Raw genomic sequence first — 144,179 nt, forward strand, 5'->3', positions numbered from 1 at the left:
GTCCCTCATAGTTGGTGCTTGTTCCCCTTTCATCCCCTCCACACCTGAAATCAAGGAGATTTTGGCCCTCTAATAGCAATGACATGAGATACATATTTTTGGAGTGGTGAGTATTTTGGCTATTTTCTTTCAAACTCTTCTTCAGAATATTGCTGAGACTCAGTGACTTCAAACAGAGCCTGTTCATGTGAATCATATTTGAAGATAATTATAAATGGCCTTTCCAAATTCATTTGAACCATACATTTGAATGAAGAAAAAAATGATTCTTTAATTAAAAAGAAATTGACATCCAGTTAGATTACACTTTAGAGTTTTCTCAGGTCCTCAATGAGCTGTAGAAAGCTTTTTTTCTTTTTTTATTATTTTTATTTTTTGCAAAGCAAATTCCACAGCACATACATCCCCATTACTCATTGCTATGGAATGTAGTTTAGAATATATATCTCAAGAGAGTATTCTGAAAGCTAGGTTTTGGCTGGCCCTTGCATGGGTGTGCAACAGAGGTGGATAATGCAGTGTTTCTTCTCCCCAGCCTTGCACCATCCCCCAGTAGAGGTGCCAGGCACAATTGCTTTACCTGTCTTCTCCAGAACACAGAGGCTGTTTTTAGCTTGTGCCTTGGTAACTGCTAACTACCTTAAATAGGCAAGGAGTAGTCCCATGGCCCAACTCACTTCGCATTAACCCATGAAGCACACCAGCTGTGGAAGGGAGTGTTTGCTTGCGTCATCCTGAGGGATACTGCTGTGGGTGTGCTCCTGCACGCTGAGACACTCTGTAAATCCCTGAGCCCCACTGAGGTTGGGAAGTTCCAGAAGCACCAACTTCGGGATTTCCCTGGGGGTGCTGGATCCCCACTCCCTACAAGTCCTGGATCCCTACAAGCCCAAGTTAATTGCTGCAGGCTCTGAGATTTGGTGCTCCTGCTTTTATTGCAGTGTAGACCAAGGATCAGCAACCTTAGACACAACCCATCAGGGAAAGCCGCTGGTGGGCTGCGCCAGTTTGTTTACCTGCAGCGTCCGCAGGTTTAGCCGATCACAGCTCCCACGGGCTGTGGTTTGACATCCCAGGCCAACGGGGGGTGTGGGAAGTGACAGGCAGCACATCCCTTGGCCCATGCTGCTTCCCACAGCCCCCATTGGCCTGGGATGGCAAACCACAGCCCGTGGGAGCTGCAATCAGCCGAACCTGCAGACGCTGCAGGTAAACAAACCATCCTGGCCTGCCAGCGGCTTTGCCTGATGGGCCGCGTGCCAAAGGTTGCCAATCCCTGGTGTAGACATACCCTTAGTGTAAATGAGAAGCAGGTCTAGTGTTCACAAAGTGCTTTGAGAGGAGCCTTGTTTTATAAGTGCAAAGTTTTATTATCTTTCAACTCACTGTCAGCTGAAGGTCTCCTCAGCATCTGCTCCTCTTGGCTGTGTGGAAATGTTTGGCCAGAATCAATTGACACTTAGGCAGAGTGAACTGACAAGAGTGTATGACACTGCTATTCCAATTATCTCCCTGCGAGGGAGTGTTGGAATGAAAGCTATACTACTCCAAAGCTCTCTAACCTGCTTTCACTCTACAAGTATTTGATGTATAAACTCCAGGGAATGAGATGCACTATACATGGGGGATGGTACAATTAGTGGGATGAAATTAAGAAAAGGAAAGTTTAGGATAAATATCATAAAACACTTAGGCTATGTCTACACTACAGGATAATTTCAAATTAACATAAACCAGTTTTATAAAACAGATATTATAAAGTCGATTGCACGTGGCAACACTAGGCACATTAATTCAGTGGTGTGAGTCCATGGTCCTAGGCTAGCATCGATTTCTGGAGCGTTGCACTGTGGGTAGCTATTCCGTAGCTATCTCATAGTTCCTGCAGTCTCCCCTGCCCCTTGGAATTCTGGGTTGAGATCCCAGTGCCTGATGGGGCAAAAATCATTGTTGCGGGTGGTTCTGGGTAAGCCTCACCCCTCCCTTCCTGAAAGCAGCAGACAACCATTTCGCGCCTTTTTTCCTGGGTGAACTGAGCAAACGTCATAGCACAGCAAGCATGGACTCTGCTCAGATCAATAGCACAATCGTGGACGTTGTAAACACCTCGCACATTCTCGTGCAGTCTATGCTGAACCATGAACTGCAAAGGCAGGCGAGGAGGAGGCAGCTACGGCAGCGCGGCGACGAGAGTGATGAGGACATGGACACTGAATTCTCCCTAACCGCGGGCCCCTGCGCTTTGGAGCTCCTGCTGGTAATGGGGGAGGTTCTACCCTTGAATGCCAATTTTGGGTCCGGGAAACAAGCACAGACTGGTGGGACCGCATAGTTTTGCAGGTGTGGGACGATTAGCAGTGGCTGTGAAACTTTCGCATGCGTAAGAGCACTTTCTTTGAACTTTGTGACTTGCTTTCCCCCACCCTGAAATGCCATAATACCAAGATGAGAGCAGCCCTCACAGTGGAGAAGCGAGTGGCAATAGCCCCCTGGAAGCTTGCAACTCCAGACAGCTACCGGTCAGTCAGGAATCAATTTGGAGTGGGAAAATCTACTGTGGGGGCTGCTGTGCTGCAAGTAGCCAAAGCAATCATTAAGCTGCTGCTACGAAAGGTTGTGACTCTGGGAAACGTGCAGGTCATAGTGGATGGCTTTGCTTCAATGGGATTCCCTAACTGTGGTGGGGGCGATAGATGGAACCCATATCCCTATCTTGGCACCAGAGCACCAGGGCACCCAGTACATAAACCGCAAGGGGTACTTTTCAATGGTGCTGCAAGCACTGGTGGATCACAAGGGACGTTTCACCAACATCCACGTGGGATGGCCAGGAAGGGTTCATGACGCTCGCGTCTTCAGAAGCACTACTCTGTTTAAACGGCTGCAGCAAGGGAATTACTTCCCGGACCAGAAAATAACAATTGGGGATGTTGAAATGCCTGTCGTTATCCTGGGTGACCCAGCCTACCCCTTGATGCTATGGCTCATGAAGCCATACACAGGCAGCCTGGACAGTGGTCAGGAGCTGTTCAACTACAAGCTGAGCAAGTGCACGATGGTGGTAGAAAGTGCATTTGGCCGTTTAAAGGCTCACTGGCACACATTACTGACTCGCTCAGACCTCAGCCAAACCAATGTCCCCTTCCTTATTGCAGCTTGCTGTGTGCTCCGCAATCTATGTGAAAGTAAGGGGGAGACCTTTATGGCGGGGTGGGAGGCTGAGGCAAATCACCTGGCCGCTGATTACACGCAGCCAGACACCAGGGCGATTAGAAGAGCTCACCAGGAAGCGGTGCGCATCAGAGAAGCCTTGAAAACGAGTTTCATCACAGGCCAGGGTACGGTGTGACTGCTGTGTTTGTTTCCCCTTCATGAACCTCCCCCGCCCCTTATTGACTCCTTCCCTGTAAGCAACCCACCCTCCCCCTTCGATTACAGCTTGCTTAAGGAAATAAAGTCACTATCGTTTAAAAAGCATGTAATTATAAAAAGAGGAAGAGAATTAACAAGGTATCCCAAGTGTGGTTTGGGAGGAGGATAGGAGGGAAGGAAAAGGCCATTAAGCATATTTCAATGTAATGACAGCCTTTTGGTTGGACTGTCCACAGGGGTGGAGTGGGCAGGTGCACAAAGCCTTCCCCCACGCGTTCTTACACATCTGGGTGAGGAAGATATGGAACATGGTGAGTACTGAGGGTGGTTAAACATGGGCTGCAACGGCACTCTGTGACCCCGCTGCTCTTCCTGAAGATCCACCAGATGTCGGAGGATATCGGTTTGATCACACAGCAGCTCCAGCGTTGCATCCCGCCACTGCTGATCTTCCTGCCTACATCTCTGATCTTCCTGCCGCCACCTCTCATCTCGAGCATCTCTCCTATCCTCACGTTCGTCCCTCCTATCCTCATGTTCACTGGTATCTTTCCTGTACTTTGCTACCATGTCCTTCCACTCCTTCAGATGAGCTCTTTCGTTGCGGGTTACTTCCATGATTTCCAAGAACATTTTATCTTGCGTCCTCTTCTTCCTCCGCCTTATCTGAGCTAGCCTTCGGGATGGAGTAGGGAAGCTTGAAAAATGTGCAGCTGCATGAGGGAGGGAAAATAGGGAGAGAAGGATTATAAAAGATACATTTTACAGAACAATGGTTATACTCTTTCACAGTGAACAACACTATTCACCTTACATAGCACATGTGATTTCACTACAAGGTCGCATTTGGAAACTTTTAATATTGAGTGCCTGCGGCTCTGGTGTTACAGATCTCACAGACGCAGGTCCGGGCATCACAATTCAGCTTGCATGCGGTCATGGTAAGCCACAGCTTCTCCAGCCTTCATATACACAGTGCCCTGCTTCTTTCCTGTTAACAAGCAGCAGCAGACTCCAACCCTTCCCCTCCCCAATCCAATTCTCTAGGACTGCTTTACCCCTCCCCTCACCGCATGGCTGGTATCATGGAAGATCACTGCTAATCACCCCCGTTTCTCCCCCCTCCACCGCGTGGCTGGTAGCTGGGAAGATTCCTGCTGGCCAAACGCTAAAAAGCTCAGCGCCATTACCCACCCCTCCCCCCACTTTGCTACGTGCAAGGAAGGCTTTCTTTTAAGCAACAGCCCAGTAGGAAAATGGCCATCTCTGTCCCCTTAATTAAATTCCTGAATTTCAACCAGGTTACCATGAACGATATCATTCTGCTGAGGATAACAGAGCGAGATAAAGAACAGATGTTTCTTGAATGCCAGCAATCACCGGGACCATACGCAGCTATGCTTTGTCATGCAATGATACCCGATTACTTGCTACATGCATGGCGTGGTAAAGTGTCCTACCATGGTGGACGGAACAAGGCTGCCTTGCCCAGAAACCTTCTGCAAAGGCTTTTGGAGTACCTCCAGGAGCGCTTCATAGAGATGTCCCTGGAGGATTTCTGCTCCATCCCCAGACATGTTAACCAACTTTTCCAGTAACTTTACTGGCTGTGAATGCATCCCAAGCCCTCATGGCAAATCAATCATTAAAAAATGCTTGCTTTTAAACCATGTTTTATATTTACAAAGGTACACTCACCAGAGGTCACTTCCGTGGCTTCACTGTCTGGGCTAGTGGCTTGGGAGGGCTGGGAGGGTAATTTCGTCTGAGTCACAAAAAGCTCCTGGCTGTTGGGGCTAATGGAGTGCTGTGTGCTTGCTGCAAGGTCGTCCTCCTCTTCCTCATCCTCCTCCTCATCTTCCCCCTCCGCTGAATACTCATCCATGGTTGAGATTATAACCCCCACCTCGGAATCCACAGACAAGGGGGGGTAGTGATGGCACAGCCCCCTAAAATTGCATGCAGCTCAGCGCAGAAGCGGCATGTTTTTGGCCCTGACCCGGATCTTCCATTTGCTGCTTTGGTTTTCTGGTATGCTTGTCTGAGCTCCTTAACTTTCACTCTGCACTGCACTGAGTCCCTGGTGTAGCCTTTTCCCATCATAGCCTTGGAAATTTTTTCAAATATTTTTTCATTTCTTCTTTTGGAATGGAGTTCTCTTAGCACTGAATCCTCTCCCCATATAGCAATAAGATCCAGTACCTCTCGTGCGGTCCATGCTGGTGCTCTTTTTCTGTTCTCAGGAGACTGCATTGTTACCTGTGCTGATGAGCTCTGCATGGTTACCTGTGCTGATGAGAGCTCCACGCTGGCCAAACAGGAAATGCAATTCAAAAGTTCGCGGGGCTTTTCCTGTATACCTGGCCAGTGCATCAGAGTTCAGATACCTGTCCAGAGCGGTCAGTGGTGCACTGTGGGATACCGCCCGGAGGCCAATAACTTCGATTTGCGGCCACACTAACCCTAAACCGATATGTTAATATCGATTTTAGCACTACTCTTGTTGGGGAGGAATACAGAAATCGATTTAAAGAGCTCTTTAAATTGATATAAAGTGCATTGTAGTGTGGACGGGCTCAGCGTTAAATCGATTTAACGCTGTTAAAATCGGTTTAACTGCGTAGTGTGGACCAGGCCTTAGTGGTGACATTCAATAAGCTGTCAATCAGTCTCCCAAGAGAAGTAGTGAAAAGTCCCATCACTTTGGACAATGGAAACAACATTGGACAACACATTAGAAATAGCAAAGAATCCTGTGGCACCTTATAGACTAACAGACATTTTGGAGCATGAGCTTTCGTGGGTGAATACCCACTTCCTCAGATGCAAGCAAGCTAGAGATAACAAGGTCAGTTCAATCAGGGAGGATGAGGCCCTGTTCTAGCAGTTGAGGTGTGAAAACCAAGAGAGGAGAAACTGGTTCTGTAATTGGCAAGCCATTCACAGTCTTTGTTCAATCCTGAGCTGATGGTGTCAAATTTGCAGATGAACTGAAGCTCAGCAGTTTCTCTTTGAAGTCTGGTCCTGAAGTTTCAAGTTTGGCCGATGTACATAGCAGAGGGGCATTGCTGGCATATGATGGCGTATATTACATTGGTGGATGTGCAGGTGAATGACAGAACAATCTTGCCAAAGAACCAATGGATCTTTTCTATCTCTGATTTATTGAGCCCAGATCCAGAATTCCTTGCTCGGTCATTAATGAAGATCTTGAATTAGATGAGATTTTTTCTGAGAAAGGAACTGAGGATTTGTCCCAGGAATCTATATGATTTGCTTATCCAGAGACTGGGATGATATCTCCAAAGTTTGGATTTGATCACCTAATACTACATGCATCCAATGAAGTGGGCATTCACCCACGAAAGCTCATGCTCCAAAACATTTGTTAGTCTATAAGGTGCCACAGGACTCTTTGTTGCTAATACTATTGATGTGCTGAGACAACTTCCTGGTCAATATTGTCTCATTCTTTGCTTATATTTCCCCATTTGTCTTTAACCATTTGTTTTCTATTGTCTTATACTTAGGTTGTAAGCTCCTTGGGCAGGGACTGGTCTCTTTGTTCTGTGTTTGTACAGCACCTAACACAATGGGATCCTGGTCCAGGACTAGATTTTTTAGGCACCATGGTAATAATAATAATAAAAAAATAATAATAAAGAAAAATGCAAGCGATTTATCAACAGCCCTAGTGAAGTTAAGGGGGAGTGAAAACTATCAAAATCCGACTACCGGTACGTAAGATTTCTGCATCTGATTTACCAAAAGTGAAACAGCAACCGGCAATCATATGTTGCTGTTTGTGACCAACTGGTGTGATGTATTTGTAGGGAGGTTGAGGGAGGGGAACCCCCATCACACAGTAGGAAGTGATAAGTACTTCAGTTACAGTAAATCTCCCACATGTATTTCCCCCTCACAGCTAAACTACAACACAGTACATTGTGGGAATGTTCATAAAAATCAGAAGTGCTACAGGGATGATTCTTTTCTCACTGACACCAGCTGTAACTCCAATAAAGTCAATGGAATTATACCAGTATCACAGCAGTGTGAGAGGACAGCCAGGCTCAGAGTCATAGCTAAGCATAACTTCAGTGTGATATTTTTAATCCTCACCCTTAAAGAAAACCTGATATGTAAAATTTGGTTTTCTGCAGAGAAAAGAACCTTGATGGCTCTGTCAGGAAAGGGCTGTAAATCTGAAAATTGGAAACAGGAAGCAAGGGTAACTGAAACACCACAGTGGAATGTTTCACACTTTTGTGTTTAACTAAACATATTTTACATTACTTATAGAAAGATATACAGCACCAGGCAGACTACATGGCTGTAAATCGTTAGAAGAGTTCTGCAGAAAACTCTAAAAGGGTAGCTAGGGTGCCTTATTTTACAGTGTCACCGGAGCCCTAACATTGAATGATCGACAAAAATTCAGCTAGGTAGTCTCATTAATAATCAATGGGATGACTTGTTTCAATTTCATGGGCCCAGTGCACCCAACTGTTAAAACTTCTGTCACCAAAGGCATGACTATTAGGCACGTCAGAGGAAATTCTCTCCCCCTCTGTTTACCAAGTACAATTCAACTGAGGATATATTTCCAGCATTGCAGCAATATTCAGAAAGGCAAAGGTCAACATAAAGAAGAATAAGCAAACACATCCTTGAAGATCTAATAAGAATAACGGTGTTTTCCCTTGAAGAGATATTACGTGCCTGGTCCTGCTCTCACAGCCTTTGGGTAAAGGGGAAGCAACATGCTTCTCTGCAGGAACCGAAGTGTACTAAGACTTGTAAGGGAAGAGAGATAATCTGCGTGCCCAGCTATTACAGAGCGCAAGGGAAGAAAGATGTGAAATGGAGAAGTGGTGATAAGAGTCTGGTTTTTATTTCCTGGCTCAGTCACTATACATGGGTCAACGTGTCAGAAGATTGATACCATGGTCACACAGCAGGTGTCAGTAGCCCCTGTCTCCAATGGCTATAATTTTCCCTTTCCCACTTTATTTAAAACAACCAAAGAAACAAAATTATATCAGCTAAACCCAATGCTGTCAACCTAATACAATCAATCAATGGAGATGCCCTAGGATGAAGGTCAGGCTACCTGAATCCTAGCAGAGGGGAGGAGGTCTCTTAGTTAACATCAGTCAATAGCTACTGTTTTACAATCTCTTATTCTCAGTGGTTTTCTGATCACACAGCCACTTCTTGCTCACAGGACAGTTCTTTCTGTCGTGGTGCAGAATCATGTGGTAAAATTCTTTGGCCCTGATCTCACACCAGTTTTACAAAATTGTAACTCCATATACGAACTTCATCTGCTTTTACACCTATTTTGAGATGAAAATCAGGCCTTTGGCAGATAAAACATAGGTTGGTTCAACAGCAATAAAAAAAGCAGAAATCTGTGTAAGAGACATGGGGAAAACATTCAAGAAAATTCTGTTGGAACTTGACCCCGTCTGTGAATGGCAATGACTTCCAATTATTAACCACCTGGATGAGACTCAAATTATAATATAGTTTAGTCCTTTTAATTTTCATGATGCACATAGTCCTGACCTTTACAATATCCTTTGAAGTAGATAAAAATAATTGCACCCATTTTAGAGATGGGGAAGCTGAAGCAGAAGTGAAGTGACTTGTCTATGCTACGAAAAGGGGCTAGTGTCAAAGATGGACTGGAACACTGATGTCCTCTCTGTCCATTCTAGGATTAATGTTTCTTTCCGATAGGGTCCCTAAATAGATTTGTTCTTCCTACCTGTCTGCCTAATCTATCTGACCTTTATATCAAACCCAGTACTGTAGTATCTGAGGACTTCAGTAGTGGTGCTTTTGAAGAATAAGAACAAAATAAGGGCAGTCAGTTTCTGTTCTGCCCTTAATACAGTAGCCAGGACAATATCTGGACAAGTAAGATATTTGATTCCTAGCCAGTGTTTGTTTAAAAGTGATGTTCAAACTCTAGCTGTTCTCACACATTCACACCATGAAAATCTTTCTCTTCCAAAGAAGGCATTTCAGAGACCACTCTCTGATGTTACTTTATGAGTTTGGTGACAGACTGTAGCACCTTCAGCTCTTCTACTTGCCAAAGAGTACAGAGCAATTTTCTAGCTATTGCTTTTGCCACAGTGAAATTTCCAACTGATTTCTTCCTCTTAATGCTCACTTTTCATTGCTAAGAACTTGACAAGTAAGGAGGTTCATAAGCTGTTAAGGGAACATTCCCAAGAGCTCAACTCTGAGACAAAGAACCCACTTCAGTTATAGAGACGTGCTCGATTAATCATTAAACAATCTCCAGATGTTGGGGTAGAAAGGAATTTTTCACCCAGACTATATTAGCAATTATCTTGCTCCTCTGGATCATTCATTGGGGTGGGTTATCACAGTTAGGAAGATCCAATGAACACAGCTCATATGAGAAGTTACTTGTCTGTGCACTGGCAGACTTTGACCATGCCAGCCATCTTCTATGTTGATCCTCATAGCAGTTGTAATAGTGCAAAGAGATGTGTATCTTGTAACTCTAAACCCTTCATTAGTCATTGTTTATTATCTATATTAATACTCATTATTTAATAATAATAATAATTATTATTATTAAGAGACTAGGAACCCTAGTCATGTCATGGCCCGGAGCCTGGTTTGCTCAGCACTGAACACACATGTTGGGGAACAGTGAATTTCAGGTTTGTAACCATGATTGATTTAAATCAAGAAACAACATTATTTTTATTCTGAAATACAGTGATTTACAAAGGAGGTTAAGTCATCTCCAGTGACGAAACCAAAACACTATCTGACATAGGAAAAAAGACACAAATCTCAAACCATGATTTCTGAATATTGTATAGTCAATTGAATCCTTCTACCAAAAGTTTGTAAACAGCCCAAGGCTCAACTCGGTAGGTGAAAACTATTCTTCAAAACATTCTAAATAACAGATTTGTAAAAAACATAGAGGAAACAGCAAAGAATCCTGTGGCACCTTATAGACTAACAGACGTTTTGGAGCATGAGCTTTTGTGGGTGAATACCCACTTCGTCAGATGCATGTAGTGGAAATTTCCAGGGGCAGGTATATATATGCAAGCAAGCTAGAGATAATGAAGTTAGTTCAATCAGGGAGGATGAGGCCCTGTTCTAGTAGTTGAGGTATGAAAACCAAGGGAGGAGAAACTGGTTTTGTAGTTGGCAAGCCATTCACAGTCTTTGTTTAATCCTGAGCAAATGGTGTCAAATTTGCACATGAACTGAAGCTCAGCAGTTTGTCTTTGAAGTCTGGTCCTGAAGTTTTTTTGCTGCAGGATGGCCACCTTAAGGTCACTATAGTGTGGCCAGGAAGGTTGAAGTGTTCTCTTACAGGTTTTTGTATATTGCCATTCCTAATATCTGATTTGTGTCCATTTATCCTTTTCCGTAGAAACTGTCCAGTTTGGCCGATGTACATAGCAGAGGGGCATTGCTGGCATATGATGGCGTATATTACATTGGTGGACGTGCAGGTGAATGAACCAGTGATGGTGTGATACAGTTCTGCGGCGATCTGGAAGCCTACTTTCGCCATCTCTGACTCAAAGAATACTTTCAGGACAACACTGAACAGTGCACTGATGCACAGGTACCCTCCCACCAACAGCACAAGAAGAAGAACTCCACATGGACTCCTCCTGAGGGTCGAAATGACAGTCTGGACCTATACTTTGAATGCTTCCGCTGATATGCATAGGCAGAAATTGTGGAAAAACATCACTTGCCTCATAACCTAAGTCATGCAGAACGCAATGCCATCCACAGCCTCAGAAACCACTCTGACATTGTCATCAAAGAGGCTGATAAAGGAGGTGCTGTTGTCATCATGAACAGGTCTGAGTACCAAAAGGAGGCCGCCAGACAACTCTCCAATACCAAATTCTACAGGCCACTTCCCTCAGATCCCACTGACGAATACACTAAGAAACTGCACCATCTACTCAGGACACTCCCTACACTAACACCAGAACAAATAAACATACCCTTAGAACCCTGACCAGAGTTATTCTATCTGCTACCCAAGATCCACAAACCCGGAAATCCTGGACGCCCCATCATCTCGGACATTGGCACTCTCACTGAAGGACTGTCTGGATATGTGGACTCTCTACTCAGACCCTATGCCAGCAGCACTCCCAGCTATCTCCGTGATACTACTGATTTCCCGAGGAAACTACAATGCATTGGTGACCCTCTAGAAAACACCATCCTAGCCACCATGGATGTAGAGGCTCTCTACACAAACATCCCACACACAGATGGAATACAAGCTGTCAGGAACAGTATCCCTGATGATGCCACAGCACAACTGGCTGCTGAGCTCTGTGCCTTTATCCTCACACACAACTATTTCAAATTTGATGACAAGATATATCTCCAGATCAGTGACACTGCTATGGGCACCCACATGGCCCCACAACATGCCAATATTTTTATGGCCATGGAACAACGCTTCCTCAGCTCTCATCCACTCATGCCCCTTCTCTACCTACGCTACATTGATGACATCTTCATCATCTGGACCCATGGGAAGGAGACTCTGGAAAAATTCCACCATGATTTCAACAGCTTCCACCCCACCATCAACCTCAGCCTGGATCAATCTACATGGGAGGTCCACTTCCTAGACACCATAGTGCAAATAAGTGATGGTCACATTAACACCACACTATACCGAAAACCTGCCGACCACTATACCTACCTTCATGCGTCCAGCTTCCATCCTGGGCACATCACACGATCCATTGTCTACAGCCAAGCACTGAGGTGCAACCGCATCTGCTCTAACCCCTCAGACAGAGACCTACACCTACAAAATCTCCACAAGCATTCTCAAAACTACAATACCTGCATAAGGAAATAAGGAAACAGATCAACAGAGCCAGACGTGTACCCAGAAGCCTCCTACTGCAAGACAAACCCAAGAAAGAAACCAACAGGACTCCACTGGCCATCACATACAGTCCCCAGCTAAAACCTCTCCAACGCATCATCAGGGATCTACAACCCATCCAGGACAATGATCCCACACTTTCACAGGCCTTGGGTGGCAGGCCAGTCCTCGCCCATCGACAACCTACCAACCTGAAACATATTCTTACCAGTAACTGCACACCACACCATAATAACTCTAACTCAGGAACCAATCCATGCAACAAACCTCGATGCCAACTCTGCCCACATATCTACACCAGCGACACCATCACAGGACCTAACCAGATCAGCCACACCATCACCGGTTCATTCACCTGCATGTCCACCAATGTAATATACACCATCATATGCCAGCAATGCCCCTCTGCTATGTACATTGGCCAAACTGGACAGTCTTTATGGTAAAGGATAAATGGACACAAATCAGATATTAGGAATGGCAATATACAAAAACCTGTAGGAGAACACTTCAACCTCCCTGGCCACACTATAGCAGACCTTAAGGTGGCCATTCTGCAGCAAAAAAAACTTCAGGACCAGACTTCAAAGAGAAACTACTGAGCTTCAGTTCATCTGCAAATTTGACACCATCAGCTCAGGATTAAACAAAGACTGTGAATGGCTAGCTAACTACAAAACCAGTTTCTCCTCCCTTGGTTTTCATACCTCAACTGCTAGAACAGGGCCTCATCTGCCCTGATTGAACTAACCTCATTATCTCTAGCTTGCTTGCATATATATACCTGCCCCTGGAAATTTCCACTACAAGCATCTGACGAAGTGGGTATTCACCCACAAAAGCTCATGCTCCAAAACGTCTGTTAGTCTATAAGGTGCCACAGGATTCTTTGCTGCTTTTACAGATCCAGACTAACACGGCTACCCCTCTGATAGAGGAAACATGGATCTTAATTATGGACAAATCTGCAACTGCTCCCTGCAATGCATGCCTTGTCTTTCTGTTGCATGTTGCATGCAGGTGGCATCTGTAACTTGCATCACTGCTGTGGTCCATTGCAGGAAAGTGGAACCTCTCTTTCTACTCCTCTTTCCACTGTCCCTCTTCCATTCTGCCCCAGAATATCCAGCACCTCCTCTCCTGGAGCTCCTTGTTCCAGGGTAGTCTCTGGGAGGAGAAGCTTCCACCTGTTCCATGGTCCTTTTGAGCCAGCTGTGCAAAAAGCTGAATTCCCTCCCTCCACTTTCATTTCTGGCCACTTCGTGACTAGGCCCCAACTGGATGTGCAAAGGACGGGGAGTATACAAGGACCTTCCCCCTAACTCATGACTCTGCACACAGGCCAGCCCATTTCAGCCTATGCACTTCCTGGTAAGGTCCCTCTCTCTCTCTCCCTCCAGAGTGCAAGCACTGCCAAAGGGGAAAGGAAGGATGCTTAGAAGGCCAACCACTCAGCAGAGAATATGCTGCACTCCCTAAACAGCATACCAGAGATATACTCTCCTGGCACACTGGCGAACTATGCAGAGCAGCCTGTAGTATTTCCTCTGAATGCTTCTATCAGTGGAAAGGGTCTATCTACTGTGAAAAAGGTAGTCCTTGGCCCCAAAGATATATAGATCCCACGTGAATATTGAGGCTTTACCGGACCATGTGCACAGAAGCTCTGTGCTTACCCTGTGCTCTGGATTTTCTGTGGCTCATCACCAATACCAGAAACGCCAATAGCTCTGACTACCCTGAAGATCCCCTCTAAGCCCCACCACAGGGGCTGAATTCCAGTGGAAATCAATTATAGCTTCTATGTGTTTCCTCTTGCAGCCCCACTTACTCCTCCCCTGTCTCATGCAGGAATCTCAGATGGATTTCCAGACCTATGGAGTGCGCTTTGTGGGGTCAACTGAAGGATGTTGCTGGTGAAGTGGCTGACACACTTCTCCAGGAGTGGGAGGAGGTCCACCCATTAGTTTCAAGGGCACAATCTAGGCTTAAGTTAAGGCTGATCTCTGGGAAATGCTGCTTTAGCTAAAGTTTGTTTCCTGATCCTGGGAGAATCATAATCCAGCAGCATACTCTGTTTGTCATTAACCCAGTGTGCTGGATCCTATTAGAAAAAAAGTGACTGATCTGGGAAGAGAAATTGTTGATGCCTCTATTTATGTCTGTGGTCCATTGCCAAAAACACTGCAGTAGGGCCTGATTGTCTTTGGCATTTTGCATTTAAAAAGGCACAGATGAGGTATTAAACTATGAAAAATTGCTACTGTACAAGAGATGAGCCTTCCCTAAGGATCTGAGCAGTCTCTGTAACATGTGTGGTACGTGTCTTTCCTAAGGACCACATTCTGGCTTGTAAACCCATATAGACTATTAGATGCGGGTGGAGGAGGGAGTGCACAGCATGCTGGGAATGCACACAGCAGCTAACTCTGCTGGCATTATTTACTGGGTGTAGAGTTTTCCCCATTGCTGACTACTGCAGAAGGGGCCAAAGCCTTGCTCTTACCAGCAGCTACCCCTTTGAGGTTTCTACCAATGCCCTCAGATGAAGTCAGGGAGTTAAAGACAGGGGAGTGGAGTGCATCAGGGGCACAAAGTTCCATGGGGACAGCCTCCTTGAGATTCAGATAGTTTGGGGGTAACAAGGGGTCATTCCTCCAATATATCCTCAGAACCTTATAGACTGAAGGAGCATGGAGCGGTAAGTAGTACCCATAGATACTGATCTCTAGAAGATTTCAGCTTCATTGAGGGCAGACCCTGTGAACCTAAAAGAACAATTTGAGGGAATTTCTGTGAAGGGAATCTCATGGAGATTTCCTCCCCCAAGCAACTTAAATGGATTTTCTCATGAGGGGAGACAGTCCCACTGCTTAGTGATTAGATCTGGGGGCTAGGAATCAGGAAACATGGACTTGGTTCCTGACTCTGTCACTGGATTGCTTTGATCTTCAGCAAGTCACTTATCTCTCTGTTTCAGTTTACCTATTTATAAATGGGAATATTAAGTAGCCAGCTTTCTAGAGTTTCCTGAGATTTGTGGATGATAAGTGCCATAAAAGTGCAAAATAGTATGATTCTTGCTGATTATTTATTCACTTTTTGTAACATTCAGAGCAGATTTGTTTCCTTGAAAAGTAAAAGCACGATCAAATGAATCTGACTCATCTGAGATCTGTCAGTGACCAAAGATCTAAGTAGCATCATAAAATTAAGAATAACTCTGCTTAATGCAGAAATTAGAAGGGGATAAGCTATTCATGAATCTGTCAAAGAGGCTGCAGCCTGAATTGTTCAGTGATGCACTCATACACCATTTATGTCTGATTTTACTCTGCATTAAATACCTTTATATGCTATTTTTAATTCTTGTTGGCAAATAGAATCACTCTCTCAAATGTCATATGCTTCCAAAGACAAATATAGACATGGATCCATTTAGATTTTGGACAAATGTATGGTATTAAAATTTAAAGCAATACATGCTAGGAACAAATTCTGTTCTAATTTTACACTATTCCAAATCTAGAGTAACTCCACTGACTTCAGCAGAGATATTTCCAGATTTACAACTGTGTGAAAGAGTTTGGTGCTGTGGACTTACGCTGCATATATTTTTCTTCACCCCAGACTCACAAATCCTTTCCATACAAAGACAGGCATACACTTTGCTCTGTATTCTGCCAGATAAAGGGGCTAGATTAAGTCAATGTATAAATATCACAGGCCAGATTTTCAAAAATTACGTAGATGCTTAAAGTTTCAAAAGTGCTTCATGAGTTTAGCTGCTTCTGAAAATTCCACTGGTGTTTATATGCATCTTTAGCCCTTTAATACATTTAACAATCTAATCCCAGGTGAAGTTTTACAGGAGCAGTAAACCATACAGATTTGATATACACAGCCAAATATATCTGTAGTATAGCTTCAGTAAACTTGCAATGAGGATTTGGCTAACGTTGCTCACTTTACACAGTATACTTTCACAAAGGGGAAATCTGTGCCAGTGCTTAGTGTATGGGAACAGTATGAATATAGGGGAAATAGAAGAAGCACACACTTTATTTACCAGTGCAGAGGCTTTGAATGCATCTACAAAGGAGAAAACAAATTAGTACGCTCTAAAACAGTCTTTAATTTCCATGGTACTGGAAACAATTAAGAACAGTTGTACAAATCTGCCCTTTCCTCAGATCCACCTCCACCACCATACCAATATTTATAAATTTTGGCCAACATGCAGGGGCTAACTGAGCGATACAGGCCTAAATCTTCTTAAGTGAGCTCTACTCTTGGTTGCCTCAGCTCTGGGGCACCAAGACCTAAATTGCCAGCTACCCAAAGCTGGACATGCAGAAATGGAAGCATACACAATTAGAAGTCATTTTTGAGAATTTATCCCACAGTATCCAAAGAAAAGTGATCAAGAAATGACAGTGAGTGAGAAAGCAGAATGGAGTGAAGATGTGGGCTGAGGAAGCTGTTCCTAGCTCAGGATTCACTGGGCTGTCTCGTGAGAGAGAATACAGTCCAACCCGCCTTTCTCTTATACTTTTATTTGGGAAACTGAAGAGATGAATAGACTCCATGATGTTATGGAGTAAACCCAGCACCACACGGTGATACTTTGCAGCATTTATTATGCTAATTCTAATTAATAATAAGAAGAAAGAAAGAAGAAAGGGAAATGAACCTCTGCAGATATAATCAGTTAAACCTTAGCATGGGAAGAGCAAAGTCTACTTGGGAGAATAGTTTTAGACTAGCTTTTACACTGATACCAAGATACCACAGTAACTGGTGTTGCATGAATACATACATAGATAATTACGTTTGCCTTGGGCTTTCATTTTTCAACATGATGCCAATAAATCAATGCTTTTAAACACAGGGGCAAAGTTCTGTGTCATTGGTTCCAGCAGGGAGTACCTAGGGGTGCCATTGCTGTGGAACCGATGATCTCCAACGTCTTTCTGAGCACAGCAGAGGAAAGAACTCCTATGGGGATTGCTCTCTGGATCCTCAGCTGCACTGTGTCCAGGCTTTTCAGATGTCTGGTTGCTTCATAGAACACTACTTCACTGGCATATGCTAGAACTCAGGGTTTTTCTGAGTCAGTCTCATTTAAAATAAAGGAACCTTCCTTCACATGAATTCACATGAAACCAGCAATTTATCCTTTTAGGCTTGACTTGGTTTTGGGAACAAGGTGGATAGCACAATTTGGGGAATGTTCGCTTTTCTTCTATTTTCAAACCAAATGTGACCAGTATGATAAACACCCATTGTCACTTTAGGATCAAATTCTCCCAACTCCTCCTCCCTCCCATTAATGTCTCACTTTGAAAACTCAGTACTTGATTTTATCTGCTTTCTTTTTAGGAACCACCTTCAAAACAAAATAATGTCTTGCTTCACTGCAATGGTTTTTGATAATGTGTGGGGAAAATGGAAAATGGCAATTGGAGTAGGATGGGTATTTGGTTATTTCCTAGTTACAATATAATGAGATCAGTGAGGTGTGAATGGATTATGATTGTGGCCATCCGTTTGGTGTAATTGTTGATTACTGTGTTTTTATTATTAGAAGGGTGACTCGGTACATGGGATGGGCAATCTTAACATGCATTTTTAAAACCAAAATAAATAAATTGAGATACTATTATTGTTAGGTTCCTGGGAAATGCATACGGCCAAATAAAGAGGGGATTCTAAGGCTTTATCTTAGATTAGGGTTAAAAGTATATTCTTGGATTATGTTAGTTGATTTTATCTATCACAATCTTATTAATACCTTCTAAAATTCTAGTCAAGACAAAAGCCTTGTCTACACTAGAAAAGGTCTAGCTATACCAGCAAGTCCTTGCAGTGTAGGAGCAGCTTATACTGGCAGAAGAGTAATTTTCCCCATATACCTCATGCCAGTTCCCTGAATGAAATAAGCTCTAGCAGCAAAATCAGTGTTGTGCTGGTATAACTGCCTATATGTTGAAAATAATAATAATAAAATAATAATAAATAAATACACCACCTAGTGACATTACTAAACCATTAAAAGTCTCCACTATAGACCTAGACAAAGAAAGTTGTACTTTAGACATACTAAGATGGTTGAATCAAAGCCTATGGAGGAGTATAGCCTTTACTGGACTATGTGTTAAAGTGCAATCTGCTTTGTCTTGACTAAAATTTTAGAAAGTATTAACTGGAATGAGCTAGATAACAACATGGTCCAACAACACATCCTTAAATCCTAATCCATATAAAGCCTTTGGCCTTGTTTACACAGGAAAGTATTTTCAAGGAGGAGGGGAGTGTTGGTTTAACCTAAAGTGTGAATTAAACCGATATAGTTATAAAGCATCAAATATGGAAAGAAACAGCAATGGACATATTTAAGACACACTTTAAAGATGCCACCAACATGACTTCTATGTAAATTGATAATATGGACATCCCTGGGAAAAAGAAAAGTAGGGTGACCTAGAGAAACATTACACAGAACAGCAGCAAAAGAAGTCATATCCATCAGTAGCCTGAACAGACCCCAACAAGACTGAAATAAATGACAGAAACTAGTGGACCCCCTATGCATCTGAGGTGTGGAAGGACAAAGAAAGAAAGAAGAAAAGATAGTAATATAATAATGTCCATGCTGGGGAGGAGGAGCTGTACTGCTTTAATTATACCAATAAAAGTAAAGCAATACAATGCTTCTGTGTAAAGAAGGATGGTTTGATAGTTAAGGTACTGACCTAGCACATAGAAGACTTGGGTTCAAGTTACAACTCTGCCATGAACTTTCTGTGTGATCTTGGGAAAGTCATGTATCCTCTTTGTGCCTCAGTTATCCATCTGTACAACTGGCCTAGAGGTGAGGCCATATTTAGACTCTCTTAGGGTATGTCTACACTACGCGGCGGATCAGCAGGCCGCGATCGATCCAGCAAGGATCAATTTATCGCATCTAGTCTAGACATGATAAATCGACCCCCGAGCGCTCTCCCATCGACTCCTGTACTCCAGCATGCCAGGCAGAGTTGACGAGGGAGCGGCAGCAGTCGACTCACCGCGGTGAAGACACCATGGTAAATCGATTTAAGTACGTCAATTTCAGCTACGTTACTTACGTAGCTGAAGTTGCGTAACTTAGATCGATCCCACCCACCCACCCAGTGTAGACCAGGGCTTAGACTGATCTACTTATTTCTTAGACTCACACCTACTTGTTAGCATGCAACTTCCAGGCCTCTTCTTACACATCACTGTGCATTTGGCACTCTGAGTCTAGCTGAGTGTAAGGGAGTCTAGAGAGATGTACATTGATGTAATTTACTCTGAGGGCCAGAAGCAGAGAAAGAAAAGCAACTAAATATTAGGAAGCAGACATTAAAGAAGGCCATCCCCTACTTTATTTAGTATATTTTACGCTTTCTTCCAGCTCCACATCATAGTAGGTCTAAGAGTATTTAATTGAGCATAAAGGAATCTAAATTACACTGCTTTACACACCACCTCTGAATTTGGCTTTTAGGTTTTAAACAAAAGCAGAGTATAACAGCCGTCTTTTGTTGGGGAGGAGAATATGAAATGTATGCAGCAGTTTGTATATCCATAATGGTTTTGCATAACCAAGTGCCATTGTTGCTGTACTCCATCAAACCAACCAAACAAAACTCTCTTGCTTGTTGACTTGAAATACTGAACTAAAATGGAGATGTACGTGTAATTTTTTTGAAGGTCGGGCAGCTCAAAAAGCCAGAAAAATTCAATATGATTGAAAAAATCTGTCTCTATCTTGTCTGTCTGTCATCTGGGAATCAAAACAAAAGGATTTAAAAAAATAACCCTACATTATCTTCTGATGTGGCACACATTTAAACTTTGGCTAATCTATATTCTGATTCACTGTCAATTATACAATGGAATATGTATTTAAGCAAATTGTTGATGAGTAGTAGCAAATCTACCAGATTATAAATAGCTCCTCAGAGCCAGTAAACAACTATTTAGAACCAATGGAATCTATTTATTACCAGATGAGTTACTCCTAAGGTCAATTATTGTTGCAAACATTTAATTAAATGGCGATGTAAATTTCATGAACCCACTGAGTGGGAAAAAACAAAGGGTCTGCTCCATACACAGAGAAGGTGAACCACAGAACTGTTCTGCTGTCATTCTAGCTGAAATTCTTTGAAAATCTTGTTTTTAGAAGATACACAAATTCTCTTGTCCATCTTACCCCAGAATATTATCTCCATTAATTTTAAAATATACTGAAAAACAGATTTGTCAGAATGGGATAAAATGTGGGGTTTGTTTTTAAGCCTAGAAAAGCGAGGCCTGAATTTTGATTTGCTGTGATATTTTGCTTTTTTTATAGGAATTATGTTGGTTTGGGAGGGAAATAGGGTCCCAAGTTTTTAATCATACAGATCTGTCATTTAAAAGAGATGTGCCCCACAATTTTAGCATCAGATTCTAATCCTCTGGAGAAAGGGGACAGGCATCACTCCATGATAATTACTTAATTAGGTGCCAAGTGCTAAATACCTAATCCAAAGCATTCAAAGGGAGACTTAATGAAACAAAGGAGTTTGTCATCTGAATGGACTGTGTTCATGTCTGAAAAAACATTTATTTTATGTTTCTAAAAAGGGCTTAAAATAATGACAATCCATAGCATGTGAAATTTACATTTTAAAGCCCATATTCCTTGCAGAGATTTTGTTTCAGTTTTAATTGAATTTATTCTTAGAAATTACAATTATACACCAAATTCACCCTGGCAGCACTTCAGTGCATGCCCTGAAAAAATCAAAATCTTTGTTTTTGTGCATTTGCTGAACCAAAGGTTGTCTTGAAATCCTTTTATTGAAACCCTGCCTGATGTTATGAACCATATATTGAGACAGAATATCCAGTCCTTAATCAGGCAAAACTCCCAATCAAGTAAAATCAATTATTTTTTTCAATGCAGTCTGTAAATATGTCCTGAATTCAAACCAGTCCATAATATTAAAGGGCGCAGAGGTTAAAGTAGCTATGAGAGGCAGCCTTTGGGGATTTCAGCACCAAAGAGGTAGAATAAGCTACCTGTGCTACCTTTGAAACCTGGGTATTCCATACTTATTTGATCTATAAAAGCTACATACTACCTTTGATCCTTGCGCAGAAAGAACACCCATTGACATCAATGGGACTGTGGGGACGATAGTGATATTAACACCACAGAAGATCCACCTGTCTTGTTTAATATACACATATGGGGCCAGATAAATGAATAGATTTTAAAGGCCAGAAAAGACCGTTATGATAATCTAGTCTGATCTCCTGCATAACAGGCCAGAGAATAAAATGTGCAGAGCTTAGGGTGACCAGATAGAAGTGTCAAAAATTGTGACAGATGGGGTGTGTGGGTTGGGGGGGGGAGGGAGGGTAATAGGAGCCTATATAAGAAAAAGCCTCAAATATCAGGACTATCCATATAAAATTGGGATGTCTGGTCAGGCTCATACAGGGAGTGGGTGAGGGAACAAGAAATCCCTCTGTTATTTGTGCCTTCTGAACAAAAGCCTGGCGCAATAACAGGGCTTGCACCTGGAGAAAGAATGCTCTTTCCTACCATCCCAGCATGCGAATTAACCTACAGGGGACTGGGATTGTGGGTGAGGAGGCAGGGCTAGGCTCTTCCACTGGCTCATAGTGCCAGTTAATAATAATTACACATGGGGAACCCACGTTATGTCATGGAACGGGACAGTGCAGAATGCAGACTTCCACAGTGTGATCCAGAGCGGGAGAAGACACAGGCCCTGTAGTTTCCTTTTCTACCTCAGCCCAACAAGCATCAATCCCTTGAGGTCATAACCTTAAGTGGAGCCATGTCACAGGGAAGTTCCCTCTGCTCCAGCAGCCTCAGGAGAAGCAGAAGTTGACTTGAAGCAGAATTGTGTTGTGCATTGAAGATTGAAAGCTGACATTCTGCTTCTCCATACATGGACTTTCACTCAGTCTGAGTGGGTTTCAGTTTACCGGATCTCTTACTCTTTGGGCTTGCGGCATTGTCTTGTAAGTGTGAACTGCATTAAGTGCCAGTTTATCTTTAATTAAACAAACAAATAAAATAAAGGTAAAACCCTGTTCATGGTTTTTCAATTCTTCTCTTTCTTCTTGTTACAAATTAAAGAAGACATTGTTTTAAGAGGTCAAATAGTAATTGCTGTAATCTCCTATGAAGCTGTATGAGTGTTCCAGGTAAATATGCACAGGAAACTCATTTAAGCAACCTTACTGATAATTAACCTATTTTCACTGCTAACACAGCAAGGAGTTGTTTATGCAATTTAGAACATTTTTATCTTATTTACCCAATAGACCATTACTCTTCATTGTGTAAATATATATCTGGTCACATAGTACCATTAGTCTTCTATATATTATACATTTTATACCTCTATATTTTTAAATTCTATACATTCACCAGATGCAATTGACTAGATCTATGACAAATAATGTTTATTATGAATATTACTTCAATCCTCATGAAAGGTATATAAACCATTCAGTACTGACACAATTAAACAGACCAGTTAGGTCAGCTGAGGATATAGTATTTACACACCAGTGCCTTATTCAAAACATAACTTTATGCTTTCCAGTGCCAACAGTTTTGCCATACTAAGCTTACTTTATATGAGGATCTGAAAAACAACGTCACCATGAACTATAAAAACTTTTTCCTGGGAGGATGGGGATACCCTACACCCACTTTCTATATCAGGTAGTGCTGGGACTGTGGGTGAAGTGGATGTTATAATTCATGCAGCATGGTCTGTAGAATTTTACAAAAAACAAACACCCCACTACTTTAACCAGCTCTGCTGAGAAGCCAAAGTTTTATTACACTGTGTGTAAACTGTCAATTCCAGCTTTCAAGTGGCTGACATCATTAATTGTGAAGAAACTGGTCACTACAATACTATCAAAAAACAAACACAGGGGAAAAGCTGAGCTGGTCAAGAGAGTGATGTAATTTATGACCTGATAGCTCAGACCTTGCCAGGAAGCCTAGGGTTTTCAGTGTTTCAATACAGAGAGGAATTTATTGCTAGCCTCAGTGGCTTCAGAGATACCAGATCAATGTGGGTTATTCTCACACAAGAGGACTAAAAACTCCCTGAATATTTACTTTCAGAGTTTCCAACTAATCATTTCCATGTGGGCAGGTTAGAAAGGGAGGGTATTTCCCTTCTGAGGATGACAGAGGCTTCTCTCCATTGAGCATGCAGATCTCCTAGGACTGGACTCTGCATGGATTTTGTGCCTATATGCCATATCCAAGCTCCTGCTAGCCACCATGAGAGCACCAGTGCTATCCCACCTTCCAGCACTGCCAGACTCACTCTCAGAAGTTAGGAGAAGGCAGTTAACTCAGTAGCAGAGGAATCACCTTAAGTTAATACTGCAACGGTAAGTGCTAACATAGATTGAATGGGAGACAATGCTGTAGCCATGGACCACCCTCCATGGAGCACAATCCCCCAGTGAGCACTCATGGATTGCATTCTGCTAGATCAGTGTGGGGGTGGGGAGGAACATGCCAGGAAACCAGCACTCCTTCTTTTTGTGACTCTTACCTTGTCTGCTCAGGTCCACTGTTCTGGGGATTTCTTCACTCCCTGTTGGGCTTTGGAGTAGAGAAGACTGTCTGACCTTCCATAAACCAGCTCTTGATCTTACAGGTCTTGCTCACTCCGGTTGCATTAGAATGGGAAGGGGACAGTTTTATTTATATGTGTTAAAACTGGCAGTGTGTATTAAGATCTCATGAGTGTATTCAATGTGCTTGTGTGTGTGCAGGTCTAGGTGTGCATGCTGCTGAGTGTCTTTGCTGGAAGAAAGGAATAAAAGATTATTTTCATGAACTCCTGCTTTACAAAAGGAGGAGATGTAACAACCTCGGCTTGCATAACTCTGAAAAGTAATGGGTTTGTCCTGTTGTTTCAAGGTTTAATAAGTGTTTCTTGAACAACACTAATGACAGACCACTGATAAAACAATGCCGATGTACAAAATGAACATGAAACAGTTCCTTTCTTCCCCCTATACATTCTGGTTTTCATACCTTTGAGTTTCCTTTCAAGTTCCCTTCCTTATACTTACTCTTAAGCAGAGGTTCTCAAACTGAGGGTCATGACCCCTCAGGGGGTCACCAGGTTATTACATGGGGGGGTCACAAGTTGTCAGCCTCCACCCCCAAGCCACGCTTTGCCTCCAGCATTTATAATAGTGTTAAATACAAAAAAAAAGTGGTTTTAATTTTTAAGGACGGGGGGCTCTCACTCATAGGTTTGTTGTGTGAAAGGGGTCACCAGTACAAAAGTTTGAGAAACACTGTTCTTAAGGCTGTGTGAATCATTGTCATTTACACTTTGTGCCTTTTCTTTTCCTTGGGAATATTTACCTTATTCATATTATTTACAAAGTAGAACCAAACCTTTGCATGGTGCTTCACAGACTTGTAAAAAAGGTGGTGTTCAGCCCCTCTCCAGACCCTTTACACATATCTTGTGGCAAATAGGGGCCAGGAAGCCACCAGAGTCTTTCTTCTGGGTATTACTTCATTATAGTGTGGAACTTGGGTAACCAGTTCCTATGATATACCCCTTGCAACCTTCAGGGTAGATGGTATGCCAGGGACGGGAGATGGCATGCCCAGAGTGCACTGCACTCCAGCAATTCCTTTTGGGCAGATCAAGTGTTGCAACAACAGGCAGCCAACCAGAGCTGCTCTGAACTATTCTGGTGGCTGGATTAGGATTTCCTCCTTGTCCTGAACCCAGCAGTTACTGGGCATAGCTGAGGGTTAAGCCTGAGGTCCCATAATCTGATGTTCTGTGTTTAGAACCAATAGCACAGGTGATAATGCACAAATAGAGAGTTTAAAGGGAGGAGAGGACACAGATAAAATAAGAAAATGTGATTTCTTGGACATGTGCATGTACTTGGCCTGACTTTTCATTCTGTTGCACCTCAGGCTATCATCTACATCCCAGCAAGGTGAGAGCAACATAGATATACAAGCTGATCTGGCAGCATTTTACATTTACTTTGCATAGGTATCAATGATGACACAAGGTAGAGAAGAGGAGAACTAGGTGCCCACTCCCTCTCTAGTTTACTTTGTAGCATATATCTGCATGGTGTTTAGACAGGTAACCCTGTTCTATTACATTGATTATATGAAATGAGCTGGGTACGGGATTAGGAGTGATAAAGGGGCAATAGAAAGGAGGAGAATAGAGGAGAAAGAGTGAGGAAAGAGAAGAGGTGGTATGATGAGACTCCAGGGGCAGAATACGATCATTTGGAGCAATGAGTAAATCAAAGGACAACTTTAAAACTAATAATAAGGCAGGGAGTTAATTCAATGATAGAGATGACACAAATGCCAGGCTCAGTTACTCAAGCAGCAGCAATGGAGTAGTTAAGCCATTGGCAGCAAGGAGGCAAAAACTCGTAAGGGTAATTAAATGGCAGCAAGAAGCAGGCAATGAAAGAACTGGATGACAAACTGGTAAAGTTCAAACCATGGCAGCATCAATGCTGTGCGTGAAGATGGCTAAGGCCAAAGTGCCAACTGTGGAAGAGAGGGCAGGAGACAATGAAGATCCTTCCAGCTAGTGCAGTTGAAATTGGGGGCTCTTATGGCCTGCCCCAGCAGTGCTCACAGGTCTGGTCCCATCCTGAGGGAGTAATTTTGTTCCTGGTGGGAGGGTAGAGGAGTGATCAGTGGATCTAATTCACTCACCCGGTCATTCAGGGAGGGTAGAGGAGTGATCAGTGGATCTAATTCACTCACCCGGTCATGCAGAGCTGGAAAGCAGTAGCTCCTTACTCTGATTTGCAATACACAGTATAACACGGTGCTACCTTCTTATTGGCTTTGTGAGCCCTGCAGCAAGTTGGGCTGAAATCCTGTGGTGAGATCCCTTCATAGCTGAAGAAGAATGGCACCAAATTCTACATTAGGCAACATAGGCTTGATGGGAAAATACTAACACATAGTATTTAGCTACCATGTTCCATCCCCAAAGTCCTGTACAAGCATTAACTACGGAGTCCTCACGACACCCGTGAATCATCATGCTCCAAAAGGCATTGCAAGATAAAAATTGCACATAAAATATGAACAAGATTGTCGATGCATATTCATTCCCCATCGTCCACTGAGGTGGGAGAAGAAGCAGAGGGTAGGTGGTGGAAGAATTGCTTTGCCCTCCACCTTCTCCAGCATTAGGCATAAACAATCTAAGGGGCTGTCCAAGATGCTATATCTAAGGGGACATATGGCTAATTCTTCCAATTAGAAAACTGTTTGAACCAATGTTAGGCTATTTAAGGGTACCCAATTTGACCCAACTGTGAGATACCCTCTGCGTCCTGTACAGCCCAGAGCCATGAAATCTTCTGCACTGGCTCCTGCAGCACCTCCTCTGAGGCTGTATTTCAGCCAGTGCAATGGATCTCAGGTTTTGGTTCTGAAGCTCTAAACCTTTTCATTACCTAAATCATCAATGTATACAGAGGCAACCTTGTCTTCCTATGGTGAAGGCTAGGTGGGATGGACATAGTCCAAATACTGCTTTCCATTTCTTGGATTTTCCAAGTTTCCTTCTTGCAGGAAAACCAGGCACCTGACAGACCCCCCTGTGTCCATATGCTCAGTACTCTTCCTGCTACAGAAGAAATACAGTTTGTCTGTGGAATAAATGAAGCAAAAGATTCCTTTGGGTAGCAGAATACAGTACTGACCTCTAAGGTCCAGAAATGAACTCTTGACTACATCTCATCCTAGGCCAGTGAAGATCTGTACAATTACCTTTTCTTGATACATTGCATGTATAAAACAGAAGTGAAGATGGTGACACCTGGTAGTTGGACTAGTGGCAGTCAGGCCAAGGGTCAAAGCCAGAATCAGGCATAAAAAGCAGGATTGGAACAAAGTAAAAGTAGGGGCTGGAATTAGGCTGCTGCCAAAGCAGAGCTGCAGCAGGATTAAGGACACGAGTGGAGTAGGATAAAAAGTCCATCACCACTGTCAAGCAGCAGAGAGTTCCAGGCCACAAAGCAACTGCTATCTTCTGAGGCTTATATACCTGCTTTCAGAGTCACCAGACCAGCTCCTGGTTTGTTGATTGACTAGACTCTAGTTCAGGGATGACTCATCACCTCCCAGCACACAGGGAAGAATGGCAGTGTTGACAGCAGGTGATACATTCTGCTCCTTTGGATGTAAAATGAAAACTAGTGGCAGCTGGGGACTGTGGGTGGATGAAGTGCTAGTTGACAGGGAACTGGTGGCCAACAAAATTTGGGAAAGGAAAGAACAGAGAGAGAGAGAGAAAGAAACTAATGTGTGATGTTTTATTAAATTGCATTCTAGGGATGGGTAAAACCTTGAAAGACTTACAGAGTTCAATCTCCTTTGCTTATTGAAGAGAAGATGAAAGATCACTTGATCACAGTATATAAGTAGCTACATGGGGGAAAGATGCTAGAAGGCTCTTTATTCTAGCAAAGAAAAAAAGACATGACAGGTTCTAATGGCTGGAATTTGAAGCTAAACAAATATAAACTGGAAATAAGGCACGTATTTTTTAACACTGAGGACAATTAACCATTGGAACAGCTTACCGAAGGAGCAGATGTCTTTCTAAAAGATATTCTGTAGCTCAACCACATTTTATTGAGTTTAGTGCAAGTATTGCTGGTTGACATTTTATTGCCTGGGTTATGCTGAAGAGCAAATTTGATTATAATAATAGTCCCTTTATGGCAATAAAATCTAGGAATCTTGTTTGGATAAAATAAGAACCAATACAAACATTTGCCAATAAGTCAAAATAGACTGAAACCAAAGCTTTTGCAAAGTATGAAAAATGTTCAATTAAGTTGATAAACATTATTTCACTTTTGTGATCGTCTCTGCTCTCCTTGATGCCAGGTAGAAGTGCCCCAAATACCACGAGAAAGCTCAACCCCATATAACAACAGGAGAAAAAATAAATAGCAATTGAATGTGAAAGAAAACTTGTCCTGGTCAGATTTCTAGTTCAATATTTCAGCCTCAAGGGGTTAGTAACCTTCTAGCTGGAGAAACATGAGAATATTGTGGTGTTCCTCTGAACCCAAACAATATTTAAAAAGTGCTTTTTAAAACACTTTGAGATCTATTGATGTTAAATGCTATATAAGAACCAGGTACTGTTATTATCAATTAAAGTGAAATTCCAAGGTTTTTGAAGTCAGCCTTAATGACTTGTGACAAATTTGCTTAAAGCTATGTTAAAATAAGACACTCAAGACAATACCCTCCATATGTGTAAATCAATGTAGCTCTACTAATTCCAATTTACACCATCTAAGGTTCTGGGCCACAATTTAGAATATTTTGCCTCCCTTTTGGATGTCTTATCTGATTATCTCAACCTGCTTTCCAGAAAGTCGCAGAATACCCCTGGGAAATAAGTGAACATTGTTATTCCCATATTACTGATGATAACCCCAAAGATTAAGGGCCTGCTCTCAGAGAAGTAAATGGCAAAACTCACATTGACTTCAGTGGGAGCAGGATGTACAGATCTACTATTTGTGTTACAGTAGCCTTCAAAGGCTCCATTGTGCTAGATGCTGTTCAAACACATGTTCAAAGACCCACTGTCTCACAACATTTACCATCTGAATTAAATCAAGACCCAGCAAGTGCTGTGACAGACACTTGAGGGGATTGGGGTCAGAGGGAGGAAGGACAAATGTAACATTGCTATGAACACTTTTTCCAGCTATGGGACAATTAGCAGATTTCAAGATGCATATTTATAATTAACTATAATAAACCAGAATTACGAATGCTAAAAATAAACCAATTCAGAGATTATATCTGCAGTCTTTAATCCTTACTCGCCACCTCTCCAACCATTGTCAATTGACAATATATCATAGGCATCACAGTAGAAGAGGGTTTTGAGGAAGGGTTTGGAAGAGGTTTTGACTTTACCGATTACTTCAGAGAGGGTGCTCCATGCCTAAAGGGAAGACTAGGGGGTGGGGGGCAGAAACGTGCAGGTGTTTGTTTGATCTGGGATGGCATGATTCTGATTTATGTTGCTTAACAAAACTTCCTCCCTTCTTTTGGCAGATTATGTTAGCAGATTGGTCATGTAGATAAACATCAGAGCTATTAGTATAAATAATATATTTTAATAAATGTGTAAAATTAAAATATAAAAAATCATCACCAACATTTCTGGTGTGGAACAGCTAGAAGGTTAAAAACAGTGTGAATAACAGGCCAGAAAAATTAAAGGCAGAGAGAGCAGAAAGAAGTTAACAATCAGTAGTGGATGATGGAGGAGCAGTAAATAATGAGGAAGAATGCAGACAAATGCAGAAAGACACATAGCACATTCAAATGCTCACAGATGACAGACAGTTCAGTTCAGACAAAAGAAATATAATTATGACTTTGATGAGCCTTCGCGGCACAAGACTACTTTTTGTTCGCAATAAAACATGAGGAGTAAAGAAATAGATTTTTTAAAAATGTGAGGAAGCAAGTCATTGTGTATCGTTTAATGAATGATGAGAAAAAGAAAGAAGAAAGACAAATCAATGCACGTATTGAGTCTTAATAGCCCAATTGTGTGTGTTCGTGTGTGTGCGCACATGCTTCACAAAATATGAGCGTTTAAAAAAACAGATCAAAACAAAAGAGAACTCTTCCATGTGCCATGAAATACAATGTGCCTTGCTGGCTACTCAACTAGAATAAGATCATCAATTTCTTTGACTTCTGTTTCTTCATCCTTAGCTTTTGTTTATTATTTTATTTTTTAATCAAGAACTGCAGCTTGTACAATTAGTCAGGTTCTTTACAGGTGAGTGCATATTGCTTTTAAACTTCAGATACTGGCCATTATTAGGATGCTTTTCTAGGTGTACTAGAGGCCTGATCTATTAGAGCAAAAGCTATGTTCTTTGATGGTCACAGCTCCATTGACTTCAATAGAGTTTCACCTACTTATGCCAGCAGAGAATTTTTCCCCATTTATCTACACTCAGATGTGTATAACTCCATATGGATGGTCGTTACTAAGTTGACAGGGAACAACTGTAAGGACGTCCCCATTAGATTCATGATTAGGACTTTGGAACAATTAAAAAGAAACTTTCTCAGAGAATCCATCCCAGTATTTGCTATTGTTCAGTAACATCTACCCTAATCAAGAATAAATAAAGTCAAGTCCGTGTATTCCATTAATGTAAAAGCTGTGTAAGGAAGAGCAAAAACCAGACCATGAGAGTTTAGGCAGCGCTGTGTGAAAACTCATATAATGAAGGCATGATTTAAGCAGTCTACGGTTCCTGTATCTCATTTTTTATCCTCTGTGCCTTGAACTAAGACGTTCCCCTGTTACTTGAAACATAACAGCATCTTCAGGTAATTATCATTACACTGAACTGTCTAATGATGAAATATTTGAGATTATAATTGATTTATAATAAGAAGATTTTCATCTTGGGGCATCTGGATTAAAATGTCAAGGTGACCATGTTCATTGTGAGTGAAGGGATAGAAAGTCCTCAAGATAGTAGTGAAGCAGAGTGCATGGATTTGCGCACTATCTGGCTACTGAAAAATAATTGAGAATCAGGGACAGATTATATACTATGGTGATGGATAACTGGGAAATACCTGGGATAAAGATAACAGCAGAACTGTCTAGTCCAAGCATTTACAACTCACATCTCCATAAATCATGAGACTGGATTTAAAATAATGAGATATTAAGAATAATATTGTCTGAGTTCTTTTTACTTGCCATCTGGGTTTTGGGCCTCTAGGGTTCACATTTTCAAGCTTTTCTGAGCAGCAGAAACGTACTTCTTTAAAAAAATGAGAGCTGGGATTCTCATATAATCAGCTGACTCCAGAAACTAGGGATTTAACATAAACATTAAATATCATGAAATTCATGATAAAATTGTGAGAATTGGCACCACTGCCTCTTAGAACTCTGAGTGTAAAGTATAGTAATAAAATAAATGAAACCTTTCCCTCCCTCTCTCCTTCCCTCATATCATTTTGCCTCATGCAAAGTCCTCAATAAACTATTAAATACTCAAGCTGCTCAGTTTTTTTCAGGAAAGATTTCATTGCCTCCTCCTGGCCCTAAAAAAAAGAGTTATAAGCTCTTAGTATTCTTTCTGCCTGAGACAAAGAAAGGAAGAACATTTATGATTCAAATGAGACACTCAACTTATCCTGAGGATATTCTCATGATTGTTCCTAATAACTACTCTGCTTGTGACATAGTGTCTATGTAGTGTTTGACTAAATGAGCCCACCATAACTCACTCCTAGTAACACTGATAGCCACCAAAGAAGCAGCACTAACTGAAGAAAAAGCAAAAACTTACTGTGATTTGAGCCTTTTGAGTTAAAGGCAAGAAATCAGACTGAAATAAGTATTGTGTTTCATGGAGGAAAAAGTAATGGTGTGTGATCCATGCAAACACTACATGTCGAACTGGTTGCTTTAAATATAATGATCCTCTTTCTATACCATATTGCACCAAGGTATATAATGTACAGCTGGAACAGGCTGTTCTCCAGAGACTTGTGGGTTTGAGAACTGCAGAGGCTGAGAGAAGAAGAAACAAGAGAGACAAAATTATCATTTGATAATGCTTTCCCTAAGTTTAATTAAGCTCACTCTAAGCTTGCAGTCCTGGTAAGCTTTTGTAAATGAGTTTGATCATGAGGCAGATTCTCTCAGTATCCCAAAGGCCAAATAAAATACAGCATCTTTCTCAGTCCCTTCTAAAGAATGGGAATAGCATTATGAGAAATGTGATTCATATCAATGACAAAATATTCTTCATAATATCAACACAAGTAGCCTCATACCTTTCAGCAGTGTATTTCCACTTCCATATAGTACTCACACCTCATTAAACTACATCCCTTCCATCTTTCAGCCATAAGAGAATATTTTCCTGAATCAGTGATGAATGTTTCACTGGTTCAGTAGAACTAGTCAGAGTTCTAACCTCCTTCATTCTATCAACAGTTCCCCTAAGTCTAAAATGCAAAATCTTCCTGGCTATAAAGAGACCATTAAAGTGGCATAAACTCTCTTTTACCAGATCTTGAAAACAAGTTTGGGACTGAGAGAAATTAAACCAGTGCATCAACCAGGTCCTTTGTTTTAAACCAGATTGAAAAGGTGTTGAGTACTCTAGCTACCTTTCTGTCTCTCACTGTCTACAAATCTGTAACATGGGTGCTTTGTACAGCTGAAGAGCTAAACAAATTGTTTCACAAGACACTTTCATTACCTCAGAATCCTCTCAAAGATCTGAAAATTTAGTGTCAATTTATCAGGATGCCAAATAGATACCATCTGCTTGGTAATTCTGCTGGCTTTTTAGCTTTTCTTTCAGGTGATCAGTCTGCAGCAGAATGACATGCTTTTCTGCCCCCAAGTAATAGACATTGGAACAGGGACCTTCTGGAGAAGCAGCACAATGTGATTCTTGTTTATTTATCTCTGCTCTGCTCTGTAGTGGCATCAAACACCTCCTGAGCAATGCAAGTTTCAGGGCTGTAACTAGTGCAACAGCGCTGTGAGCCCTGATCCCAGCACTGGTAGCTTTTCCCCTTGTGGAGGAGGTTTTATTACAGCGTGGGGAGAGCTCTCTCCCCGTGCTGGACCCATGATTACACAGCCACATTAAAGCGCTGCCATCAGCTGTGTAGACATACCCTCAGAAGGAAAAGATTCTTGGTCTGTGCTCTCTGATGGTCAAGTTATTTTCTTCTTAAGGAAACTGATATTGTATCTGATTTTCTTTTTCACCCATCTGTTTTGCAGTAACATTTTTCTTCCAAAAAACCCCCATAAATATAAAATGTCCACCATTGTCACAAAATATCATCTGTGTTCTGTCACAAATAGGGAGTGTCCCAGAAAAGACTCCTTCTGAATGGATTTCAACATGAAAACTATATTTTCCCCCCTTCAGACATTGCTATATAAGATTAACTATCTCTGGCTCTGAATACTGGTTTGCCAGCAGCTAGTGGAAAGATCTCAGTATTTCAGAGAATTCTCAAAAGCTATAAAAAAATAAAAAAAATAATTGGAGATATACCAATCTCCTAGAACTGAAAGGTCATTGAGTCCAGCCCCCTGCCTTCACTAGCAGGACCAAGTACTGATTTTTGCCCCAGATCCCTAAGTGGCCCCTTCAAAGATTGAGCTCACAACTCTGGGTTTTGCAGGCCAATGCTCAAACCACTGAGCTATCCCCCCCCACATAGGAAAGCCCTGCTTGTCTTATGTCAGTAGGTGCATGGAAATCAATAGGCTTATTATGGGTAATGGTAGCAATGGAGTAATGTGTATCTACAACACATTTATGTTGATGGTAACATTTTGGAGGAGACCTTTAACATTCCAAAGGGGACTTTGGCCATATCTGTTATTTTGAGGTCATTTTTTGTTCTTCTGTGTCCTCTCTGAATCCTCACACTTCCTAATTGGTCTTTTAATGAGTAGAGACCTCACTTCTTCTTTACCCTTAACCAATAATGATGAATACTGACCAATTTTACCTACCTCTGGCCAAGAGAGAGGAATGATGTAGTCTTAGACATGTCAATAGCTTGCCCCAACTAAATTAACTACAGCAAACACTTTAAAAAAAATCTCTTCTGTAACCTACTTGCTATTCAAGGTCCAGTTTAGAGTTTGGGTGGGTGGGTGGTTGTTTTTTAAGTTAAACATTTAACAACTCTAAGCATCTGATAGGTTTAGGGAAACTATTTTTGTTTCAAAATGGAAAAGAACTATTATTTAAGGCATTTAAAGACTTAAACTATGAATTATTATTGCGGAACCTATAGTCCTTGGTCTACTGTGATCTCCTGCAGCCTATGTTCTGCCCTCAAAATGGAGTCCTTTTCTGACATTCTCAAGACAAATACATTTCTTCCTGTCTCAAGCTCCCAGCTCATATAGAGGAATCTCCCTCTCAGCTTCCCAGGGAGAAGATGGGGATTAATTCTTTAGTGTACATATAAGGCCATTTCCTTTTGCTTACACTGATGTAAATCATACATTACTCCACTGATGTCAATGGAGTGTAAAATGGGTGTAATAAGAGTTTTCATTAGAATCCCTAGTGTTCGGTCAACAGTCATTTCCCTTCAGGCTATCCATTACTCCTAAGGTGTTTTGATGCTAAGGGATTGTTTTGTTTCTTCGTTATTTCAATGTGATTCAGTATGGTACTCCTCTGGAATTATCAGCTGGAGTTTTCAGAGGAGCATATGGGAGTTAGGTGCTCAGTTTCCACTGAATTTCAATGGGATTTGGGTGCTTGGCTCCACTGACAATCCCAACCATTACCTTCATTGTACTATCTGAGTCTTCAGAAAGTGATACCTGCGTCACACTGGTTCAAAATATTTCAAAAGTACAATGAACATTCAAAATTCCCCAGGCCACTAAGAGTTCAGTGTGCAATGTGATTTTCCCCAACCTCATGGAGGAATCAAAATCATTATTCCTCAAATCTAGCAGTGCAGTTTTTATCAGTGCTTGTATCACAGATACATCTGACTCATAAGCAGAGATATACATACTTTCAAAAGGGGATTGAACTTCTCTCTTTTGATTTGTTTATTGAGCTGTAAGCATAGTGGATCCTGTTAAATCATTTGGAATGTCCCTTTCATAACAATGGTCCCCTTGAAAATACTAAAGGTCATTGAGACCTGCTGAAAACAGACTGAATGACACAGAAAAGAAGGAAAGATTTCTGCCTCTTGAATCTATGAATATGCAAGTAAAAATGAACATGACTTTTTATCAGTAGAAAATTAGAATCAATAGGTTTTTGAGATTATTTAGGAAGTAGGGCAGATGGCTTTGTTGATCAAAAGGTGGTGTTGTTTCTAGATCTGTACTGATTGTCTGTCTTCTAGCCCTTCTCCCCTTAAAGTAAAAGAGGAGAGATGAAGGCACAAGAAACAACATTATGAATTTGGTGGAGTGACGTTTATTGTAGCTCACTTTTTCAGTTCTGTACACAGTCAGCAGAGGGTCTCTGATAGGCATGTGCAGATAGTTTTGAGAATGGATGAAGATTCCATCACAGAGGCAGAGATGGACAACTTTCCTATTCAATTCAATGGCTGGTTTTAATAGATAAAAGAGTTTCTATGCTTTTATTGAGAACCTATTTCAGGAAAAACCTACAAGGGCCATTTTTCACCATGGAGAAAGGGTTTTCCTTACAGTTCCAGCGTTCACCATGCTAGGTAGTGAAGTAACAAATAAGCTCTCTTTCTCTCTCATCTCAGGTAGGGGTTATATGTTTATCTTGTCCTTAATCAGTCTTCCATTTTCCACTTGAGATTTTGGGCACACAGGAGCAATTCATATGCCTGTTGATTCTTAGCCAGCTTCTTGTCCTCACAAGCCAGTTATTTAGATAACTAAGTGACCTGAATTTCAAGTGCAAATTATTAGCCAAAACTGAACCTCTGATTATCTGAATACATTATTTGTTGCACAAAAGTGGACACCAGTGATTGAAATTTCTCTATGGAGTTACCTTCACTATAGGCCCTTTTAACCCCTATTAGCTGACATGAAGCTGACCATAATTTGTCCTGGGCGACATTGGGCACAAATCCTGCCAGCTAATAGTGGGTAAAGGGCCTCCCCTCAAACAGAGAATCCCAGGGTAACCGCAAGGGTCATCTAGTCTAACAACCTTCCAAGATTCAGGATTTGTTGTGTCTAAACCATCCAAGACAAATGGCTATCCAGCCTACTTTCGAACAATAACATTTTGTATTGTAGTCTAGCTTTATCTGTCAAATTTCCAATGTATCTCTCTTCACATATTATCTAGCTACACCTTGTCAGGCTTCAACAGTCTTTGACAAGCTTTTTCTAAGGTGTCCACAACAACTACCAATTAATAAATACAATTAAATACATACATAAATAAAAGCAAATATTTTCAGGAGACTTTAATCTTAGAATGACTTTGCCTAGTTTATTTCCTGGTTTTATTGGAAGAACAAGACTAACAAAGAAGCTGCACACTGAAGACTTTGAAACACGTTTGTCATGCTTAGACACAAGTGGAAATCCACAGAACTCCCCAGATGCCTGTGTCTTTTGGAAAGAGATGGTGAGGAATGGCCTGAAAGCAATTCTCAGAAAAAGGTTGTCATGATTTTGTGAAAAGCTTATTGCAGAAACCACCTAGGGGAAAGAAAGGAGGATCTCTGCTAGGGCAAGCCAGTGCAGCACCCTAAGGCACTGTGCACCCTATTACTTGGTGATACTGAAGTGACCCTTCCTAGTCAATATATAGCAGATAACTATGAATTGTGAAGGGAATTAAGAAAAGAAAGAAAAGCCTCCAAAATAGATAAATTTTATATTTGGAAATTGCAGGATCTTATCCTGCAGGTCAGTAATAGTTTGCCATTATAGGCTCAATATCAGATCCTGTCCTTGGTTACATAAAACTTTTACATTACATTAGTTCACTCTCAAATTAAGAGCTCAGAGAAAACCTGGCAATCCAATGTTGTCTTCCAAGTTTATATAACTCTAACCAAACTGTTTTAATGGAGGATAGGTCCATCAATGGCTATTAGCCAACATGGTCAGGGATGCAACCCCATGCTCTGAGTGTCCCCGAAGTCTCGACTGCTAGATATGGGACTGGACAACAGGGGATAGATCATTCGATAATTGCCCTATTCTGTTCATTCCTTCTGAAGCATGGTGCACTGGTCACTGTTGCAAGAAAGATACTGGGCTAGATGGACCATTGATCTGACCCAGTATGGCCATTGTTATATCCTTAATTGTTATATTAATTTGCAGACAAACAGTTTTATACCTTCATTCTGTCCCAGAATTCAAAATACAATACAGTAATGATTAAAAAACATGGTGGCCTGTCACTGCACAGACTTTTCTTCTTGTAGGTATCTGGAGAAATTACTGAATTCTTTCTTTCTTTCTTTCTTTCTCACCTCCTAAACACCCTTTCCCTTCCAAACCACAGTGATAAAAACCAAAAATGTTCCTAAGCAAAAAGTACATATTTTATTTGCCTGAAATTGAACAATTGACTACAGTCCTAATTTCCCTTTCTGTCTCCAGTGATTTCAGGCTCCAAAGTCCATCGAAGTAAATGATAGCTCAGTGATTTGAGTATGTGCCTCCTTAAACCCAGGGTTGTGAGCTCAGTCCTTAAATGGGCCACTTAGGGATCTGGGGAAAAAATCAGTATTTGGTCCTGCTAGTGAAGGCAGGGGGTGGACTAAATGATCTTTTAAGGGTCCCTTCCAGCTCTATGTGATAGGTATATCTCCATACATTATAAAGGGAAGAGGTAGCTCAGTGGTTTGAGCATTGGCCTGCTAAAGCCAGGCTTGTAAACTCAATCCTTTAGGGGGCCATTTAGGGAATTGGGGTAAAAATCAGTTTGGGGATTGGTCCTGCTTTGAGCAGGGGGTTGGACTCAGTGACATCCTTTCTAATGCTGATATTCTATGAATTGATTTTTTATCAGGTTCTGTGACAGAATGGGGGTAAGCCTAAAATTGACTCACAATCTGCAAGCTTCCACTGAGCAAGAGTCAAATTGGGGAGATACTCGATTAATGGTGGGGTACTTAACTAGTTAACAAGGGGATTCAGTATAACCAGTGGGCACTGTTAAAAGGTACACAGGAAGGGAAGCTGGAAGGAAGGGTAAAGAAGTCCAGGATCTCAGAGTGGTGAGACCTTTCCTCCCACTCTTTCACCCTGTGCTTGGGAAAAGCCTTGTGGACCTGGGACATGAAGTTGCATGTGATATTGTAACTGAAGTATACTGTGGTGAACTTGTGACAAATGTTTGCAAAGAGAAATCCAGGGTGAGAGAAGGCATTCTGTGACAGACTCTTATTTATTTGAATCAAGAGAAATATCTCTAACTCCCTTTACCCTTTCTTTCATTTATAATGTACAACTATCACTGTAATGCCATCTCTTCAAAATACTCTCTTTTGTTTTGTTTTTTTATGTTATAGTGTTTCATTCTCTCTTAAAAGTGATTATATCAGCGTGCCTTTAGTATGGATCACTGGCACATCACTCTGGGCTAGCCCCACTTATAATCACAGATAATTTAAGTATATACTTCTGTGTTCTCCTTTCAGTTGATTGCCTTTACAACCCTATAAAGCAGTTTGTTTTTAAAAAAGCTTCATCAATTTTAGAAAAAAGACACCGTTTAAGGTCTAAGCAGTCAGACTATAACCGAGATTAATAATTCAAAGGAGAGAAATAAATAAATAAATCAGCCTAAAATAGGTGGGGGGAGGTTTTAAAAGCTGGTAGGTTAGCACTCCTTAGCTATCCCACAATGTGTTCTTGAATGTTGATGTTTCTTGTGTTCCTCCAAGGAGCCTAACCCTGTGCTATGCTGCCACCTTGGCAAAGCAAAGAGACTTACAAGCAATTCCACAACAGCATAGTGCTTGTCTTGCTGTTTAATGCTTCTCTGGGCACTGATGTGTAATTTTTCCAGTTTAGAAAGCTTCCTGTTTGTACATAAGAGGGATGATAGAAATGATAATCATGTTTGTGAGACTTGACTCATTCTGGAATAATCACGGTACTTATGCCATCGGGTTTTTTTTAATAACTGTATCCGGAATATTTCATGCGTTTTATAAGGTCTTTCAAGGAGGCTTGTTTGATTTTGTGTTTAAATCAAAGAAATTAAAGAGATGGGGGGACATACTTGATCTATCCCTTGGCAAGTACGGCATGATTTACTTCTGTGTTCTGCCCAGTCTAGTTTTAAAGGCTTAATGAAAAGAAAAAGCAGATTAGTTTGGAGCTCTGGGAAAGACTTTCTTACAGAATCTTTACTACTTTTAGTTGATGGGTTTCCTTGAGTTGATGTTAGCTCTTTAGAGGGGGACACGGTCAGATATTGGAACCTTGTTTTTTAAAATGCACGTTACAAATCGGTGGAGCGTTGATAATGCCTCTGCCTGTCGGTTTCTTTCTCGCTCTTTTTCTTCAGTGTTTAAAACTTTACAAAGCAGTGGACGTGTCCCGGAGCGGAATCGAGCCTGGTGGGAATCTAGTTTTGAAAGATTCTCCGCCTCCCCGCCTTTGTGACTTATCGCTCTCGTTTCAAAATGCCCTTTTCTCCCCCCGAAGGAAACGTGTTCCCACATGTTGAAGTTTAATGGTGGTGGTAAAGCTTTCCTTTGAACGCTGGCGAAGTGCCTATGCGAGCGAGACTCTCGCTTTTTTCTTGTGGGTACTTTTACTTGTCCCTGTTGAAGCTACTATAAATAGTCTTCCAAAAAGTGAAGCCAGCGTTTTGAATGGGGTCGTATTTCCACATACGTCCTTTCGGCTCCATCGCAATCCTCGATTGTTAAAGTGCCGGAGGTGGGACAGAGGGAGAAATAACAAAGGGGGAAGTTTTGCTTGCTGGATTCGAGACCTGTCCCAAGCCAGGGACAAAACATGTGGTCGCCAAAGGGGTCTGTTTTTCCTAGAGGATCCAGTAAGTCCCTAAACTCAGAGAAGAGATGTTTGTCTCCCAAGCTAGAACGGAGTTACACTGTCCATTTAAAGCAAACTAAGAATAGAAACTGACACGCTATAAAAAGACATAAACCCAGCAAGCATCTTTGCTGTTGACCTTCAATAGGCAATCCCAGCTGGGTTGGGGTTTCCCAGTGACCTGTGGGACTGCTGTTCCGTGAGGCTGCAAAGGGTTAAGCCGCTGACTTGCTTGAGGAAGAATATGTCTGGGTGCGCTGCAGCCACACGTTGGAAAGCTGTCACACTCACTTAGGAGTCCTGCAGCTCTGCTTGTCACCAGTGAGTAATGATCACACATCGACAAGATCGCTCAGCCTGGTTGAGCTGGAAGCGCTGGGGGAAGGGGGAAGAACATAAAAAATAAAAAGGGCGTTTTAACCACTTCAGCCGTGAGCTCGTCAGTGCCAGTCAGCGGGGTGTCAGGGTTCAGTGATCGGCTGGACAGCAGCTCCGGAAGCGCCTTTCCTTCCCCCCCTTTCCTTGAGAGGAAGCTAGGGTGAGGGTGACCATCGCTAGCTATAGAAAAAAAAAGGAGACCTTGGTGATGATCCTTAAAATAATACCATGCAGGAGTCCCCCTCTTCTGCAAGCTTCTCTCCTTTCAACCTTCCTGACCCAGTGGGGTTTGGGTGAGATCCCTAGGAGGAACCTTCGCTGCAGCAGGTGACAGCTGGGTCAGTTGCATCTTTCTTTCTCGGATGGGATGAGCTAAAATGGACGACCGTGTTGGTCTATACACCCCCCCCCCCTCTTTGACCTTAACTTGGGATGGGGGAGTCAGACATATAACTCTATGGGCACTCTCTTTGCCTACAGCAAGCTCCAACATTGTACGCAAAGCAGATCTCACCAAGTCAGGCGGGAGTGCTGGAACAATTTGTATAGTGGGGGTGGCTGAGAGCCATTGAACCAAACTGCAAACCCTGTATAGAATGGAAACTGATTCAAGCCAGGGGTGCTGCAGCACCCCTAGTTCTAGCACCACCTATAGTCAGGCATTTGTGAGAGCGACTCTGTCATGGGGAGGAGGGGATAGTGCAGCAAATTTCCCTTGCATTCAGTCCCATTGACAGCTTTTCTGTAAAGTCTATTTGTAGGGGCTGACACGGAGAAAATGTCTCTCACTTTGTACCAGTCACTCAGCTTCAGTAAAACTAACTTGAAAATAATTACCTTTAACCTCCCTTCCCCACCTCCCAACAGGGCTCCTGGCCCTTTAAAAAAGACTCCGAATCCAGCTTTGAAAGACTCCGTTCATTCTCTGGAATGTTTAGGTCCGATTTTAACCCCTTAGGGCTGGCGCAACTTTCATTCCTCCGGGCCAGCATGAAGCTGCACGCAGAGTAGGTTTGATGGCAGCAGCCCTTCTCTTCACTGGTGATTATTTCCACCCTGCCTTGAACGGTGCCAGCTCTGCGCTTCAGCTTTCGCTGGTTTCACAGTACTCCTGTCTGAGCCCGGGCGAACTCGCGGCACAAGCGCCTTAGCTAGGCTTTTTGAACAGAATCCTATTGACCCCTGTGGGACTCTGGAGAAGACACCTGCCACCCCTGTGCTGCAAAGGTAACAAAGCCGCTAGGTGTTTGCCATCATGCAGACACCCCTGTCACCCCCGACCCCCGAGTCCTTACAGAAGGGCAGGATATTCTAGTCCCCCCCGCCCCACCACTCCCCAGTCGCGGCACTGCACCGGTGTAGATACATGATCTGGAAGCAAGATCAAGGTCAGGGGTGGTGGCGGTAAGAGGCGGCCTCTGCTGTGCTCGGGGAAATAAAGCTCCGGACCGGGCAGTGCAGTGTTCAGCAAGTTTTGATGTTGCATCCGCTGAGGGAAGCTCCTGGCAAGATGGCACAGGCAGGCTGCCCTTCGCCCCGGATTTGCCCCTTGGCATCCTTTTCAGAGCACTTCTGCAATACACCTTGTCCGGGGTGCGGGCTATTTCAGTGCTCTATAATTGTGGTCTTTCTTTAGCCACCTTTAAGGGCACTGCACTGTGAGAAAAGGTTGCCGCGTGGAAGGGAAAGCCAAAGTGGTGATAGTGCTGGTGGTGGTGGTGGCTGTGTGTGTGGAGGGGGTTTAGAAAGGAGAGAGGGGCACAGAGTAATGCGCACAAGTCCATTCTCTAAAACATTGGCCATCTCTATTGCATCAAATAGAGCATCCCACATCAAGCGGCCTCAGGATGAAGTATGCCCTTGAAAAGGGGGGGAATAATTTAGACCCCAAATGAATTTAGAATAAGATTTAGAAACCGATGTCAGATGGCTCCGCTTTTAAACTACAGATGAATAGACACTGCAAATTCACCATGCAGCCAAAAGCAATGAATAAATATATCCCGAGACACTTCCATTGCCTTTCCTGGCTAATAGACACATGGAATTGATCGAATTCACCTATTCTCCCCCCTCTTTTCCTCTCTTCCCACCCCTATAATAACTTAAAACACAGTCTGTTTCCTGCACTTTCCAGATAGCCATGCCCCCCACCCCCCCGAAAGTCTATATTGTAACTCGCTCTTCAAAATTAAATAACACAGGGTTTATCTGGACTTGTTGGAACATGGCAGGCCCTTACTACAGAACTAGGGAGGTTTTTTCTTCTTTTTCTTCCCCACTGAAAGAAATGCAGACAATCCGGAAAATGTGCAAAAAACCAAAACAAACAAACAAAAACCCCTAAAAGGGGTTCTTGGCTCCGTACAAGACATCAGTATGGGATTGATCTGATATGTATGGCAAGGCATAGTTGGCTATAAAATACATCCTCAGATTTCTCCAGCAGTTGAAAGTCTGGCTGGCTGATCACGGCGATCAGGCAGAGTATTTAAAAAGATCCGTTTCTTTCCCCAATGATATGACTTTATTGTTTTGTTGTTATTTCCCAGATAAAAGTTCGGAGAGAGAGAGAGAGAAAGAGAGAGAGAGATCGTCAGAGGTTGCACGCAAGTGAAATAACGCCATGTTGGCAGAGAGGATTATTATAATTTGGGCACCTCTCCTTTTAGGTCACTGGCCCCAGGAGTTTCTTTTATTTAAAATAATCCCCGTTGATATGATCCAACAGCCCTCAGCCAGGAGAAAGGAACAGTCGCAAATCACATGGTGGCCTTATTCCTACTGGGGGTAGGGGGCATTCATTATGCAAGAATAGCGCTATGTTGCCAGTGTTACCTTCTTTGGCACAGCTATTTGGCGAGAGGAGAGCCCCTCTTTGCAATTAAAACAGCTAACCACACACATCGGCCTGGATCTAGACTGTAACACACTTCTAGGACGCTTCGCATTGCCAGCGCCATAAAACGTTTCGCGTAGGCACTATTCAGACGGAGCAGACGCCGGTTTCGGCAACGGGTGGGTTAAAAAAAAAAACACCAGAGCCTGACTTTGCCTCTTGGAAAGCTCTAGGTTGCAGCCCAGCACTGCCTTCCAAGCATTCTTTAAACTAGCAATGTGGGAGGGACTCCAGGAGAGAGGGAGAGAGAGATGGCTATCAACTGAATTCATTACTGTAAACATCTCCCTGGGGTGTCAGGCAGGGAGGGGGGAAGAGAGAGAGAGAAAAAAGCACGACTTACATTAGCAGGGAATAGTCAGATCTGGGGCAGCATAACGGCTAAGATCAGCCTGCAAGCCCAGCTGAACGCAAGCCCAAGACTAGGAGAGAGAAGGAGACCGACAGACACGCGACTATTCACACATATGTGTCCGGTCCCTCCTGAGACTTACGGGGTCCTGGGTCTGTGTGGCTCCTCCTCATGTGATCCACTCAGCGTCTCCAGCGGAGAAAACGACCAGGCTTGATCGGGTTCCTTCGGCTTCTCCTTCCTTCCCTCCCTTCCTCCCTTTATTTATTTGGGGGCAGCGGGAGAAGCGCGGAGAGAACGCGTGCTGGGGATGCCAGCGCCCTGGGCTGCGCGTTGGAGGAGGAGGTGGAGGAGAAAGGAGGAGGATGATGCCGCTGCCTCCTAAGGGAGGAAGGAGAGAGAAGGGGAACGGAGCGCTCCGGCGAGGAGGCTCTGGCAAGCGCCAGCCTGCGGGGAAGCAGAGCCTGCAGGGCGGGCTCGGGCTCGGGCTCGGGCTCGAGCAGCTTTTCGCCCGCACCACATTGGATACTGCCAAAGGCGACCGGCACGGCCACCACCAAGGAGAAGCGCCGTCAGCTGCAGCAAAAGTTTTGGTGTGGGGGGCAAAAGGCGCAGAGGGGGATTATGATCGGTGCCGGAGAAGGACTCCCAGCCCTGCCAGGTACAGATGGGATTTCATTTCTCCCCTTTTCCTCCCTGCTAATTCCAGTTCCCCAGCAGTTTGCAGCTACCCCACACCTCAATAGAAGGCGGTAAGAAGTTAATGATCCAGGATCGGGTTTTATACTAGAAATATCACCCTCCACCGCATTAGAGACTGTGTGTGTGTGTGTGTGTCAGACAGACACACACAGAGATTTATGAATGGTATGTGACAAGTGTCAGGAGGGTTGCTCGGTTATTTTACGCCAGTTAGTGAATTTCAGTGTAAGTTTCCTGGCTTTGGTTTGTTTCAGTTAGAGTGTATTTTGAATGGATCTCAAAGCTTTCACCCTCATCATCGCAAATCATGTTAATGACGATAGATTGCCCGCTACCATTTTAGCATCCATACAAAAGACAATCCTCCTCCCCGCGCACATATGTGCACCCCAACCTCTCCATGAAGGAAAACAAGGCTCCAGCTTTCAAAGGAAACACCTAGAAGATCTGTAGAGACGAACCTCTGAGTTATAATCTCGAGGGGTGGGAATAGAGTTCCATTATTATTATTTTCTTGTGTGAGGGGGAATCTTTTTGGCAAACAGGAACTTTAACAGATGAGCCAGGCTCGGAAGAGGTGGCAGATTGCTCACTGCAGACAATCATTAAGAAATCCAAATGAACAGACAGAGGGAGAAAAGGGAACTAACTGTACAAGCATCAGAATACATCAGACCCCTATCTATAGCGACATGAACAGGGGTGGGTGCATGAGTGAGTGCAAGAGAGAAACAATTGCATCAAGTCTTCCAAATACACAGCAGCCTCTAATGTAAATAGTCAAATCATGATGAATTTAAAAACACACACACACCCCTCTCTATCGTGTGAGGATAAAAACAAAAACAAAATACTGGCTGCAAAGTAAGGGAGAAGCTATCTACCTTTTCCTCGGAGTGGGAATCAGTCAACAGGAGCTTTTAATTAATTGTAATGGAGGAAACCTGTTTTAAGGCTTACAATAAGCTAATAAAGTCAAAGATACAAACCCGTGTAAATGCCTGTGCAGTGTGTGGAAGGTGCTGATTAGATTTCTTCAGATGCTGTTTTTTGGCCATGCAGAGCCCCTGCTAAACCGAAAAGAAGAGGTTGGTTGCATTTTCTGAGACGCGGGAGAGATACTAAACCCAGGCAGAGCACTCTCTCTCTCTCTCTCTCACACACACACACATGCACACATTTATTTTCTGCATCTAACTTCTCAGAGCTTGCAAACTAATAGAATCTAATAGACCTTAAGCTTGATCTAACACGTGGAGCCAAATCCTACAGTCTTTTACTCAGGGAAAACAAAAAGCAAACAGAAAAAAAACCCCACAAACCTTCCATGCACCTCATTCATGGCATGATGTGATTTTTACCCAAAGGCACCTTTTATTCAACCATGGAGTCAGAGAAAAGTCACTGAGAGGGCTCTCTATATATATGGAAATGAAAGTGTGCATGTGGGAGGAGGGGGGGGACAATACTAGCCTCCTGTCATTTTTCCAAATTAATTTTAAAGTGCTGCACCAATAAATCTTTTTTTTTCTCTCTCTCTCTCTTTGAAATAGAGAGTCATAATGTGCATTGTTATCATTGGGGCATGGCTCTGCATCACTGTGATACAGCAGATGCCTCTAAAAGCCACGATTACTAAGTTTAAAAAGTGACATACAAAAAAATACAATGCTGATTTATTCAAGGTTGATGTTGCTCTTGAAAATGAATCCAGAATGAAACACTGCAAAATATCTATGCAACTAGCCCCTGCTACTGGGCTATGATGGGGCATTGCATATGCACCTTGAACTTCTCCATTTGTAGAAGATTTTCCATCTAAATTGCAGTTTTCCCTCCTGACTGGGTAGCCAGGCAGTTAAAAGAATGATCATGCAGGCCAGAAACTGTGTAAATGAAGCAATTCCAATCCTTGTGTTAATGCAGTGCTTGTAAAATTGTCTGTGATCAGAATGATCCTCACACTTTTCAAAGTCCAAGGCTATAACAAAGAGGAATTGCATTGGAATGCACATGGTATTCTAAAAAAATTTCCCCCAACACACACACATAAACCCTATGTTTCTTATGATGATATTTTATCTGGGTTTACTTCTGTCTGGATCTAATCTGAGCCACTGTTACAAGTCACATATATATCCTGGCCTGTTGAACAGCTTGATTTAGGATTTAGGCATATCACCCTATAGCAACTCTACATCTTCCCAGTTGGAATCTGCATTACATGGGCTATAGTTTCAATCCAGAATCAAGAATGTGCTAGTCTTGCATTGCTTAAAATAGCAGATCTCCAAAGTGCAGAATCTTATCAAGTTTGATTTTTCCATACCTTTTAACAGAAGAAAAAGGTAAACTGAGGTTTACAAACTAAAAAACAAGCTGGAGTTCAAATATGCAACAGTATCAGGCTTTCTCAGTGCTGCACTTTCTGTTTAACAGACTGGAAAGAGGGTACCGTTAGGATAATATTGTTTCTGTGAAGGTGAGGGCTTTTCTTAATCATCTCTGCTACCTCTTCTTTAATCTCAAAATAGTTCATTTTTCACTAGATTACTTTCATATAACTTTGCGGTTTCTACCACACTGATTCAAATTCAGTCCATTAGTGACCTCTATCTGTGAGAAGTGAAGGATCAATGGTATGTGTTTTTTTCTCTCTTCTTCTCTAAAGTAGATTAAAAGCATGGTATATGATTTGCTTTGCTTTTTGACACCTAACTTTCTTGTAATCTTCCCAAAGTAGTGTCCTCTGTTGGTAATGTAATTTAACTATTTAAACAAACAAACAAAACAAACCCAAGTCCAAATAAGTACTAGTATTTTAAAGAAAAAGAGACATCTAGACAGCTATTCCAGAGAGCATTGAGAATGTGATCACCGTTAAAAAAATAAATCAAGTACTGTCCAGTGCCAATAAAGAAAGCAGTGCAGTCCATCTGATGTTTTAATACTTACTCCAAAGCCTGATGATTGTAAGTGAAATTTTATTGCCCCAGAGTGCTTACATAACAACTGAAACTTGAGACAAACATTCAGACCAGATATACTGTAGGTAGGACTTTATAGTATCGGGGTATTTTTAAAAAGAATAAAAAAATCCAGCTGTGTCTATATTATGAATACATGTCAGAGATTAAGGAAAAAGGGGGTCTTTATAAACAGATGGTCTCTTTTAGGAGATTATTAAACACAGCTTCTCAATACTAATTTGTCTCTTGCTTGTATCCACATTCATATTTCATGTTTTAGTTAATTATTGTTAACAGCAATTGAGGATTTAGATTAGCACAGTTCTTAGGTGGGTGGATACCATTGTTTGACATGTTCCAGATTGTATTTGGTGCATTACTGCTTGGTAATATGGTGGTTTTAGGTGGGTTTTTTTTTCTTCTCCCTCCCCTTGGGCAGTCTTTACTCAGGAGCTTTTATGTGTTTATTTATTTATTTATTTGCTAAAGAAATTAAAAGAGCTTGTATTTGCGGTAGAAAGACACAGATTTGCATTTACTTGTGGAAAATATTTGTGTTTAAAGGGAGCAGAAAGATACAACAGTAAAGTTACTATTTTAAAGAAGGCTAAATTAGCATATATTGAAGACATCAGGTTTATTTCCCCTCTAGTAATGTTTGACCTAGTCCTTTCAATTAACTGACAAAGAAAGTGACCATTAAGCAGAATTATTAAACCCTATTACTCTTTAGAGCTGTTTTATTAAAACACACAGATTTTAAAAACTCAGCACCACCACCGTTAGCCCTATGAAAAATATTCTAAATAAAAACTATTCTCCCTTAAGCCAAATATATTCTAGTTGCATCAAACATTAAAATCTTGTATTAGTACAATAAATGTTATTTTCAGTTGATGGCAAAGTTGTTGGAATCTTCATGTTCCCTCTCATTTTTCACTTGTGATTTACGCAACTAGCTGCCTTTATTTTCTTCCTTCTGACATGCTACTTTGAAGTGAATCAAAACTAAACACCAGCAACCTTTTAAAACAAATCCATCATGCTATGGTCAGGATTTCAGAAAACTTAATGATGCATAAAGAGTTCTGTAAACATCATTTTTAAAAAAAGAAAAAGAAATCTTGTGCTCGTAGTTCTGCTGCTTAAAGATCTTCCGTATATTTTACCTCAAGTTGGAACCATGGTATTAATGTATTTTAAAAGAAACCTTCTTTAACTTAGTTTAATGTGAGGGTGTATTTATATAAGTGTGCAGACCTTGTGGTTTATTCAAGAGACCAATGCCATTGAAATTGACCCTACAGACCTTGTTCAAGCAAAACTCCCATAAACTTCAGATGATACAGGATCAGGTCCATCCTGCTCAATCTTGCAAAGTGCTGAGCACCCTTCAGCCCCCAATGAAGTTCATGCAAGGTGAAGGGTGCTCTGCATCTCACAGGAGCTGCTTGGCATATTGCAAGATCTGGTTCTTACAGAGCACGAGTACCGAAAGGTTACAGAAAATTTTCTGACATGGCTTTCAAGTCAAAAGGCCACCATCATAATTATTAATCACTGGCCAGCTATTCAACTGATAAATTAATATTGTAATTCTCTGTGACAGTTATGGGTTAAAGACCACAATCACAGAAATTAAAACAAAAAGAATAATTCTGAAATATATTTGGAGAGATAACCTTTAAATACTCATGATAATCAAGGGTCTGATCCTGTAAGTCTTTACTCATGTGGGGCCAGATCCTGAGTAAGAGTTAAGCAGGAGAGGATCCTTTGTTCCTTTTATCACTCCTCTTCCCAACATGGTACCATATTAGAACTACTTGGATTGAGATGGCCAGAAGGTGTGGAGGGAGGGAGAAGAGGGATGATTTCTCCTTTGTTCAAAAGGCTGTTTTATGTATAATTTAATTGGGATTCACTAAAAATAAAACAGCTCCGATACTGGCAGACTTCCAATCAATTGCCTTTTGAAATAATGAAATGAGCCAATGGCCCTCTTCTGCACTTTTTGCTCAGGCAAGATTCCTATTAATATCAATGAATTTGAGTGAGAAGTGCAGGATTAGACCACATGATTTTAAAATACCACCCCCTTCAGTCAAAAAATTCCTCGTAAAGCTATTGGGCCTCTACTTGCAGTCACTTCTGCCTACAGTAATACCTGTGCAAGCTGGTGCTAGGCACTTCTCCCACAACAGCTATTATAAACTGTACACAAATATTACATGATCTGTTAAAGCCAGAAAAGGTCAAATCCCTGCATGGAAAGCATTATCAGCACCTTATCAAGACTGAAATAGGCTCATACTGTAAGATTGTGTCTTTCCCTACTGAAGTTGGCAGCTCATATCACTGCTTAATCAAAAAAACAATAGCGAAAATTAAATTAGAACAAAGACAGTGTTTCACTTCTTAACCAAAGGCACAGTTTTACACCATTTAGTCACACAAATAGTTCTTAGCTATTTGGGTAGTTCCGTAGAAGTAAACGAGACTTCTCTCATGCATAAGAGTTACTTGTGAGAGAGGGAGAATTGATTGCATGTGTTCTAGTATTTGATATAGATATGCATGATATAGATACACAGACACAAATCCTCAGGGTCATAGATCTCAAATGAGCACAATTTAGCAGTCATAGGGTAAAATACCCCCTAGGTTAAAAATTACAAACATTTTCCTCACTTTCTTCACATAGAAGAAAAGCAACTGCAGTAACATTTAAAGCACAACGTCTCCCCTGAATTGTTCTACAAAACCTCCTATTATTGAGTAAAGTTACTGTCAGTTAAAAAATAAATAAAGCAGAAATTGTTTTGTCAGTGGAAACGCAACCTCAACCAAAAGATAATTTAGAAACATTTTTTTTCTTCACTGTAAGTTTCTAGACCATGAACTCCAGTCTTCTAGGTGTTGAGTGCTCTCAATTCTCATTAATATCAGTCGAATTGGGCATCGGGTCAGCACTATGAACATTCCATCTGGATTCATGTGCCTTGCTTTTGATGATTTGTTTGGTAGACTCTCTAGAAAATGATACGTACAACTGCTAAAAAATACTCTATGGATGAAAAGCAAAGTTGCAAGTAATTTTTTGGACTGTGGGCCCAATCCTGCTACCCTGACACAGGCAAGTTGATTTTATAGTGGGATAGCTAAAGCAGTACAATTCCCCTAGTGTGAATGCAGTTATGCCAATATATACATTCCCACACAGGCGGGAAGCAATCTATACTGGCTCAAGGCACATTTATACTGATATAACTGTGTTCACTCTGTGTTCACAGTGAAATACCACACCCTCTAACCAACAGAGTTATACCCATACACAAGCTGTGCGTAGACCAGGCTTTAGGTTTGCAAAGGTCTCTTTGGGCTATTTTTTCATTGGCAAGCTGGATGTAGTGAACTATTTTGTGTATGAAAAGATGTTCGTTAAAGGGCTGAAGTACCTGTAAAAGTGGGAATATTTGTCAGCAGTATTTTAGCATCTCATTGTAATTTTGTTTTTGGACTGGGAGTGGAGGCATCCCTGAGTGTGAGCAATAGTTGCACCAGCATTGAAAGGTTTCTGCAGGGCTAAGTTACACCAGTCTATATGACTGGCTTCCTGGGCCAAATCTAGTTTGCCTCATTTTCATGAGCAATCCCCTTGAAAACAATGGCTGAGCTGGATTTGGCCTGTGATAGCTTTTGGTCTTATCCCTTATCCTAACCAGACTTCAGGGCTATTTACAAGTTCCATCAGGCTGAATTTTCTTTCTTAAGTCATACCAGTTGGAAAAGTTAATGATTGCTTTATAATAAATAATAAGCATAGAAAAAAATGCCTAAGGCAGTGTGAAATCAGTACTTCCAATGTTTGCTCTGGATCACAGTTAGAAGACTCCAACCAAATATAGTAATGTTCCACATGCATATTACGTCTCTCTTTACTGATTTACTACTGTTAGCCCCATGTTATTCACTGAATCATAAAAGAGAGAGAGATGGAGAAGACCTATTAGGTCATCTTGTCTAGCTCAGGATTGTCCCCTGTAAATCATCCAGTCTTATTTTAAATGTCTCAAATGTCACCTGAGACATTTTCCCTTTTCAAGTGCCCATAGAAAATGAATTTCACTTTTTTCATTTATGTACTGTTATGTATTTGAAAAGGATGATTGTCCAGCATACATTTCAGTACCTTTAAAATGAAATGAATGAAGGCCAAACTAAAAGCAAAGTTGTCTAATGCTGCAGATGGGTTAACAATGTAACACTGCATGAATGTAGCAGCACACATACATGAATAAATGAATGAATAAAAGCCCTTTCAAACTGTATCATTTAACTCTTTGTATCAAAATGGTATATGCCCAACAGTGACCTTTGAAATATTTGGCTCTGGCTCTATGTCACAGTGCTTAGGGAGGATGCTTTTGTTTTGTTTTGTTATAATTTTTTAAGTTGATCTACAGTTCAACGGAAAACTGTACAATGCATCCTGCCAGTCACACACTCTTTTTGTTTGAGAAATTACTTTCACCTTTTGACAAAATTAATTTCAGAACCTCTTGCTTTAGCAGTGGTGTGTAACACAATAACGGTCTTTACTCACAGAGAAAAGTGTCTACTATTATAGCTTTGAAAATAGGCAATAAAAGAATACAAGGTGTATATATCTCTTTGTCAAATTTGTACTCTGAATGCCGTGAACAGTGTTAGATCTCTCATCACCATATACACACACCTTTTCATAATCTCTATAGCAGACCAGCTAACACATTATTGCTTTAAATGCTTTATCCATGAACTGTTTTAACAAAATCTTCCATGTACATGATACTGTGTATGCGGAATTATATTTAGGGCAGAAAAAAACCCGTTTAAGAGAATTTGAATTACAAAGGCTCATTTGGCAAGTTCTTTTCCTTCTGATTTTGGAGACTAATAGTTCAGACCTTCCATATAACTGTTTATTGGACTAGGATACATAGGAATTAGTGTTATCACAGAATTTAGAGATAGAAAAGATGCCTTCAGTTTTGTCTGTTCTCTTTTTTGCTCTGCTTTGCTGTCATAGCCAATACAGGAGTGCTCCCAAAAGTATTACTTTGTCCAGTACAGTTTTAAATGACTCATGCAGCTGGGTTACTACCATTTCCTTTGGAAGACTATGGATCTGAGACGCCTCCCTGGTATACCAATGTCAGATTGGTATATTTCCATTGAAATCGTATCACATTACGTAGCTGTAAAACCAGTGTAACAGAGTAGAGAATCGGGCGCTATGGAAAACTAAATGCTAACAAGATAATTGTTTTCATTCCAAATTGGAATAGTTTGATCAATATCATTTAAATTTGATATTTAGCATCAAATATAGTGTGTGGGTACACATTCTGTTACCATAGCTGTTAAATGCTTAGCTCTACCCTCAGATCTACACAGTGGACCTTTATAAATCTGGAATAAATGAGGTGTTAGAGTTGCTGCCAGCAGCCCTGGAAATAAAACCGTTATCTGCCCAGATTCTCTTTTCCTACAAAAATTTCTTATCAGCAGATCCACACATCCTGCATGTTGTGATTGGGGATTTACAGATAAAGGGGCAGTTTGATTAAAAGTAGAGGGATTGGGCATCAGCATAAGTAGGTCATGTGTTATCATCTGAAACTGCTACATCTTGAACTACTGTAAGTTTCAGCAGCCACCCTAAGGATAAGGAGTTGTCCGATTGGAATTTTTTGACATGAGTTGTTTGTCCTTCATTTGTACAAAGTTTGAAGTTTATACATCAGTTTCTAGGAGCAATGATGACTCTGAATTTCACAACCACTCATATTTCTGTGACATTGATGGAAACTAAATTGGATCAAATACATGGGAATTCTGATTATAAGTCTCTATTATCCAGAACTTCCCTTAGGCTATCAGTATCTCCTATGCAGTCATATTTTAAAAGTTGCAGGATGATGGTTTGGTTATACATGTACCCACCAAGAGAAGATGTCCCACACCTTACCCTACTCCCCGAATATTGGTAAGAGAACAAACATAGCCGAATTTCAAAAAATATCAATCTGAGTTCATAGGCTACTTTTGTGAGGAAACAGTCAGGGATTTTAAGGAGCTGTGTAAGTACCATCTATGTATTGGTTTGGACTGAATGATGACCATGACTGGCAGAAGAGTACCTTGTTAACCCATCTCATGCCAGGCAGAGAGAACAGCTATTGTGCCCCAGAAGGGAACAAATGCAAGGCTTAACAGCCCTCACTGTTAAAGGAGTGTAATTTACATTCCCTTGCACTAACAGGGATGAATTTATTGACATATGTTCGTATTTAGATAGTAAGACTCTCTCTCATTTTACACAACACAGTCTGAGACAGGACTTCGGAAGTGTTTAGTTAGTTGTATAAAGACATCCAACCAGAAAGGATCTGGTGAATAAAGTTGCCAGTTCTTTAGGCTAATTAGAGCCCACAATTAGGTTTGGTAAAACCAAGTTTTTCACAAAAGCTAAGATAAAAACAAATATTTCATTTTTTATTTAAAATTCCAATTAAACAATCTTTTTGTTTGGATTTAAACATTGCCCATGTTGTGTTTGTAACTCAAACACTGCAGCATTGTGCCTGTATAGGATGTGAGCCAGCAGGGGAAAGTGACTAGAAAAGGACCAGGGAAAACAGGATGAAAGTGAGTAATGACTGGCCAAGCGGAGTGAAATGAAGAGGTAAACAACCAGTGTTCAAAGCAACAAGTACATCTCAGTTTCATAATGGTCACAGTTTTAATAATGTAAGCTGTTACTAATAATACATTTGCCCCACCCCCCAAAAAAAAGTTTAAAAAAACCAAGATTGGAGTCAAGAGAGGTGGAAAAGTCTGTGAGATTCCCCCAAATTGTGCTCTTGAGGAATGAGCACACAGTATCAGATTCTATTCATTTCAGATGTGACTCCATACCAGGTTGGTGGGTTATTCTGTGTCCCCATCACTAACCCTATTCCACCTTTTCATTCTCCCTTCCCAGGCATGCTTCCTTGAAAGGTTTCTGTAGTATCTGGGACATAGGGGGGATAATGGTAGAGAAACAGCTGATCCGAACCTTTCCTTGCAAACATGGGAGATCTGCGTACAGAAATTCTAACCCACATATGTGGATCAAAGGGGCTCATACTAATTAAGGAAATATGTTATTTGAAAAACATAATTTATAACCTAACAGCATTTCTTGTAAATTAATTTCAGATTCTTGATAATTTGGGATATACATCACCTACTTTTCCAGAGCCAGGTAGATTTCAAATGGCATTAAGCCTCTCATTTGTCATTGAAAAGAGTTCCATTTAAAACATAAGAAAGCTGGAGATTGTACAATGGGGCCCCCAAATGATGAAAACAATGCTAAAATTTGTAGTTATTGCTTCTTCTTTATTAGTAAATTGTTAACTGCTCTTAAACATATAACATTGTCATGTTATTTCCTGTTTCATGCTGTCCTGTTGATTCAGTCCCTGATAGGTCAAATGTTGATCAAAATCTACATGGATGTTAAGAGCTCTCTCTTCCCGTCCCCTCAGTTGAAGGTGAGGTAGAACCTGATTTTGCATTCTAAACACAGTGAAGTGATGAAAAGTGGTGCATTCAATGGATTAAATCTACATTGTGTGTAGGAATCTCTTTCTTTATGCAGTCCAAATTCCCTCTTATGTCAATATCAGTTATGGGTTCATAAGGAGAAAGGACCAGACCCTTCAGGACTAAGGATATCTATCCTATTGATGGATGTACCTGTTGTGAGTATGAGGCTCTGTCACTTGTATGATTTGCATGTTCTCCAGGGACCATCAGTAGTATCTGGGACAATATGCATGTGTACTTGGTGCCAGGCAATCTTGCAGAGTGTGACCAGGATCCAGTTACTACAGCCCTAAAAAAGGTAGGGGAAAAAGGCCAATGGAAAGGTGGCACTATGTCGGTTAATACACTAGCCCTATATACTGTGAGGTCCAGGTTCCAAGATGATTTAAATCACAAATGAAACGAGTTTGGCTGGTCTCAGCTAAGCCTGTAGTGGATATTTTCCCATATGTGGGGAAAAGCACTTCACAAATTAGAAACACTGAACAGTTTCAGAACAGGTGCGTGACTGAGCTGCATTGACAGTGCCTCAGGAAACTTGTGTACTTGGCCATACTATGACTGATTCATTATTATGTGTCTTCCATTTTCAGAGCACTAAAATGCAACCTAGAATAGTTTTTTAAACATCTTTTCATGTGTTTGTAAGAAACCTCCATTCTGGCAGATTTTTAGAAGTCTTCTAGTCTGTGTTCCATAAAAACAGGCATGAGTATAGAATAGAACAATATACATTTTCTGTCCATATGTTTTTCTTTAGTTCAAGAATGGTATCATAACTGAACTTTGTGTCCAATTGCAATGTCTTAACCACGAGCCCATCCTTCCTTATTCCTCAGTGAGGTGTATTTGTACTGGGGAGGAGAGGTATTCTGGAAGCTTCTACTGCGACTATTTCTACCCTCTTTGTCCTTTAAATAAACAGAGGACTTTAGGCTTCAGGGCTTTGAATATAGCATCATTCTTTCACTCTAAACACAATAGCGAATAGTATTATTTGTCTGTTTTGTGAAGGCTTAAACCCTTTTCCTCTTCTAAAGGCCATGGACTCAAGAAGATGCTAGGACTTTTGAACTAGAGATCATTTAAGATCAATTTTAGCATTGGCCTAATCATTTGCTCTGGGTAGCTTGCGGGCTTCAGAAAGAAATGTAGAATTTAGTTATTTCATTTACTAAGAGATCTTTGTATCCTTTAATTCATGTTTCTTATGTCAGTTATATAACAAATGCTAGATCCTTTGGAATTCATGCACATGAATTTCTGTGACATTTTTAGGCTCTCCTCCGTTGCTACATCTATTGAGACTTGCTTCCCATGTGCATCTGATCAGCATGGGCATATAATAAGCCTTTGAAAAATTTACTGGCCTAACCTTCATCTCCTTGTGTCAGAAGACTGCAGGCATAATGATTTTATCGATGCAGCAATAAACATTTGGCACTTGTATTAAATTGTAACTGATCAGTTTTAGTGAATTAAATACTTTCTCTTGCATAGGAATACTACTGGGGGTGGAGTGGGGGGTGGGGGAGGAAGATAGCAGATGTCTTCTACTCATTTGCTACTTCCTTTTAGTTCAGTTAAAATTGGAGGTGTCTGTGTTCTGATACTGGAGTTGTCTAAGTGAGATATTAACCATGTGAGTAACTTGCTGTTATGATGCTAAAGGTAATCCATCTGTCAATAACACAAAAGAGCAATGCTGCTACTTTGCAAGAGAATGTTTAACCTTAGAATTTAGGGCAAGACTTTGTATCACAGCTGTGAAACAGCAGTGGGAAGCAAAGTATGGGTGGTTTTGCTAACTGGTAGCTGAGGACAGGGCTTATTAGATAAAAACCAGTTGGCCATCGCCATCACAGGTATAGTTAACCTAGGAGAGTGAAGATTAGGACATTTTGATTCAATATTGATTGTATAAAAACTACTATAGTGTTTTGTTAGTCAGTGCTAAAATCATTGTAGCTAAATTAGGCAAGTCCTCCTCTATTCTATTCTATTCTATTCTATTCTTATACCATAGTCATTACCATAGTATCCTGATGCCACTTTGTAAAACTGAAGTGCATGGATCATCAGAGTAGAATTCTGTAGTATTTTTTATGGGCTGAAAGGATATTTTTTTCATCCAGAGTGTCATCTATATATGCAATGGGAAACCTATGGATATAGGCATAGTTTTAAGTTAAGAATCCCTTTTCTGCACTTGCAATTTAGGGTGCAATTTAGTACCGCCAAGTATCAGAGGGGTAGCCATGTTAGTCTATATCCACAAAAAACAACGAGGAGTCCGGTGGCACCTTAAAGACTGACAGATTTATTTGGGCATAACCTTTCGTGGCATCTGAAGAAGTAGGAGTTTTTTACCCATTAAAGCTTATGCGCAAATAAATATATTAGTCTTTAAGGTGCCACCAGACTCCTCCTTGGTTTTTTTAGTACAGACAATTATTTGTGGGAGCAATGGATAATATTCAGACACTTCGTGACCTAATAATAGAGTGATTAGTTAGACATCAAATTACAGCTGTAATTATTAGTGCTCCAAATTCCGACTGTTAGTTTTTTAAAACTAAAACTGGTCTTTTTGACAACATACAAGAGATCTGCTTACATGAACCTGTGATTTTATCTATCTCAACATTTCTCATATGTGAGAGCTGCACTATGAAGAAATATCCAGGATCACTTATAGATATATGGACAAAGCTGTCTTAATGTACAGTGTGAAGAAAAGCTCTGGGTTGACTTGGGAAGAGTAAAATCTTTTTTTCTTACCTCTAAAAATCTAATTAATTGTTTTGCATGCAGTTAATTCCTTGCTTTGCAGGCTATTTCCACCAAGCTGCTTTGCCTCAGAGCTTTTCCACGCGTGTGTGTGTCTGTTTACGTGTGCATTTTTTTCATATGTGCTGCAACACAGGGCAGGACTTCACTACCTGTCGGATTGGCAGGTAGTGATCGATCTATCAGGGATCAATTTATCGCGTCTAGTGTAGATGCAATAAAATCGATACCTGATTGCGCTCCTTGTCAACTCCAGAACTCCACTGCAGCGAGAGGCGGAAGTACAGTCGATGGGGGAGTGGCAGCTGTCGACTCGCTGCCGTCCTCATGGCCAGATAAGTCGACCTAAGATACGCCGACTTCAGCTACGCTATCACGTAGCTGAAGTTGCGTATCTTAGGTTGACCCCTCTGCTAGTGTAGACCTGGGCACAGAGAATGCAATGGTGTGTAGTAATCACTTTTCTCATTATCTCATAATACTGACCTGGCACATCTGAGAATCATTCTCTCAATATAATTTAAATCCTATGGAACTTAAGGTCCCGATAAAGGCAAAAAGGCCAGTAAGTGCAGACATGAAGGTAGAGGAGTGAAAACCAGAGTTTTGCTAACAATACTCAAAATCTTTTCTTATTTACAATGATGTAAATCTAGATTAAATCCAACAAAGCCTGTGCAATTATTTCAAAATTCACATAGCTATCATTGAGGGAAGACTCTGGCCCCTAGTTTCAAATCTTTACTTAAAGAACAGATTAAAAGGAGTTTAGGGATCTCATCTCTGTTGATGGTGAATATGTATCTACATCAGAAAAATATTGTATAATACAGAGAAATTAGCAGTCTGACTCCAGGAAAGATTCAGCACTACCGGAGATGAGGACTGCAGTGCAGTGGCAGAGCTATGTGAAAGCCCTGAACTGGAATACCAGGTGCCGATGGAAACACTGTGAGGAATAAAGAGGGGTGACAGGAGAGAGAGATGCTTATATGCTCCATATTTTAAACTAATCAATGTGTTTGCAGATGCCGTGTAATCATGCAATGCATTGGTCATTCGCAAGCTTTATTTATATATAGGACCTACATATAATTTTGTTTTTATTTGCTTATTCAGTGGTAACTTTTAAAATTCAGTGGCAGAGTGACCAATATTTTAAAATGAAGGGGTGTAGCCAAGGGCACGTTTGCTAACAATGGACAATATTATAATTGGGATTTTACGTGGGTGCACAGGATTTCCTCCATCCCTTGCCTGGGCAACAGGAACCTCTGTGCTCAGGGAAGAAAAGAGGAACTGCTCCCTCCATGCACTGCAATGGGGGCTGAGAAGAAGCAAGAACATAGACCTGTCTCCCATCCCCTTCCCCTCTGCTGCAGTGGGTCACAGAGCAGAACAGGAACACAAAGGAGCAAGATGCACAAACCTGAGTTAATCAGGGTGCTCAGTTCTGCCCTGTCGCATAATACTTTCAGGAGCTTCGCTTGGGGCAAAGTGTTTCAGCACCACCAGCAGCCAGCAAAAGGCTGCGCTTTAAAGAAACAATCTAGCCCATAATATTCAGTTCAATAAAACTAATTTAAAATAATGCTAAAGCTGAGACACAAACGGGGCAGAGAAAGGCCTTCACAAACACATTAAGCCATGTAGAGGGCCTAGATATCTCAGCACATAGACTATGGGCCCCTGTGGTTCTATACAGAGGATGAAAATTGTAAAGACTCAGACAATATGAATGTGTATCATTCCTATTGTACAATGAAAGCAGATACTGCATACCCTCTGTGTACAGAATTCTCATTGAACTCCAGGAAAGTGTTATATATAGATGTCTTCCAGGCACCATTCACAGCTGGTAATTGAACAGAATTACTCTTCCTCGGGAAGGGTCTATGTCTCGGCAACTGCTGCTTCACTGCCCTGGAGTTTACAGTGCACAAGCAAAAGAGGGCTGGTGGCATATGGGAGCAGGACTTCGTGTAACAGACCAGCAGCCACAGCAAAGAAGAAGAAGAAGAATAAACCTTAACACTTACATAGCATTTTGCATTGTGAGAGCACTTTATCAGCCTAAACTAATTAGTGGAGCTAGAATGAGTTTCAGTGTCCCTAGAATTGTCACTGCTGTTTTCTCAAGGCCAGATTCTGTTCGCAGTTATATTAGAGGAATTCCATTGATTGCAGGTATGTAGATGGCTGTATGTGAGAATTTAATCCGGATGAACTTTTGCTTATGCCAAGGAATGAATTTATTTTCCATAAACCTGAGTTGATTTTGCTTACACCAGAGACTGAATTTATTTCCTGCAAGCCTTGAGAATGGTGCACCTACACTCATTTTTCAGAGCCACCAGAAGAAACAATTCTCTGTCTACAACTGAGCCACAATCCTGCAGGATGTTGAGCACCTTTGACTCCAGTTAAAGTCAATAGGTTTTGAACATGTTAAGTAGCTCACAGCCTTTTTGATATATGTTAAATGGCAGCCACCACACATGATTTGCAATTGTCTTTATCATGTACAAAAGGTAACATTACACATAATGATGCTAGGTTCTCTCTGAGATAGATCTCACTAGAAAGCATTCATTCAGATATACTAAGGTATAAATCTAAGCCTGTTTGAAATGAGGAGAAACCACTACAATCCCCGCTGCTAAAAATCCAGGTTTCTCATGAAAATGCCAGTATGCTCTTTAATTGTAGTGGCATTACTGGCATGGTCCGCAAAATAACTGGCAAACAATAAGAGTCATAAGAAGAGACAGCAGGTTGGCAGACATACAATGTGAATTAAAGCACAGAAAGCTCTCCCTGGATGAATGTTGATCTGCATTATTAAATGAAACAGTGGTAAAATATAGACTACCAAAAATGTTTTCCTTCCAGAAACATGGGAGGAATTGAAATATATTTGCAAAGGACAAGCCTTTCTATGTTCCTACAAGCTCTTTGTTTTTTGTTTGTTTGAAGCAGAATTACATTACTATCCTTTTCCTAGCCTAAAGCTTTCAGCATGAAATCAGGTCACCGGACAAGAGAAGGAGAAGAGATAATTTCCCAAATGAATATTGAAGTATTCCTCTGAGGGCTTTTGCCAGCTGATGCACCTCAAACCCAATGCACTGGTGCCTCCTGTTGAGTAGTTATATCAGTGCTGGATATTCTATTTTTAAAAGTAATACCTGAGAGATTGCACTGCAGTATCTGCCATTGCCTTACTGAGACAGTAATTTCATGAGTGGCATAAAAATATAGCAGCCAGTTACTGATTTATCTCTTGGTAAATCAAATTATTAGAGTATGTCTGAGTACACTCAGGAGAAGTGGATGTTCCAATACCCATTTCCAACTAATCTGATATTAGCATATGCACTGTGTAATTTACACACGTTAAGTCAGATCCTTAGCTTGTGTATATTGGCATACTTCTGTTGGCTTTCTGGAGCTATGCTGATTCACACCAGTGCAGAATCTGGCACTATGAATGTATGACTAGTCAGCTGCAAAATCCTCCCTGATTATTAAGGATGTAAGAGAAAAGCATATAACACTAGCTAGGTAATTTCTTTTAGGCCTGGTCTACACTGCTGCTTAAGGAACTACTCTACTGCTGACTTAGCTTCCGCCTCTTGGAGAGGTGGAGTACTAAAGTCAATGGGAGAGTGCTCTGCCATCAACTTATTGTGCCTTCACCACACTCGCTAAATCAACACTGCTGCAATCGATCATAGCAGCACTGATTTAGCGTGCCAGTGTAGACAAGCCTGTAGATTGACCATAAGGTCATCAATTTGACCTATGGCTTTAGCATCCGGAGTACAGCTGGCTGAAAATTTTGTGAAAGAACATTTTTCTGTTGGAAAACACCATTTTGTCAAAACCAAAACTTCCCAAGGAATGTATCACTTCTGATGAAATTTTATTTTGAAACAAAATTTGAAAAAAAGTGCTTCGATAAGGCCAATTTCAGAATGGCACATTTCGATTTTCATTTCAAAATTACTTTTCATTTAATAATTCTTTTTCTTTTTAAGTCAAAAGACAATTGAAATATTTTGATTTCGTGCAAAATTTCAAAATTATTTATTTTTGTTCTGATTTGGAATGAAAACAAATTTTGAAATTGTGGAATTTCCTGTGAAATGGAATTTCCACTTCCTACACAGCACTAATTATGCATTATAATCATGTATGACATTCAATTATTTTCAATAATTAGTGTCTGTCTATCTAGGCACATATCTGATCACCAGAACTATAATATTTAAGTGTGAACTTTAAGTTCATTCTTTAACAAACGTGACAATAATCTGTGTTTCTGAAGTCAAAGGACCTGGGTAAAATAATGGCCCCAATGGGTACATCTACACAGCCCACAAAAGTAAGCCTCCCAGCCTGTATCAACAGACTTGAGCTAGTGGGGCTCATGCTAACACTCTAAAAATAGCAGTGTAGACAGTGCTTTAAGCTGAGCTCCGGCTCTGAAACCAATTCCCTTTCCTAGGTTTCAGAGCCCAAGATCCAGCCCAAGTTGCTACTTCAAAGCAGTATCTACACAGCTATTTTTAGTGGGCTAGAGTGAGCCCTGCAAGCCTAAATTTAGCAGCTCTAACTGGGAGGCTCACTGCTGTGGGCTGCGTAAACGAATCCAGTAAAGTCAATGGACCAACTCTCATGGACTTCAATGGGGCAATGATTTCACACCCTGAGGTCTCACCCTGTGTGTGGGATGGCTGACTCTGACTTCTATATGGAATTATAAAATGAGAGGCACTTTTACTTTGTCTTCTCAGCTGTGAAAATTGTAAAACCCCTATTACTATATTATTCTCCCAGTTTAAACTGTAACCTTGTCACCTTCCACATAATTCATGAAATGCACTAAAAGTCTAAAATCCAAGTGGCAGTAATGTTTGAATACATTCTTTTTTTAGCAATTTATTATAAAGGCTAAGACACTGATTTCTTTACTTTTTTTTCTCATATACAAAAGAGTATTCATCTGAATAAAATCTGGCTGCTTTGTAACTATGAGATTGTAAGTCCACTGCTAAGTTCCACCTAACAAGGTGCATGTTATTCACTTCTTGACACCCATTACATTAGTGGCACATGTATAAATGCTGAGACAAGAAGATACCCCAAATTCAGAATGAAAAAAATGTATAAAAAGTACATGTAATTTTGATTGGTGTCCAACATTATTGTACCAATGCCAGATTTTCGTCGGCAACTGTCAACATACCATAAGTAACAATAATTTGGAATTTAACAAATGTTGGCCAAGAGTTTCACAAATGTGTCCCCAAAAATAGGCTCCTAAGCACATATTTCACCATAGATAAGCCCTGATTAAGCGTGTAAGTCATCCCCTTGAAATCACTGGGACCTTATATAACCTGATATTCAAAAGTATTATGTCTCCAGAAGATCCCATTGAAATGAAAGGAAGCTGCTGAGTATTTAGAAGCTTTGAAAATCAGGACTTTTTTCACTACAATATCTCTGAGTTCCTTCCTTTGTAACTGTTTTCAACTAAGCTGAATATCAGGATAATTTTCCTAATGATGAGATCTGTGGAACAATCTACAAAGGGAACTTGTGGATGCCCCATTGCTGGACACAATTAGATTTAGAGATGGCAAAGCACTGGCAAACAGTGTTGGAAACAAGCCTGGAATGGCAGAGGTTGGAGTAGTTGGCATACCAAGTCTAATTTCTATGATTGTATGATAAAAATGATTAAATCTATATTGGTCATTTGGTGTTGCAGTAATGAAGTCTGCAAGATAGAACATTTTCACAGGATTCAGATCTCCTGCTTCAAAAAGCCATGCCTAAACTTCAATGTCTTTGTCTCCAATGAGAGCTATGTATGAGTAATTGAGAGAATAATGGAGCCGAAGAGATCATTGTCCTTTGACAGAGTTCTTCTCCAAACTCCAGTTGATATGATTCGTTATGTATATATTCCAGATCCAATATTCATGGGTCCAAACAACCCACTATTTATGAGCACCCAAGGTCCAATTCACTTTAATGAGGCCAGGTACATGTAAGTGATGGGATGATTATGCTCCTGTTGTAGATATGCCAAATCCAACATTATTAGATTGCCATGCAGAATACCGTAGCAATGAATTTAAGGGGAAATGTGGTGGTATTTTTTGTTATCAAGTTCTGCACACATACCTCCATATACACCTCTCTCCCTCTCTTTTTTCTCTCAGAGAGCTTAAATGCAATAAATCATTTTAAAACAGATCTTATTGCAACAGAAGTAATGCCTCACTGACATAAACTGCTACACTACATACAATATGTGGTGGTATATTTTGTACTTGCGTACTCTAGGTGGCATTAATAACATCAATATTTATATAGTCATAAACTTAGCTTGCACCGTAGTGTCATTTATATAGTATTATATTTCTCACAAGTGCTCTTCCTGTCAAATTCATTTCTGGCCCTTGGAAGGTAACTGTACAGTAGTACAAAGTCATATGTGTGGAGTTTCCTGTTCTTTTTAATGCTCTACCTATAAAAGTAATGGCCTTTATACAGCCATCTATGACTTTATGCAGTGGCTCCAAACCCAGCAGTTCTTCAAGACTATTAATAGCAATAACATTATCTTAGTAATGTAAGCACCTTAGTTGTCCAGATTTACTGTCAGTGGCAGCATCAAAAATGTACAAGGAAAATATACCTGTCAGTATTACCACCTCTTGCATTATCGGTTTAAAAATATATGTGTTGAATAAAAAAAATCACTATTGTTTGAAATACCTGTAGGGTAATAGAGGAAATAAAAACAGCTCAGTGGAAATGCTATAAAAGCAAAGGCATATAATTAGAAGAATATCATTAGTACTATCATAAAAGTATGAAGGGCATCAAGGGACCAGCATCCAGGCGGAGCAGTCAGTGATTTACATAAACATTAAAACATAAAACATTGTGGGGGGGAGCTTGAGACGTTTGGAGCTTGCGACAGGTATTTGTTATAAAATGAGTACGTTTAAAAAGAAAAAAGAAAAACGAGAGTGAAAAAGTTATGATAAAGGAGAACCTACATAACCCTGTTGATACTTGAGGAAGGAAGATATAGCTCTCCTGGTAGATTTGAGTTTCTGGTAATGGAACAGAAATGAAATACCTTCACAGCATATTTGTTTGCTTGTTTATTTTAAAATTTGCCAGAATATAGGACAAATTATATTAGTTTGAATCTCTTACAAAGCAAACAAAACCTGTCAAAGCTCTGCTTGGTGAGGTACAGCAATTGTGTATCATCATGCTCTTTGGTGCAAACAGCCGGAAATGAGGTCTGACTTTCTCCTCAGATTGTATTTATAGATTACCTGATTCTATTTTGTTTTTATACTGTCATTTTCATTCTCTTTAGTAAATTGATGTTAAAATGGAATTATTTAATGGATTGTAGTGCTGTTACATTTTAGACCAAGCTACTGGCCTAAAGTTCATATAGTTTTAATACTATGTGATGAGCACTTCTGTGAAATCATATTGAAAATATAACGGGGGAGGGTGGAAGAGACAGACATTTAAACTTAAATTCACTTAAACAGATTGTGTTCTTATGGCTACAGCAGGGGACAGGACTGGGACTACTCAGGTGAAATCCTGGCTCTGCTGAAGTCAGTGGGAATTTTGCCATTTACTTTAAGTGGCCAGGATTTCACCCTTGGTTTTTATTCCTGCTCATGCCACTGACTCACTGAGTTTACTTGGACAAGTCATTTAACCTTTTGATATCTGTCTTTACCCTTCTGTGAACTAGGGTTAATAACACCAGCCTGCAACGGCGTGGCATTGGGGGGCCTAATTGATTCATGTTTGTAAAATGCTTTGAGTTCTTTCTATTAAAGATGCTGTAAGTGTATCATCAATTGTCATTTATAGAAATACATTTCTATAAGTTCACACAAAATGTAACTCAGTAGCAGAAAGATAAAGTTTGTATTAATCTTTTTATAAGAAAACCTATGGATCAATTAAGGCTTGGTTTATGCTTCGAGCATCCACATTGACTTTAGATATGAGGAGAAATTTAAAAGGTTAGGCCTATTTAGTTTTAGAAAGGAGTTTAAAGAGAGGAGATATAACAGAAATATATAATATAATGAATGGTCTAGAGAGCATAAACTGGATATTTCAAATTACCTGTTTCATTATACAAGAACAAAGAACAATCAAATGAAACCAAAAGGCAACAAATTTTGAAAATACCCAAAATACCTTTTACACAGTGGGGAATTAAACTATGAAGCTCACTGGCACAAGATAGTATTGAAGCCAAGAGTTTATGATTTAAAAAAAGAGTCAGGCATTTATATGGATAATGAGATTTTCCAAAGTTACGTAGGTAAGATAAAAATTGCAAAGGTCTCTCTCTTTCTATTTCTCCCAAACTCATTAAGGTAAACATACAGTACTAAAAAAACATATAAGTGTAGTATATGTATATATAGCCTCATGAATAACTAACTGCTCAGGAATTAAGATGAAATTTTCCCTATGGCTAGCGTATATACATGGTATTCCATTAGAGTTTTCTTGCACCTTCCACAAAGCAGTGAAAGGATACCGGACTAGATAGACCTCTTTTCTGAATCAGCATGCTACAATTGTTGTTCCTATACCCCAGCATTACTCCATATGTCTCTGATATCGAACAATAGATTTTTGTACCCAGATGTTGAAACTTGGCAACTGCATTATTTAAAACTTTATATTAGCTTCTTTGTCATATATTTTTAGCAGTAATCCTCTCATTCAGACTAATACTATATAGCCTTTTCCAGTGTCTACTTATCAGGTTTAGCATTGATTAAAACTCCTTTATTTGAGCTGCTGCTTTGTATTACATGCAGTTATCTTTTCCAGAGATGTGTATATATATATACACACATCTCTGGAAAAGATAACTGCTGTATATATAATATATATATAATGCTATACAAACTAGTTCCTTCATGTCTGAATTTTGACCAGAGTTGTGCCAATATAAGAGTGGTCATTCCTTTTCACCTGTTTTCAACAATTATGAAGCAATGGTGGCAAAATGATAAGTCATTTTTAACACTATGGTGTTAGTCACTGGTTCAAAGATAACATCAGGATATTTTATAGTGGTATGCAGTAGCGAAAAGGTCCTGTAGTGTTACCAGCTATTCTTATACCTAGTAAATATCTAAATAAGTGGCAGGCATTACATCCTACCAAGTCTCTGACAGACACACAGTCTCAAAGTGGGGATTATGTTAGGATTATGATGCTGCTACCTCACTTATAAGGTGATGCTGTTCTTAATGTTTTTCTTGCTCAAAGTATGAAAACTTGGAACTCATAATTGAAACTCATTATTTTGAGTGGGTAATTACTACTATTCCAGTTTTACCTATGGGGAAACTGAAGAACAGAAAGGTTTGTGTGACCTTCTGCCAAGTCACTTATAGATGCATAGATTAAAAGGCCAGAAGGAATCATTGTTACAGTCTAGTCTGGCCTTCTGTATAACACAGGCCAGAGGACTTCTCTGGATTAATTCCTGTTTGAACTAGAAAAAAACATTTTTAGACAAACTTTCAATCTTGATTTTAAAATTGCCACCACAATCCTTGATAAATTGTTCCAATGGTAAATTACGCTCACTGTTAGAAATTGCACCTTATTTCCAGGCTGAATAAGTCAGTGTCAGAAACAGGATTAAAATTCGGGCACTGATGACTCTCAGGTCTGTGCTGTGAGCAATAGACTACACAGCAAGACATGTCTCTACGATTAGTTGGTTATTTTCTGCTATCTACTCTCTCCTCAGTTTTTGGTTCCAGCTCTGACATAGTCAGGGAGACAATGTTGGTTTTTCCTTTCTTCCTCTGATGGTCCTTCCCTTTTGGTTTTAAGGTATGGAATAAAGAGGATAATGATCCTGTTCAGCACATGTGCTCAGAGCTAACTCACATGTTTTAGGCAAAACAAAGGGAGCCCTGCTGAAAACACTGGGTTTCATGAGACCTAGATTGTAAACTCTTTTGAATGGAAACTGTCTCTCCCTAAAGGTATAGACAGCCCCTAGCACATTGTACATGCTATTGTACTCTTATTTCAGCTACTTCAAATAATAATAAAGCTATCCACAGGGCCCCAAAGAGTTTCTTTTAGTAGAGCAACAAGTTCACTTTCACTGACTTATGCACAAGGGTAACCTGGAGATTCTTTTGATAAAGACTATGTCGGAGGTCATCAACCATAATAGCACTATGTGCAGAAGAGCATACACCTAGTAAAAGCCAGTCCCAAATCCCTCTTCACCACTTGAAAAGCTTCTTTTCACCTGATTCTTTTCTCACATCTGCAAGCAACTGGACAGAAATAGAAAGAACTTTTTGGGAGAAGAATTGACACTGATAGGTGGATTGCAGAACTAGGTGGGAGGAAGAGAAAGAAAAGAGTGCTGGTGGTGGTGGGCTAGAGAAATTCCAAATCCCATATCCACCCACTCTGTGTTGTCAGTGATGATGATAAACCCACTAGTAAAAGTGCTCATCTTCATCTTTCCACTACTGAACATGTGTGCTGGATTCTGCTCTCCCTTACAATGATGTAAATTAAGAGTAACTCCAGTGATGTGACAGGAGTTACAAGAACAGAAAACTAGTGTGAGAGCACAATCAGATAAAAGAGAGGAATGCTCTGTGTTGAATCACATCCCATGCTACCTCCCTCAGCCCAATGGTATTGAGTGATGTGTAATGCTACATAGTTTTTGCCCCAGGGTATTCACAAGGGCTTACCATTCTTTTTCTCAGGGAAACTCCTATTGAATTAGTTTGAGGAAGGTTTTGTCTGAGCAAGGATTGCAGGATTTAGCCTCATAGTAACAATAGCATCACAAAATATTCTTATTTCCATTGCAATTAAGGGTGATGGTAAGCATTAGCAGCATATTTATTGTATGATAGTACAGTATCTACATTAATAGCCACGACATAACAGTTGAAAAGCACTACTTTTCTGTCTGGGCACATTGTGTTTGTGCATTAGCAAAGGTTCAAGAACAGAAGGTGACAGGCTTTCATACATAATCATGCTGTTTAACAATAGTCTCTCCTGTTCCATAGCTTCTGGTACTAAAACCCACCATACCTTCATAAATTGCTGATAGATGTACTGTAGTATAAACATTATGTCCTTAACCCCTTTTGTGTTGGAGCCCTGGCTAAGTTTGTGTCTATGTTCAAGGTGAGTGCAAAAGGCTTTAAGAGGGAAGGAGGGGACCGGTCCAAATCAACAATAGAATAAATGAATAGATTTCAATACTACAGTGAAATGCCTGAGAATGCCTAATTTTCTGCTCACACTGAGCATATTAGTGTAATTACACTTTATCTACACTGAGGTAAGTGAAAGGAGAATCACACCTCATGTATTTAAAAATCATTTCCTTCTTCACTACCTGCCAGTTACTGCCTCAAGGTCAGTGTTTCCTTCAGTAATAGCTGAACTTACAAGCACCACCTAATACAGACAGGGAATACCAGATAATGTACTGTTCAACTGTTCCAGGGCAAACCCCTCCCACCTTGACTACTGCTTTTCAATGGTGTCCTCAGATCCCAGTTTTTTCTACCTATCTAATGTTCTTATACTGTCATCCACCACTATGGTATACAAGGAAGCTTTTCTTCATCATCCCCAGGCTCAGACAACTCTACTGACTCTTGAGTCATAAAATAAAATATCTACCTGTACATATGATTAACTGCAAAGTGTGAAGAGGGTTAGAGTGGAGCCAGAATGATGAGTTATGAGAAGAGCAAGCTGTAGGTAATGGAGTCTCATTATAGAAATTTGGGGCAAACTTATGGCTCATTGAAGAGTGGAAAAAGAAGTGTGAGTAATGGCTTGAATAAATATAGAATGGTGCTATCAGGTAGTGAAGTAAGAAAAAAAGAAGAGGGAAAAGAAAACAAAACAGAGTAAGCAACTCAGGGACTCTGTTTTTATTCTCCTGGACAAGCTGCTTTTATGCCCCTTCCTTGGAGCACCTGTTTGAACCTGAGTTCTATTCATGCCTCATTTGCCCGGGACACGGCAGGACCCTCACATTCTGCCAGAGGTATAGAAAAGGTTGAGAATACTGCATCACAAAGTGTGTAGTCAGACTGAGAAACTCACCCCCACATTAGGGATGGACAGCTTTAGCCTACACTTACCTACACCCTCCAAATAGTTGCTTTTCCTGTTATACCTCTTGTATTCCTATAAATTATGCCATTTTAGACTTCTTTAGATTTAGTTTGGCTTTAGCTAAATTCAAAGGTGATTATGTGTAAACTGATATAAATTAGATTATCTGCCCCTCCTTTCCCATATAGGTTTCCATTATACTCAGTTTGGGTCAAATTGATCCAGTGGTGCAAGTATAATTCATTTCTTACTGTCATGCTGCACCAGCTAATGGGGGGGGGGAAGGATGTGACCTCCGCATGTGACCCCACCCCACCCCCACCCCGGGCCCTGTGCTTTTTGCCTCCTGTCCCCATGATACATCCCACGTTACCTGGCAGGGGGCCTCTGTCCTCCTTCTGCTGTGCCGAAGACTTCTCAACTGCGCTCCGGAACTGCAGTAATGAAAGAAGCAGAACATGGGGCCACTGGGCAGCCCCACGCCAGCAACTCCTCCGGCCTGGCTGTACTGCCCACAGACCCGCCCCCAGCCTTATCCTCCAGTGGGGCTGTTGTACAGACCCTGGACAAGAGACGCAGGCATGCAGAGGTGTGGAAGGGCTGTGGGGACAGGTCTGTGGGCAATACAGCCGTGCCGAAGGATCTGCACATTCTGCTTCTTTCGCCGCTGCAGTTCCAGGGAGAGCCCTGCAGAATGTGGGACCACTGAGCTGGCAGCTCTTCTGGCATGGCTGTACTTCCCACAGACCCACCCCCCAGCTTGATCCTCCAGTGGGGCTGCTGTACAGACCCCAGATGGGAGACACAGGTATGCAGCTGTGTGGAAGGGCTGGGGAATGGTATAGCCACGCTGGAGCTGCTACCAGTGTGGGCCGTCCAGTAGCCATGTTCTGCTCCTTCTGCGTCTCTCCGGTCCGCCGTACCAGCTATAAATAGTTTACTGGTATGGAGTACCAAACCAGACTACTCTACTTGCACTACTGAATTGATCCCTGGTTTAATCTCCCTAAAACTCTTCTGGTATTTAGGGAGTCTAAGGGCTTGTCTATATTACCAGCAGGATCGACAGGAAGCGATCGAGCCAGCAGAGGTTGATTTATTGCATCTAGTCTAGACGTGATAAATCGACCACCAAAAACTGTTCCGTTGACTCCAATACTTCATCGGGGCAGGAGGTGCAGGCGGAGTCAATGGGAGAGCATCAGCCGTTGACATACCGCAGTGAAGACACCGCGGTAAGTAGATTTAAGTACGTCGACTTCAGCTATGTTATTCACGTAGCTGAAGTTGTGTAACTTAGATCGATCCCCCGCACCTCCGCTAGTGTAGACCAGGCCTCAGCTGACATACCTTACAAGATATTGGACTGAAGATGGGGAGGTAAAAGATGATGTAAAATATATCAGCTTAGACTGCCTAAGACTCACTTAAATGCTCTCATGAATTTATCTCATTTTTTTCAAAGCCCTTTTACTGTGGAGAAAGGAATTCAGCTGGTGATAATAGGAATAAAGGAAATGTAAAAATATTGAATGACTATTGCAGGGTAGAACTGCATTTAATGTACGGGCAGCTGTAATTAGATCTTGACAGTTTCACCATATTTTTTCATGTTGTTTGCCAGAAAAAAAACTGATTCCTGATACAAGAGTAATTGTGTGTGTGTGTGTGTGTGTATTTCATATTTTCTTTGCTCAAACAGGGACAGATAAATTGCATTCCAATTAGGGTGCAGATGTTAGGTTATCACCTCAGTTCAGCCCAGGAAAATACCACCAGGTCTTCCATTCAGGACCATCACAGAAGGGCCCTTCAACTACTTTGGTAGCGTGGGGAGGGGGCTTGCCAGGCTGCCAGCCTTCTTTAGGTGCTAAGGTCCCAGTATGTGTCACTACTAGAATCCCTCTTTTACACAAGCTTTGCTTTTTAAATATTGGGGTGGGGGAGAGAGTCATGTGCTTTTGGAGTCTCTCAGAGTCTCAGAAGAATGCTCTTCCTTTGCAAAGAGCAAACTGCTCCAGTGGATTTTCATTGGCACTCTGTTTCTGGATCACAGTTCTGGCAACTACATTGCTTCTGATGTGTTGTTACTGGTTTGCACCATCTTCACAATTCTTACCTAAATTATATGGGGAATAAGGTTTTAGCCACATGTCTTCCATTATTGCTGATAGAATCCAAATCCCTGTGCAACGTGAAGAAATCTTACCCCATGATTTTATGGTTTTCTTGGGAAGAATCATGATATAGATTTTTTTTGAAGCCTTATTAAGAAAAAAAATAAAGACCAGTAAATAGATTAACATTTTAGTGCATAAGAAGGAAATTTCTTGCACTGTAGTTTGTATATACCCCCTTGTCACCTTCCTGAATAAGAAAGATTTATTTTATTTACTCCTTTACGACATTTAGTGATTACAATGCCGGTAAAAGGAGCCAGAATGACTGTCTTGAAAAATTGAAAGCCTCTATTTAGCCATAGAAGAGGAGTAAACCCATCACATCCACATCCACCATGTGCCTCAACCTTGACCCAGAGCAACCATTTTTTAGGAATGAGTGGGTAATTCAGTCTTCATGCCTTTTAAATTTTTGGCCTCACAAGGAACCAGTTACTGCAAATGAGGACTGTGATTTTGTGCTGTGCGTACCTATCCAAAAAGAGCTGTCCTGAGATTCACCTACTCATTTCATATGGGGCAGTGAATTGCCATCAGATTGTAATGACATTAGGATGGTTGGCATTAATCTGAACTGGATTGGAACCAATAAACCAAATGTTAAAGGAACCGTAATCCTATTTTCAAGCCCTTTAGTCAGCTAATCCCTCACAATTTATTATTTTAATATCACAGCTGCATCCTATGTTCTTATCAGATCAGAAGCTCCGTTCTAAACATTTATAAAAGGAATCTAAGAATGAATCAAGAGACTAAAAATTGTTCCTATTACTACACTATGATAATTTCCTATATTTTTTTGACAAAATCAATACATTACCCCAAATCATTTCATTTTTGTCAAACTAGCATTTCCCAATAGGCAGATTTTTGACCAGCTGTAGTAGTGAGCACCCAGAATTCCAGCAGCAGTTACTTGAATCCATCAGTGCTCAGCATCTCTGAAAATTTCTGTCTCAATTTGCCTATCTCCAAAAGCCAATGGTAACACTTACCCAGCTTACAGAAGCTGTGATGATTAGTTAACAATAATGTGGTTTGTGATATAAAATGCTGCATAAATCTAAGTAGTGTGATAATATATATTTTGTTGAGTAGCTCAGAGCCTGAAAAACCTTCTGACCTCACTCAAAGTCTAATTCCTGTAGCTCTAACTTTCATTAATTTTGGCATTCATTCTGAAGATCAAAAACATCTTATTTTCCTAACACAGCCACAATTTCTAAATGGCAGAAATAATGATTTGGCATTTCGAAAGTGCTAAAGCATTAGCATTGTTATAATTATATGACTGAAAACTAGGAACTTTATTAAAATCTTCAGACACTTTCCTCTGGGACACATGCACAATATTACTTGCCTCTATTGTTAAATAGAACTAAGGATTTGCTTTTCCATCTCCAGAATTCTACTCTTGGTAACAATACAGTGATTACATGGGGAGATGGATGTCCTAAGCCCTATATTTAAGTTCCCTAACAATTTCTATTATAAAAAATTCTTGTGACCTTTTCTTTCAGAAGCTCTCTTACCTCCATTTTTTTTGGGGAGGCCTTGATATTTGGCAGGGGGATAGCCAAGTGCCTTTTCTGTGTTCCATGGAATTCCTTTCAGATTTAGTTGAGTTATAAAGTGTTCAAAATTATCATTTCCCTTCTCTCACTTGTGTTCCCCAGGAAAAAAGTGTCAGAATAGTACCCAAATCAGTGCACATTCCAGGGCCACGGACAGGCTAATGGTGCCACCAAAGCAAAGGCAGCAGCAAAACTGCACTGAGAATGTGTGAGCTTCCAAAGCAGCAGTTTTAGGAGGAGTTGGGAGAGCCAGAATTCCCGTACCCACAATCTCAGCTCCTCCTTCCTCCAGATGTGGCGTGTAACCCCATTGTCCCGGTCCACCCAGTGGGTACCAAATGGAGCAGGAACTCTGTGAGGGAAGGGGAAGAGAAGGAAACAAGTTGGGCTCCCTTGCTCATAACTTCCCCTCCACAGACCTGGCATATGGTCCCAACTTCCCATCTTTCCCTTCCTTTCCCCTAGAGACACCAAATGGGGCAAGAGCTCTCCCAACACTAAAGTTGGGGACAGAGAGCTGAGCCAGGCTCCTGCCATAAAGTCCATGGCCCCAGCAGCCCATCCTCCCATCTGGGAGCTCCACCTGGGGTGTAAGCTCCCCACCATATAGGGTGAGGAAGAGAGAAAGCCAGGTCAGGGATCCTCCTGACCACCCTTGTTCAGTGCACACGTTGAACACACAAGATTGCATGGGCAACCAACCATAAATTGTTCATTTCTCAACTTTTGAGTGCTTGACTTTACAACCTAAATAATGTTCTTTTAACATAGCTTTCTGTATGTACTATACTAGGTATAATAGAGGTATAAGGTCAGGTCCTCTCTTCCTCTGGTGGCACAAATGGGCTAAAGATGGGTTGGATCTTCCCAACTGTTAATTTCTCCACCACCACTGAATAGTGGGGTATGCTGAGGATCACTGAGGGCAGCTGGGCCAGAGTGTTCCAACTAGTCTCAGATAGTAGATGGCCACCTGAAGGCTGGCTGAGTTTACAGCAGCCCTGAGGTTCCTCTAAACTACGCTTGACCTATTGCTGCCTTAAAGAAATGGTGTTGGGGCATCCATAGTGCCAGCCTGAGAATCAGAAGGCTGCAACCAACTCCTTTGTGCACTCCTTAGTCTCCCAGTGAAGACTAAACACTGAATCTGATCCATCATCCTTGAAACTCATCTCTTCCGTGAAGCCTTCCTACACTGGCCTTCTCTTTTCCTTTATGTGATACAGTTCTTTTTCTAGGTACATTTCCTTTTCTCTGTTTTTTATATTTCTGTAGTGGTCTATTAATCTTTGTCATGCAGGGAAGTCTATTTGAATGCATTTAATTTTTTACCATATGGGCTATTTTAATAGTATATATTTTTTCCTTATTTTTGAGTCTTGTGAGGATCTTTCATTCCTTATCTCCATGATTCTCCTCTCATATCCTTTTACTAACATGTTATCAATGAATGATCTTGCCTAAATCTCAACATCACTATTTTCTGCTTATTTTACTCTGCTGCCTGAGATGCTGAGAAACAGACGTTCGAACATTTAAAAAGTAACATTTTAAACAAGTATTTGATTAAAATCAGTAGAAGGTCAAGAGATTCTGTGCACGTTCAGCTCCCAACAGGTGGATGTCTGTTGGATAGTATAGTTCAGAGTAGTTTGAAGTTAGTCTGAATTTAATGAACTGGCTTACCCACACATCTGGGTTTGGATAAGTTTTCTAATTTTTATTGTTGTCTTAATTCTCTCTTTCTTGTTTTCCTATTGGACTATAGCTTCATTAGTTATCAAGTGCTTGAAAGATGGAAAGCCCTGTACAATTACTGTAAGTGCTAAGTATTGTTATTATCTGAGAGTGGGAGAGTCAGGTTGTCCTTACAGCCATTTATTTAGTACAGAGGATCTGTTTTAGGGAGATGGGGGATATTTTCTATGCCTTTATCCTGCCATCTTGGAGAAATATCTATATGCTAAAGAAAACAGTTCACAAGCCTAAGGGGAGCTTAGTTAAAGCTAATAGAGTCTCTCCGTCTCTTTAATGTTCAAAAGAAGGAAAAGACTTACAAATGCTGTTTTGAAACATTGTGAATCAAAGAAGTATCCCATTGCCAACCACATAGGGTGATTATTTCTCTCTGAGAAACAGGGTACCACTTTGATTTGTACCAATCACAGGGAGGGAGAGAGCAATGACCAGCTCCCATTGAAATAAGTGAGAGTATTTATATGGACTCTATTAGGAGTTTTGTTGAGGGATGGGGAGAGAAGAAGGAAAAGGAGATGAGAACAGCGAGGGGATCGTTCAGATAATCATTTATTTCTGTGACTATCGGGGTCTTCCTGACTGCTTTTCTATTAACAATGATTTATTCTTTCGGAGAAGAAAAAAACATTCAAGTTCTTTGTTTAGAAAATGGAACTGACTGCATATTAAAAAAAATGACATTGACTTTGAAAAAGGATTCAAGGACAAAAAAGAAAAAAAAAACCACAGCAGGTTAAAATTTGGGCTGATGAACACTGAGAAAGTCACTTTAACATGCAGCCCTGTTTTATCCTCACTTCAAACTAAATCAAACCGTGACTGTTAGATTTTATACAGTATGTGATGGTGTACTGCATCACTCGCTGAAACTTCAGGCTAAATTTTCATTTTGAACAGTGAAATAAACACTTAAGTATCCTGAGTAACTGACGGAGCCCATTATCTTGTTTTATTATTCAAGTCTTTAAAGAATCCCTTGATGCAGCAGTAATTGCCTGCCAGAATCAACTGACTTTATGGAACCAAAATTTTAGATGTTTTCTTCAAAATATTGGCCTCAAACCTATTATGCCTAACATAATTCAGATCATTCCCAGAAAGTTGGAGAAAATTGCCTTTTTGTTTGCTTTCCAATGTATCAAAAATGCTCTGTTATAGTTGTATCTCCTTACCATTTTATGAGGGTGACACAACTTGTTAACTGTATTTTCAAGAACTGCCACTGTTCACAATATATTTATTGCATAGACAGCTGGGTTATATACTTTGAATTATAAAATGGGCTGGGGAAATCAAGTGATGTGATTGGCCTCCCTTGCAGTTAACAGAATTTAACAACATGAGTGGGAGCCTGGGATCCAAATAGTCTCAATGTCCTCAGTGGGTCTACACATGTGCATCTAGATTCTTTCAAAAACAGGCCTTAAGTGGCATCCTGTGCAATACACAGAGGCTGACTTGTAAGGGAAACACTCAACAAGATATTTAAAAAATAAATAGGGCACTCTGCTCCAGCTGAAATTGATGGGATTTTTTTTCCCATTGATTCAGTGGGAGCAGCATAGGACCCAAAGCTATGGGAGCTTCAAACCTGGCTTCAGGGGGAGGAATCCATGACAGCTGACTTATATCGGCACACAATAATAATTTTATTTGTAAAGCTCCTCCCTCTGCCCGTCTTCTGAGGCACTTGGGATGCAGAAGAAATTCTTCAAAGGCCAGTAGAAGTAAAAACAACATGAAATAAATAATATAAGAAAACCTAGTATCTTTTAAAAGTTAAACAATTAAATACCTATAACGAACAACAAATCAACAGGCATTTGCTTTATGCTCTAATAACAACACTTAGGTTCTGGAAGGATTTAGGAGTAGACTCTAATCTAAATTATTCAAAAGTTACCATATACTCCTGTAACTGAGATCAGAATTTGTTACTTAGTTTTCAGCCTCATACTTCACAACCAGAATTGTGCCAACAGCTTCAGAAAGAATAACAAACCCTTCGCCATGCATGTTAGACAGTTTTAGAATTGAGCCTGAAATGAACTTTTTGGAAGGTTCTAAAAAGTATAGGGATGCCTTTTCTCCATTTATTTTTTTTTCATTTTTGATCTACCTCTTTACTTCCTGAGTCTGAACACAATTATAAATGAAAATACCAAAACATCCTGGGTCAAGTTCTAGGCTGGTGTTAATCAGTGCACAATGAATTGTACCATCTACACCAACTGGATATTTGGCCCTGTGGGCATAGGTGCATGAAAACTGTGAAGAAATTGCTACGAATATTCATTTGAATTTTTTCACTAGGGCTTGTCTACATCACAAAGTTGCAGCGCTGGTGAGGGGGTTACAGCGCTGCAACTTAGGAGGTGTACACATCTGCAGGGCATCACCAGCGCTGCAACTCCCTGTTTGCAGCGCTGGCCGTACTCCCGTTTTGTCTCGGGTGTAGAGGATCCAGCGCTGGTGATCCAGCGCTGGTAATCAAGTGTGGACACTTACCAGTGCTTTTCTTGACCTCCGTGGAATAAGCAGGTATCCCAGCATACCTGAGGAAGCCTCTGGTAATCAAGCTGGTCTCCTTCCCTGGTTTGCTCTTGTGTTCCCCGAACCCCGAGCAAGCAGGTCTCCTTCCCTGTGGTTTGCAGGGGGGTTCGGGGAACACGAGAGCAAACCGCGGCGAAGCTGGTCTCCTTCCCCGGTTTGCTCTCGCGTTCCCCGAACTCCCCTTGAAGCAGCCCAACAGCGCTGCAGTGTGGCCACATCTAACACCACTTGCAGCGCTGGTTGCTGTAAGTGTGGCCACTCTGCAGCGCTGGCCCTATACAGCTGTACTAATACAGCTGTAACAACCAGCGCTGCAAAATTGTAGATGTAGACATACCCTTTGTCACTTTGGATGTATTCACACTGCTTTACTTCTTGATCTCTACACATATGTGTGTGACTGAGTTTTGCAAAAGCTTTTGGAATGTGAATTTCAAGCTCTAATGTAAAACTAATTTTAAATTTTCTTTCCATGAACATTTGCACCAGAAATCTGATTATAGGAGTTATACCGACTGAATTAGGGAACAGAACTCTTCCACATGACTACTATGACAAGTCACAACTAAGCTACATAGTTTAGCATAAGCAGATGTCTAGTAATAAGTAATTCGCAGAAGATGTAATGGAATAACTTTGAATTATGAATATTTTTCAGAAAATCATGTGTTGAATCAGGAGCATTCCATGTACAGAAAATGAAGGGCAATTTGTCAGTAAGCTATTACAGTTTATTTGTTCACTGCTAATGGCAAGGAAGACTGTTGTTTTGATATTTCTGGCCATACTAGTATTGAGAATTCCTAGAGATCTTAAAACAAAATTTGTTCTTGACACAAGATTTCCCTTTTTTTTTTTTTTTAAAGTTTCAAGAGATTGGAGCAAGATTTGGAAAGTTACCTGAACATCTGAACTAAACTCATGTTCTGAATTACTTACTGTGCACACAAGGCATGTTGTTACTATAGTAGAATGCATGTTAAATCTATTGCTAAATGTTATAATAGCTCCAGTTTCTGGCTGCACTGAAGTCTGACTGCAATAAAGATTGGGAACTTTTCCTCAGATCCTCAAACATTTAGGCCCCTAACTCCCATTGGTTTCAATGGGCATGAGGTGCCTAAATCTCTTTGAGCATCTAGACCTCTGATATAATCCATGCAAGCTCAACATACAAGAGCTAAGCTTTCCAACCACTGCCCATTTTGCCACAGTATGAGGAAGTTCTCTCTTTGACTTTGTTTACACAATTCCACTCAAAATCCTGTAAATACAGATTCTCCCTGTATGTCAGAGAAGTGACAAGTGCAAATTTTCAATGTTTCAATGTGTTTTTGTCTCGCACTGTCAGAGAACTAGGTGAAAGCAGTGTGACAACTCCAATAACAGGTACTTAAAACAAAGATGTAGTTGGACACTGACTTTTGGAAGTGTGTGTGCATGCACTGTGTGTTCCATCACACAATACAGTAATTTCCAGGCTATCTTAACCGCAGCTCAGAGGAAGTTGTGCACTCATTTCACTTTAACCTTGTAAACCCCACAGTCCATTTTCATGCGTTCTATAAACAGAAGAATTTCTGCAAGCGCTTTTATTAAGTTAAATTCCCCACTGTGACTCCAAGCCTCTGCCCTACACTTGCATCAAATGACTCTGTCTGAGGTTGGTACTAGAGACTGAAGGAAGAAAACAACAAAGCCGGAGCACTCACAGCTCAGGCCATTAAGAACCAAGTTTTCAAAGGGGGATGACTTAGTAGAGAGGAAATGTGGTTTAGTTGATTTAACATGGGGCTGGAAGATGGGAACTTGTGACTTTTAATCCTAGTTCTGCTAGTGACTCATTTTGTGACTTTGAGCAAGTCCCTTTAATGATCTGGGGCAGATTTTGAGCTGTGCCTCTGAGAAGCACAGCACAAACCATATTGGCGGGGGGGGGGGGGAGGTAAGGTGGCTTTAAGCCACTTTTTGAGCCCTCCTGATTATGGGCTGCTCCAGGGGATGAAAATGCTTCCAGTCTGGAGACAGCCCAACTTAAGCAGCCTATGAGCAGCCCTACTCAGAACAGCTGTAGAATGTGTCACTACCGCCTCACCCCCTACAACCCGTGGCCCCACAAGCAGTACAACCTGTATCCCTGCGTTAACACAAGAAGGGCTTGTAGCATAGCCAAGACTGTCTTACAGTTCTCCTTGGATAGGCTCTGGGGGTTTTACAGCCCCTGCATGCTGCCACAACATTGTGTGTGGTGGTTGTAGTGGGACCCACAATCACAATCCCTGTCCACAACCATGCAATCAGCTTCTCTGTCTCAAAATGAAGTTAATAACATCACATCATGGTTTTGTGAAGAACAGTTAGTTAAGTCTTAGGACAAAAATCCCACTGAAGCACAAGGCTTTGTCCCTAGCAGGAGAATGGAAGGGCCAGTTGGCATTCACTGCAGGACAAATTTATCACCCATCATCTATGCACTAATATAGCACCCCTTAATGGCTCCCAACCACTAAGGGAATTAATCAGTCCTCTGGTGACAGTCATCTACTTATAAACACTGTAATGTTGCAACTCCAAATACTGAGCCCATGAATCCTGAATTTGTACATACAGATGGGCATTTACTTAGGTAAATCTGACAACTTTATGTTAAATCTCAAACCATTTCCTGTGAATGCCTGTGCGGTGGGTGCACATGCAGATTTTAGGGGGGTGCAACTTAGACTCCCAGTTTTGATAATTCAACCCCAAGAAGGGAGAGGAACATGAAGAAATTCACCCGAAAACAAAAGAGCTCCGTTTGGATGGTTATACTCACATAAGCATGGTCCTTTTCAATGTGGACTTTGCCTTGTTGAACACTTGCCAGCAAAGGATACTTTATCTTGTTCGTTTTCGTCACCCTTGTAGTGAAATATCTGGGACAGGCTGTCCATGTAGCTTAATAGGGGATGTTTTTAGGTGCTTCGTTTCATTTTACCTTCTATTGTGCTCGGGGGGATAGAGTTTTCATAAATATTCCAGTGAGGAGCCAAGTGGGATAAGTGGATTGATCAGTCACATTTACTTAATGTTCACATTGAGCTTACGAAACGTCACTGGTTTTATGGCCGATTACAATTTCTTCCTTGCAGTGTTGCCAATCCTTATGATTTTATTGTGAATTTTGTAATATTTGGCACTTTTTTTAAAGCTCCAGTTCCTGGAATCAAGCGATTAAGGGAGAATTTCAGCTTTCTATGTTTTTAATTAAAATTTAACTTTCTGGCCCTCATGGTTGCAGAGAAAAGCTTTAAAATGTGAACCCCATTATTTACTACTTGTATTACAATAGCTAGATGCTCCAGCTAAGACTGGACCACACTGTGCATAACACAGTAAGAGACTGTCTTACTGCCCTGCCTGAAGAGCCAGTTACAATATAAATAGAACTCAGGTCTCTGTTCACTTTATTATTCCTCAGACAGTGAAATGAATACTTAACAGAATGCCACTTGGAGCTCCCTGGTGTTCAGGGAGAATGTGCTCCTTGCACTGCCTCTTAGCAGGATGCAGGATGTGCTTTTTTTTTAGTCCAATCTTCTCCTTCCACTGCTTAAGCCCACTAGACCCAGGAGCTGTAAGAGGAAAGCCATCATTGCAATCAGTAGAATGTGGAGGCTGAAATTGTGTCTTCTTTCTGAGGAGGAGTGTTAAAGGGAAGAACTCCTCCTGCCTACCCCACCCCCTTTGTGTATCTGCACAGGGGCACAACGCAATCTGACCCCAAACTTTCTTGCTAAGTATCCCGCAGTCAGTGGTAGAGTCAGCAAGAAAAGTCTGATCTTCTGACTCTCAGTCTCCTCGTTAGTAACAACACTACCCCTTATATAGTGCTTTTTATCAATAGATCTCAATGGTCTTTAGAAAGGTCAATATTATTATTCCCATTTTGCAAGTGGGGAAACTCAGGCACAGAGACTCACCCATGGTTACCCTGCAAGGCAGTAGCAAAAATGGAACCCATATTTTCTAAGTCCCAGTCTAGTGCCCTACCCACTAAACCACCCTGCCTTCATGCTGTACTGCTACTAAAAAATGCACTGAAACCACTAGCTCATTTTACACAGGCCTCTAATCACCATTTCTAATGACTTCTGGTTGGACACTACTGACCTAAACTAGATTTTAAAAGGAGATCTACAGGTGAAAGACAATGACCTATTACCAATTCTCCTTGGCCACCAAAGGCACTTATTCTTTAATGATAAGGCAGTTGAGAAGGCATTGTGGTTTGTTTCCATTATCAATGAGATCATCTTTGAAGTGTTTTGCAGTCACTGAAGCGAAGGCTGGGTTTGTTCTTACTGAAAGGAATTTGAAATAGAAGAGAGGGAAATTCGCATTTCTGAGCCCAGATTTTTTTGTTTGTTTGTTTTGGGGTTTTTTGCACATGGAGGGAGGTCGCTAACAAGCCTTTTTGCTCTCCATTTATTGACTGGCAAAGCCAGAGGTGTCAAGAGACCATGTCTAGAATCCTATATTCATTCTGGAGACCTTAATAGCAAAAAGATAGTGATTAATTGGAAGTAATTCAGGGAAAAGCAACAAAAATGATTTAAAGGGCTGGTGCAATTGATCTGGGAAGAGAGATTTAAGAGAATGAAGCAGGTATAGCTTGGGTAAAAAATGACAAAGAAGTGTATTCATATTTGGAGGGTTTAGTCACCCAGGAAGGAGAAGAATTGTTAGAGTGATCCACAGGGTATGACTAGAAGTAATGACATGAAATTGAATATTGGATCAGTGGGAGCAGGATGGTGCCTCGTCTGTTTTGTTTTTTTGTTTTTTGTTTTTTTCCTAATCATTCCAATTCCTCTGAATGTTGGTTTGGCAAAATAATCAAGTTGGAGAGAATTAACCTTTTCTCTAGCCTTCTCTGTGCCAGGGAAACAGTTGCAGACTCTACACTTCAGTCAAAAATGAGGCTCCTTTAAGAAATCTAATTTCAGGGGAAATGAGGAAGTAGTTGTTCTTACAAAAGGTTCCATCCTTTAAGAATCTTCCCCATAGTTGAAAAGTGAAACACATAAGTTAACCCATTCATAGGCAGAAACTGTATTTGATGACAGAGCCAGTGATCCCTCTCTCCAAAGTTTGGGAAGGAACCTGAAGGAAAAGGGCTTCCTTCCATCTCAGAAACTGAATTAGGGGGTGGAGGAAGAGTTTAATGCTGCTTTAGCAAAGATTTGAGAGACTGATAATTATAGATGTCTTCAAACCCAGCCCCCAAATTCAAAACCTTCTTAATTTTAAGAGAGTTCAGATCCGTACTAAAAGGGGCATTGAAGACATGACTCCAGAGCAAGATGATAAGTTTCAGTTCCTCCTGTGGTCAATGCTTCATTCTACAAGGTTTCTAATCCACCAGAGCTAAACTGAGAAGTGGCTATTTATGGATCAGAACTCAAAGTAGCACTAGTAAGCATCTGTAACATCTTTGTTTCACCATTTTATTTTTATTTTTTTTCTTCAGAAACACATGGCCTCAGAAGCAGTAAACTCTCCCTTAAAGGTAACCCACCACCCCATGTATTCTTCATTTGAACAATTTTTGGTTTAATGTTGTGTCTATGTTCATTAACAGTTACCTGAGACCTTCAGTATTCAGAATTCAAGCTGTGCCAGTTAGCTGTGATTCATCAGATAAGCCACATGCTGTTGTATCTTATCCTTCACTGGAAGAAGTGTAGTAACCCTCTGGACAATGAGTGTTATGTTTCCATCACTGTGCCCAATCCACAGAGGAGATGGGTCTATTACAGCCCCTAACTACACAGCCTGCTTCATTAACTCAAGCTATAGAACTTAACCATATTAGCTCTGGAGGGCCCCATGTTCATTCTTTGGTGTTAGTCAAAATAGCAGCATTACATATGAACATCTTATGTGAAAAGTTGTGCCTTGTGAATTTAAAATTCACTTTCTATGGATACTTGCACAAGTCACTCTGGAATTAGCTTTCCTCATAGCAGCATAACTGTATCATGCAAATATTCACGGAAAGGGATTCTAAAAAGGAGATTAGCCCAGCCAAAGGAATTCATTAAAACACAGAGTGATTATTCCCTGAAAATATTTTCAGTATGCACCTATATCTAGAAAAAAAAAACCTATTTGATTCCTCCCTACTATAATCCCTCAGTAGCGGATTTGAGTAAAATGGATTGTTTTAAAAAAATGTTTAAAATATTTGCATTGAATATGAAAACAGAGTGTTTTCCTCTTGGATACAAGGTAGTTTTCTGCTTAAATGGCAAATAGGAGGGCAACATCTCTCCAGAGGCTTGTAAGCCTTGAAGATAATTGCTGTAAGGGTGGGTTAGTTTTAGCTTGTGTTTGGATAGAGCATGTGGGAGTATCTCTCAGGAAGCATAGAATTAGGAAATACAGTTCATTTTGATTCAGCAAGCAAGGAAAGGATTTTTATAATAATACTGTACAGTAAACAAACCCAATTGAACCGGATAGGTCTGATTCACGTTCTTTGGAGCCAGGAAATGTATTACTCTGTTGAATGCTTGCAATGATTTACTTTTTGTCCTTTGTTATTTTACTATTACCCTCCAAGCTGAATGCAGATACAAATGAGTCCAGATAAAACAGAAATGGAACTTCTGGACCAAATTTGTACCAAATCCAAACTGAAGTAAGTGTGTGTGTGTGTGTGTGTGTGTGTGAGAGAGAGAGAGAGAGAGAGAGAGAGAATTAGTATATTCAGGAAATTTTTTGCCTTGTATTTTACATTTCTGTGTAGTTTCTGTACTCATGGCTTTAAGGTCAGAAGGGACCATCATGATTATCTAGTCTGACCTCCTGCACATCACAGACCACAGAAAGCTCTCCCTCCCACTCAGTAATAGACCCTAAATCTCTGACTGAGTTGCTGAAGTCCTCAAATTTTGATTTAAAGTCTTCAAGATACAGAGACTGCACCATTTAATTTAGTTCAAACCTGCACATGACCCAGGCCCCACACCTGCAGACGAAGGCAAAACCCACCCAGAGACTCTGCCAATCTGATCTGTGGGGAAATTCCCTCCCAACCCCAAACATGGCAATCATTTAAACCCTAAGTATGTGTTGAGACCCACCAGTGAAACACCTTGGAAAGAGTTCTCTGTAGTAACTAAGAGCCCTCCCAATTTAGTGTCCCATCTCCAGCCATTGGAGATATTTGCTAATAACTGTCGCAGATGACCCATACGCCTGTGCAGGCAATCTCAATCTCTCCTCCATAAATTTATCAAGCTTGGCCTTGAAACAAGTTAGGTTTTTTACCCACTACTTCCCTTGACAGACTGTTCCAAAATTTCACTTCCCTGATGGTTAGAAAGCTTTGTCTAATTTGATACCTCAACTTATTGATGGCCAGTTTATACCCATTTGTTCCTGTGCCAACATTGGCTCTTAACTTAAATAATTCCTGCCTCTCCCTGGTGTTTAAAATAGTTTATCCCTCTGATGTATTTATAGAGAGCAATCATACCTCCCCTCAGCCTTTGTTTTGTTAGGCTAACCCAGCCAAGCTCCCTAAGTCTCCTCTATAAGGTAGATTAGCTATTCCTCCGATCAGCCTAGTAGCTCTTTTCTGCATCTGTTCCAGTTTGAATTAATCTGTTTTAAACATGGAGACCAGAACTGCACATAATATTCCAGATAGGGTCACACTCCAGGCTGTGTCATCTGAGAGACACAGCACAAAAGGAGGAGCCCAGAGGGAGGGGAAGGGTAAAAGTGGCTTTATACCACTAGCGTTGCATGGATTCCAGGCTGCTGTTGGGGACAAAACAGTCCCTGGTGTAATCTACAGCAGCATGGCTGGCAGTTCGAACTTACAGCTGCCTTTCCCAGGCTGCCTATGGATTGTACTGCAGCCAAGAATCTCCACTTCCTTCCACCTCCAGTGTGCATGCTCCCTCCTATGGCCACAATTTATCATGCAAGGAGAGGATCAGCAAAGGATTGCTTATAGTAGCCCTATGCTGTTCCTGTGCTGGGGAAATTCTGCCTCTACCCCTTATGGCTTGTTTAAAACTTCTGTATGCCACTGGAGGGAGATACAGGGACTGGGCAGAGACCAGAATTGGGCAGGGTTGGAAGTAGAAGTGGTAAAATACCATGGACCTGAGTCTGATCTATTGGTTTTACACCAGGATACTTCCATTGGCTACAGTGGAGTTGTTCCTAATTTACACCAGTGTAAGATCAGAATCAAGTCCTGTGACTGACTGTAAGCTACTCAATTTGAATGTAGAACTGGATCCAGATCCAAACTTTCCACAGCTTGGGGTGCCCAGGAGTAGGGACTATATCTCTTTTCTGGTCCAGCCACAAGAAGGAAATGTAATCTTACCATATTATAGGTAAACTTCTTCTCATGAGATTACCACCCCCATCTGAATGACCCAAAAGGTCCACAGGAGCAACTAGAACTTGTGAACTTTTTATTAATGATTAATATAATGCCACAGGATGCTGGGTGTTTTACAGACAGGCAGGAAGACATGTATTATATTCACAGCAGATAGTATTCTGAAGCCCGGGGGATCTCTTTAACCTCACTGCCTCCCATTTTCTTCTACACTGTACAAATGTCTCCCTACTTTACCTGTTCAGGTTTTATGGTGTGGTGTCTACCCAGCTTTTTTAAGTGCTTGGAGATCCATGGATGTCTAGTGCTATATAATCACAAAATATTAATTATTATGATGATGCCCTAAAATAATCACCATACTGGAAAATAACATAGGGCAGAACTTTTGCAACCAGTCCATTTGCCTGGAATGCTTTGGTACATGCAATCTGGAATTGACTCTTGAGCAGAAGGCCAACATAAGCCCTATGCACCACTTAACTCCCACATAAAAGCCACTAAGAGAGTGTAAATGGTGTACAGGCCTCCATTGTGCAGCACTAGCTGCAAAGCAGTCCCACAGGGTGCTTCCTGCAGCACTGTTCTGCTGTAAGGTGTCATTTGTGGGACCAATGGCAATTTTGATCTGACTAATGCAACCAAACACAGCTTCCTAGGGTTGGGAGAGAAGTTGAAAAACAAAGCTGAATTGCTTTCTGCGCTTCCTTCTGTCTCTGACAGGCTTCAGTCAGTGAGAAGACTGAATTGAGATGAGCCTAGCAGGGCTTTTTAGCAAGCAGTTTCAGAACTGTTATTGGGCCAACATAAGGATAGTTTAAAAGTCTAGAATTGAATAGCAATAGCTAAGTTTGCTGTTAGATGCCTATGTGTAAACATGCATTGACAGCAGAGACCTTTCTATCACTGAATGCAGCCGGCAGCCTTACAGAATATGTATAAACCTCTACCCTGATATAACGCTGTCCTCGGGAGCCAAAAAATCTTACCGTGTTATAGGTGAAACCGCATTATACCGAACTTACTTTGATCTGCTGGAGCATGCAGCCCACCCCCCCCCCCCGGCCCCCAGAGCGCTGCTTTACCATGTTATATCCAAATTCGTGTTATATTGGGTCGCGTTATATCAGGGTAGAGGTGTACTCTACAATTGCGATGTGTGTGTGTGGGGGGGGGATTGCAGCTGTGCAGACATACCTGCACTAGCTTTAATTTAGCTAGCTTGGGTACTAATAGCACTGAAGGTACCACAGCTGTACACAGCTGCCCAGAACTCTGGATATGTACTCAGGCAGCTAGCCCATGCTGAAAACTATACTGCCACAACTTCGGTGTTAATGGTACCTTAGCAAGCTAAATTAGAGCTAGCTTGGGGATGTCTACATGTGCTGCAATCACACTTCCAATGGCAGCGTAGACATACCCACAAGGTTAGATATTTACCTGTTGCTCTTACTATATTCTCTCTCCTATAGTCATGGCCTGAACCTCATCTTACTGTACTATTTACAAAATTATAAACTAGATTTGGGAAAGCAATGGAGAATGTACTGTAGAGAATAAACTGGTACTGGCTTTCTTGTACTTTCTTCTTCTTCAGCTTTATTATGTGTACTGCTATTATTTGTACTTGTAGCTGAGATCAGGGCCCCATTGTGCTAAGCACTGCACATACACACAGAAAGAGAGACAGTTCCTGCCCAAAGACCTTACCAGTAAAATAGACAAGACAGAGCAAAAGTTGGGGGAAATGAAGTGTAATTTGATCAATGGAGAACTGAGGCACAGTGAGATTAAAGATCAGATTTGTGAAGGTATTAGGCACCTAACATCCATGCAAATCAATGGCATTTAGAAGATCTTGGTTCAGTTCCTAGTCCTGCCAGAGATTTTCTTTGTGATGTTGGGTAAGTCAAACAGGGCCAGATCCTTATCTGAGTACCCAGCAAGTGCTTTAAGCACAAGACCTTCCTTTACCTCTGTTTTATTTGATTCTATCATTCCTTGAATCTACATATTTGCGGGGGGGTGGGAGGGAGAAGGGGACGACATGGCTCTGGCCACGAATCCTGAAAAGAGGAGGTAAGACACACTCATTGTCAAAAATGGGTAGCAACATATAGAGTAATTTTAGTCCCTCTCAGCATTTTAGGACTTGGCTGGAATGGGAAAATTCTGGGACAGATGAAAAAACAGGGTGAAAAAATTACTATGCCAACAAAATTAAACTGTATAACTTAAAAAAAAAACACATAAAAAGTTAACAGTACAGCTACAAGAATCCTCTTGAAAATGGCGACTATTCATCCAAATTTCTAAAGGGAATCACTTCAACTGTCTCTTTGGTGTTTCTTTACTACAAATATTCTAGAGAATGCCATCATTGGTAGGACAGTCCACAGAAACAGTAGGATTTATGAGAACACCACTGAATGTGTGAGGCACTAGTGAGGCTGTAAAATGGGCTTGGAAATGAGGTTTGTTATTTATGATTTGTGTTGTGATAGCACCTAGGAGCTCCAGTTGTGAAGCAGGACTCCATTGCGCTTGGCATTGGAACTGTGGAAGAATTGCACTTTTCACCATGTGGGTGTGAAGAATTTTTGTAGAGTTACCAAGAAAACATTGCAAAACCAAACTATTTCTAGCCACAGTTGGTGCAGCGCTACTGGACAACTCATGAATAATTCAGTTACTCAGACACTAGCAGGGGTTGCAAAGACTTTGTACATTCTTCGTTCACCTTTTCGATATCTTTCCCCTTTTCTGCTAACAGATTATCTAATTATAATGATTAAAAAAAACCTTCAATTTCTTTCTTTCAATAGCATCACCTTTGCCTGTTCCCGAGACCGAGTAATGTACAGTAGGATTCAGGCTTTACCTGGGGAACACCTTCTCTTCAGTGGGCCCATACATGTTTAGAGCATCAGTGATGGGCATCAGTTAGGGTGCAGGAAATATTATTTTTTCTTAATAACGCCTCAGCAGTGCTTATGGGGTGGTGCTGAAAGCTGAGAAGGCGCTGTGTGCCAAGTAATATGGAAGGGGGAAGTGGTGGGCTCCATTTGACTGGGATGGTATTATATATGTGTAGCTGTAGTGCTTACAGCTTTCTTCATATCAACGTGTCCTAGTCCGCTGATTCTCAGCCTTTCAGATACCAGGGATTGCCTTGCTGCCTTCCTAAACTGTGTCAGGGAGAATTCAGGTACTGGCGGTGGAGAAACACTGTCCTACAGGTTGGAGGGTGGTTGGAATAAATCCAAGAAAGAAACCAACAGGACTCCACTGGCCATCACATACAGCCCCCAGCTAAAACCCCTCCAACGCATCATCAAGGATCTACAACCCATCCTGGACAATGATCCCACACTTTCACAGGCCTTGGGTGGCAGGCCAGTCCTTACCCACAGACAACCTGCCAACCTGAAACATATTCTCACAAGTAACTGCACACCGCACCATAATAACTCTAGCTCAGGAACCAATCCATGCAACAAACCTCGATGCCAAGTCTGCCCACATATCTACACCAGCGACACCATCACAGGACCTAACCAGATCAGCCACATAGTTCATTCACCTGCACATCCACCAATGTAATATACGCCATCATATGCCAGCAATGCCCCTCTGCTATGTACATCGGCCAAACTGGACAGTCTCTACGGAAAAGGATAAATGGACACAAATCAGACATTAGGAATGGCAATATACAAAAACCTGTAGGAGAGCACTTCAACCTCCCTGGCCACACTATAGCAGACCTTAAGATGGCCATCCTGCGGCAAAAAAACTTCAGGACCAGACTTCAAAGAGAAACTGCTGAGCTTCAGTTCATCTGCAAATTTGACACCATCAGCTCAGGATTGAACAAAGACTGTGAATGGCTTGCCAATTACAGAACCAGTTTCTCCTCTCTTGGTTTTCACACCTCAACTGCTAGAACAGGGCCTCATCCTCCCTGATTGAACTGACCTCGTTATCTCTAGCTTGCTTGCTAGCATATATATACCTGCCCCTGGAAATTTCCATTACATGCATCTGAGGAAGTGGGTATTCACCCACGAAAGCTCATGCTCCAAAACGTCTGTTAGTCTATAAGGTGCCTCAGGATTCTTTGCTACCCTTTGCCCCGTGTCATAAGAAAGAGGTAGCCACACTCATTTTCCAGAGACCCTAAGTAAATGATACCCCCACCTATGCTAATGTGACACAGTGCAAAATCTCATCAATGATGTAGCACACCATGCAACACATTTAAAATGTGTCAAGATATTGCCTCCACAAAAACAATGTTTAGCTGCTTAGGCCACTAAAAGCAGCTTTTTCAAATTATCCACAGATTTTTTTGCCAGGCTGCCCACATATCTCCAGATAAAAGCAAACTGTTTGCTTCACTGTGTAGAATAATTTATAGGTAGAGACCAATTTGCTTGCAAAGAAACAGCAGGTTGCCTTCCTTTTTCTCAGTACAAAATTCATTATGCTAAATGCAGTACAGAGTGTCTGTGTTCGGAGAGAGGGATTCTTTTAATTAATTTGGTGTTATTAGTTTTACCAAACAGACATGCCAAGTTTAATTGTCATAGAAAGATTTAAGCTCTCTGGAGAAGGATCAAGAAAGCAAACAAAAGGACTCATTTTTACTCTCTTGTCATGCAAATAGAGCTGGCCAGAAGATGACAACTACATTTTGCAACAACTTTTGAATTTCTAAATTTGTTGTTCCACACTGGAATGAAAACAAAACCTTTTGAACATTTCCATGAAATGGAATTGTGTCAAAATGCCTGTTTTTAAATAAAAAAAGAACAGATTTTTTTCTCTCTCTCTTTCTGGTCAGAAGTGACCAGAGAGCCCAGGATCTGAGAAAACATCCCACTCAAAACATTGATGAAGTAGATATGTCTTTGTGAAACATTTCAGTTAGATGAAACAGCATATTTCAATGAACATACATTACACTGAAAACATTCAACCGGTTCTATGTCAGCTTCATTTTTTCTCCAACTCCCACTTCCACACACTCTCATTTCAGAGATTCATCATCACACCCCCTTGATTGTCTAATTTTCAGTTTCAACTGAGTGAAAACTGCCAGGCAAGAAGCTAAGGTGAGACCTATCAAACCCATTTAATCTATGATGGAATCCAGAATCAGATCTTCTGAGGTGAAAAATGTGTGTAATAAATTACCAACTTAATATCCTCAACACACACATATTTATAAAGTTTCAATCTGTATGGGGTTAAAGCGATGAAGAGTCTGACAAACTTGGCCTTGGGGAAAGGTTAATAGAGACACCAACTGGTCTGTTGAGGAGCATTATCCTATGAGATGTGGATCTCCATTTAATATTAGTCTTGGAGGTGATCAAGTGTTCCTCTCTGCATGCTGAAATGAAAATAGCATGGAAGTGACCATCTGGCATGAGACTGGCAAAGGGAGCAGCACTCAGCAGTTTTATACTGAAAATACAGATATTTCCTTATACAAGGGTGCTTGGGCCATCGCAGACTTGGGGCTCCCACTGAATACCATGCAGAAGCTCCAGCGTGTGCAAAACATGGCAGCCTATTTGGTCTGCCTGTGCTTGGTATGCTACATTGGCTTCCTATGTGCTTATAAATGGTTTTAATTTGAAAAGTTACATACATGATCTGCATCCTTACTAGATCTCTCTCTGCTCTGACAATTGAGATCAGCGGAGATAGCTCCTGTTGACAGACCCTAGATTTGAACTCTGGAAACTACAGGCAGGAACTTCTTGGTACAGTATTTTCAGATTTAAAACTCACTCCCTTTCTGTCTCTTCTAGGGCCTCAGGCTCTTGATCTTTAAAACATGGTGTAAGGTTTGTTTGTATATCCAGGCATTTATTTGAGAGTGGGTAAGATCTGAAGGAGATTTAAAAGATAAATTGGGATGGACAATAGGTCAGTGTCCATTAATGCTGCTTATGGTAGGCCATATGTTGTGTCTTCGATATTTAATGATTTTTTTCACTATGTAAAGGTGTCCAGAGCTTGGTGCAGTGGACTCCTATTTCTGAAATTCAAAGAGTGTGTGTGTGTGTGTGAGAGAGAGAGAGAGATAGTCAATGGAAAGTTTGGCACTGCATAGCGTCTACAGGATTTATGTATCAGAGGGTAGCCGTGTTAGTCTGGATCTGTAAAAGCAGCAAAGGATCCTGTGGCACCTTATAGACTAACAGATGTTTTGGAGCATGAGCTTTCGTGGGTGAATACCCACTTCCTCAGATGCATGTAATGGAAATATCCAGGGGCAGGTATATATATGTGTGCTAGCAAGCAAGCTAGAGATAACGAGGTCAGTTCAATCAGGGAGGATGAGGCCCTGTTCTAGCAGTTGAGGTGTGAAAACCAAGAGAGGAGTCTATAAGGTGCCACAGGATCCTTTGCTGCTTTTACAGGATTTATGTCAGCTTTGAACTTCCTGTTTTATCTTAACCCTTTATAGCACAATTCCTACTCCTGCTTCACTCTGCTCTGTGAGGTGTAATGACCAGTGGAACCACACAGTTATGGATTCACTGATCCTCTCCATTGACTTGCCATCATTTTCTATCGCTTGAGGAAAAGTGGAAATCCTGATGTATCTGGGCTCCATCAGGAATGCAAACCACTTGCACATGGCCCCCAAATCCTTTCAAAGAAAAAATACTTCCCCAATCAAAACTTTTTGCTAAATAGAAATATAAAAAATGTTTTGTGTCAACCAAAATGTTTTATTTTAATAAATCACCTCCCCTCCCCTAGTTCTTCAATTTCAATCTTTATTTTAAAAAAACACAAAATAAAATACATTTTGAAATAAAGTTACTTCAAAATGAAAAATAAAACCAAGAAATTTTGACATTTCAGGCACTTGTTTTCTGTCCCCCCCGAAAAAGCTAAAGTTCGTTGAAATCAACACCATTTCATGAAGAAAGGTTTTATTGAAAAAGCTTTTCCCAATGGAAAACTGTTTCAACAATTTTTTTTCTGAGTAGCTCTAATAGTCCATGAGAGCAATTTTGCAAAACTAACATTCCAAGACATTTTTGCTACCAATCAGTAAGTAGGCGGTGGGAGGGGAGAAACAAGGTGGAGGAGGAAGTAAAATATTCATAGATGTAGATAAGAACAGCCATACTAGGTCAGACCAAAGGTCCATCTAGCCCAGTATCCTGTCTACTGACAGTGGCCAATTCCAGGTGCCCCAGAGAGAATGAATGGAATGGGTAATCAAGAGATCCACCACCTGTTGCCCATTCCCAGTTTCTGGCAAACTAGGGGCACCATCCCTGCACATCCTGGCTAATAGCCATTGTTGGACCTATCCTCCATGAATTTATCTAGTTCTTTTTTGAACTCAATTATTGTCTTGGCCTTCACAACATCCTCTGGCAAAGAGTTACACAGGTTGACTGTGCATTGTGTGAAGAAATATTTACTTTTGTTTGTTTTAAACCTGCTGCCTATTAATTTCATTTAATGACCCCTAGTTCTTGTGTTATGAGAAGGAGTAAATAACACTTCCTTATTTACTTTCTCCACACCAGTCATGATTTTATAGACCTCTATCGTATCCCCCCTTAGTCGTCTCTTTTACAAGCTGCAAACTCCCAGTCTTATTAATCTCTCATCATATAGAAGCCATTTCAGATCCCTAATCATTTTTGTTGCCCCTTTCTGAACCTTTTCCAACTCCAGTATAACTTTTTGAGATGGGGTGGCCACATCTGCATGCAGTATTCAAGATGTGGGCGTACCATGGATTTATATAGAGGTAACATGATATTTTCTGTCTTATTATCTATCCCTTTCTTAGTGATTCCTCTCCTCTTTACTAGGACATAGAGAATCTCCATTAATAGATCCTCTCCTAAGGGATGTCTCTGTCTGCTCCTCCACACCTGTCGGCTCCCCCCCGCCCTCCACACCCAGCCTTTAGTTTGAAAACTGGTCTACAACCTTGTTAATTTTAAGAGACAGAAAACTGATTCCATTTGGTTTAGGTGGAGCCCATCCCTGCTGTACAGGATCCCCGTTTTCCAAAGTGTTTTGGGATGTGTTTTGTTTTATTTTGTTTTGGTGGAGAAAAAAAGTTTGCTGCTGTAATAGGTCCCCCTAGTGGCAGCTACAAAGATAGCTGATGTGGGTTGCTGTCAGTTTGCAACTTCAGGGAATCTGAACATGGCCTGAATTTCAAAAGATAAAACTTTTGTCAGTGATAGCATCATGATTGGTTTTGTTTTTAATGAAGGGATTTCCTAAAGCTTGTGTCTTTATAAGAAATTGCTCTTTTAAAAAATAATTTGTGTGGCTATAGTTTGATGGAGATAAAAGGAGTACAAAGATGCTATGTCTGAAGTCTCCTTAAATATGTTTTATCATTAGCACCATTTCTTAAGTTGTCTCCAAGAATATGCTGACGTGTCCACAGCAATGCCAGCCCAAATCCATTTAAATTTCCTCCAGCAATGTGCTGTATCAGTGTTTATGAGAAATATTGTCAGTGCTGGTTGGCAAGCAAAAGCAGAAATGTCCTTATCAATTAAATAGGTGTGAAAAGAGGGAGATTACATCTGATGAGTCATTTTGCTGTGGGACTGTTACCTTGCTTGCAGAAAATGTGCCTCCATGGACTTCACTGTGTCTGCTCTGTCCTTTCCCCAACAGATAGTTATCTAGAAAGAGATATCTCCTCTAGGATAAGGGGAGATCCAGGATGGAACATCTTTCCACTCCTACCTTTTTCCTCCTTTCCCATACAGTGAGAGAGAGAGAGAGAGAGAGGGAGAGAGAGAGACTATCCGTGGGTACATGTGATAAGGCTTATTAAAAAGGCACATTGGTTCTTTGATAATGTTTCCATTTATATTCTGATCGACTCCTTTGATGCATAGATCTTATGCCATGAATTTTCCAATTCCAGTTTCAAAACCAAATAACTCATATGAAAGACATAAAATAAATCATCATCTTAGTCTCTTAATCAATTTAGGAGAACATAATGTCCATTCATTTGTAGGTGTGCACTGAAAATGAGCATATACAGGATTTATATAGACAGAGGGCTGTAGCGTGTATTATTCTATAATTATCTTTTGTTATCAGATGACATAAAAACAGGTCCAAGTGACTGTAACACAGACTATTCTAGGCTCCAAAGGAATGTAATTAGATTTTTTTCTTCTTGCTGTTATTCAGTTTTGTACATAATAGTCTTGTACTTACTGTACATAATAAAGGTGTGAGGTGAGATCTTGACTTGATTATGACCTTATTCTACTCTAGGACACAATAGATGTATTCAGAACAGATTTATGCTGAATAGGATTGATTCACTTGTAGTCATTCTAAACGAGGGTGGATTTCTCATTTAACTTTTTGGTTGCTGCTTGCACTGTCACTTATAATGTGCAAGGTATAGATACAGTCAGGACAGCTTTAGGAAAATGTAAGCATCTCCAGGCAAACTGGATGCTGGGTAATTGAAATATTGGACAAAGAGTCAGGATTTTCTGTACCACTGAAATAGTACTTAGTAGTACTACTAGTGGTTATAGTATTGTGATGGCACCCTAGGATCCTTAGTCATGGACCAGGACCCTATTGCTCTAGGAACAGTACAAATGCAGAACAAAGAGACAGTCCTTGCCCCAAAGAGCTTACAGGCTAAGTATAGGAGGTGGATGCACATAGATGGGAGAGCACAAGGAAACAATAAGATAATATTGAGCAGGATGACAGGCTGTGATCTCTGCACACAAGGTGCCTAACTGTTGCCAAGCTTTTTTGTAGCCATCCTATCTGGATTTGGAGAAGGTCAATAAGGTAGCTCTGAAAATGTTTAAAGGGAGTTCCTCTCAAGAAGTGAATGGCGGCTTTGCCATTGACTTCAGTGGTTGCAGGATCGGGCCCTTAAGCTGCAATTTTCAAACATAGGTGCATAAAGGGTGTGTATGTGTGTTCTTATTTATTCCAAAACAGTTCATTCATCCCTATTATTTGACCCTTTGTAGCTTCTGAGTGTTTATTATTTCTACTGCACTAGGGTCTGCAATGTGCTGGGCCCTTTCTAGAGTGGAAGACACAGCCCCAGCTGTGAAAGATAAAGGCTGTGGAGGTGAGGGAAAGGATACAACAGTGATTAGGGTGATGACGGGCACATGTATTTATTTCGTTATTGATGGTTCTATTTTAATTAAACACACTAGATCCCCTTTCCCTACCCTTCCTCCACAGTTCTCTTCAGCAGCAAATCTCAAATTCAGATCCAGTGTCTGAGTTTTGCCAACCAAAAGCATTTGTAATTCATGAATCATTTGCCCCCAAATAATGAAGTTGGCTAAAATAAAGTGCTGAGCTTTGGCCACGCAGAGTGCCTGATTTTCCTCCCTCAAACATTTGACCTCCACAAATGATCAGTTTACTGCAGATGGTAAGCTAGTTTCTTGTACACATCGTGAAAGAAGGTCTTTGGGGTGGGGGTTAGGAGGATCTGAATGAGGAGACAATGGTTACCTTCCTGACCACAGCACAGAAATGGGAGAACGTGTGAGTATTTGTTAGTATTTTACCTGCCTTCAGTTTTGAAAATTAACCACAGATCAAGTGCTTCAGTTTTTCCAATTCCTTGGAGTTTGCTTAGGCATGGATTAAATTGTGACTGTATCCCCTGCAGTGTTATTTTGTTTAACCAAGCAGATTGCCTATTCTTTAACCTGTAAGCCTCATCTTACATTTTCAGCAATTTGGGGCAGAGACCTATAGTACAGCTCCTAGCATAAAGGAGTTTCCATTTGGATTGGGGCCTCTGAGTTCTACTGTAAAATATATATCTAACACTAATAGTAACAATTGCAGCATGATGCTGAGATAAAATATTTCCCTTTCATTTGCACCTTTGCTCCTATTCCTTTCCTCTGTCACACCACAGTCAACACTGAAGTCATAAATGTCTGATTAGATTTGTCCTTGTGCTGGTGCTTAATACAATCAGCGGTGGTTACTGACTGCATGACAATGCCTATTTTCTGTACTAGGAGTTTTATAGTCTCAGTTTATTAACCACCACTGGCTGGAGTTTAGGATCCTGGAATTAATAAAACAGAGTCACTTCCACAGCAGTTGAAAGGGGAGAAAACATGTTGCAGAAAACTTTTAAAAGATTTATGAAGGCAAAACCCATGTAACCGCAAGAGATAAACCCCAAAGCACCAACTTTTTGTGAATACAGAGAACATGAAAAGATGGAAGTATGCATACCAACAGGAAGAGTCTAATCAATTGAGATGAGCTATCGTCAGCAGGGGAAAAAAACTTTTGCAGTGATAATTAAGATGACCCATAGAAGATGTGATGAGAACTTAACATAGGGAAATAGAGTCAATTAGTGTAATGACCCAGCCATTCCCAGTCTCTGTTAAGGCCTGAGTTAATTAAGTCTAATTTGCATATTAATTCGAGTTCAGCAGTCTTTCTTTTGGGTCTGTTTTTGAAGTTTTTTTGTTGCAAAACTGCCACCTTCAAGTCTGTCACGGAGTGGTTAAAGAGGTTGAAGTGTTCTCCCACTGGTTTTTGAATGTTATGATTCCTGATGTCAGATTTGTGTCCATTTATTCTTTTGTGAAGAGACTGTCCGGTTTGGCCAATGTACATGGCAGAGGGGCATTGCTGGCACATGATGGCATATATCACATTGGTAGATGTGCAGGTGAACGAACCCCTGATGGCGTGGCTAATGTGATTAGGCCCCATGATGGTGTCACTTGAATCAATATGTGGACAGAGCTGGCATCGGGCTTTGTTGCAAGGATAGGTTCCTGGGTTAGTGTTTATGTTGTATGGTGTGTGGCTGCTGGTGAGTATATGTTTCAAGTTGGGATGCTGTCTATAAGTGAGGACTGGCCTGTATCCCAGGATCTGTGAGAGTGAGGGATCATCTTTAAGGGTAGGTTGTAGATCTTTGATGATGTGCTGGAGAGGTTTTAGTTGGGGGCTGTAGGTGATGGCTAGTGGTGTTCTGTTATTTTCTTTGTTGGGCCTGTCCTGTAGTACGTGGCTTCTGGGTACTCTTCTGGCTCTGTCAATCTGTTTTTTTACTTCAGCAGGTGGGTACTGTAGTTTTAAGAATGCTTGATAGAGATCTTGTAGGTATTTATCTCTGTCTGAGGGATTGGAGCAAATACAGTTGTATCTTAGAGCTTGGCTGTAGACAATGGATCGTGTGGTGTGTCCTGAATGGAAGCTGGAGGCATGTAGGTAAGTATAGTGGTCAGTGGGTTTCTGGTATAAGGTGGTGTTTATGTGACCATTGCTTATTAGCACAGTAGTGTCTAGGAAATGGATCACTTGTGTGGATTGATCTAGGCTGAAGTTGATGGTGGGATGGAAATTGTTAAAATCACGGTGGAATTCCTCGAGGGCTTCTTTTCCATGAGTCCAGATGATGAAGATGTCATCAATGTAGCACAAGTAGAGTAGGGGCATTAGGGAACGAGAGCTAAGGAAGCGTTGTTCTAAGTCAGCCATAAAGATGTTGGCATACTGTGGGGCCATGAGAGTACCCATAGCAGTGCCACTGACTTGAAGGTTTATATTGTCCCCAAATGTGAAATAGTTGTGGATGAGGACAAAGTCACAAAGTTCAGCCACTAGGTTAGCTATGATGTTATCGGGGATACTATTCTTGATGGCTTGTAACCCATCTTTGTGTGAAATATTGGTGTAGAGGGCTTCCACATCCATAGTGGCCAGGATGGTGTTTTCTGGAAGAAGTCTTCAACCTATCCTTAAAGATGATCCCTCACTCTCACAGATCCTGGGAGACAGGCCAGTCCTCGCTTATAGACAGCATCCCAACCTGAAACAAATACTCACCAGCAGCCGTACACCATACAACATAAACACTAACCCAGGAACCTATCCTTGCAACAAAGCCCGATGCCAGCTCTGTCCACATATCGATTCAAGTGACACCATCATAGGACCTAATCACATTAGCCACACCATCAGGGGTTCGTTCACCTGCACATCTACCAACGTGATATATGCCATCATGTGCCAGCAATGCCCCTCTGCCATGTACATTGGCCAAACCGGACAGTCTCTTCACAAAAGAATAAATGGACACAAATCTGACATCAGGAATCATAACATTCAAAAACTAGTGGGAGAACACTTCAACCTCTTTAACCACTCCGTGACAGACTTGAAGGTGGCAGTTTTGCAACAAAAAAACTTCAAAAACAGACTCAAAAGAGATACTGCTGAACTCGAATTAATATGCAAATTAGACACAATTAACTCAGGCCTTAACAGAGACTGGGAATGGCTGGGTCATTACACTAATTGAATCTATTTCCCTATGTTAAGTTCTTCTCACACCTTCTATGGGTCATCTTAATTATCACTGCAAAAGTTTTTTTCCTCTGCTGACGATAGCTCATCTCAATTGATTAGACTCTTCCTGTTGGTATGCATACTTCCATCTTTTCATGTTCTCTGTATGTATAAATATCTCCTGTCTGTGTGTTCCATTCTGTGCATCTGAAGAAGTGAGCTGTAGCTCACAAAAGCTCATGCTGAAATAAATTTGTTAGTCTCTAAGGTGCCACAAGTACTCTTGTTCTTTTTGCGGATACAGACTAATACGGCTGCTACTCTGAAACCAGCTTTTTGTCAGTGTAGTCAATGCTCAGCTGGTATTCCTAAGTAACTGGTCGATCGAAGATCTTCTAAGTGTATTACCTAATGAGCAGCGTTGAGTGTGTTGTATTTCTTTACTAGGTAGGAACTATAATCTCTTTCTTCATGTGCTTCCTCTGTGAGAGTGAAAGTCATCCCATTGCTTGGGGCCAATACAAGGCCTATATAAGTTACACTTACCTTCAGTGTGACCATCACCCTCTGTGGGCTTCTTGTGAAGGCAGAAGCTGTGATTGCCTGGCAATCCCTCTCCAGATGGCCTCCCCAACATATGTCAGGGCTGAATTAAGCCCAATCTCTTTAGCAACTGGAGGAACAACCACAGTACCATGTGGTCTCTCCTTTAGACTCTGCTGACACACAGAGGCTACTTCCAATCACAGAATAGGAGTGCAGGAGCCACGGTCACTCTGTGTGGTCCCAAGGATCTCGAAAAAGGCTCTGTGAACCCTTCATCATTTTATATAGAAATTGTCCTGACTGATCAGGACAGCATGATCTAGATTGGAGCTTGGCCATATTAAAGGAGGATAAACTGTCACCCTCAGACTCACGTTAGAATGTAATCCTGTTAGAGTTTCTCTACAGCATCATCATTTACATAATTGAAAAGAAACCGCTCTTGACTGAAATAGGCCTGCAAGAGAGCAAAGCCTTGAGCAGCAGGTTAACTAATCTTTCTCTTTCTATAGGAGCATGGTGTACAGTAGAGGCATGTGGTAAATTTATCATTTGGATGCATAATAATAAGCTAGGAGACTATTCTGGTGCTTGCTTTTTAGCTCAGACTGTTTTAGCCTAGGGGCTGATACCTGATGAGCCTTCTAAATAACCACAATAATTTTCAAGTACAAAGTTTCCTGTTCTAAGGTTATAATATCTCGGCTCCAAAACACAGTTACTAAAATCCCAAACTGTAGTGTTCCCAAGGGCAGCTTTTGGGACACACTGTACATTGTATGGCAGTAGTACAGGTACAGGTATAAGCTTTAAGATGCCGTTTGCTCCTGAATTAAATTTCTTGCACTACATTTAGAGATGGATGCCACTATGCTATCTGAAAAGAGACAACAGTTTTTTTATCCTTATCTAGCTAGGTTTTCTTGTGCCCCTCAATACCATACTGAGTGCCTATTGTAATTACTCATACTTCTTTTTGAAGAGACATTTTTTCAACAGTTGTATTTTGGGCCAAATCCTGAAAAGAACTGAGCACCTGCAATTTCAGCTGAGGTCAATGGATGATCAGCACCTCAGGATTTGGCTCATGAATTTCAGATTGCATTAAGCAAGGTGTGGTAGGGTAATACAATTATTTTAGACATCTGTACTGAGGCTTAAGTATTAGGGACACTGTAGCTTTAACAAGGCATCACTATCTCATGTATAAGCTCCTTTGTTTTCAATTTAAACCAATTTTAACTGAAAAATTACTGGGTTTTTCAGTTTTTTCACCCTACTTTTGTATAATTAAAATATATAAAAATTACGTGTTTTATTAGGAAAATACAATACATTGCATGAGATATATGTATTACAATAACATATTAGTCTGTGTGTATATGCAAAGCTGCCTGTTGAAGCAAGGCTGTGTGTTAGTCTAGAAGATACACACAATAAACAAACAGGCATGTACACAAGTGTTGACGGGCAAGAGCATCTGAATGTACTGATGAATCTTACTCCCATCACATACACATTTCAGGCTGTTAGCAGATAACGGTTTAAAGATCTGACACACTAAAATGGGAAGAAAACAAAAGTCTGTATCAGAATATGTTTCAGAACTGAAGTATTTGAAAGTTTCAAAAAGACAAAAACAGGAGAAAAGGCTGAAGTTCAGTGAACGTGCTGCTAATAATGTGGTCCAGTTATTAAATGTAAACATTTATAGTCTAATAGTTCTAAGTCTACAACAGTAAACTGTTTATTCAAATGAAAAGTTTTATTTGCATATTAGAGATGTATTGTTTTCTTAAACTCAGAGATGGCCTTGTGTTTTGAGTTCTTTTTTTGTTCTGCGGCAAATCACATTGATCAATGGAATTCAAAGCATTAATGTGCTAAATACTTTTTCCCGTCTTTCCGTTCACCAAAATAAACCCTGATATTTACCCAGAAAAATTACTAATAGTTCTTTGCACTGATTTGCACCTGTTTTTGTTGTGGTGGTAATAAATACTGATAAATTCCCAGGAAAAATTAAATAAAATAAAAACTGAAAACGAAGGACCCAACTCATGAAGTATCTTTCATAGCTACTGTATTCCAAATTGCTTTACAGAGTTAAATAATTCAGTTATAAAGTTGAATAATAAATAATATCATAAGGAGAGAGGAATTAAGAGACACAAGCAGGGGGGGAAAAATGTTCAAAATCTCATGTATTCTAGTGCAAAGGAATTTTCTACAGAATCCACCCACTGTCATAGACTTATGTAGCAGAATCTAAGCTTCATTTTAAATAAAATAAGTGTTTAAGTTTCATGGTTGCAAAGAAAACCCTCCAAATATGAATTGCTACAATGTTGCATTTCTGAATCTCTGCTGATATCATAAAATAATAACTTTGACAAGTTATTATTACCTATTCCTCTCAATGGAATATTAGTTCTTAAGTCTAATGATGTCAGTGTGAGTGCCAGCATTATTAACTATTTCACTGCTGATAGTTTTAGTAAAAATACTCACATGATCTGCTGATAATCCATTAAAATGAAATTGTAGTTACTTAGAGTGCACTGGGGCAGAGAAGGAAGTACATGCGACTATGGAGAGATCTGAACAGAACAGATTAGAAAAGGAGATTAAATGAAAAGAAAAAGCATACAGTGTGATTAATTAGGGCTTGATCCTCTTCCCATTGATGTCAGTGACATAACTCTTATTGACTCAAAGAGACAGAGTCAATTTCTTTTTTTTTTCCAAAAGGAGACAATACTTAAGCCTTTTAAAAAATAAAATGTATGAGTTTTAATATGCTAAATAGACTGTGGTAGTACAAGAGTCTGAGAAAGTTATATGCAAACATAAGCAACTGATCCAAACCTCACTGATATCATGGATTGTATACATTCATTAGGGTCTGTGTGCTCAGGAGTTGGACTTGTGCACGAATGAAAGTCTGATCCAATTTTTACAATAGACTCATTTACTTCATGTAAATATATAGAACAGATCACTGTGGGGAATAAAAAAGGGTTAAAATGAAATGATTTAAATTAAATATTATGAAAACATCACAACAGCTGTGATTAGTACTCACTGCACTAGTTTTCCAAAGACTTTTTTCTTTACAAACTAGTCCCAATTTTCATATACTCTGTCAATGTAACAAACATTCACAGCATGTAGCTTAAAAGCAGAAATGAACACGTGGTAATTGCACATCTTTAAGCTGTATGGGAAAGCCATCAATGGACTCCTTTGTAAGAATATTTGTGTTCTGTACTCCCCTCTTCCCCCGGCTGAAAATAGTTTAGGAGTTTTCCTTATGGGACAGTATATGGATAAAACAAATCTGATATCAAATATGATAACAAAGTAGCTAACCCCACAGTTCCATTTGCTAGTGGATCAGCTCACTTCTTTCCCCAATCATTTTATGTCTATCAGAGTGAGAAAATTCTTCCATCTGGGGAAAGAATCTCTCCTAATATTGCAAGCAAAGAAATCCAATTCTTTATGTATTATTAGTGTAGCCTTCAGGGGACTGAATAATACACTTTATTAGTGATGCTAACCAGGGCCGGCTCCAGTTTTTTTGCTGCCCCAAGCAGCGAAGAAAAAGAAAAGGCCTCAATCGGCAGCACTTCGGCAGCAGCTCTACTGCACCGCTTCATTCTTCGGGTGAGGGACCTGCTGCTGAATTGCCGCCAAAGACCCGGACATGCCGCCCCTTTCCATTGGCTGCCCCAAGCACCTGCTTCCTTTGCTAGTGCCTGGAGCCAGCCCTGACACTAACTAACACTTTCAGTCTCAGCTTTTGACAGTGGAATGGTTAATTTTCATTGAGCTTTCATCTCTACAAAGGGGTTTGGATCTAATCTATTATTATAATATTTCTGTAGTAATATTAACCCACTGTTTAATAGCATAGCTATTTCCAAAATGCCACAAGAGTTATATGCTGTGTGAAGACAATATTCTTCCATTGATGTTCTTCTCTATTAAACATATCATGTTGTTTAATTTCTCTCTTGTTTTTCTTAACAGGTTTCTCAGATCCATCATCAAGCTGAAATGAAGACCTTGGAAGCTGAAGAAAGCTGAGTGCACCACTACCTGGCTTCAGAGAAAGGAACAACTGGTCCAGCCAACCTTTCTCCTGACGACTTTTGGTAGCTTTAAATTGCCAGTAGCCTACCTTGAAAGACACAGCTACTGCTTCTTTCAGCACACATGGAGGAAGGCAGCAAAGTGTGTAACCCTGGCTAATCAGACTGTGGCTTTCCTATGAAGAGTAGAAGGCAGGCCAATCATAAAAGGATTATTTCACAGTTAGCCTCCAGGACTTTACCTCTGACCTGATCACTGGACACAAATTCAAGCCAATTCCAACAACCTGAGTTTTCACTACCTGTTCTTTATCATTGTTTTAATTTCTCTTTCTTTGGTATTCCATTTATTTAAGTTCAAAATGGGCCTGTGGATGAGAATGTGGCCCAAAGATTGGGCTGCTTTCCTGAAATCCTGGCTCATAATTTCCCTGGGGCTCTGCATGCAGGTCTCCAAAACTCTGGCCTGTCCAAATGTGTGCCGCTGTGACCGAAACTTTGTCTACTGTAATGAGCGAAGCTTGACCTCAGTGCCTCTTGGGATACCGGAGGGTGTAACCGTACTCTACCTCCACAATAACCAAATTAATAATGCTGGATTCCCTGCAGAGCTGCACAACGTACAGTCTGTGCATACGGTCTACCTGTATGGCAACCAATTGGATGAGTTTCCCATGAACCTGCCCAAGAATGTCAGGGTTCTTCACCTGCAGGAAAACAACATTCAAACCATTTCTCGGGTTGCCCTGGCCCAGCTCCTGAAGCTGGAAGAGCTGCACCTAGATGACAACTCCATCTCTACTGTGGGGGTTGAGGATGGAGCATTTCGGGAAGCTGTCAGCCTCAAGCTTCTGTTCTTGTCTAAGAATCACTTGAGCAGTGTACCAGTTGGCCTTCCAGTGGACTTACAAGAGTTACGAGTTGATGAAAACCGAATTGCCATAATTTCAGACATGGCCTTCCAGAATCTCACGAGCTTGGAGCGTCTTATTTTGGATGGCAATCTCCTGACCAATAAAGGTATAGCTGAGGGCACCTTCAGCCATCTGACCAAGCTCAAAGAATTCTCTATAGTACGGAATTCACTATCCTACCCTCCCCCTGATCTTCCAGGTACACTTCTGCTGAGGCTTTACCTGCAGGACAACCAGATAACCCACATACCACTTTCAGCCTTTTCAAACCTCCACAAGCTGGAGCGGCTTGATATTTCCAACAATCAGCTCCGGATGCTGGTGAAAGGGGTCTTTGATAACCTCCACAACCTGAAGCAGCTCACTGTGCGGAATAATCCCTGGTTATGTGACTGCAGTATTAAATGGGTCACTGAATGGCTCAAATTTATTCCCTCATCCATCAATGTCCGGGGTTTTATGTGCCAGGGACCAGAACAGGTCCGAGGTATGGCTGTCAGGGAGCTCAATATGAATATGTTGTCATGCCCCACCACCACTCCTGGTCTGCCACTTATCACCCCAGCCCCCGCTACCACCTTGCCAACCACACTGGTTCCCACTTCATCAGTTCCAACTCCAAGTGATAAATACAGTCCTCTCCCACCCACCAAATCCACACTCCCCACTGTGCCTGACAGGGAGGGTGGAGAAATGGTGACACCTCCCATTTCTGAAAGGATCCAACTCTCCATCAATTTTGTGAATGACTCTTGCATCCAAGTCAACTGGCTGTCCCTTTTTACCGTGATGGCGTACAAACTCACATGGGTTAAAATGGGCCACAGCCTGGTAGGAGGCATTGTTCAGGAACGGATAGTAAGTGGTGAGAAACAACACTTAAGCTTGGTGAATCTCGAACCCAAATCCACTTATCGGATTTGTTTGGTTCCACTGGATGCTTTTAATAATTACCGAGCTGGAGAAGACACTGTCTGTTCAGAAGCCACAACCAAGGCTTCCCACTTAAACAATGGTAGCAACACAGCCTCCAGCCATGAGCAGACGACTTCTCAGCATATGGGCTCCCCCTTTTTGCTGGCAGGCTTGATTGGGGGTGCAGTGATATTTGTTCTTGTGGTCTTGCTCAGCATCTTTTGCTGGCACATGCATAAAAAGGGGCGCTACACCTCCCAGAAGTGGAAATACAACCGGGGCCGGCGGAAAGATGACTATTGCGAGGCGGGGACCAAGAAGGACAACTCCATCCTGGAGATGACGGAAACCAGCTTCCAGATTGTCTCCTTAAATAACGATCAGCTCCTTAAAGGAGATTTCAGACTGCAGCCCATTTATACCCCAAACGGGGGAATTAACTACACAGACTGCCACATCCCCAACAACATGCGATACTGCAACAGCAGTGTCTCAGATCTGGAACACTGTCATACGTGATAGTGAGGGGAAAGTGAGATGCATAGAACTACAAGCAAAAACTCTGGAAAAAAATACACACACACACGAAAATTACATTTGATAAATGTTACACAGATGCATTTGTGCATTTGAATACTCTGTAATTTATACGGTGTACTATATAATGGGATTTAAAAAAAGTGCTATCTTTTCTATTTCAAGTTAATTGCAAATGGTTTTGTAACTCTTTGCTTTTTAAATCTTTAAAAAAAATATTGCTGAAGTACTGTACAGGGTTGTACAATAAGAACCCAATGCCATGGCAAAGGATAGAAAGACTCATTCTTCAAACATTAACCACTTTGCTGTCGAAGCTGTCTGAAGGATGTAGGTCCATAGGTAGTCCTGTAGTACGGGATATAGGTGTTCATTAAAACAGGGTCACTAGGAATGGGCAAAGTCAGTTCTGATGAAATGAGTACAACCCTCTCACCCAAACTCATAATGAACTTCTTCTGAGGTTCAAACAAGTTAGAGTAACTCTGTTCTCCATTTGTCACTTTCATCTGCCTCTGTATTTCCTGGTTCCACCTAGAAGTAGAAGTTCTGAAGTGCTACCAGACAGACTGTTTCAGTGGTGCATTTTTTTTCTGCTATTGATGGAAACAAAAAGCATCAGACACTTTCTGCAAGATTCAGAGTTCTCTGTATTCCTATTCATAAGAGCTAGTCAGAAAATGGTCCCAAAATATCAGATACACTTTCCCCCATTTTTCATTAAAATTAAGAAATTTTACACATTTTCCAACCAAGTTCAATAGGAAATGAGGGTACTCACCAGCTATCAGGTGGCTCTCATGAGATCAAATGACTTTCTAAGAGAACAACTTTTGCAGAACTAGCATGTTCAGTTAAGGCCTGGACCTGTGAGATGCTGAGTGCTGTCAACTCCTATTGACATAAAATGTCCAAATCCTATAGGATTTGCCATGTCTTAATGTCAATATACCTATCCAAATCACTGAAAGCCTCATCCAAATATCCAATGAGATCCGTGGAAAGACTTCCACTGGCTTCTGTGGATTTTGATTAGGCCCTGATTGGTTTAATGGCCTGAATAAAGTTCAGTACAGAGAACTACGAAAAAGCAACCTGGCAAGTGAGAGAGCTTTTGTTTGTTTGTTTGTTTTTAGAAAGGCTCTCATCAGACATGCTATGAACTGAATTAACTTCAGTGAAATTATCACATCAAAGTCCTATTGTTTTAGGTGAATGGCGATGGGCATTAACTAAACATTTGGTGAGTTGAGGGATTTGCAAGGATACTAGTCTATGCCGCCCCTTTTACTCTTCCTTCTTCAATCCTTAGTCTTTTGGTCACTTTTTCAACAATGATTTGTGCTTTAAAAGTAGCATTTGCGCCTAGATTTTGTTCTCTTCTGCCCTCAACTCTTCAGTTGGAATCAATTCTGTATCTCTGAACTTGACACAGACAGTATGGAACATCATGCTTCTGCTAAAATCATGATGTTGCTCGGAAAGTTACATAAGGTTCCAGCAACTCCTGACTCCTGTGCTTGCCAAAAGCTCTGGTTCTCTTGCCAGCTCAGTGATGGATTTTATTCTTTTTAAACACACTTTGGCTCACTCTGTCTCCTGAGCCTAGGGAACACACACAAGTTCACAACAAAGAGGAAGAAAACCACACGAATATCAGTAAGCCCCTCATACAAAAAGCTCACAGGGCTTGTTTTCTAAAAATTTTCCAAGGGAGAAGGGAATGCATGCATGCATGCTTGCTACAGAGACCCCAGGAAGGTCCAGCAAAAATTGGTATTCTGATAAAAGTGGCCCATTAATTAAAGATTTAACAAAATCACTCTGAAAAATTTGGAGTTATATGATCATTGATGGCTTTTTATGTTGGGAGAGAGAGCTGTGGTCCTTTCCTCTGTGAATTTCACCATGCCCATCCCTGAACCCAAGCAGTCTTTGAGCAACTTCTAAAATGGCATGAAAACATTTCTCTTCTGCAGTGAAGAGATTAATCTGATCTTTAGTTGTAGATGGCAAAGTACAATCATTATCTGAGGAACTACACCCTCCCCACAGACACCTTTCATAATCTCATTTGGGAATTCCATTCTATATTCTGTATATTTGCTATTTTCTCCTGATATATCTGGTATTTTAGGCAACCTGTGTGGCTACTGTAATAGTAAAGTCACTGAAATTTTGCTGAATAAAAGGCTGCCATATGATCTCAAATTGTGTAATTTTAGGTAGAAAAGTCTATGCAAAGTGTTTTTTCCTAGTATGTGACCTATTTACTCAAGATAACTGAGAGAAGGCTGTACTTTTTGTTTGTTTGTTTAATATGTTTTTGCTGCCAAGACCCCACAGGACGAGCAGCAAGCCATGTGCATGTGCACACACCTGTGGCATGCGGTATACATGAAAGTTTATTTTAGATTAAGTAAAGTTAGTGAATTCATTCTGGGCATGGATGTAGTATTTAATTTCACTGAAATAGCTGGTTATATGTTTGGTTTGAAAAAGCCATCTCGCATATTTAATAATGGTTCCCAATCATTGGTATATATACCAGTACTGGTACTTCATGCTTCAATGTCTGATACTGTAAGTACTTTTCTCTTCCATAATTATAATCAGCTGAACTAGGTCTTAGTATATTGTAGTTACTAGAGCTAGGTGAATTATTCATACCAAATTACTTCTTCAGTGAGTTTAGCCCTTTATTTCCAGTTGTGAATTATCTATGCACAGATTGATTGATATGATTGTGCTTGTTATTCAAAATTGTTTGATGAATACTCATGTGAATGTGATCCAGACGAGGGGTTCTTCACAAACTGTTCAGTTTGACTACATCTTGGACTATTCATGGTGCGTGACTGGGCCAGCTAAGTCACATGTCATTAATTCTGCTCCCTGACTGATGATGGGAACTTTTATAAACAGTAGGAGGGAAAGCCAAGAAATTTCAAAGATGACAGAGTTTGGGCTTTGGGTACTGAACCCTTGTGCAAAACGTATTGGCATGGAGTGTTCATAGGATTCATTTTACATGAACGTTATGTTGAAAAAAAACTCACTTGTACCAGATTTCCCTGAAAAACAAATTGAAAGAACTGGGAGTACTAGCTAAACAAATTCACTGTTTTATTCAAACAAATGTTTAGATATATGTTTTGGAATTATTTTTGTTACCTCTAACTGCTACCCACCTCTCCTCCATTTGAGCATACTCCAACACACAACAAAGTTTGGATTATTTCAAATTAGGTCCACAGTCATACAAAGAGCTCAAATTCCATTTTAGCACATAGTTGACTACGGTTCATTTGGGGGAGGTTTTCAAAAGAGGCTGGATAGCCATCTGTCTTGGATGGTTTAGACATCACAAATCTTGCATCTCGGCAGGGGTTTAGACTAGATGACCCTTGTGGTCACTTCAATTCTATGATTCTAAGCAGGTGATAGGCACTAGCTGAAGTCTGAGTCTGGTAAAATGCCTGAAAAGATTGGGAACCTCTCAGCTAAAAATAAATGATGACAAAGATATTTGTTGTGATTGGACATTTAATGTTAAACTAATATCACAAGCTTTCATCTTGTACAGAGTATATTCAAAACAAGCTTAATTAATGCTGCAGATTCTGGGATCTGCCTCAATTAGTGTAAGATCTGCATACTTACATTAGCTAGCATACACCATGGAGAAAAGTTTCAAATGTGTGCACATAAAACCCAAGCAGAACCTCTGAATTGTGCATTTGTTAATCCTGATTGCCATAGATCTGGCTTGTACATATTCATTAGGGTCTATGTGCTCAGGAGTTGGACTTGTGCACAAATGAAAGTCTGATCCATTTTTTACAGTAGACCCATTCACCTCATGAATGTATAGAACAGATCACTGTGGGGAATAAAAAGGGTTGGAATTAAATGATGTAAATTAAATATCATGAAAACATCACAAGAACTGTGATTTGTTCTCACTGCATTGGTTTTCCAAAGACTTTTTTCTTTACAAACTAGTCCCAATTTTCATATACTCTGTCAATGTGACAAACATTCACAGCATGTAGCTTAAATGCAGAAACAAACAGCTGGAGGTCGCACATCTTTAAACTGTATGGTTTGCATTGAGGAGGCCATCAATAGGCTCCTTTGTAAGAATATTTATGTTCTGTATTCCCCACTTCCCCTGGCTGAAAATACATTACGAGTTTTCCATGTGGGACAATACAGTAAATACATAAAACAAACCTGATATCAAATATGACAATGAAGTAGCTAATGCTACAGTTCCATTTGCTACTAGACCAGCTCACTTTTTATTTTATTTTTTCCAATTATTTTGTATCTTTAACAGAGTGAGAAAATTCCTCCATCTGAGGAAAGAATCCCTCCAAAAATTGCAAGCAAAGAAATCCAATTCTCAATGTGTCATTGGTGTAGTCTTCAGAGAACTAAGTAAGGCACTTTTTTAGTGACACTAAATAGCAGTTTCATTCTCAGCTTTTGACAGTGAAGTGGTTAATTTCCATTGAGTCCTTTGTTTATAGCATTTCTTTGCTCTAACTTATAACAGAGACATTAAAGTTTTACTTTAGAATATGAGAATAATGGTTTTACTCATGACTTATCTTTCCAGCTGCATGAAAAAAAACAAAACAGAAATTAGTGCCAAAACCAAAAGTAACTAGCTCTAAGCTTCATCAGATCCTGTCTGATGCTCTTCTTTTTACACAAAGGATAATTCTAGGAAGCTGAAGCTGACAGCCTTCCGTAAGATCTACAGGAGAGGTCAGTTTGGATCACAGAAGACACTAGGGGATGCTTGTAAAAGATTTATTTGTGAAGTTTTTGCACAAGCATGGTACTGTATTTTCTCTTCAATAAGACAGTTCTTTCTAGTAGCACACCCAGCAGTCTAGCACAAAGGGGATGCAGCAAGCATTGACTGTATTGGGGACTCTAACAAAACACATCCCATTAGAGTTAAATTCTGAGTCTCTCGAATATAGACAAGGCACGGAACAAATTGTCACGAATACTGGGTCCCAGATATAGTGGCTCCAAATATATAAATTGAAAAATAATCATAAAACATTGTTATTAATCGAGACATATGCAAATTTGGTTCTTCTTTGTGTTTGGTATATTTTATCTATAACAAGATAGTAGAAGTAGTTTGAAGTCTGCGTTATCCATCTTCTGAGACCTGCCATGTTTAACTTCAAGACTCCATTCTACACTATACAGTATCTTGTTGGTTTATTCAGTAAAGACTTATTGGAAGAAAAAAACACCACAAAACTCTGCAGTGTTTATATGAGTAAAATTCAGCCATCTCATGTCATCAAAAATCTCATCCATAAGAGAATGGAGTAAAAAAAATGGTCAGGATTCCAAATGTTCATTTTTGCATATTTTTTAAAAAGTGTTTTGCTGTACATCTGCTCTTACCTTAAATTCTAACCAACTGATTTGTTTGTTTTATCTCTTTGTCTTCAAAGCAGTTTTGCCCCTATAATAAGAACTACTTGTTGGCATCATTTTCTGAAAGATTATCTTAGCTATAGACAAATTCTCATCTTGTTACGCACTTAGGAAATCACTGTTCAAGAAGACAATGTAACATAATGTTTGCATATAGAATGTGTGTGAGAGAGTATGTGTATATACATAAATGCTACATGTGTATGTGGAGGTGATATCCAATCCATGTGAGAAATTGCAGTCATAGGATAAATGCATTTATCATACATCTTTGGGTCCCTAACCTGCCTTTTACCCATTAATCTATTTTCCAGAAATGAAATATTCCTCGTTCTTCTCCAGTTTCTCCCAGAAAAATCAGTTCTGGTTGAGACCCAAGAAGAACAGGATTCAGCCATAGGATAGCTGGCAGCTTTTATATACCTAGTACCTAGTATATGTGTATACAGGAACTTTAGAGAGACAAGGTGGGTGAAGTAATGCCTTTTATTGGACCAACTTCTGTTGTTGAGAGAGACAAACTTTCGAGCCACGCACAGCTCTTCTTCAGATCTGGGAAATGTACTCCCAGTGTCACAGCAAAATGCAAGGTGGAATAGATTGTTTAGGATAAGTGGTTAGCACATATTGTAAGGGACCATTTGAGGTGGAGTAACCCATTTGTGCAATCATAGGACAAAAAGAGAGAGTTAGTGGGTTACAGATTGTTTTAATAAGCCATAAATCCAGAGTCTCTGTTCAGTTCATGATTTTTCGTTTCTAGCAAAGAATTTAAGCTCCCAGCCTCATCTTTTGAGGCTGCACCTTTCCTTTGAGCATATGGACTGAGACGTCAGATTTAGAGTGATTGCTTTGTGAAAAGTGTTCACCCAGCGGTGATAGGGTGTTGCATTTTACTGTCATGCTGGGATTACCTTTCCCAGACCTGAAGAAGAGTTCTGTGTAGCTCAAAGGCCTGTCTCTCTCACCAACAAAAGTTGGTCCAGTAGAAGAGATTACCTCTCCCATCTTATCCCTTTAATATCCTAGCTACAACTACACTGCAGACAGGAGATTTAGACATTTGAGAAGATTCCTAACTTCCAATGATATACACAGCACTCACTTCTGGCCCTGGAAGGGCTTGCAATGTCAAACCTATACTTGTGTCATTTTTTTATGTCTAGAAAAAGGTCATTTTCAAGAGTCCTGCACTTCATTGATGAGTTCTTTCTTTCACTGTAAGTCCTGCAAAGCTCAAGTCATGGTATAAGGTTGTGTGTAGCTTAACACTCACCATGATTCCCAAGAGGCTGTCTCTCCTACAGAAGCAACTCCTACTCTCTTTTCTAAGCAGCCTGTCTCACCATGGGTACATGAGAACACAGAGAGATGGGATAGACAGCAGGTTAGAAGTTTATGACAAAAAAATAGAAACAAAATAGAAACATTTTCAAAGTTTATTTTTGTTTTCTGCCAGAATGGAAGTAGTTGATGAACACTGGTAGTTTTTCATGAGCTAATCTTTATGTAGCCAAAAACTGTTAATCTGAATAAGGGAAACAATCCTTTAAATGTTCAGTTTGAATATTTCAGAAATGGCTGGTATCTGACATATCAGAATGTGATATGTATATTTGCCTGTGTGTAGTGTTTCTAGTTTATGACAACTGTGGTTGCCTAACAAGAGGAACTAAAAGAAACAAGAAAACAGAGCAAATTTTAATACAGGGAACATTAAGTTTTCTCAGTAAAAATTAGCAAATGTGTTCCTATAGAAAGTACATACAAATTCAGTTGTCCTAGGAAGAATTATTGTGCCGAATTTGGAGACTGTGTTCAACCAGGTATGAAACATGGATGGATGTGCAACTCTTAGTAAAATCTTAGATGTGGAGTCATTATTGACGGCTCCATTATACATTGTACACACATATATACATGCAACCATTATATATACACACACATGTTCAAAAAGTTTCCATTAGTCTCCATTAGTGAAATACATTTATATATTCATAGGGCATAATCCTGGCCCCATTGATCTCATTCATAGATTTTGAGGTCTGAAGGGATTATTAAAATCACCTAGTCTAACCTCCTGCATGACCAGCAAATGCTATATGCCAGTGAATTTCCACATAAAAATAAATAAGATTACTAAATAAGGCAATTTGACTATGTACTGCATTATAAAGAGACAATGTGGATGAGGTAATATCTTTTAATGGGACCAACATCCGCCAGTGAAAGAGACAAGCTTTTGAGCTAGACAGAGCACTTTGTCAGGTCAATATACTGCCTTGTAATTTTGGTTATCTTCCTTGGATTGCAAGAAAAATTAAATGCAACACAAAAAAATTGTACAGAAAAAAAACAAACAGCTTGATCCACATTTTCAAATGTGAAGCTGCACACATAAAATAGGGGTATGTGTGAACGGAAACAGTCAATGAGTGCACAGAAGATGCAGTTTTATGAACACACACAAGCACACAGCGTATGCTTGTATTTTCATAACTTGCCTAAGTTGACGGACCCACCTATTTTTTCTGAACACAACTCAGAGGAATGTTTGAAATTTGGTGTGCATGTTGTACAGGCCACGTTCTGTTTAACATGCTCATACAAGTCCTGTGTATTACTTTAGGGCTTCTCAACCTGAAGAAGGAGAATAGGATTTGACTATGTGCATCAAGGTATAAATCATTTTTCTCACTCTGTAGAGAAAGAATTCATACACCAAAGAAGTGATATCTTATTTTCACAAGTTGTTGTGAACATTGTGATTGAAATGTTTGCTATAACCAGTGAAAAACAAAAAAACCCAAGCTCAATACCCCATTTTTGATTCCATAAGTGTGGAGTGTCTTGAAGAATGAACACAGTGCAGAATCTAGATGAAGTTTCAACCCAAGTGTGCTCATGCGTCTACAATACTGACAAGCTCAGTCCTTGCATTAGATTTTTCAATGATAGATACCAGCCAGGGTGCTAAATTTGATACAAATCTGGTTGTAAGGAATTTGCCATAATGATTCCCTCAAAAAGGCATATTTCTTGTACAATGTGAATAAGTCCACATCACTAGATAATGAGCCAATGATCATGTGAGGTGCCACTGTGAAATGGGAATAGGAGAATGTCTCCAAAGAAACAGTGTTATGATTTGTGTGCTGTGAATGATGTGATCTTAGTGAAAAATGACAGGTTTATTTTCCCATGAAGATGAAATACAATTATCATAGGCAGAGTTCATAGTGCATTTTTATTGAATGAATATACAAATCATGCCACACTGATGAAATATACACACAAATACAGTGGAAATATGTATATAAATTAGAGATAGGTCTGGTTTGATTCAAATCTCCCTCCTCCCCACCCTCATCCCAGTTTCTGGGGTGTTCAGATCAGATCCACTTTTGGTACATATAGAACATTCCAAACCGTGAAGAACTCTGGTTAATGAAGTTTTCATAGGGCCAATTAAAATGAATTGCTTTCCTATAAGATATAAGTGATTATTCTCCATTTGAGTGACTATAACCATGGAAATGAAGTGGTAAAATAGTCTCAGAAAATGCAAAGTACTTTCTCAAATACTTATAGTATTAAAAAGAAAAAAAAGGGTGGTTAAAAGAGAGACTGTAAAATGAAACCTTTTTGTTCCATATTTATTCTTTCTATTTCTCCTTCAACATATTTTAAAGTCAAACCAGGATTCCATTTAACTGGCAGTGCTATAAGCTTGACCTTGTCTCATCATCATAAACTGATATCACATATCCACAATTTCACGTTAACAGTAAAAATTTTGGAATCACCTGGCAAATTTGTTGACGATTCAAGGAATGATATAGTATACAGTTCTCTCTGTTTTGAGATACTGACAAGATGAATCTTTTCTCCATTAAAATAAACAGTTATATAAGAACGGACATACTGGATCAGATTAATGGTCTATCTAGCTCAGTGTCCTGTCTTCCAACATTGATCAATCCTAGGTGCTTCAGAGTGAACAGGCAATCACTGAGTGATCCATTCCCTATCATCCACTCCCAGCTTCTGGTGATCAGAGGCCAGAGACACTCATAGCATGGAGTTGCATCCTGGCCCATTGCAGCTAATCATCATGGATAGACCTATCCTCCATGAATGTATCTAGTTCTTTTTTTTAAACCTGGTTATAGTTTTGACCTTTACATCATCCTCTGGCAATGAGTTCCACAGGATGACTGTGCATTGTGTGAAAAAGTACTTTTTTTCATTTGTTTTAAACCTGCTGCCCATTTATTTAATTGGGTCACCCCTCTGGTTCTTATGTTATGTGAAGGAGTAAATAACATTCCTTATTCACTTCCACCACACCATTCATGATTTTATAGACCTCTGTTTTATCCTCTCTTAGTCTTCTCTTTTCCAAGATGAAAAGTCCCAGTCTTCTTAATCTCTCCTCATACGGAAGCTATTTCATACCTTTGATCATTTTTCTTGCTGTTTTCTGTAGTTTTTCCAATTCTAATATATTTTTTTGAGATGGGGTCTAGAACTGCACTCAATATTCATGGTTTGGGCATACCATGGATTTAAATAGTGTCATTATAGTATTATCTGCCTTATTATCTATCCCTTTCCTAATGGCTCCTACTCTTTGGTTTGGTTTTTTGACTGCCACTGAAGTTAAGAATTGGAAAAAACAAGCAAACATGAGTTGAGGCAGTGTCCAGTACTTCGACATATGTTAATATAGGCAGTCCCATGTATTTTAGTGAGATTTAAGAGTGGCTTGTGTTGAGTAAGGATTTCAGGAGCAAGTCTATGTAGAGTAACTATGTGCCATTTTGAAAGAGCTACTTTTCTGACAAGTACCACAGTGATTGTAAATAGGGCTGTATTGTACTGTTCCTCTTATGACAGGATTATGTTCTTCTCTAACACTATAAGAAGATTTTACCTACCTAGCCCATTCATAGGTGCTCACCATTCTCACCATAGGTACTCAAAGGACTAGGATGTACAATGCATATTCAATTTACACTTATCTGGACTGGCAAGAAAAAAGAAAAAAAATGGAAATCTGAAGAAAACACACTGAGTGAATCTAATACTATCCACTGAGTACTTTGGGCATGTAAAAAAAATCCCACAGAAGTGCTGAAGCATTGGATATTGAAAGAAAGCGACTGAACTCATGTTCTAACTACTTTCATTTTATAAGTATTGTATCTAGGCACACTTACTGGGGTCTGTTCACCTCCTTTCATATTGTGGACCCAGTTCTGAAGTCAATGGTATTTATGCCTGAGTAAAGAGGATAGCATCAGACCCATGGTACCTTATGGTTTGCCAGGTGGGTAATGATGTGCATCTGGAAGTTACTCTGCATGCATATTTACATGACCAGCCAGGAGCCCTCTAAGGGAGAAGTTATTTTATAATTTGCCTACTCACCTCCATGACAGATTTTTATTTCTGGTACTTCATTTTTATTTTTGCTTGTTTTGTTATGTTATATCTGTATCCTTTATCAATTAGCATTAAAAACAATATATAGAAAATGGAGTCTGTAGAACCAATTTAACGCAGCACCTGTTAAGGAAATAAGAATGGTCAGAAATATGTTTCCCATAAACTCCCCAATCAAAAATGTCTTCAAGAAGATGACAGTGGCAAGGAAGCCCTTTTCTACCCAATTTCAGTTCTACATTTGTTAATATTTCATAAGAATAAAAATGTTTACAGTGAATCATCGTTGTGGGTGAATGAGGGCTTGCCGTGTCATAGCCTATACTTCTATGGGTAAAGGTGTTACTAGTTCTAGCACAAGAGCACAAGGAGATGAGGGGGAGAAATTGCTTTCCCTTTGCTGAGGAGTATTAGGATGGCCTACATCATGGCTTCCAGCACTGGAGAACAACAGCTGCACCATATATTCCCTCAAACAAATGGGATGACAGAGAGAGGGAGAATAGGTGAAGCCGTATCTCCAGCCCCTATTTCTCAACCAATGAAGCTAGCAGATGTGTGTGTATGTATGTGTGGGGAGGGAGGAGGACAACAAACTGCACACAGTAGAAGGATGTAAGAAATTACTATCTCCCTACAGTGAAAAATGGGAACTCTGTGTTGGCAGTCTTTGAGACACAATGCCTCCCGCTGCTCCTCACTGAGGTGGCACGCCTTAAGTCCTTCTGCTTACAAGAGATGTTTCAAAGAGACAATGCGGCCTTATAGAAGCAGGGAGGGGGCGGGGCAGGAGGGAGAGGGGAAGGTAAGAGGAAAGTTTGTTTGTTTCATTTTGTTTTTTTGTTGGGGTGTTTTTGGTAGAGGGGAGTGTCTTTAATATTCAAATATTTTCCTGGAGTGAAAGAATTCCAGACATAGCAATGCTGCACTGTTGCTCAAGAAATAAGAAGTTTAGTCTGTAAGTCAAACTGAATTGCTCAAAAAGACTGAAGTGCCATAGTAAATGGACATTATAAATGGTGAAAAGTTTTCCAGATTGCACAATTCTTCTAGCTGAAATAATTTCAGCTGTCATTAGTAAAGTGGGGATATGTATTCATTGTCTGCCTTGACAATATTCCTTTAAATGAATATTTGACAAAGGAAAATACAAGAAAAATTAACACAATTTCAGTGCAACAAAAAGGAAAATACCAAGGGGGGGAGTGTCTCATTCTGATTTTACAGTAGATTTCAGGGATAAAACTGCACTGACTTAACTCCAGTTACTCCTGATTTACACCACTGTAACTGAGATCAGAATCAGGCCTGGAAAATGGTAGCAGAGAAAAATAGATTCGTTAATCTGATAGAATTCAGGCAAAATTTTTAGTGTCTCGTCTACTTTTATTGATAAAATCTTAGTAGTCAGAGGTATTTATAAGCCACATCACCTTGAATGGTCCTTTATAATATGTACTAACTACATATGCTAAACTATCTGTTCAACTTTGTATTTAGCTGTGACAACTTGAGTAACTTTCCCAGACCTGAGAAAGAGCTCTGTGTAGGTTGAAAGCTTCTCTCTTTCATCAACACAATTTAGTTCAATAAAAGATATTACCTCACCACCTTCTTTCTCTCCAGGTCTAATTAAGTCGTTGCAAATCACAGTAGATACTATATATGGTGTTACAAATCACAGGTCAGCTCTAAGGCCTCTTGAAGTAATAGAAAGACTCCCATTGACTTCAATGGGCTTTGGATCAGGCCCTAAATATATGCCTGCTAAGATTTCTTGTCTCCACGACTCTGTGGTTTGATTCTAGCGCTGTTTTTGGCAAAATTATTAAATAAATATTGAATACCCATTACAGTCTCAATGCAAGGAATAAGCACCCTGGAAGCAAGTAAAGCCCAACACCCTGAGCACAGCATCTGCTAAGCTAACCTAAAAAAAACGAGGAGTCCGGTGGCACCTTAAAGACTAACAGATTTATTTGGGAATAAGTTTCATGGGTAAAAAACCAAATTGTTTTTTTACCCACAAAAGCTTATGCCCAAATAAAGCTGTCAGTCTTCAAGGTGCCAGCGCACTCCTTGTTGTTTTTGTGGATACAAACTAACATGACTACCCCTCTGATACTTAAGCTAAACTAGATACTCTCAATGAAATCAAACATTTGGCACAGAGTAATAGTCTGCTACTGTGGCCTAAGTTCAGAGGTGAAGTCAAGGCTTTTTTTATATCCAAAGTATGATCATCTCACTATTTTCTCTTGCAGTCATATTACTTCTATTGTACCACATGGAGGTTGTGAATACAACCTTTTTATAAGTTGGATGTTGGTGAAGTAGAATGGGTGACAGTTGCATTCTCACTCACTATCAAGCTCCTTCAGTACGATAGGCTTAGGAAACAGATCTCTGACTGATTTAGCCATTAAGAGACAAACTTATAAGAAAGAAAGAAAGAAAGAAAGAAAGAAAGCTGGGTTCTGACAGGCTAAATGTTTGGCTGTACTGTAGTAGTAATTTGCTATGCGGCCTCCACTCCATCATTGGTCTTTTGCTCACATATCAAATATATGTGCTAGTTCACACTAACTATTCCTTTAGATTTCCCCCCTGTACAGAATCGATGCTCATGCACCACTTAGATTTAGCAACAGTGTTTTTAAAAAATATGCTTTTTTTTTTTTCAGGTTTGGAAAGATTTTTGTTTTCAGTAGTGTTAATATACAACCTGTCAACTATAAACACAAAGCTGGTACTGGGGAAATTCAGAGGATAATTGTGACATCAAGGGTAGCTCTTTAACTTCATTTTCCCCTTCCCACATAACTCTTCTCTCCTTCCTTTTCCCACTTTTTTCTCTTATCCTTCTCTTTTCTTCCAGCTCTTTCTTCGCCTTATGTTTCTGTGTACAAAGAGCTTCTTGTTAATTAGTGGTACTGTGATACCAGAATTAAGTCACCCCTCACTCACGCTCCACCTCTTCAGCTCACTTACCTACTGCAGTTCAGTTGGTCCAAATAAATCCCTCTTCAGTTCATGAACCCCATCTCCTCAATTTATTTGCATAATGGTTGAAATGACATTGAGCAGGAATGGAGTAATATGGATAAACATATTGTGCATTATTATATGGGGAGCAGGTAGTGATCATGTCTTAAAGTTGCCTAACAATTTCCATTTATGAAGAATTTTCACAACCTTTTATTTCAGATGTCTTCACATCTCCATTGTTTGCAGTACTACTCTGATGTGCAACAAAAGGATAACCCTCAGGTTACAGAAGTGGCTTTTCTTTGTCCCATGAAATTCCATGTATCTTTTGCTGATATATGAGCTGTTAGATGTCCACATCTCCCTTCTCTTACTTTTGTTCAGCAGGATAATTTTGTCAGCATGCCAAAATAATAACTGAACATGAACAATCTAAGGCCAAGCTCATGTTGATGCCAAAGTAGCTGCCAGAGCAGGTGTACTGGGGTCATAGTGGGGAAGGGGGAGAGCGAAAGCCAGGCTTCATTGACACAGCACATACCTTCAGTGACTTATGCTCCCCTCTGGGGGCAAGAAATAGATTAGACACATCCCCCTCAAATCCTCCAAGACCCAGCACTTGGCTCCAGCAACCCATTCCTTCCCTCTTTGGAGGTACCACATGGTGTTGGAGCTCTCCCAACTCCTGGTGGGGAGGAAGAGAGCCAATCTGTGCACCCACTGCCAACCACCCTCTGGCCCCTGTAATCTATCCTCCCTCTGGCATAACAGCTTTCTCTTGCTGCCAGTTAATGAGATTAGCCTTGTAGCTGAAGTAAAATAATGTGTGTTGCCATGATAAAAGTTCAGGGTGCAAATTGTGCTGTTGATGCATTATGGGGAGATTGGTATAGTTGCATGTAATATAATTATTTTCCCCTTAAAAATAAAACTAGAAAATACATTAAAAGAACATGAAAGTTGTAAAATCAAACACTTGAAAGTTAAGAAATCTCAGATTTATTATTTCCCAAGAAACCTTGGTTCATCCCCTTTGTGCACAGGCATTCTGATACTGCCATTAATTACATTATCATGTATTATTTTTTTCCACAGAAGCCTTGCCTCATTCAGTGCTCAGGTTGGAGGAATGAGAGGGAATAATTAAAGTTGCACAGGCAACAGTAAATTTCATTTCATTCCATCCCTTTTGAGTGATTAATTTTGCAACCTAAGTACTGGTTTTTTTTAATGCTGGCTTTCTGTATGTAATATTGTGTATATGCTGCTGGATATACCATATGTATTAACTGAAGAAGTATAAACTCTCCAGCACAAAACATGCATATTATCTCAGAAATCTTTAGTGAGTTCCATTGTCCTTGTTTTCCAGGTACTAGAGAAATATACTTGTTCATTAATGAAATAATACAAATAACCTCTGTCCCTATCTAGATGTTTCTATCAAACCCATTGCTGTGGTATCTGTATGGAATCAAAGAAATGGTCCAATAAGTAATCCTTACATTTGAACAAGTGTTTAATTTTTATTTGTCTTCACTGAAAGTACATTTTTTCATTTTCTTCAGACAATATCAGTGTCCTCTTCCTGGTAATATTTTAAAACAGGTTATAGCAAATTTGGAAAACTAGGCTCATGCAGGTAAAAATAAATAAACAATTAAATAGATAATCCATACAGCAGGAATTGTTCTTCCTTTACATAGGAGATTTCTCTTTTGGAGAAAAATTGTTGCATGCTCCGATAATCCAACAAAAGGAGTTTGATCAGGGGATGCAATGGCTCTGTGGGTTTCAAAGGCCTACATTAATTTGAAATAGCACAGAAATATATTGTCAGATGAGGTCCTTAACTGCATTGATTCTTACACACTGCATGCACATGGCTGGATTTGGCTTTTGACAAATGCTGCAAGAATATGATTGAAATGACCATAAGAGATAAAAAAAAGTTATGAGCAATATACATTCTAATCTTTCTTTACTCTTACATTTGGTTTATATATCAGAAATAACTGGATTTTCTTTAAGTTAGAATTTGCTACTTTGCTAGCCAATTACATTATCTAATGAATATCGTGGCCCTTGCAATTTTATTCATGGGATATATACTCTTATTATTTAAGTAGAACAATTTACTTGGTTCTACTGTTCACACACTTCAGTAAAATCTATCAGTCATGCTGATTTTCTCTTCTCCCTTGTTCAAACTTCCTTTAATCTTGCTGGGTTATTATTATTATTTCAGTTTTGCTCTTGTTGCTGAAGCAGCTCATATAGGAAGATAGTATTGGACGCCTTTTGCCACATGCCAGAGCTCTGCTCGAGGCAGGAAGGGTGCGGGGGGGAGGCAGGGGGAGGAATGTGAAAGCCAGTTCTGGTTGCCTGAATCTGAGGGCTTCCCTATGCTGAACACAACTTGCCAGGCCAATCTATACTACACTACAGACATAGGGTTCTGTGGAGGATTAGGGTAGTGAAGTTGAGCTGTGTCAACACTCTCCCCACCACACACATGCCCTAACACACATCCCTTTGACACACTCCTTCCCACTTCCTTACACCCAGTCTTGGAGTTGGCACTGATGCACCAGTTTGAGAATCTTCTTCTGAATGGTGCAAAGGGAAATCTAAACTGGTTTGAGAATCTTGCCCCATATATTCCAGATATTAGGGCCTAACTTAAACTCCTGAAAGCAACAGCATTTAAAGCAAACATGAGGATTTGAACCTTGCTTTGACTATTCTTGCTTTTTTTAAGTCAAATTGAGATCCTTGAAGATTATTTGAATTTATCTGTGGTAGCTGAGATTTCATTTTTTAATGGTACTATCAAATATATAAGTCACATGGGAGTTTAAGAAAGCAAAGAGAACATTATGTAAGGGCCTACTCCAAAAACATCGAGGTCAATGGTAGTTTTTCTATTTACTTCATTGGGGTTCGACTTGAGGCCTAACTGAGAAATTCAACTTTAGACAAAAACTTGTCTTGATCACCTGATTACAACACCTTTTTGGAGACATTCTGATCCTCTAGATGTTTTTCTTGTAATTTGATAAAGGATACAGTACTTACACAGTTAGATCAGTTATGAGCTCTTCTGCAAATCCATATTTAGGGGCATGGGTAGGTTCTGATGAGCAGTGTTTCCTAGTGAATACAACACTGGACTGGGATTCAAGAGATCAGGGTTCTGCTCCTGGTTATGTCACCAGCCTGCTGAGTGACCAGGGCAAGTCACTTCCCCTCTCTGTGCCTCAGTTTCCTCCTCTGTAAAATGGAGATAACAGTATTGACTTCCCTTTTGATCTGATATGTAAGTGGCATACAAGAACTAGGCATTATCATTATTATTACTCCAGCATAAACCTAGATGAACTCAACTGAAATCCATGGGATTCACCCAGATACATGTTGGTGTAATTAAGACTTGGCTACCCATTTAACAAAGCAAATTTCTTTGACCCAATAGATAGGCTCCAAAAGGACCTCAGCCATGATACCCACAGCATTCCCTCGCACAGAATGGAGTTATGATCATATATGATCATGTATGTGTATTAAAAATGTTATGCAAAAGAAAAAGTCACTGGACATGCTCACCAAATAGAGTTCAAATGTAATAATTTTGCTGTTAGAAAACAAACGAACAAACAAGGGCCTGCTTAAAAAACCCAAAATGATACCAGAGTTGAACACATACAAAGTGGCCTAAACTGGGTGAAAGGAACTTTTGTACCAATTTTAGAAATGGTCAAATGGATTATTTTTATTTTGCACTGATGTCTAGCTCCAAATGATCGAGGAACTCTATATGAAGCTTTGAAGTCTCACTCTATTTTTCACTTTTGGTAAACATATCATAAAGAACTGTTTTTTGTTTTTTCTATCTCATAGACACACAGTATATTTATAAATTCACAGTAGGTTAAAGGTCTTTTGTTTTGATCTAATTAAATATTATCAGGTGATGAACAACAAAGAAAACACATCTCACATATTAAAGTGATGTGCAAGGATGAAAAACCCACAGATTCAAAATAAAGGAATTTTAGGACTATTATTAATCTCATTAATAACTAAAGATTTTCTGCCCTAACGAAAAAAAAATCCTACTGAAGTTAATAATGAGGAAACAAATAGGCTTCTATAGAAATCAGTCTAAGCAGCCTAAAGAATTTAATAAAGAATGAGATCTTTCCTATAGAATTTCCAAACCAACTTATAGAATGTAATACATAATTATATCCCTGCTATAAAATTCCACAAGCTGGATTTTGAAAGGATTTTCTGTCAAATTCTATGGGCTTTTTCTATAAGAGTGGGTGTTTCTCTCCTCCATTCTAGCATTAAATGAAAATATTTGAACTTGTTTACCAAACAGAATTTAGCACAGCAAAAACAAACTCATGAATATGCTCTGGGTTTTGCTTTTGATCACTGCTCAGCTGGGCGGCCTCCTTATGTTTTTTTTTTTTTTTCTTTTATCCTTGAATGTGTCTGTTTTCCAGCTCCAGATATGATGCAAAAAAAAACTTTATTTTTTAAGCTTGGAATGTTCTGTTTTTATCTAGCAGACGAATGCAATCTAGTTACAGTCTAGTGACCTTTTACAATAATATATGGCTTTATTTACCATATTAGATCATCTGTTTTCTGCTAAAGGACCTCACATTTCTTAACGTCTTTTGTTGCCCAAGTACCAGAATTCCATCCCAGAATACACTATGGCAAAATGAAACCCTGAAGTGTGCAAGCTCCCAGCTATCCATTCCAACAACAACAACAAAAGGTAAATTCAAAAGGATGGAGAAAAAATGGAGGAGAGAAAAATAATCACAGAATTGCAATTATTGTATCTGGAAGGGACCTCGAGAGGGCATCTGGTCCAGCCATCTGTACAGAGGCAGGACCAACTATACTTAGACCAACGTTCAGCAACCTTTTAGCAGTGGTGTGCTGAGTCTTCATGTATTCACTCTAATTTAAGGCTTCGCGTGCCGGTAATATATTTTAACGTTTAGAAGGTCTCTCTATAAGTCTATACTATATAATCAAACTACTGTTATATGTAAAGTAAACAAGATTTTCAAAATGTTTCAGAAGCTTTATTTAAAATTAAATTAAAATGCAGATCTTATCACTTTAGTGTGATCCTTGCCCTTGCTTTTCCTTGCTAAGTTTTAAAATGTCTGATGCGTATTTGGATACTTTAAGCTGCACATGGGCTTCTGAGTGATCAGTTGTTAACCGGCTGGAACCCCAGACTGGTAGCTGAGGTGAGTGGAGCTGGCGGCTGGTAGGGCTGAGCAGGCCAGCTGTCTTGACCTTGTCTGGCAGGGGGTCTGTGCTGGAACTCCAATCAGAAGCAAGGTGAGTGGGGCTGCAGCAGGGGACCCCGGCTGGCAAGGGGCCAGCAGCCGGAACCCCAGAGCAGTGACTGAGCAGGTCAGCCCACTGCCGCTGCTCTGGGGTTTAAGCCGCCAGCTCCTGCCAGCCGGGGTCTCAGCCCGCTGCCAGCCTGACATTCCTTCACCCAGGCCAGCAGCAGGTGCTGAGTGGGACTGGAGGTAGGACCCCATACGACAAGAGTCCAGCAGCGGGAACCCCAGAGTGACAGTGGGCTGAGCAGATCAGCATGCACCACGTGCCATCAAAAATCGGCTCGTGTGCCACCTTTGACACGTATGCCGTAGGTTTCTGACCCCTGAATTAGACCATCCCTGACAGGCGTTTGTCCAACCTGTTCTTCAAAACCTCCAGTGATGGGAATTCCACAATCTCCCTGGACAGTGTATTCCAGTTCTTAACTATCCTTATTGTTAGAAAGTTTTCCCTAGTAGCTAACCTAAATCTCCCTCGCTACAGATTAAGCCTGTGACTTCTTGTCCTACCGTCAATGGACACAGAGATCAGTAGATCACCGTCCTCTTTATAACAGACCCTATTATATCTAAAGACTGTTATCTAGTCCCCACCATCCCCACTGCTACCAGTCTTCTTTTCTCAAGACTAAACATGCCCAGTTTTTTTTAACCTTTCCTTATAGATCAGGTTTTGAAGACCTTTGATTTTTTTTGTTGCTGTTAACCTTTTTTCACAAATATATTGCAGGGCTGCCTCATATTCAGTTTGTGCTCCTTTATTACCTCTCCCACCATTTTCAGCAATACTATTGCCTAATTCTCCATTTTGTGGCTGTGCATTTGATTTTTTCTTTTTAAGTGTAGTATTGTACACTTGTCTTTATTGAATTTCATCTTGGTGATTTCAGAGCAATTCTCCAATTTGTCAAATTTTCTAAGCATAATGGGAAAACTGCCAGTTTAATCCAGTTGTCTTTATCACTTATCATGCTTGTCCTTCTCAAGTCAAAATATTCACTCAGTAATTGTTACAGATTATTAACAAAAAAAACTGGGAAAGTAGCAAGTGAGGGTGAAATTCATTCAGTGCAAAAGCCTGTGCAGCACTCAAGTCATAACTAATTCTTGTTTTAAGGGGGTTCAGTGGGATTTAAGTGATATATAGCTCTTGTGTTAGTCCTATGCAAAGCAGCAAAGAATCCAGACTAACACGGCTACCCCTCTGATACTATGCAAAGCAGTGAATTTCACTAAGATTTTTTTTAAAAAGAAACAGTCTAGCTTATGCTTTAAAAATTAGACTAAAGAGATAGGTATAAGCTAACAAATCCAGATTTAAATGTGGATCCAAACTAGCCCATTGATTGAGGGAACTCACAATTAGGGTCTAACTCAAATGAAAAACCACACAAAACTTGTTTTGCATCATTTTCTGACCCAAATTCACACAATTTTCAGCAGTTTGAACTCAGTTTTCCTATAAACCTTTGAGTTAATTTAAACCTGAAACTGGAGAGTAAAAATCTCACAGGCAAATGATTACAAAGCATTTTTAAAAATTACACAGAAGCCCCAGGGAAGCAAAATGCTCTTTTGCATAGCTCTGAGAAGGACTAGGAGACAGCCAGGTCCTGATCTGGGGTTGGGCAAATAGACTGCAATAAAACAACAGTCCAGGTGTTCAAAAAATCATGGACCAAGCCTCCCATAGCAATTAAACCAACTCTCTCTCTCTCTCTCTCTCTCTCTCTCTCTCTCTCTATATATATATATATGTTGTATTTTTTATTTGCCTTTGTTTATTGAACATTTTGTGTACACTCGGGTCATGTGTCATGCTTTTCTCTGCAATCATTTAAATGAAAGTTGAGATTCTCATACAATTGTTTAACCCAAGAGCTAAGGCTTTAAGAAAAATACCAAGCGTCATAAGATTCGTGATAAAATCATAAATTTTGGCAACATTGAAATCCCAGCATTCTGCCAGAGCAGGATCTGATACTGATTTCACTGGTACATTATAAATCAGGAATAACTCTACTGAAATCAATAGGGTAACATCTACAGCTGGTCAAAAACTGGAATTCTTATCCTGCAGGAAATTATGAGATTTCAAAATATTGTTTTGTCCTGAATCAGGACAACATGTAGAAATCTTGGAATTTTTCATGAAACAAAATATTCTGAAAAATTTCATCTGACCCTATTGAAATGTTTCATTACAGTGGGAATGTTTTGCTTTGACTAAAACAGAATATTGAAATGACAGTCAAAAATGAACTTTTCCATCTTTTTCAAAACAAAATGTTCCAGTAATTTTCTGTGACAATTTTGACCAAATCAATACATCCCTGTAAAACATTTTGATTTTGTTGAACTGACATTTTCCAGAGAAAAACTACTCCATCAGAAAATTTTCAGCCAGGTCTAGTCACACCACTGTAACATCAGTATATATTAAATCAGCACCAGGCTTTTCAGGAAAGCTGAACTGAGCTGCAAAGGGAAGTTATCTGAGCAAAATAGAATTTCATAACATGGAAATTTTGCCAGGAAACAAGATGCCAGAAAACTCTAGACTTTTGCAAAAAATCACAAACAACAACAACATCATCATGGAATCTTACATTACCATAAGTAATTACCATAAGTACGAAAACTACAGTTTTATGTTTCATACTAAAGATAGGACTTCCAACAGCATAGAGCCCCTTAACAAATAATGGAATTTTAACTACAACTGACCCAGAATGTACCACCTGCTGAGTCATCAGCATGGCTTCTTCATCATCATTGAGAAAATCCACAGAAAATCTACACTAAGGTTATAGTATAATTGTGAATTAAGATAGAGTTTTTCAAGGGCACAAATGAGAATTGGATGTCTAATTACCCATTGTGCCTTTGACAATCTCCCTCAAAATCTTTTGGGTTAACTCTAATGAGTCAGCATAACCTGGCTTCACCCTAGCATTCATTACCAGTGGACATGCAAGGTGAAGACCTGTTGTTTAGTTACTGTTTTTCCTACAGCAGAATCAGTGAAATTTCAAAGCCTGTGAGCACGGATTATGTTTCCTTTAGAGACCAACTCTGGTCGTTATTTCACTCACTGGAACATAAAAATGCAAGTTTAAACCTTCTACAGGGCAAGGCATAAAAACCAGATCCCATCCCTCCTGCATGTGATTAAGAAGGACTGCCTGATGATTCTAGAAGAGTTCTGGGAGAAAGGGATATTTTGTATTTCAGCATTCAAGATCTGATGCTCTGAAAATAAATCCCAGCCTTTGGAATCCTTGGTTTATATGTGGGGAAGGAATACAAATCATAGCTTGTGCCCTCAGTATCAATTGCTGGCAGAATTTCAAGCCCAAGAAGCAGAGAAAGTGAGCAATTTTGTTTTGCATTGAAGACAGAGGGAATAAAAGTAAGTTAAACTCTGTATTCTTGTAATAACGTTTGATATTATAGAAACATGGGGTCAGATTCTGAACCAATTGGAATCAATAAAAGTTTTGCTATGGACTTCAGTGGAGTCAGAATTTCAAGAAGAAAATCATGGAAGGCCTGCCTTTTTAGCCTCAGACAAACCAGACTTTAAGTTTGCCAGTTTAATTTAATTCTCCTGTCTTTAAAAAGAAACCTGAACAGAAACAGAGCTATTTCTCTCCATGCAAGTGATGCAAGAAGGATGATAGAAAAGAGACACTTGACATTTATTTATATACAAAAATGTGCTCCTCTCTAGGTCCTTTGCTGAATTTCAGGACCTTTTTTTAAACTGCTTGATATTTCCATTAATAACATGTTTCTATTTAAGACAGGTGGCTCAAATTCCATGTTGTAAAATTAACACAATAATTGGCTAGAACTGCATTAGATTTGTCCTTGTTAAGACTATATTAAGGGACTTTTTAACAGATGTCTGAATTACACCTTGTTAATAATAAGAGAAATGCACAATATGAAGAGGAGTCTTTAAGACTTATTTCTGGAATAAACCCCAAACACACAGAACAGAACCTTTAGGCAAACAGAAGAAGGAAAAAGGAAATAGATTGAATCCATGGGTCCATATGCTAACTGCAAATCAGACCTATTATCTTTGCTTACCTTATGGCTGAGATATCATTTGTAAACCAACTTTATTGCTGAGCAGAGATAAAAAGTGAACATTAAAAATACATTATAGCTTATCTCTCACAAACAGGTGAAGAATGTGCTCTTTTCTTTAAAAAAACAGGGCATGCTTTTTTTCTCCATTTATTTAATTGCAACCCACAGTGCAAACATAACTAACATAGAATATCAACCACTTCTTCCCAGGCACAGTGTTCACCATCTGCCCAGCCTAAGCAATACCAGCCCAAAATCCGTCTACCCTCCCTAGGCACCTGAATATCAGAATTCAATTACACTGCAAAATTATTAAATCAAAGGGTCGGAAAGGTCAAAGCTAACATCCCCCAAGGCTGAAAACTATCCTGTCTAGTTCAACAGCTGACAGCTTGGAAGCTCTTATTAATGGTTGGGAAGAATGTTGAACGTTGGGTGTTTGTTTGTTTGTTTATTTTTCAGTAGATGTTATTTCTGATTCCATAAATACTGCTGGGCTCAGAAGTTACTCCAGTTCATAAATGTCAGAAAAGCAAATTCTCATAGGTTTTCCAATTTGTTTTTTTTTTTAATCTAATCCTGTGCTCAACCACTAAACTGTGCACATTTTTAAAAGCTAATCAGTGTTGGTGAAATATCATAGAATCATAGAAGATTACGGTTGGAAGTGTAACTTTAGCAGCCTCGTGGCCAAGATAGATTCTGCTCTGCAGGCAGCTGTGGGCAAGAGAGAGCAAACGCAGTAATGCAGCAGGAGAAATCCCTTCCACCCCAGGGGCACCTGTTCCAAACCCCGCTGAGTGAACACACACACCCAAAGAAAAGGTACAATAGATGTAAGAAAGGGAAACATTTATTTACAGAGGAGTGAGAAGAGAAATACAACAAGACGAAATATAGGGGGAGCAGTAAAACAGGGCTGCATCCAAGCCAAGGCCCCACAGGCCCAGTGGTAGCACAGTCTGAAAGGGCAGACACCGAGCAATGTGTTTGCACACAGAGTTCAGGAGTCCTGAGAAAAGTTCCAGTCCAGTAGCGAGTCTTGGGTACTCCTGGTTGTCTTTGGCACCAGTGAACTTTCCCCCAGTAAGCCTCTTCTGCTGCTCTCTGCAAAGCCACACAGAGCAACCACCTCCCCACTTAACTAGCAAGCAGCCTCCCTCCTTGTTCCCAATGCAGAGTCACAAGCCCCAGTACTCACAGCCCCATGCAGCTCTGGGCAGCCGTGCTTCTGGGTCCAGATCTGGCCTGTCCTTCTCAGGCGATTCCTCCCTGGCACAGTGCTTCTCCTGGCTCCTGTCCTGGAGTGTTCCCAATTGGCCCTGTCCTGCTCAGGCCTCTGGTAGGTTCTCCCTACTTTACATTTCCAGGGCCTGCCGACAGCCTTTCTCCCCCCTGGAGATCCAGTGCTGCTCCCTGGAGTTTCCCTCCTTTTTTCTCACTCTCCCCCTCCCCCCAGGAAAAAGATGTAAAGGGGCCATGCTCTCTAAACCCCAAAAGGTTTACAGAAGAGATCTCAGGAGGTCATCTAGTCCAAACCACTGCTTAAAGCAGGACCAACCCCAAATAAATCATCTCAGCCAAGGCTTTGTCAAGCCGGACCTTAAAAACCTCTAAGAATGGAGATTTCACCACCTCCCTAGGTAACTCATTCCAGTGCTTCACCACCCTCCTAGTGAAATACTTTTTCCTAACATCCAACCTAAACCTCCCCCACTGCAACTTGAGACCATTGCTCCTTGTTCTGTCATCTGCCACCACTGAGAGCAGCCTAGCTCCATCCTCTTTTAAACTCCCCTTCAGGTAGTTGAAGGCTGCTATCAAATCCCCCCTCACTCTTCTCTTCTGCAAACTAAATAAGGTCAGTTCCCTCAGCCTCTCCTCATAAGTCATGTGCCCCAGCCCCCTAGTCATTTTTGTTGCCCTCTGCTGGACTCTTTCCAATTTGTCCACATCCCTTCTGTAGTGGGGGGCCCAAAACTGAACACAATACTCCAGATGTGGCCTCACAGGTGCCAAATAGAGGGGAATAATCACTTTCCTTGGTCTGCTGTTAATGCTCCTCCTAATGCAGCCCAATATGCCGTTAGCCTTCTTGGCAACAAGGGCACACTGTTGACTCATATCCAGCTTCTCATCCCCTGTAATCCCCAGGATTTTTCTTCCATCCTAAGTGCAGGACTCTGCATTTGTCCTTGTTGAGCCTCATCAGATTTATTTTGGCTCACCTCCAATTTACACAGGTCACTCTGGACCCTATCCCTACCCTCCAGCATATCTACCTCTCCCCGCAGCTTAGTTTCATCTGCGAACTTGCTGCGGGTGCAATTCATCCCATCATCCAGATAATTAATGAAGCTGTCGAACAAAATAAAGATGATATATTGACAGCCCTTGAGAATTAAGTCTTACATTTTTCCATTACCATGGGGAGGACTTGTGGAGAAGATGCAGGTCCCAGAGTCAGGAGCTCTGGGATCATGTCCTGATTCTATGATAGACTTTCTATGTGTCCTCAATCTTCCTCTGTAACAGTAAGGTCTGGCGTTAGTGGATATTGACCCCTGCTATGTGATAGCTCTACAGTGACTTGTATCGCAGTTTCTGCTTCAGTTTCCTGATCTGTAAAATGAGGATGATGGTACCTACTTTACTAAGACTGTGAAAGGAACTCTATTAATGGCTATACATTGTTTTGGAAGCACAATTATTCTAGCATGGACAGCAGCAGGACAAGCTTCCATCTTTCCACTTTTCCAGAGTATACCTTACTGCACATATAGTCCCATAGACTGCTCGCCAAGTAATATACTGCATAGCATGAATTAGGGTAGCAGAATCAACCCTTAATATTTGGACTTTCTTCTGACTCTGTCAATAAGGGTGTCAAACGTGTAGTGGTTTGCAGTGTGATTACCTCTCTGTTAAGCAGATTGAAACAACCAAAAACTAACAGAGACATCAAATAGAAATGACTTTCTATTCCTTGCAGTCTGGGCTGGGTTTGAACTAGTGACCTACAGTAACAGATTCTGAATTGCATTGTTACTATGTCTGTTGCTCTTCACACAAACATCATATGAAAAAAACACCATGGGCACCGTGGGGTCCAAATAACCATTTTCCTAACTTTCATAGCTGTTAAGGCATAGGCACATATTATACTCCAGTCTGCTAGCAGAATTCTGGTGGCTTCTGAAACAGAGAAGGCAGTGAGGACCACTAATGAGCTCACAAGCTATTTAAAGAGATACTGACCATATCTTACACACTCCAATTTCCAGTTCCCCAAGCCACATAGTCTTACCGCTTTCCTCTCAAGACATTTCCTTTCCCACTATAAGTTTGTGGTTAAGGAGTTTGTTTTGTTTTGTTCAGGGAGCCAGATTTGCAGTTCCAGCTTTGTCATCTGCAGATGGTATCACTTTAAGGAGAGAATTGCCTTGTGCCCAGAGGCCATGGGAATGCCAGTGCTAGTTAAAATAAATAAATAAATAAATCACATGCTAGCTGAGAAAGCTTTCCCTTCGTCCCATCAGTGGAGTCAATGAGTAAGCAAGAAGAGAGAGAGTTAAAGTGCACACAGCAGTTATAACAATATTCATTTTCCCCAACCCAATTCAGCAATCAACTTTGCAATTACCAAGATCCATTTCCTGGACTTTATAACTGGGATTGAAGTGAAAGAAATATGAGAATCCCTAATGATGACACAGTCCCCACCCATTGCTTTATCATTGCCTTCCACCTACTCCAACATTCTGCCTCTGACTTTCAAATTTGCAGCTTATTTTCTCACTGCTCTCCATGTGACTCCTTTACATTTGCTTTACTGTCCATTAAATACAAAACACAAAGAGGGAAAAATAAGGTTTCAAATCCGATACACTCGACTTTCGGGTTTTTGTTTGGTTTTGGGTGGGTTGTTTTGTTGTTTCACTTATTTATCTCTACTGCCCAGAATGGCTGTCTATAGCACTTCATTTAATTTAGCATGTCAAACTGCTTCCTTCAAATGAGACTCTTAAGGGTTTTATATCTGATGCTGTTACAAATGCACAATGAGCAATAATGGAGCAAAGGAACATAAATGAGAAAGAACGAAAACAGAGGCCAAGCTACAGAACTGCCAAATTGGCTGAATATTTAGTCCCTGTGTTCTGCAAAGAATATGGGCAAATGCTCCACTGTCTAGTTTTTTTTCCTGTTAGAAAATCCGCATGTACAGGAGGAAGGGTGGTCTAGTGGTTAAGGCACTGGACTTCGATTCAAAACACCTGCATGTAATTTCCACCTCAGCAACAGACATTTTGTGAAATCTTGGGAAAATCACTTAGTCTACTCTGTGCCTCATCTGTAAAATGGGGATTGTATTTCCCTGACTCTGTGGGCTGTTGTTAGGACAAAATACATTAATGATGAGTTACTATGATGTAGGACTGGATGGAAAATTGATGCAATGTTGATGAGGTCTATATCAAGGGACTGAGGCAAGACAGCTAGTGCCACCTCTATTCTGGAGTTGCTTGGGGCAGCTCAGCCCTAGTGTAGATTAGTGCAACCCTGAGGGTGACCCTGAATGGTGCTTCTGTTGCGGTGGATCCTTATGGGATTTGTAGGAGCACAGAATCCCCAGGGTCTAAGAACAAATCAGCTGTATTCTCTAGTTCACCTCCTGATCACTTATGGCACATTTTAAAATGTTCCCTAACCTGGGGCTTCCCACAAAGAATTTGGTGAGAGAGGAATTAAACCAGGTCTGCAGTCACCACACAGAGCCTTTGGCATCAGATTCCCGAAGGGAGGACTTTTGCCTGCACAGTGGCCTCCTTGCACCAGTGCAGTTTGCAGAAAGGGACTGTAGAACAAGGATTAATTTTTCCTTTTTGGGGGATCCTTTGAAGATCAAAATACCAATGGATTTTCAATAAGCAACTGAAAAATTGGTAACCAGCCAGCCTTTAGTTAAATGGCTAATTCCAAAAAAAAAAAAAAAAAAAAAAAGAGTTGAGTTGCAGATCTGTAGTTTCTTCCTTACCCAAAATAAATGGCCTATGTGGACACAAAGCCAAATGCAACTCTACCTTTGGTATAAATCACTTTGCACAGGAGTTTGATAGGGTGGTAGGAGCCAGCAGTTACTGTACATTAAGAAATGCACTATGTATGCACTTATTTACAGTAGACAATTCCTGTTCTTTCTTTCTTTCCTTCTTACCACAAAACCTTGTTTAACGCCAGGTTTAGAAGTTATGTTGAGTATCAATTTCCAGCAAAAACAGAGTGGGGAGTACAAAGAATCAGTAAATAATCCTGTAAAACTGGTCTGCTTAAACTGATTACTTTGTCATAGTGAGGTGGCCAGTCAAAGGTAGTTTAAAAAGGTATGTTACCAGGCAAGGAAAAATTAACTCTTTCAAAAAGGCAGAGCCTCAGCAGAGTGATTGGTCTGTCTTTCAAAACTCATCCCTGTGAGCATTTGGGCTGAGCACCCTTTTCAGGGGAATGAATTTTCAGAAATCCCTGCTGCTAGTTCAAAATCTCACTCTTCTTATTTTTTTTGTTTTGTTTTGTTTTGTTTTGTTTTAGAAGTGGGATGCTAGAGGAAATGACCCTGCACAATTTGTAATATCCGACAGCATTGTGTGAAGCAGGCTAAATGTCATGGCTGCAGAGGCAGAGTGATGAGGGGGTGAATGTTATTTGCGTGAAGGATGGCTACAGATGATCTCATTAATCTTTCATTTTATGGACACTGGTTTCAAAGGCAGACAAAAGTGACTCAGAATGCACAAATGACAGAAAGTCTGGTCTTGGACCACTCAGGGTACAAGCCAGCACAGCAAAGTTTCCTGAAATGTCACACCACGTTATTGTCCCTGGCTTGCAAGGGCTCTTCTATTGCATTGGTTGCTGGAAGCTGGGCTCACATAGACACAAAGTGAGATGCTCACATTTTATTCCAGGTAAGGAACATTATTGGGTCACCAGCCACAGCATTCTAGGACTACAAGGTCATTTGAACACCCTGAGAATGGTCCTGCCCAGCACTGGTGCAGTGTTACCTGTATAAATGCAGTCAAAAGTAGTGAGCAGGATGTAAAGTGCAACAGAAACTGCTCATGCATTAGTGAAAGCACTGCTGCCTCGACGCCAGGTTACTCCTGTCCACTAAAAGGATTATATCTTAAGGAGCAAAGCACCTTATTAGTATGACTATAGACCATGTCTCTTCAGATACACACATAATCCTCATTCACTCTGCCCCATTTTTCTCCTGATGTCTTGAAAGTGTGTTCTCAGGGTGCTTGAGACATATTGTACTACTTTGTGTGGAGGATCAAACCTAGTGCATAGCCTTACTTGTACCCACACATAGCTTCCACTCACACTTGTGCCAGAATGCAATAGCCTTCGTCTCCCTGCTGTGCACCTAACAAGGACTCACAAGGACTTCTCAAACTTCATTGCACCATGACCTCCTTCTGACAACAAAAATTACGTCACGACCTCAGGAACGGGGACCAAAGCCTAAGTCCGCCTGGTTCCCACTGCCTTGGGTGCGGGAGCCAAAGCCTAAGCCCCACTGCCCTGGGTGCTGTAGGGGTCAAAGCCCAAGCCCAAGGGCTTCAGCCTCAGTCAAGGGGCCTGTAACTTGAGCCCCACTACACAGGGCTGAATCCCTCGGGCTTCGGCTTTGGCCCTGGGAGGTGGGGTTTGGGCTTCGGGCTTCAGCCCCGAACCCCAGCAAGTCTAAGCCAGCCCTGCTGACCCCATTAAAAGGGGGTCGTGACCCCACTTTGGGGTCCCGACGCACAGTTTGAGAACCGCTGACTTACAGGATCAATGCCTGTGTGCACATATAATGACAATGCTGACAAATTTTACAGACCTTGTTTCCTGAAGATGTACCTCACCTAAACTCTGACTTTTACGAAATACAGTGAAACTTGAACTACAAACCCCAGGCACAATAAGCAGCTCCCTGTCTAAAGCAACCACTTTAAAGCATCCCCAATGTTTCCATTACAGTTTTATCTGACCTTTACCTAAAGACCATCTCAACAGAGCAACACATCTTTCTGGTCCCTCGGGTGGTACTTAATACAAGCTTCACTGTGTACTGAACTCTGTAAACAAGCCTAGACAACACCTCACAGATAACTGAAAGTGGGCTTTGTAAAATCATTGGGAGTCTATAGTTTAACCAGATAGTATTTGAAAACTAAAATCACTCAAGAATTCAGTCCCCAAAATATATAATTTTAACCCATCCCTCCAAAAAACTAATTAATTTTGGCTTCTAGCTGTGCCACCTTAGACTGTCATTTTTTCAGATCTCCCCAGTTGAGCAGGGGAGATATCTGAATCAAAGACCCTCAAGGAAAACCTAGCATATTTCAGGACAAGGTATTGATTATTCAGTAGACAATGCTCTGCCTTTGGTGTCATTACCACACAAACAATTGGAGATCATATTTGTTCTTTCAGTTACACGGGAAAGATTTGAGACGGTTATTAGAGCATGCTTAAGTTTCTTTACTGTGGCATCTATACAACACAAAAAGTACTGAGCAGCCACTCCACCTCCCCAAAAGATACAGAGCAGCACTCACATGTTGTTGAGGAAGCAGTGTCATGCCTACAGTGTATGTTCAACCAATGAGAAGGTTTTAGATGATGTAATGCCTCCATCATGTACATCTCTACTTAGATGAGGGTTTCTTACTGGCAATGTTGGGTGGGTGCAGTTCTGGAATAAGCAAGGACATTTCTTTTTGTAGTTGAACTAAGCTTCTTAATACAACAATTGTTATTTTTTTGAGTGTGTGATCGGACCTGCTATGTCTATTACTCCAAACATGGTATTTACTTAGATTCATAGATTCATAGACTCTAGGACTGGAAGGGACTTCGAGAGGTCATCGAGTCCAGTCCCCTGCCCTCATGGCAGGACCAAATACTGTCTAGACCATCCCTGATAGACATTTATCTAACCTACTCTTAAATATCTCCAGAGATGGAGATTCCACAACCTCCCTAGGCAATTTATTCCAGTGTTTAACTACCCTAACTACTAAGAACTTTTTCCTAATGCCCAACCTAATCTCCCTTGCTGCAGTTTAAGCCCATTGCTTCTTGTTCTATCCTTAGAGGCTAAAGTGAACAAGTTTTCTCCCTCCTCCTGATGACACCCTTTTATATAACTGAAAACTGTTATCATGTGCCCTCTCAGTTTTCTCTTTTCCAAACTAAATAAACCCAATTCTTTCAACCTTTCTTCATAGGTCATGTTCTCAAGACCTTTAATCATTCTTGTTGCTCTTCTCTGGACCCTCTCCAATTCCTCCACATCTTTCTTGAAATGCAGTGCCCAGAACTGGAAACAATACTCCAGTTGAGGCCTAACCAGCGCAGAGTAGAGCAGAAGAATGACTTCTCATGTCTTGTTTACAACACACCTGTTAATGCATCCCAGAATCACGTTTGCTTTTTTTGCAACAGTATCACACTGTTGACTCATATTTAGCTTGTGGTCCACTATGACCCCTACATCTCTTTCTGCCATACTCCTTCCTAGACACTCTCTTCCCATTCTGTATGTGTGAAACTGATTGTTCCTTCCTAAGTGGAGCACTTTGCATTTGTCTTTATTGAACTTCATCTGGTTTACCTCAGACCATTTCTCCAATTTGTCCAGATCATTTTGAATTTTGACCCTGTCCTCCAAAGCAGTTGCAATCCCTTCCAGTTTGGTATCGTCTGCAAACTTAATAAGCGTACTTCCTATGCCAGCATCTAAGTCGTTGATGAACATATTGAACAGAGCCAGTCCCAGAACAGACCCCTGCGGAACCCCACTTGTTATACCTTTCCAGCAGGATTGGGAGCCATTAATAACTACTCTCTGAGTATGGTTATCCAGCCAGTTATGCACCCACCTTATAGTAGCCCCATCTAAATTGTATTTGCCTAGGTTATCGATAAGGATATCATGCGAGACCGTATCAAATGCCTTACTAAAATCTAGGTATACCACATCCACCGCTTCTCCTTTATCCACAAGACTCGTTATCCTATCAAAGAAAGTTATCAGATTGGTTTGACACGATTTGTTTTTTACAAATCCATGCTGGCTATTCCCTATCACCTTACCACCTTCCAAGTGTTTGCAGCTTGTATCTATTCCTTGCATGAGTGTGCAGCGTGGGAAGAAGATGGCAGGAATCATCTCCCCATTCTGCAGCTTGTGTAAGGAACAGATGCAACACTGAGATTGTGGAAACATTCCTTGTTCTTCAAAACATATTGTGGCATGCCTTATTGCCAGCAGGGGACTGAGGCCAACATCCTCAAAGGTACTTAGGCATCTATCTGCCTCTTTAGGCACCAAGTCCAACATTTATGCTCCAGTGACATTTTCAAAAGCACCACTCTGCTGCCATCTAAACCAATAGGCACATTCTGCTGGTCAGCATTCTCAAAGCTACCTAAGCACGGACACTTCCCCACCACTAATGAGCAGCTTAGAGCCCTTGCTCAAGTTGAATATTCAGAGGCCCTGAAGCAGGATTTTCAAACCAGGGAGAATACCTATTTCACCTGGGGACCCAATCAGGGAGGCCACTCATGCATCCCCAGAATACCAGACCTTTCAATACTTCTTGAAACACTATGGGCCCTCCCAGTCAATATGACCTTGCATGAACTGTGTGAGGTCACGCCAGTGGGGGTGAGGCAGTGCATAATACAAAATGGCATCTCCCATTCTACACTAGACAAAACCACATCCAGTTTGGTCTCAGTACTGGACAGGGCACAAACCTTAGAAAAGCAAGACAGTCTAGCTTAAACTTGGACAAATGGTCTGCCTAGGCCAAATCCTATCAGCAATCTTTGAGCATGACTAAGACCTGATACCAGTTACACCTGATTACAGCAGGAGGTTCTGGAGGCAGGCCACCTGGTAGAAGGGGGAAGAATAGTATCCACACCAAAGACATTCAAAGAGAGCAAGATAGAGGTATAAAGTATGAACAAGACACACACACACACACACACACACACACACACACACACACGGAGAATAATGGGTTCAGATGCCAAGGCACGGGCTCCCTATGGAGCTGACTGGACTCAGGTGCCTATCTCCAGCAGGAATTTTGTGGCTGAGGATCCCCAAAGAGAGAGGGTCCCAACTGTGGCCTGTCAGTCAGGTGTACTAGGTTAGTCATTTAGGCAACAAAACCCCATTCCTCTCTCGGCCCCTCTCCTCTGCATTACACTCCTGGATAGCTTATGTGGTACCTTAGGTCCCAGCTCAGCCTGCTGGCTTGTGAGGATCCCTTTCTTAGGTGACTAAGTCACCCCATGCTATGCATGGGGAGCTTGGGTACCTAGCTTGGGGGCTGAGGATACAACTAGGTGGCAGATCACCTAGGAGCTAGGCATTGCAATGCTGAACAGAGCAACATCTAAGTACCTTTAAGGATCTGGACCTAAGAAACCAAACTTCTCATTCACCAGCTGTTATCTTGAACAAGTCACTAACTTTTTTGCACCTCCATTTCCTGTAAAATGGGTAGGCAATACTGCACTGGCATCCCATTGGGATTGTGAGTTTTAGCTAGTAAGTAATTGTAAGGCACTTGGAGAGCATTGGCTGTGAGAAGTTATATAAGTGCTATTTATTACTATTATGGTCTATATATCTCCACTGATGCATGTACTAACTCCTACTAACATAAATTGCAAATTATAGGTAATAAAATGAGAATGGCTTCCCCTATATATTTTTTTATTTGTTTCCTCCAGAAGGTTTCAAATGAATCACTCAAGCCCAAAGTCTATACAATTTATAGGTGCAATGTTTTTATCTCCTTTTCCAAAATACTTTAAATTATTTTATGGATAGAACACCAGTCACTTTCACCCCTGGACTAAATGTGTTAAACTTTTAGGCCTCACATAATTAAGGAAATTTGCATCAGTATAGCTATGCTGATGTGGTTACAATGGTTCAAATCCCTAATTCGGACATAATGTATTGGCAGAAAGTAGGATTTACATTCAGAGCAATTTAATTTGCTAGCATAGTCAAGCCTTAGCAGCACATCATCAATAGACGTTTACACTGGTGTAGTTACATTGACGCAAATTTCTTTAATGAAAGCAGGCCTTCACATTAAGATTACAGTGTTCCTAGTGTGTTACAGTTGTAGCACTGCCCTTCTGAGCGCCTTTTAGACATCCATCCATTGCCTGGGCAGGAGCTGTGTGTGACTTCCATTTTATCCTCACTTTTCGTGAAGAGAGTTTGTATTCACTTCAGCTGGTCAGCTGGAGATGGGAAAATGAATGCGTGAAAACACAGGGTTCAGCTGCTAACTCATGTTAGGGTAACCATATTTCCCTATGCTGAATACGAGACACCTAGTAAAATTACTCATATTCAGGCGAGAGCAACAGCAATCAATCAGAATTATGCAGTACAAATGTTCAAATTAACATCAATTTGACTGAGCCCCTCTTAAAAAGAAATACTGCATAGTTCGATTCTTTTTATTTACCATCTTATCTTTAAGGTTTTAGGGTTCCCAAGGGGAGGGGTGACACACACATCCTTCCCTCCACACACAAACACAGGGGGAGAGGTGACACACACACATATATCTCTCACACTTGGGGGTGATCAACTGACCCAACCCTCCTTGCTTGGCGCTCTCTGCCTTCCATGCATGGTTGAGACCCCAAGATGGAGCCGCCTCTTCTGATACCTGGCACCACATTCTCCTGAGGCAACACATGGGGGGAGGCATGCGGGGTCACACACACACACACACACACACACACACACACACACACACACACACACACACACTATTTCTGCCAGGTTTCACACCAGAACGTGGTGAGCAGCAGCCTTTCAGTACTGTGTGGGAAGAAAGAGACATGAGCTGCTTCCAGCTGTGGGGAAGAGGTGAAGGAATGATCTGGCCCATGTCATAGCAGAGCTCTTGTCTCCCTGCTCCCTCTCCCCCCTTCCCTGTGTGAATGGGAGCAGCTTGTCCCTTCCTTCCCACTCAGTGTCGAAAGGCAGCTAACACCTCCAGGCTAGGTCTACACTGAGGGGAGGAGTCGACCTAAGATATGCAATTTCAGCTACGCGAATAGCGTAGTTGAAGTTGGCGTATCTTAAGTCAATTTACCTGGCCATGAGGATGCCGGCGAGTTGACTGCTGCTGCTGCTCCCCTGTCAACTCTCGCTGTGGTGGAGTTCTGGAGTCGACGTCAGCACAATCAGGATTGATTTTATCGTGTTTACACTAGACACGATTAAATTGTTCCCCAACAGATCAATCACTACCCACCGATCCGGCAAGTAGCGTAGGCAAACCCCCAGGCTGCTGTTGGCCACCTACATAGCTCAGCTGCCTCTGGCTACAATGCAGGCAGAAAGGGGTTAAGTCCTAAGGATGAATTATGCACCAGGGCCCAGGGAACCTGATTGCAAGGGCTTCAGCCAACCCGGCCAGAGAGGTGGCTCAGCAGGGGAGGGTGCCCAGGGGATGGAGCAGCCCCACGTTTCCTGGGAGCAGGACTCAGGGCGGTGGGGGGACAGGTGAAGAGGGTACTAAGCCCCTGCCTGAGGGGCTGCTGTGGAGCCTGCAAGGTTGGGGCACAAACAGGATGGAAATCACTTCCCCCACTTGGCCACTCCGGAGCTCAGCTGAGGGGTGGGGAGGCTTCCCTGTGCCAGCATTGTGCAGGGCCTTGGCACGTGCAGGGCTTGGCTCCTCCTGGCCAGCACCCCAGGCTGGAGGGTCTTGGGCTTTCGTGGGGTGCTGGTCTGGCCAGAGACATAGGGGGAAGGAAGGAGCCTGCCAGCCAGGCTGTTGGTGAGCTGAGCACTCTGACCAGGGGCTGGCTCTCCACACAGCGCTGGGAGCCAGACGTGCCCCACTGGAGGGGGGAGGCGGGTGTATGGAGGAACAGCAGGGCAAAGGAGCAAAGCAGGAAGAGGACAGTGACAGGGGGAGCACATCAAGGGCCGATGTGTGGGCAGCAGAGCCGACATGTAACCGGCCACCTCCTGGCTCCTGCCCGCACTCACCTGCCACCACAGCTCATATTGCACAGCCAGCTCCTGCTAGAATCAGGACTGGGGGCCGGGGCCCTGCTGGGCGAGAGCCAGAACATAGCAGGGGCTGTGCTGCTGGGCCAGTAGGGGGAGCGGCCAGCCCTGCATGCTGCATCTTTGCCCCACCACAGTTCTTGCACAACCAGCCTCATCGTCAGCCACTGGACACCCCCCTCACTGCTGTGGATAGGTGGCTGGTGAGCCGGGATCCGGCCAGCAGCAGGACCCACCAGTACTAATGGTGCAGAGACAGAAAATACGGGACAATTTGCCCATTTTAAAGAAAAAGTCGGGACACCTGCAAGAGGGCTTAAATACAGGACTGTCCCTTTAGAAACAGAATGTCTGGTCACCCTAACTCATGTGTACAGGATTCAGCATCCCCAGAAGTGTCATATGTAACATTTTTTAGAGGCCAAATAAAATAAGTATTCTTCATACAACCAGAGAGAATGGAAGAGTTATTTCTCCCTTAAATTTGGGATCCCTATGGCCATACTGACCTTGTGCAAAGTCACACCAATCCCCTAGATACCACAGGGTAATATACCTATTTTCCTGTGGTCCTCAGCTATGTTGAAGGTCTTAGCTTGAGTTTAGCAGATACTCCTGACTCCACAAATGGCCTCATCAAAACTCCACTGAAGTCAATGGGACTGTTTGTGGAATGAGGCATTATATAAGGCAAGGGTGTCAGCAACTAGCCCTTTGTTATCAGTAATTTTAAAGTAGAGCAACTCAGGATGTTCAGTCACAAAAGCTTCTTATGGACTCTATGCTCTGGCAAACCTTTCACCTACCAGCAGTTACCAGCATCAATACAGCATTGTGCCAAGTGCTTTTCAAG

General features: G+C 40.8%; 2 protein-coding genes across 2 annotated transcripts; one reads left to right on the forward strand and one right to left on the reverse strand.

Annotated features, from left to right (window-relative positions):
- Window positions 1-3,187: 3,187 nt before the first annotated feature.
- Window positions 3,188-43,857, reverse strand: LOC127051265 (golgin subfamily A member 6-like protein 4). Its single transcript, XM_050953358.1, has 2 exons — window positions 43,771-43,857; window positions 3,188-4,085 (listed from the first exon to the last, which is right to left on the reverse strand). The coding sequence occupies exons 1-2, from the start codon at window positions 43,799-43,801 to the stop codon at window positions 3,571-3,573; spliced, it is 546 nt and encodes a 181-aa protein (XP_050809315.1). The 5' UTR covers window positions 43,802-43,857; the 3' UTR covers window positions 3,188-3,570.
- Window positions 43,506-109,006, forward strand: FLRT2 (fibronectin leucine rich transmembrane protein 2). Its single transcript, XM_050953269.1, has 2 exons — window positions 43,506-44,289; window positions 104,368-109,006. The coding sequence occupies exon 2, from the start codon at window positions 104,792-104,794 to the stop codon at window positions 106,775-106,777; it is 1,986 nt and encodes a 661-aa protein (XP_050809226.1). The 5' UTR covers window positions 43,506-44,289; window positions 104,368-104,791; the 3' UTR covers window positions 106,778-109,006.
- The last annotated feature ends 35,173 nt before the right edge of the window (window positions 109,007-144,179 follow it).

Source organism: Gopherus flavomarginatus, chromosome 5 (assembly GCF_025201925.1).
Source record: "Gopherus flavomarginatus isolate rGopFla2 chromosome 5, rGopFla2.mat.asm, whole genome shotgun sequence".
Classification (NCBI taxonomy): Eukaryota; Metazoa; Chordata; order Testudines; family Testudinidae; genus Gopherus; species Gopherus flavomarginatus.

Bases quoted from the DNA above. Each gene is read 5' to 3' on its own strand.
- LOC127051265 (XM_050953358.1), bottom strand. From the start codon at position 43,801: ATGAGGAGGAGCCACACAGACCCAGGACCCC. The intron at 4,086-43,770 runs GTAAGTCTCAGG...TCCCTCATGCAG, and splicing joins CCACACAGACCCAGGACCCC to CTGCACATTTTTCAAGCTTC.
- FLRT2 (XM_050953269.1), top strand. From the start codon at position 104,792: ATGGGCCTGTGGATGAGAATGTGGCCCAAAGATTGGGCTGCTTTCCTG.